The sequence below is a fragment of the Schistocerca nitens genome, chromosome 2 (assembly GCF_023898315.1).
Source record: "Schistocerca nitens isolate TAMUIC-IGC-003100 chromosome 2, iqSchNite1.1, whole genome shotgun sequence".
NCBI lineage: Eukaryota > Metazoa > Arthropoda > Insecta > Orthoptera > Acrididae > Schistocerca > Schistocerca nitens.
Window position 1 is genome coordinate 389,924,487 of NC_064615.1, and position 144,179 is coordinate 390,068,665.

A 144,179-nucleotide genomic window follows, 5' to 3' on the forward strand; every position below is an offset into this window, starting at 1 on the left:
TTCGTCAATTTCTTTATGGACTTCTAACATAAGTAGAGGCGATATCCCCTTTTGTGCATACCATTCTGATTCTTCATCCTCTTTAACACGTATCATTCTTAATTGTTTGTTTATAACTGGTATTCCTTCTAATTTTAGCTTTTGCTCAAAGAGAAGTGTGACATTCCTGAATGTTACACTACCTTTCTCCATATCTATTATCGCTCATCCCTCATTTAAAAAATCTGCACCTATAAACAAATCTACAGTTAGTTTAGGTATAATCAAAACGTTGGCTTCGATCTTTTGACCTCCGCACGAAAGAGTTAACCTTGTTTGTCTCGTAACTTCCGCAGCATTGTTTCTAATAGGACCTCTTACTTTAAACTTACATGTTTTCAGAACTGGCAATTCCTCATTGGCATTACACTACATGAATAAATTTTCTAAGATCGCGGTCAGTTCAGCTATCAATTACAATATTGACAGGGATCTGTTTTACCATTGGCTTCACAATTGGTTAAATTTGAAAAGGTTGGTTCTGTTCTTCTTCTTCTTGCATCAATGAATCCTCCACTGAATCATACATGAGTCTTTTCAGGATTTTCCCCTGTGAATTCGAACTTTCTCTAGGATAAGCTTCGACTGATACTTCTCTCTCTGTTATTTCCTCTTCTCTATTTCTTCCTTCATTTATGCTTGCTTCAACATCTTCTACTTTTTCCTCATCTTCGTCTACCTTCTCCTTCTTCGTCGCTACTTCCACATAATCGCATCTAAATGCTCTAATTATGGCTTCATAACTTCCTTCGTTATATACGTTGGGTTGTGTGCCCACTAGTAACTTTTTTTCAACTTCTGTCGACTACGTATTATCCTCATTGAATTCGCTTTCCCTGGTTTCCATCTCAAATAGCTCTGCAATACTCATTACTTCATCGTTTCCTCCTACATTCGTTGTGCATGCCTCTGGTAATTCATCTCCCTCCTCAGTATTCTCCCAATTAATTTCGCCCCAACATGATATTGTTATTTTCCTGTCTTCGTTTTCATCTGGTCCCTGAGGTTTTGTTTCTTCCTTCTTCTCTTCTCGTGAAAAGGTATTTACTTCTCCGTTCAAGGTGCTGCAATTATCCAGGGTCGGTGCGTCATTCTCTTTGGCTTGGGGGCTTAGCTGTCAATTCGAACCTTTTTCCGGCTTTTGTGGTCTTACCTCCACCTCTTCTATCTGTATTCTCTTTTCTTCTTCAGCCTGTTGATATTGGTTTCTTTGTTGATAATTTGTCGGTCTATTGGTTCTCCAATACCCGTTCCGGTTGTCATTGTTCCCTCTGTAATAGTTGTTGCCGTTCCTGGGTGAATTATAGTTATTCCCATATTCTCTTCTAAATCCATAACCGGTTCTTTGTTGAAATCTGTTGTCGTTTCTTGGTGCGAAGTTATCACGTTTTTCGTAATTTTTGTTTCTTTGAACTATGTCTTGTGGATTGCACTGCTTTTTGCTTTCGTTTTCACGTGCGCTTCGTCTTTTTCTTGCGTTATCTTCCGAAAATATAAACTCTAGTTCCCTTAGAATCCCTTAAATGCTTCGACGTCATTGCCTCCGCGACCTACTAATGAATGCTGGTATTTCAATGGTAACTTCATTGCGTATAATTTAATCAACTCTCCATCACTGTATGGTACATCTAAGCATTGATTTTTCTTTGCCATTACTTCGAAATATTTCACAGGACTCTTCTCTCCTGAATTTTCAAAATATGGGTTCTGTAATAATTCGTACTTCACTCCGTTCTGTGCTTCGCTGGACCAATATCGTGAGAGAAATTTCTCTCTGAAATCTTCGTACGATCGTCATGTCGCTGCAGCATTCTGCATGGTTTCTGTGACTGTTCCTGACATGTGTGCACGTATAAAGTCTAATTTGCGTACTAGCGTCCAGTGTTCTGGTAATCCTTCTCGGAATTGATCAATAAAAGTTCGTGGATGTAATGAGTTTCCTTCTCGAAAGTGTTGACATTTTCTGACTGTGAGGAAATGATCGTTGTCGTACTTCGTCATGGTTCCATATGAAATTCGCTATTCTTCGCCACTTTTGTTTCTTATCATTGCTCCCGTCGTTCTTTCCGGTTGTGGTAGATCCATTGGATATTGTCCACTGTAACTTTCGCCTACTCTTGCATGATATCGTTGGAGTGGTAGGCAATAATTTTCTTCCATCGGTTGTGAACGTGTAGTTGAATGCATTGCACTGTACTCTTCGCGATCTGGCTTTCCATTGTCACGTATTGGTTCGGTATCTTGTCTGGCTAACCTTGCCGTTTCATTGCACGATCCAAACTGTCTTGAAACACACATTTGTGGTGTTGCATGTGTTTGTGGTGCCGTTTGTTCATCAAGAATTTCGAAACGTGTTTGTTGCTGTGCAGGCTGTCTGATTTCACGTATGTTACTTTCCGCCTGTGATTGGAATCGCAAATGCATGATATCTTCGTTAATTGCTTGTTTTTCCGGTGCTGTTACAGATACGGATGTGGCTGCAGACTCAGTGCTTGTTCGATCTTGTTCACTACGCTCTTCAATGGCTTGCAACAACTGTGTTCGCAATTTCTGAAATTGTTGCTTCGTTTGCGCTTCTGTTTTGACTATGCGATTATCATATCTTTTCAGCGCTGCTTTTGTGATCCGTTTGTGTAACACACTGGTTTTAACAATTTCACGCGCTGTACCTGCTGCTTGTCTAGTAATTATGTTTATCTGTTTCTCTAGTATCTTGACTTCTCCCTGGGTTTTGTTTTGTAAAGTTTTGATCTCGTCCTGTATGTCATTACGCAATGTTTGTACATCGACTTGTACCTTGTCAATGTCTGTTCTCAACTGATTGTAACCTGTTATTAAGTTTCCTATCACTTCTCGAGATTCTTTTGCCTCGTCTTCAATATGAATCAGGTGTAACTGAATTTTTTTGTTTTGTTCTTTAATCTCACGCATTTGTCTTGTGGTTTCTGCATTCTGAATTTGAATTTGGTTCGCTATTTCTTTATTTTGCCTTGTCACAGTTTCCATAATTTGTTGTAATAATTCTTCCAGATTGGTGGGTCCTATTCCGTTTCCTACCGACATCCTACGCTCTGTATTTTCTTTTCCCTATCGATCCTCTGAATCTGATAGTAACCCATTTAAATGTGTAAGGCATTCCTGAAGACTACTAGCCAGTAGATACTCATGCAGCTTTAGCGGTGCAGGAAACAACTATATCACATACCTAATATCTGTCTTCTAACATCCATTCTGTGTTTTAGTAAAGGAAGCTATAGTGTCTTCTACTTTGTTCGTGTGACAATGTATTTGGGACGTATTACTTTTTCCAGTGCGCGAAGTACTTAGGCACTAGCTTTAAATACTGCGTTCGAAGAGAGAAGCAGCCATTCGTTTAAAATTAGTTCTTCAACTTCACCTTTCCTTAAGCCAGAATTTAAATACTCAATGGCTGCCAGTCCAGTTTCTTGATACACACGGAAAAGGGTTCTAACGTGCTGTATGGTGGCTGTTTGTTCTAAGTTGTGTCTCCCTACCACTTTCGCACAACGACGCTCTGAGCGTGTTTTTTAGGGAATTGACTAGTTTGAACCTGGGACCTGTGGCTGGTAAGGAGACGCCAGACCAACATGACATGTAGAGTTCAGAAGAGTTCAGTGAGACTAGCGATGATATAATCAAATACTTAATGGTTTCAGCGCAAGCTCCACTGCACTCCCTGTAAAAGAATCTTAATACTAACTAAATTTAGTGGAAGGAGTTCAAGGCTTTCCTGTTTTTAGTTAGCTGGTAAAATAACGTCGAGAAAGTAGCTAAGTTTACCATTGGAATTTTTATTCTACTCACAAAACATTGTTTATAAATTGCACTATTGGTAAAAGGAAATAGTTTAATACAGGGTGATAAAAACCAACTGCATTCAACAAATATGTGAACGATTATTCCCTGAATGGGTTTCCAAGTTCTATAATTGATCGAAGGATTACCTGTGCCATATCACATCTATAATCTAGGTTTAAGTATAGTTTCATAAAAGAGAAAAGTATTACAAAATGGTCTACAGTGACCCTCAATTATCTTTAATTACTTAATTAACTTGTTGTAAATTACAGTGGCTGATGTGGCTTCTCAATAATTATATAACAGAAAAATCATTGCATTTCAGATTTGAATTTCTAATAGCAAATGTGAATACCAAGAGCTTTAATTGACGATCGACATTAGTATCATGCAAAAAGGGGGTGTAACAGATGAGACTTCTGCAGTTCTGAGTGAAGCCTTACGCGGCATCGCGTGTGTTCATTACCTTGTCGTTGGTTAGGCAGCATCAGGGGGCGGCAGGCGGCGCAGCTCCACACACCTCGCCATCTCGGAAGTAACTCTTTCTCACTTCTCCTTACTACAATTTTGCCGAAGTTGGTTTAGGAAAAGGTATCTGGCTGTGTTTTCAACTGACCAATCAGCGTCTCAATGTTAACTTTAAGCTCCACCTACAAGAATTCTGTCTATCCAATGAGAAACGTTATATTTTTCGTGGTGGGGCAATATTTTTTAACGTTTGCAGCGTAACACAGACGCGTATAGTCTCACGCTAAAACTTGCAGCTGGTGTGGCCCTTTTAGTGTTATCGTAAGATCTATACTGTTCTTGTGAGGGGCTCTATCTTTTAACATGGGCTGGGGGGCGGTCTTGGCGGTCGGCTGGCGACGTAGGTGTCCATCCCTTATCGTAGGGCCTCCTAGCCTGCACGACTCTGCTCTCGGCTTCTGCTCTCGTTTCTCCCCTCGTAAATGCGCCTGTTTCACAGTGGGAAGGTATGACATGGATTTAGGCATTCTTTTGTTAGTCTGTAGTATTCCATTTGCTCACTCGTTGATCGTATTTCTTTGGTTAATTTAATGTCAGGAATTTTTTCGGAGCAATGTGACATACATAGCTACTGACAGGTTTCAGATAGATTACATAATGGTAAGACAGTGATTTAGGAACCAGGTTTTAAATTTAAGACATTTCCAGGGGCAGATGTGGAGTCTGATCACAATCTATTGGTTATGAACTGTGGATTAAAACTGAAGAAACTGCAAAGAGATGGGAATTTAAGGAGATGGGACCTGGATAAACTGAAAGAACCAGAGGTTGTACAGAGTTTCAGGGAGAGCATAAAGGAACAATTGACAGGAATGGGGGAAATAAATACAGTAGAAGAAGAATGGGTAGCTTTGAGAGATGATGTAGTGAAGGCAGCAGAGGACCTAGTAGGTAAAAAGACGAGGACTAGTAGAAATCCATGGGTAACAGAAGAAATACTGAATTTAATTGATGAAAGCAGAAAAAATAAAAATGCAGTAAATGAAGCAGGCAAAAAAGAATACAAACGTCTCAAAAACGAGATCGACAGGAAGTGCAAAGTGCCTAAGCAGGGATGGTTAGAGGACAAATGTAAGGATGTAGAGGCTTATCTCACTAGGGGTAAGATAGAGACTGCCTACAGGAAAATTAGAGAGACCATTGGAGAAAAGAGAACCACTTCCATGAATATCAAGAGCGCATATTGAAACACAGTTCTAAGCAAAGAAGGGAAAGCAGAAATGTGGAGGGAGTATATCCTCTATATACAAGGGCAATGTACTTGAGGTCAATATTATGGAAATGGAAGAGAATGTGGATGAAGATGAAATGGGAAATATGATACTGCGCGAAGAGTTTGACAGAGCACTGAAAGACCTGAGTCGCAACAAGGCCCCGGGAGTAGTCAACATTCCATTAGAACTACTGACGGCCTTGGGAGAGCCAGTCCTGACAAAACTCTACCATCTGGTGAGCAAGATGTACGAGACAGGCGAAATACCCTCAGACTTCAAGAAGAATATAATAATTCCGATCCCAAAGAAAGCAGGTGCTGACAGATGTGAAATTTACCGAACAATCAGTTTAATAAGTCACGGATGCAAAATATTAACGCGTATTCTCTACAGACGAATGGAAAAACTGGTAGAAGCTGACCTCGGGGAAAGTCAGTTTGGATTCCGTAGAAATATTGGAACACGTGAGGCAACACTGACCCTACGACTTATCTTAGAAGGAAGATTAAGGAAAGGCAAACCTACGTTTCTAGCATTTGTAGACTTAGAGAAAGTTTTTGACAATGTTGACTGGATTACTCTGTTTCAAATTCTGAAGGTGGCAGGGGTAAAATACAGGGAGCGAAAGGCTATTTACAATTTGTACAGAAACCAGATGGCAGTTATAAGAGTTGAGGGACATGAAAGGGAAGCAGTGGTTGGGAAGGGAGGGAGACAGAGTTGTAGCCTCTCCCTGATGTTATTCAATCTGTATATTGAGCAAGCAGTAAAGGAAACAAAAGAAAAGTTCGGAGTAGGTATTAAAATCCATGGAGAAGGAAAAAAAAAACTTTGAGGTTCGCCGATGACATTGTAATTCTGTCTGAGACAGCAAAGGACTTGGAAGAGCAGATGAACGGAATGGACAGTGTCATGAAAGGAGGGTATAAGATGAACGTCAACAAAAGCAAAACGAGGATAATGGAATGTAGTCGAATTATGTCGGGTGATGCTGAGGGAATTAAATTAGGAAATGAGACACTTAAAGTAGTAAAGGAGTTTTGCTATTTGGGGAGCAAAATAACTGATGATGGTCGAAGTAGAGAGGATATAAAATGTAGACTGGCAATGGCAAGAAAAGCGTTTCTGAAGAAGAGAAATTTGTTAACATTGCGTATAGAATTAAGTGTCAGGAAGTCGTTTCTCAAAGTATTTGTATGGAGTGTAGCCATGTATGGAAGTGAAACATGGACGATAAATATTTTGGACAAAAAGAGAATAGACGCTTTCGAAATGTGGTGCTGCAGAAGAATGCTGAAGATTAGGTGGGTAGATCACATGACTAATGAGGAAGTATTGAGTAGGGTTGGGGAGAAGAGACGTTTGTGGCACAACTTAACTAGAAGAAGGGATCGGTTGGTAGTACATGTTCTGAGGCATCAAGGGATCACCAATTTAGCATTGGAGAGCAGTGTGGAGGGTAAAAATCGTAGAGGGAGAGCAAGAGATGAATACACTAAACAGATTCAGAAGGATGTAGGCTGCAGTACGTATTGGGAGATGAAGAAGCTTGCACAGGATAGAGTAGCATGAAGAGCTGCATCAAACCAGTCTCAGGACTGAAGACCACAACAAACAACAATGTGACATACTGCTGGATTTGCTATCATCTCAGGGTTTTCATGGCTTTGCCTTGAACCTCGCTAATTTCCTTCAGTTGCCTTCTGTACTACAGTGCAGCAGTTCTTTCTATATACAGGCCAAGCTTAATTGAGTTTTAGAAGGGCACATCATGCTATTTTTGTCCTCAAGTTTTGCATACGCCCGTAGTTGAACTACACTGCACACACACACGACTCAACGTAGCTCTTTGCGTTTTCTGTCCTGCAGAAAGCTGGTATTGTTTCTTAGACACTATAGGAACTGTCCTTCCCGTCGCGTGAATATTCTACTAATGCAGGAGACAGAAAATTAAAAGGTTACGTCTCTTGTGGGCATAGTGAGCTACAGAGGCAGATTGCTTGAATAAAGAACCATCAATAACGAGCGACGTTTGGTTAGTGTAACAGAAAGAATCTTAAAAATTGCATCATATATATTCATTCTAAATAAAACAATGTTTATATTTCTTATTTTTCTTTTCCCTATCGATCCTCTAAATCTGATAGTAACCCATATCAATGTGTAAGGCATTCCTGAAGACTTTTAGCCAGTAGATACTCATGCAGTTTTAGCGGTGCAGGAAACAACTATATCACATACCTAATATCTGTTTTCTAACATCCATTTTGTGTTTTAGTAAAGGAAGCTATAGTGTCTTCTACTTCATTCGTGTGACAATGTATCTGGGACGTATTACTTTTTCCAGTGCGCGAAGTACTTAGGCACTAGCTTTAAATACTGCGTTCGAAGAGAGAAGCAGCCAATCGTTTAAAATTAATTCCTCAACTTCACCTTTCCTTAAGCCAGAATTGAAATAATCAATGGCTGCCAATCCAGTTTCTAGATACACACAGAAAAGCGTTCCATAATGTTTTTTCTATCGAAACTAGAATAGGTAGATGTGGTGATTGTGAAAGTTACGAAGATCTCTTGTTTTATAATTGAAGGGCTCATTAAGAAAGACTTTTTCACATGGTGGCACTTTCTTGGCACTGAACAGCGATCGTCATTTAAATGTGTTAATGCAGCTGCATCTGCTGGACGGTCCGTGATTGATACAGCCCTGCAAAGAGGAAGTTGCAAGTAAATTAGCCGTTGAAAAATGTAATCCATTATGAAGGTCCTTCTAAGATCACGCAGTTCTTAGTATTATGGTGGTAGAAATGTTATGATGATTTCCTGTTGCACAGCGTGTAGTGACGTATCAGTTACCCTGAAGGATTATAGCTACCAGGAGGAAAGTAATTTAAAACTTCTCAGTGAGGAAGAGCAAACGGAATTTCGCAGCATAATTCTTAAATGCAGGTAATTATTTATTTTACACGTAGTATTTACAAGAAAGACAGGTTTTAAACCAACAGACATACGTAGCTTTTATTGAATTAGTAAAAGCATTTCACAAACAGAAAAGAAATAAAATTTCATTAGTAAAGCACAGTATTCGGTAAATCTTTGAAACTGTTAAAATGTTTCTACAACAAATCAGAGTTCATCAATAGCAAAGATAAAAATACAATATTCAGTTCCGGTGAACAGGTGATCTATTTGTACTAACGGCGTAAAGTAAGGTATCAAAGTATCAAAAAAATCATATCAGTGCTTCAAATATTTTTATTCAAAGGAGCAGCTAGCCTGTTCAACAGCTCGTGATTTGAAATAATCACTAATTATATAAAAATTAAAATCATGAAAGACACAAAACAAAAATTTAGAGAACTTCCATCACTTCTTCATTGACACGACTGGTGTGTGATAAAATAGTAAATTATGCGAAAGAGAAGAGCCAACGGCCTTGCCGCAGTGGCAACACCGGTTCCCGTCAGATCACCTTCCTTAAGCGCTTTCGGGCTGGGCTAACACTTGGATGGGTGACCATTCGGTCTACTGAGCACTGTTGGTAAGCGGGGTGCATTCAGCCCTAGTGAGGCAATCTGCGGAGCTACTTGATTGACAAGTAGCGGCTCCGGTCCCGAAAACTGACATACGGCCCGTAGAGCGGTGTGCTGACCACATGCCCCTCCGTAACTACATCCGGTGACGTCTGTGGGCTGAGGCGGCCGGTCAGTACCATTGGGCTTTCATGGCCTGTTCGGGCGGAGTTTAGTTTTTTTTTATGCGAAAGAGAAACTTTGGATTTGTTATGCCTGAAAAGAATTAAGTGATATTTTAATGCAGGTCACAAAAGAAAGAAAACAGTATAATAAGATGTAGAAATAGAGCTATTTAAAAATAGAAAAATATTAACACGTGCAAATGTTATATTACACATAACTTGCGAAATCAGCTGTAACTTAAAAACATGCGGGTACAAGAGAAGAAAATCTAAACGGGCCTATAAACCATGTGAATCCATCTCTGAGAGATTAACTGTGTGAATACCGGGTAGTACTGCGCAGTTCATGCACGGCATTCAGCTGCGCGAGAGACTCCATTTTTGTTACGATAAACAACGTGCACAATTACTTTTTATTGAGGTCATCCAGAATCATTCTGAACTTCCAGATATACACTCCAGAACAAAATGTAGCACTCTCAAGGACGACGTTACGTAAAATAAACGCTTATGTCGTGAATGGCTGGAAGATTTCGAAGCTCAGGTTCAGCCGCCTAATTGGCTCCTGCAGGCATCTTTTCTTCGCAAAATATGAGAGTTGTGTGGGTAAGTGTATCTGCAAAGTGTAGTGTCATGTTCGTGTTGGAGATGATGAGAGATTTGAGAAGGTGAAACCCAGGGCCGGAACACAGCATTCTGACGCCAGAAACCCACAGTGTACACATACTACACACTGCTTGCACTGCAAACACACTCCTTGACGGTGTCATATTTTTTTCGGCGGTGTATATGTGGTTCATATTCCAGTCGTGTAAGAAATAGGGCTCCATGCGACGTATTAACACAAAATGTGAAATTTCTGGAGCTTGGTGAGATTCTTGATAGCGTAGTGAAAGAGATGATAACTCTCGATCAGCTTTTTGGAAAGTATTTAAGATACTACACACCTAAAACAACGCAACATGCAAGAAGTTGCGGCTTTTCTTTGCCTTTACCCCATTGTCAGTTTATGTCGACTTCGGTAGCTAAGTGGGAAGCGTGTTTTATGCGGAGGTCACAACCTCAGTTATCGGTAGCGCCAAGGAGTTTTTCTTCGTAGGAGGAGTCGAGTAGGGCGGACTCAGGCTCGTGAGGCCGTTTGAGGAGCTGCTTTGTATGAGGAGGTGCGGCTCAAGACGTGTGAAGGTGACAACGGCCGAGAGCCATTCCGTATCGCATCCGAATGACGCCGTCCAAAGTTGTTTGAAATGGTTGTGTTAACACTAGCAGCATTTCTGGGACAGCACGTATGCCAGTATAATATTACTGTAAGTGTCCCTTTCTACATTTCCGTTACATGAAATTTTTTCATGGCGGTATAAAAGTGTGCTGTGCTCTAATAATAATAACAATAATAAAAATAATAATGGGCCTAACAATTATAAATTATTCAAGTACAGGACATGAGTAACAGGGTTTTTTATCTTATAGATAAAATTTGCAGAAAATGACGAATGAAAGATCGTCAGAAGAGGAGATTCTCAAGATATTTTACTGTGAAGATGTGGAAGGACACGAATATGAGGTTAATAAAGTAAATGAAGATAGGTGCAGTGATGATGATAACATTGTTGAAGTTGTGATAGTCGATGACGACTTACGAGGGCTACTTTTAAATCAACCTCCGATCGGTCGTGAAATACAAACCAACGTAAAATTAAAAAATATGTTGTTTGACACACTTAGGCAAGCCTTCCAGCTACTTCTGAACATAGGCACCCCTCCTACTTACACATTTGTCATTACGTGGTTCCAACATTCCTGTACTCTCGTCTTAGGAGTCAACTGCCTGTGATATCTGTTAATTCCCCATGCGGGTCTGCAGCTCTTTGTCTGAGCCAAAATGCTGTCCTCATGACCAGAGGTTCATGTGAGCGAATATTCGACGAAAAATAGATGGCGATGATGATGATGTTTGTTTGTAGGGCGCTCAACTGCGCGGTTGTCAGCGCCCGTACAAATTCCCAACCTTCGCTCAGCCGAATCTCGCCACTTTCATGAATGATGATGAAATTATGAGGACAACACAAACACCCAGTCATCTCGAGGCAGGTGAATATCCCCGGTCCCGCCGGGAGCCGAACCCGGGACGAAAAACAGAGGGAGCCAAGTCTGGACTGTGTGGTGACTGAGAAAATACTTCCGTGCCACTGCAATAAACGGCCGAGACTTGACATGAAGAAGGAAAGACGTGATAGTTATGTTCAGCAGACTTCATGAAAGCAGGCGAAAATCCTCAGCAGGACTTCACACCTGGTGTGAGACACTCTTTTCTAGGCAGCATTAAACGGTCACTGTGCACTCAGAACTGCAAAGTACGACCTGACGCGAAAGATGGGTGTACTCGAGATACTGCGCAACACATCTGCACAAAGCTACACTGGATTTTCACTGTAGTTTTAATTTCGCGCCCAGTTGGAGCTTTTCTAAAAAAATAACCCTCGTAAAATTTCGGAGATGGATGCTTCAGTTAGACTCCTAGAAACCTTCCCAAAAGACAATAATTGGAGAGCCATATGCTATTGTGTTTTTTCGCAGGACGAATAACAGAAAGACAACAGTTAAATCACATATAGTGTTTCTGTGGGCTGATTTGTGTAAATTATCATGACAAAACCGATTTCACTATTCAATGAATTGTCAATAAAATTGCTTAGCAATAAATCATATAGGCCTATTTACACCATTTGAATGTTTTTTATTATTTTGATAATCGGATATACAGTTCTGCAGAACACTGTTCAAAGATACTGCACATATGTATAGTGTCGCAGGGTTAAGTAGAGGTGTGTAGGCCCGTTAACCCTTTGCAGACGAGTGGTTTTGCCTAAAACCACCATCTTACTAATTTTCTATTGAACCGTCAGAGCCCTTATCATGAAACAATCGATGCTATTGTAATACATGTAGTGGTAGACTCAGGTACTTCTACAAATGTAGTTCATTGTAGCAGTCAGCTCCAATTTTAAAAGCGACCGTCAATGGGGAAATTGTGCAACTTGACTGAGGTGATCGTCGCATACTGAGGAGATCATTGATAGTGAAAGTAAGTACATCTAAGTTTAGTATAACGTAATTTTGAGTTTGCGCTCCTGGTTTTAAGGGCGGTTTCAAAATGAAACCATTGGAGCAGTGTGTACTTTTGATACAAGATTTGTTTGCTTTGAGGTCCATTTTGCGTGTTCAGTAGGACGATATTTTATGTAGGCTGAACGAGATCATAGAAGTTTCGAGATATGACACTATGTCTAGGAAAAATGTAAAATTGATTTCAAATACATCACCTTAAATGATGAGTTGTTGAAAACTGTATGTCCCAGAAGTTCCAAAGTGACACCGTCTTCTTAAAACAATTGATTGTTGTTTACTCTTGGTCAATATCTTCTCGTCTTCGTTGATTACTATAATAACGATGATTTATATCCTGAAAAACTTAAATATATTGTATTCCAGACTCAAACCAATTTCTTCTTATATTCTTTGATTACTACACTATTGGCCATTAAAATTGCTACACCACGAAGATGACGTGCTACAGACGCGAAATTTAACCAACAGGAAGAAGATGCTGTGATATGCAAATGATTAGCTTTTCAGACCATTCACACAAGGCTGACGCCAGTGGCAACACCTACAACATGCTGACATGAGGAAAGTTTCCAACCGATTTCTCATACACAAACAGCAGTTGACCGGCGTTGCCTGGTGAAACGTTGTTGTGATGCCACGTATAAGGAGGAGAAATGCGTACCATTACGTTTCCGACTTTGATAAAGGTCGGATTGTATCCTATCGCGATTGCGGTTTATCGTATCGCGACATTGCTGCTCGCGTTGGTCGATATCCAATGACTGTTAGCAGAATATGGAATCGGTGGGTTCAGGAGGGTAATATGGAACGCCGCTATGGATCCCAACGGCCTCGTATCACTAGCAGTGGAGATGACAGGCATCTTATCCGCATGGCTCTGACGGATCGTGTAGCCACGTCTCGATCCCTGAATCAACAAATGGGGACGTTTACAAGACAACAACCATCTGCACGAACAGTTCGACGACGTTTGCAGCAGCACGGACTATTAGCTCGGAGAGCATGGCTGCGGTTACCCTTGACGTTGCATCACAGACAGCAGCGCCTGCGATGGTGTACTCAACGACGAACCTGGGTGCACGAATGGCAAAAGGTCATTTCTTCGAATGAATCCAGGTTCTGCTTACAGCATGATGATGGTCGCATCCATGTTTGGCGACATCGCGGTAACCTCACATTGGAAGCGTGTATTCGTCATCGTCATACTGGCGTATCACTCGGTGTGATGGTATGGGGTGCCATTGGTTAAACGTCTCGGTCACCTCTTGCTCGCATTGACGGCACTTTGAACAGTGGACGTTAGATTTCAGATGTATTACGACCCGTGGCTCCACCCTTCATTCGATCCCTGCGAAACCCTACATTTCAGCAGGATAATGCACGACCGCATGTTGCAGGTCCTGTACCGATCTTTCCGGATACAGAAAATGTTCGACTGCTGCCCTGGCCAGCACATTCTCCAGATCTCTACCCAATTGAAAACGTCTGGTCAATGGTGGCGGAGCAACTGGCTCGTCACAATACGCCAGTCACTACTCTTGATAAACTGTAGTATCGTGTTGAAAGCTGCATGGGCAGCTGTACCTGTACACGCCATCCAAGCTCTGTTTGACTCAATGCCCAGGCGTATGAAGGCCGTTATTACGGCCAGAGGTGGTTGTTCTGGGTACTGATTTCTTAGGATCTATGCACCCAAATTGCGTGAAAATGTAATCACATGTCACTTCTAGTATAATATATTTGTCCAATGACTACCCGTTTATCATCTGCATTTATTCTTGGTGTAGCAATTTTACTGGCGAGTATTGTATGATGATAATAGTCAATTCTCTGAAAAAATGAAAAGGCAGTTTTTTAATACAACATTGGACTCAAAGTGTTGAAGAAGAGACTTGAAATTGGTATAGACAACGTGCGTGTAAAAGGTAATCGACAGAACGAAAGAGAAAGCGTGTGAAGGAGCTAGTTTTAAAGGGGAACGTTGTTAGTGCGGATGGTTTATCGTGGCCCTTTTGCAGGTGAGTTCCAGCACGAAGACGGCAGCAGCGAGCAGGCATCCGACGCCCAGCACGAGCGCGGCGGCGGCCATCTGCGACAGGGCGAGCGGCCGCTGCTGGTGCGGCCGCCACCTGTCCGCCAGCAGGAGCTCCGCGTCCGCCGGGTCCAGCCTCAGCAGGCTGTCGGAGATGACGTCCATGCGGTCGTGCAGCCACTTGTCGGCCAGCCCGCTCTCCACCACCTGCGCCGTCAGCCGGGAGAAGGCCTCGAGGAAGACGGAGCCGCGCGGCACGCTGTACGTCTGCGTGTAGGTCCAAGAGAAGCCCGCCATGACGTGCAGAATCTCGTCGAAGGCCGCCGGCCGTCGCCGCCACTGCTCTTCCATCAGCATCAGCGCCTTGTCGACACGCACGCTGGTCCCGTTCGTCTGCCACCCAGTTTCGTTGGCACACTGCCAAGTCTGCGGGTGGGGTAACGTGCCTTACCTCGCTGTGTTCAACTCCGATATCATGTACAAATAAATTTGACCTGCAACTTTCTGGGAGACCGAAACATATACCAGAACGACAATTTCCGTTTGATGAATAATGCTCCTACCGACTCAATAGCCGGGCACGGCACACAACTGGTCCCAACAGCTTCAAATGTCTCACTTCCTTTCTTCTACGAGGGTAATCCCAAAAGTAAGGTCGCCTATTTTTTTATAAGTAGATAGAACTGTTTATTTGTACAATGGTTCAAATGGCTCTGAGCACTATGGGACTCAACTGCTGAGGTCATTAGTCCCCTAGAACTTAGAACTAGTTAAACCTAACTAACCTAAGGACATCACAAACACCCAAGCCCGAGGCAGGATTCGAACCTGCGACCGTAGCGGTCTTGCGGTTACAGACTGCAGCGCCTTTAACCGCACGGCCACTTCGGCCGGCATTTGTACAATGGTTTACATCCGTTTACAGCCTGAATATTTAGCTAGTTTTTGACCAATGCACCCGTCCGGAGTGGCCGAGCGGTTCTAGGCGCTACAGTCTGGATTCGCGCGGCCGCTACGGTCACTGGTTCGAATCCTGCCTCGGACATGGATGTGTGTGATGTCCTTAGGTTAGGTAGGTTTAAGTAGTTCTAAGTTCTAGGGGACTGATGACCTCAGAAGTTAAGTCCCATGGTGCTCAGAGCCATTTTTTTGTCAATGCATTTTTGTAGACGCTGTGGCAGTTTTTCTATGCCCATGTCATACCAGCTCACCGCCATGATGTTTAGAAAGTTATGAATCTCCTCTTTCAGCCCGTCGGCGGAGATGAGTCGCTGGGACCACAATCAACGCTGACAGGTACTGTGAGACTCTGAAAAAACTCAAACGGGGAATTCAGAACCGGAGACGAGGAATGTTGAGCAAGGGCGTAGACATTCTCCATGACAAAGCTCGCCCACACATCGCTCGGTAAACCGTTGCTCTCCTGCAACAGTTTCAGTGGAACTTAATCACTCACCCACCCTATAGTCCTGACTTAGGGCCGAGTGACTATCACCTGTTCTCTAGGTTAAAAGAACATTTGGCCGGAAAGCGATTCAGCTCCGACGACGAGGTGAAATAAAAGGTTCATAACATTCTGAACAGCATGGTGGCGAGCTGGTATGACATGGGCATACAAAAACTGCCACAGCGTCCACAAAAATGCATCGACAGAAATGGTGATTATGTCGAAAAATAGCTAAATGTTAAAGCTGTAAATTGATGTAAACCATTGTATAAATAAACAGGTCTATGTACTAAAAAAAGGAGACCTTACTTTTGAGATTACCCTCGTACATTCGAAACTTGGTAGAAGCTCTCCTGTGTACAGTGGTTTAGAATGACAGATTCACGATCTGAATAAAATATCTAGTATCTAAGCCACTATTTTTTTTTTGAGATATTCTTCCTACCACGAGCTCTGCACAGCCCAGTCATATTAATGTGAACACCTGTCAGAATCCTGGATGACCACTTATTCCAGTTCATGCGAGACGTACAAGGAGAGAGGGTGTAAGATTCTGTAAGGTACCGAAAGGGATGTGGAGTCATGCCGACTCGTGCAGTGCTTAGCTACGCTAAGTTTCTCGGTTGAGGAACCTTAGCGTGAACAGCCAGATCGAGATGGCCCAACAAATTCTCGACTGATTCTAAATCCAGGGAGTCTGGTGTCCTGGGAAATACTGTAACCTCATCCTAATGCACTTACTACCAGGCACGCTCGTTGCGAGTTGTCTGATACTTTGCATTGTCCTACTGGTAGAGGCCATCGTGCTGAGCAAAAACAAACATTATGTAGAGGTGAACATCGTCCAAAAGGATAGGTACATACTTGCGTTGATCCATTGTGCCTTGCAGAATGACGGTATCACCCACAGAATGTCACTAAAACTTTCCATAAACTATAATACTCCCTCCTCCGGCCTAGACCCTTCCGGCGATTATTACAGGGCAGTACAGGCCAACGGCTATCTGTCTGATGGAGCATAAAACGTGATTCACCTGAAAAGGCCACCTGTCGCCACTCAGTGGATATACAGTCGCGTTATTGGCTCGAAAAGTCCAGTCTTTGTCACCGATGGACAGCAATATGTTTGGGTGCACGAAACAGGCACCGGCGTGGAGACCCATACCCAGCAACATTCACTGAATGGTCGTTGTGGAAAGATTCTTGGTAGCATCATGGTTCGTCAGAGCGGTCAGTTGCTCAACAGTTTCGCGTCATCACACCTCCACAACCGTCATTAACTCCTGTCATCTATGGCCCATGGTGCACAACAGTCGCGTCGGCGCCAATTTTAGTATGCACGGTATACTTTAATCTTTGGATGCATGATGGGGTCTTTCAGACCCAAGAGCGAATTAATAATAAATTAATCGTATTAAGATCATATTTACTTGAGCCCTATTTTATGGAATCCATAAAATGCGTCTAGGATTCAGAAGTGATTTGACTGTTGTGAGTTACGTACCAAAGACGAATAAGAATGTGATGCTACCAAGTTCCATGCATCGTGATGTCAAAAGTGATGACACTCACAGAAATTAGAAACTGGAAGTGATTTTTTTTCATAACAAAACAAAGTCAGAAGTATATTCTCTTGTTCGAAAGGTCGAAAGGTATGTACTTACACCTGAAAAGGACAGAGAAGGACATAGCCATATGTAATGGATGTTGCTGCTATAAATGCTTTCTGTTTATTCACAAATAATTATCCAGGATAGCACAATGGAAAATAGCCCTAAAAACTTGAACGTTGAACATATTCAGCCACATAAGGAGCCCGGAGCCAAAACTCCAAATTTGCAAGGAAATGCTCTACAAGTATTGGCTATATGTAGCGTCAAAAGGGGCCAGGAAATGAATATCATCCACCACAGAAAAATGCCCAAAAGAAGATACTTTTATGGTCCACATGAACTGGAAATGAAAATTTCTGAGTGTTGCTGAAATTGATCCAACTATGTGTGCAATAAACATAGTTTGCTTGTTTGTGATGACTGTTTCCAGTCATGTACAGACCTTTGTGACAGGCAATCTAATGTTTTAATACAAAAGGTATTACAGACATTGGATGCGAGCGGGCATTGATTGAAATCAATTTGGAAAGTTGAAAATTGCCAGATACTGTGACCACTGAGCTATATGGGCAAAATGTTCAATGCAGCTGCACGGGCTACCCTAGCATGCCTCTCGTTAGACTCAAATTCCCAACTTATCCAAGGGAACTACTAATGTAGTGGCCTTGGCCATTATTCTCATTACTCGCGGCATTTCGCCGATTCCAGTAAGAGTTCAAGCCTAGCCTGGTGTGCATCTGCATCAAAGAAATCATTGGTAATCTCTCCTTATAGTGTCTTCTCTTCCAGACATGTCCAAAAGAACACACGCTCTCACACTTATCTTTACTTCGATAAAATGCTATGTACTGTAATTTTTGTTGCGCCTATGTAATGTGAAACCTTGGCATCTTTCATTCTATTTCTTATTTGGATGCTTTATGCATATTGATATGCATTGTGTCTCACCAATGTGATATTCATAGTTTATTAATGGCATATAATTCATTATATGCCAAAATAGTAAAATGAGTAAGGATTAAACGGTAAATTTACTCTATTGAAATTAAGGCCCAAAACTTTTCCACAGTGTTTTCCTAATTTCATATAACTACAGATATGTTTTGTAAGGCTGTATTCACTGGTTGATAAATGTAAGTTTTCATAATGAATGTAAAAAGGCTGAAAAATAACGATATTTAAAGAAATCTCAAAGGGGGCTTCTGAGGCCTCCATCATGCATTAACGTCAGTCTGAACACTCATGCACCCAAAGATTAATCGTGGCGTCATGCGAATAATTTACAGTCTTAGTCGTTTCGGATATTCTTCCGCCCTTGGCCCAAAGGTCAATGATCATGCCCTTTTGAAAGTCAGATAAAGCGCTCCTTGTCCACACTACGACAACAACTGCACTGTTTTCTGCGTCCCCCACCAACACGCTTTGTATAGCCTTCAGTGCTAGTGCTGCCACCTGCCGTCAGTGAGTTGTTATTACACGCTGATGTCGACTGCAGACGGTGGTCACATTAACGTCACTGGACCACATAGTTCGTGTTATGAGTTCCGTGGTGTCTGGACACGATTAACACCTTAGGATGGCGTTTGAATGTCAGTGGGTAACGCACTACCTCTTCCCTGCTGGTGTTGTGATCTGAGGGGCTCAATCAGCAATAACATTCTTTATTGGGCAACAAATACGTACAGAGGTCTATGGCCCCAAGTTGGTTGCGTGCAATGAGCCTAGGCAGCAGCTTCTATAGTGTAAATATCTTGTAGAACATTGTTGGAATCAATGTACAATATAATTTGAATGTGAAAGCACGAGAATACGGATAAAACTTTAAACAAAAAGGGTAAATCAACAACCTTAAGTCTACAACTACAATCTGCCACATACAAAAGTTTAAATGAAATCAGGGAATAGCACACAGTGTGCGGAATCAAAAACAGATGGAATATCTATAGGAACTTATCAGTTAATATGCAGGGTGGCACACGAAATGTGTTACCATTTTGTTTTTGAATATAAATTTTATTGTCAATACAATCTCAAAGGAACATATACTACAATGAAGAGCAATCCATCGAGATTTGTTCTAACTCATCACATGCTCAATATGTCCACCATTTCGTTTCCTAACTTCCTTCAAACGAACATTGAAGTTAGTGATTACCCTACGGCACATGTCTTCCGTAATTTCACTGCAAGCTTGAAGAATAAGTCTTCTGAGCTCCATAAAATCACGTGGACGTTTCGGGAAATTTTTTTCCTTTAGGTACCCCCAAAGAAAAAAGTCGCATGGATTGAGGTCTGGACTATTGGGGGGCCAATTTTGTCCGTCATCGAAGCGACCTGGAAACCTGAGTGAAATGATCCGCATGTCGAAATGCTCGTGTAAAAACTGCAACACAGAGTTTGCAGTATGTGGCCTTGCTCCATCTTGCATGAACTACTGTGTGTTGAAGGGCAAGGCACTAGCAAGAAGCTGTGGAATGAAGCTATTGCGAAGCATGCTCAAATAACGCTCGCTGTTCACAGTTTGTTCAAAGAAAAAGGGTCCTATAAGTCCGTGATTGGAAATTGCTGACCACGCTGTAATCCTCGAAGCATAATGTTGTCGTTCATGAAGTACTTGTGGGTTTTTAGTGGCCCAAAAGCGTACATTTTGTTTGTTAAACACATCGTCTAAATGAAAATGCGCCTCGTCTGAAAACCAAACGTTGTTGAGAGATTCTTCGCTATCCTCCGCCCACTGAGCAAACAGTAGTCTCTGCTGCTTGTGTTCTTCAGTGAGCTTCTACGCACAGGTCGACTTGTATGGGTACATATGGGGGGTCACTTTTAAGAATGCGTTGAACGGAGTGTCTGGATATTCCCAGTTGCACTGCTGCCTTTCTACACGACTTCCCGGGACTTCTCTGTACAGCAACTCGTGTCGCTTCAATATTCTCCGGGGAACAAACAGACTTAGGCCGAAGTCGTTCGCTTCCAATACTGCTCCTTCCTGTACAAATTTATCGTACAACCTGTGGATGGTCTTCTTGCAAGGGACCCGTAGTGTGTTAAACTGTTGTCGAAAACGCCTCTGAGTCGCAACAAGGCTTTTCGTTTCATAAAAAAGTATCACAATTGCCGATCGTTGCTCTGTCGTCAGGCTTCCATTGTCAGCCATTCCTGCTTACTAGTCTCCTAGCGACAGTATCGCGAATTACACGTCATTTCGTAACTCATTTGTTTTCCCAAGCTTTGCTGGTACTGCTGTAGAGATCCCAGAGGGTTATCTAATGTGCGTCGTAAATTGTGGAAGAAACAATTGGTAACACATTTCGTGCGCCACCCTGTGCGTTGTAGATTATAAAGCTAATTATGAAGAGCGGGGAAAAAAGGAAGATCGCAAATAAAAACTGGCAGAAGGACAGGAGGGAAGTTGTTTATGACAATACTACACCACAATTGTCAAGTACTACGGTTCTCGACAAGGATGGATGCTAGCAGGAATGAATTCTACTTTACAGTATGGTGGGAAAAGATCTGAATCATTTCAAGAGGTTTGGTGCTTTATAGTTATTCAGGACTCCATGAGTGGGAGAAAGGCTGGCAGCAGATAACACCGACCTCAGTCAAATTATTACATTTCTTACAAAGACAGGTTGATTGTAACTAAAGTTACAGTTTCAGAAAGCTGTGGAAAAATAAAAACTGCTCAGAATGACGTCAAGTCTGAACGGAATATTGTCGAAGAAGGTGGGAACAAAAAAATTAAAGAGAATTTTACCACTAGGTGACGATGTAAGTGGCAGAATATGCTAAAAGACACGGGGTACACGCTGTTCCTCAATTTGCGTCTAAGGCGGTAGACATGGCTGTCTCAATGCCACGTGGTGCGTTGCCGGTAAAGCTCTTTTAGAAAAACGGTAAGTGAGCGCCAGTAACCCTCCAGAAATTCCGGACACTCAGGAGTATGGAAAAAGCAAAAGCAGAATATCTGCCACGTGTCTGCGGACAATGATTATGAAATTCTTTTGAAATGCATTGTGGCGAAGGGAGGAAACGAGTTGATCCGACGTCAGTCGAGTATGTGAGCACAGCATCTCACGAGAGGTGGAGCAGTGGTGCACAAATGTGCAGCGCATAGGGAATTGCGTCACTTATGGATATGCCTGTCAGCAAGGTGCATGAAATACTACTGAACCTTCTGCATTGCTATCCATACAAAATTTTCCCTGTTGAGGCGTTCCTTCATGCTGACCTGACAGTAAGATAAACGTTTGCTCTAGAACTTCTTCCTCGGAATTAGGTGGACAATGAATAGCCATGGAACATTCTATGGACAGACTATGCCCATTTACTTCTGCAGGTACATGTATACAGAAAGAACTGCAAAATAAGGCAACGGAAAATCCTCTGACATATCAATCTGTACCTCTTCATTCTGCAAACGTAGCTTTGTTGTGCAGGTTGAATGCATTGTTTACCGCAGGGCCATACTTCTTCGGGAAAATGGGTCCCATAGATCACATTACCTGTACCGTCACTGCCCAACGCTATGAGAGTCTTTCGCGCTGCAACGTCATTCCATCCCTTCAGAAGCGTGGATGTGTAGGCAGGATCATTTTTCAGTAAGATGACGCTCCTCTGCCCCCTGCACAGCTAGTGAAGCGGCTGCTGCAGAGGCGTTTTGGGAATTCTAGCATTATCAGTCGTAATTTTCCTGCAGACTGCCATCAAGATCACCTGACCTTAACTCATGTGACTTCTAGTTGTGGGGCCATCTGAAAGATTTTGTGTTCAGTGCTCTAATTGCAAATGTAGCTGAATCAAAAGTACGCATTGGTAAACGCATTCTGAGAGTGTTCCTGAGGCATGCTAATCTGCTGTGGAACATGCTGTTTCTCGATTTCAGCTTGTGGCAGAAAAAGATAGACAGCATAGTGACCATGTCTTGCATGAGTGGCGCGACTAAAAAACTGATTTCATTGCTGCTTTTTATGCGGTTTTTGGCCTCAGGACAATTAAAAGCCTACACTCAAATAGTTCAAATGGCTCTGAGCACTATGGGACTTAACATCTGAGGTCATCAGTCCCCTAGAACCTAGAACTACTTAAACCTAACTAACCTAAGGACATCACACACAGTCATGCCCGAGGCAGGATTCGAACCTGCGACCGTAGCAGTCGCGTGGTTCCGGACTGAAGTGCCTAGAACTGCAGGGCCATGGCGGCCGGCGAAGCCTACACTATGTGATCAAAAGTAACCGGATACCTGGTTGAAAATGACTCAAAAGTTCGTGGCGCATTCCATCGGTAATGCTGGGCCGAGCGGTCTAAGGCGCTCCAGTCGTGGACCGTGCAGCTGATCCTGGCGGAGGTTCGAGTCCTCCCTCGGGCATGGGTGTGTGTGTTTGCCCTTAGGATAATTTAGGCTAAGTAGTGTGTAAGCTTAGGAACTGATGACCTTAGCAGTTAAGTCCCATAAGATTTCACACACATTTGAACATTTTTGGTAATGCTGGAATTCAGTATGGTGTTGGCCCACCCTTAGACTTGATGACAGCTTCCACTCTCGCAGGCACACGTTCGTCACGTCCAGGAAGGTTTCTTGGGGAATGGCAGCCCTTTCTTCACGGAGCGCTGCACTGAGGAGAGGTATTGATGTCGGTCGGTGAGGCCTGGCACGAAGTCGGCGTTTCAAAACATCCCAAAGGTGTTGTATAGGATTCAAGCCAGGACTATGTGCAGACCAGTCCATTACCGGGATATTATTGTCGTGTAACAACTCCGCCACAGGCTGTGCATTATGAGCAGGTGCTCGATCGTGTTGTAAGATGCAATCGCCATCCCGGAATTGCTCTTAAACAGTGGGAAGCAAGAAGGTGCTTTAAACGTCAGTGTAGGCCAGTGCTGTGATAGTGCCACGCAAAACAACAAGGGGTGCAAGCCGCCTCCTTGAAAAACACTACCACACCATAACACCACCGCCTCCGAATTTTACTGTTGGCACTACACACGCTGGCAGATGACGCTCACCGGGCATTACCCATACTCCCATCCTGCCATCGTATCTCCACATTATGTACCTTGATTCATCAATCCCCACAACGTTTTTCCTCCGTTGAATCTTCCAATGTTTACACTCCTTACACCAAGCGAGGCGTCGTTTGGCATTTACCGGCGCGATGTGTCTTATGAGCAGCCGATCGACCATGAAATCCAAGTTTTCTCACCTCCCTCCTAACTGTAATTGTACTTGCAGTGGATCTTGATGCAGTTTGGAATTCCAGTGTGATGATCTGGATAGATATCTGCTATTACACATTACGAATCTCCTCAACTCTCGGCGGCCTCTGTCAATCTACAGACGAGGTCGGCGAGTACGCTTTTGTGCTGTACGTGTCCCTTCACGTTTTCACTTCGCTATCACATCGGAAACAGTGGACCTAGGGGTGTTCAGGAGTGTGGAAATCTCGCGTGCAGACATATGACACAAGTGACGCCCCGTAACATGACCACCTTCGAAGTTCGTGAGTTTCGCGGAGTGCTCGATTCTGCTCTCTCACGATGTCTACTGAGGTCGCTGATAGGAGTACCTAGCAGCAGGTGGCAGAAAAATGCACCTAATTTGAAAAACATAGGTTTTTGGGGGTGTCCGGATACTTTTGATCACATAGTGTATTTCATTGTTACTATTTAGGCGCACTATTACAAATCCAGCCGATTAACTGAACCAGTACTTTACCGTACCTACAACGACAGTTGAACCAGAAACGAACAGAAACATATTGATTACTTCATGGGGGTAAGCGACTATAGCAACGAAAAATTCTATTTAAAGAAACTTACTTGCTACGCCGTCAGACAAGGCATCACGCATATCAGATTATCTCCTCCCATACACCATGGCATCACTGCAGAAATGATGAAGCTTATTTTTGACCATCTACGGATCATTACAACACATATCTTCAACGAAAACTTAATCACAAGTGTTTTCCCTGAGGCCTGGAAACAGGGACTAGTTAAGACATTACCTAAAAGAGATCTTGCCCCAGAGCCCTCTGATTACCGAATTATTTCCATTCTTCCTGCACTGTCCAAAGTCTTTTAGTGTATAGTCCATAACCAGCTAACAAACTACTTAACTACAAACAACTTGTACATGAATACCAATCAAGATTCCGTAAACATCGCTTCAGAATACCTGTCTTAACAAGGGCAACAGATGACCTGAAGCTTGCCATGGATGCACAAGAGGCAACCATCATGTGCTTCTTAGACTTCAGCAACCACTGCCAACTATGAAATTCTACATGTCAAACTTGTTGTTGTTGTTGACTTCAGTCCTGAGACTAGTTTGATGCAGCTCTCCATGCTTCTCTATCCTGCGCAAGCTTCTTCATCTCCCAGTACCTACTGCAACCTACTTCCTTCTGAATCTGCTTAGTGTATTCATCTCTTGGTCTCCCTCTACGATTTTTACCCTCCACGCTGCCCTCCAGTAACAAATTGGTGATCCCTTGATGCCTCAGAACATGTCCTACCAACCGATCCCTTCTTCTAGTCAAGTTGTGCCACTAACTCCACTTCTCCCCAATTCTATTCAATACCTCCTCATTAGTTATGTGGTCTACCCATCTAATCTTTAGCATTCTTCTGTAGCACCACATTTCGAAAGCTTCTATTCTCTTCTTGTCTAAACTATTTATCGTCCATGTATCACTTCCATACAGGGCTACATTCCATACAAATACTTTCAAAAACGACTTCCTGACACTTAAATCTACATTCGATGTTAACAAATTTCTCTTCTTCAGAAACGCTTTCCTTGCCATGGCCAGTCTGCATGTTATATCCTCTCTACTTTGAATATCATCAGTTATTTTGCACCCAAAATAGCAAAACTCTTTCGCTACTTTAAGCGTATCATTTCCTAAACTAATTCCCTCAGCATCACCCGATTTAATTCCACTACATTCCATTATCCTCGTTTTGCTTTTGTTGATGTTCATCTTATATCCTCCTTTCAAGACACTGTCCATTCCGTTCAACTGCTCTTCCAAGTCCTTTGCTGTCTCTGACAGAATTACAACGTCATCGGCGAACCGCAAAGTTTTTATTTCTTCTCCATGGATTTTAATACCTACTCCGAACTTTTCTTTTGTTTCCTTTACTGCTTGCTCAATATACATATTGAATAGCACCGGGGAGAGGCTACAACCCTGTCTCACTCCCTTCCCAACCACTGCTTCCCTGTCATGTCCCTCTACCCTTATAACTGCAATCTGGTTTCTGTACAAAATGTAAATAGCCTTCCGCTCCCTGTATTTTACCCCTGCCACCTTCAGAATTTGAAACAGAGTATTCCAGTCAACATTGTCAAAAGCTTTCTCTAAGTCTACAAATGCTAGAAACGTAGATTTGCCTTTCCTTAATCTTCCTTCTAAGATAAGTCGTAGGGTCAGTGTTGCCTCACGTGTTCCAATATTTCTACGGAATCCAAACTGATCTTCCCGGAGGTCAGCTTCTACCAGTTTTCCCATTCGTCTGTAAAGAATTCGCGTTAGTATTTTGCAGCTGTGACTTATTAAACTGATAGTTCGGTAATTTTAACATCTGTCAACACCTGCTTTCTTTGGGATTGGAATTACTATATTCTTCTTGAAGTCTGAGGGAATTTCGCCTGTCTCATACATCTTGCTCACCATATGGTAGAGTTTTGTTAGGCCTGGCTCTCCCAAGGCTGTCTGTAGTTCTAATGGAATGTTGTCTACTCCCGGGGCCTTGTTTCGACTTGAGTATTTCAGTGCTCTGTCAAACTCTTCACGCAGTATCGTATCTCCCAGTTCATCTTCATCTACATTCTCTTCCATTTCTATAATATTGTCCTCAAGTACATCACCCTTGTATAGACCCTCTATATACTCATTCCACCTTTCTGCTTTCCCTCCTTTGCTTAGAACTGGGTTTCCATCTGAGCTCTTGATATTCATGCAAGTGGTTCTCCTTTCTCCAAAGGTCTCTTTAATTTTCATGTAGGCGGTATCTATCTTACCCCTCGTGAGATAAGCCTTTACATCCCTACATTTGTCCTCTAGCCATCCCTGCTTAGCCATTTTGCACTTCCTGTCGATCTCATTTTTGAGACGTTTGTATTCCTATTTGCCTGCTTCACTTACTGCATTTTTGTATTTTCTCCTTTCATCATTTAAATTCAGTATCTCTTCTATTACCCAAGGATTTCTGCTAGCCCTCGTCTTTTTACCATTCGATCATCTGCTGCCTTCACTGTTTCATTCCTCAAAGCTACACATTTTTCTTCTACTGTATTTCTTTCCCCCATTCCTGTCAATTGTTCCCTTACGCTCTCCCTGAAACTTTGTACAACCTCTGGTTCTTTCAGTTTATCCAGGTCCCATCTCCTTAAATTTTTACCTTTTTGCAGTTTCTTCAGTTTTAATCTACATTTCATAACCAATAGATTGTGGTCAGAGTCCACATCTGTCCTTGGAAATGTCTTACAATTTAAAATCTGGTTCCTAAATGTCTGTCTTACCAGTATATAATCTATCTGAAAACTTTTAGTATCTCCAGGGTTCTTCCATGTATACATCTTTCTTTCATGATTCTTAAACCAAGTGTTAACTATGATTAAGTTATGCTCTGTGCAAAATTCTACCAGGCGGCTTCCTCTTTCATTTGTTAGTCCTATTTAATTTTCGTCTCCCTTCACTAGCTGAATAATTTCTTTTATCTCATCAAACATTCATCAATTTCTTCATCATCTGCAGAGCTAGTTGGCATATAAACTTGTACTACTGTAGTAGGCGTGGGCTTCGTGTCTATCTTGGCCACAATAATGCGTTCACGGTGCTGTTTGTAGTAGCTTACCCGCACTCCTATTTTTTTATTCATTATTAAACGTACTCCTGCAAAACCCCTATTTGATTTTGTTTTTATAACCCTGTATTCACCTTACTAAAAGTCTTGTTCCTCCTGCCACCGAACTTCACTAATTCTCACTATATCTAACTTTAACCTATCCGTTTACCTTTTTAAATTTTCTAACCAACCTGCCCAATTAAGGGATCTGACATTCCACGCTACTATCCGTAAAACGCCAGTTTTCTTTCTCCTGATAACGACGTCCTCCTGAGTAGTCCCCTCCCGGAGATCCGAATGGGGAACTATTTTACCTCCGGAATATTTTACCCAAGAGGACGCCATCATCATTAATCATACAGTAAAGCTGCATACCCTCGGGAAAAAACATGGCTGTAGTTTCCCCTTGCTTTCAGCCGTTCGCAGTACCACAACAGCAAGGCCGTTTTGGTTAGTGTTACAGGGCCAGATCATTCAATCATCCAGACTATTGCCGCTGCAACTACTGAAAAAGCTGTTGCCCCTCTTCAGGAACCATACGTTTGTCTGACTTCTCAACAGATACCCCTCCGTTGTGGTTGCACCTACGGTACGACTGTCTGTATCGTTGAGGCACGCAAACCTCCCCACCAACGGCAGGGTGAGGGGGATGTCGAACTTAGCAACTTAAATTTCTCACCAAGTGCAGTGCGGTGGTTTCGCTTATACTTGACACCTAGCAAGCTGTGAATCATATCCGGCATCATAATGTCACAATAGATGTACCTAGTATCAAGTGACTCCCGGGATACGGCATTAGGTCCTAAACTTTTCTAATTGTAAGTAAGCGATATGCTATCACTTTTGTCCTACTGCAAATACAACATGTACGCTGATGACCTCCAGCTCTATATTTCAAAACCAATAAACCTGAAGAAAGCTGTCGAAAATCTTCATACCGACCGGCGAGCACTATCAAATTAAGTGCAGGATATCCACCAAAAACGCAAGCGGTACTAGTTTGTCAGTCTAGGCTCATTAGCTCGAAATATCGGGAATTTCTACCATATTTGACCCTAAATGAGATAAATGTCAACTTTCCCCATCAGCGCAGAGTCTAGAAGCAATAATAAATGAAGATCTAAACTGGACTAGGCAAGTAACTGCAATGTGCAAGAAGGCACAGCATCCCTCCATACCCCACAAAAGTATAAAAAGCTGTTACCTCTTGGGCCGCCGCGGTGGTCTAGCGGTTCTAGACGCTCAGTCCGGAACCGCCTGACCGCTACGGTCGCAGGTTCGAATCCTGCCTCGGGCATGGATGTGTGTGATGTCATTAGGTTAGTTAGGTTTAAGTAGTTCTAAGTTCTAGGGGACAGATGACCACAGATGTTAAGTCCCATAGTGCTCAGAGCCATTTGAACCATTTTTTTGTTACCTCTTGACGTGAAACAGAAACACTTTCACTTCCAATTATTGATTTCAGCGATGTTCTCCTGCTAGATGTTACTCAGGAAAGTCTTATGGTGGCTGGAACTGGTTATGAATGCCTGGTGTTCGTTATATTTGTGATGTTCGACTATCTGATCACATTTCACTGACAGATGCAGAGCTGTCTTGGTTATCTGCAGACAAGTGCAGTGATTTCCATACCCTCTATTTTCTCTAATGCCATATCAGTGAACACTGTACCTTATATATCTCCTCGATCTGAATTATCTTGTCTAAACAATATGGCAGAAACACCAGCTCCTATCTCACCTAAATTCTTTCTGTCCCACACTATCGTTCAGCCACCTTCTCAAAGTCAGTAGCAGGAACACGAATCAGGAACAACCTCCCAAATTATATTAGAGAAATAATTAACATCTCCAACTTCTGAAGACAGGTACTGATTTGTCTTCTTAAGCAACAATAAGGATAGCCAATGTCACTGTACGCATTCGATCCTCTGTACATCCGTCTTTCCAAACTAATCTTCCTCGTTCCCCAGTTTTCTTAGCCGAAGCAATGTGACTAAATTTCGTTTTCCTCAGAACTCTCCATATCAATAATCTTTTTTCTTTTTTTTTTTTTTGAACGCATAAGTACATCTTATATCTGCCACTGTCATTATTATTATTGCCATTACTTTGTTTTAACCATTGCCACAATTAGTGGCAGCAGCTGCAATAGTACAAGTACTGCCAGCATTAACTTTATTAGCTCATGGTCAGTATAATTTACTCGCACTGCCACTTGAGATACTCATATTATTTTTGTGCTGTATTCATACTAGAATAGTTATTTCTTAGGCAACTGTGCTGTAAAAAAGGTACTGTATACGTGGAATCCTGGTCCAATCTAAGAAAGGGCCTGTTGCCCCTAATTATACCAGGTTAAATAATTAATAAAATAAATAATTTCTCTCCATCTGACATCGTATGACCTTGCCGTGGAGGATGGCGTCACCTAACTAACAGGGTCACAACTGCTGCATTGCACACTATGACTGGTTATTGTGCAACTCAAACCGTAGCCGTCGTAATGCGATCCATCTGTAATTTGTGGACGAGGCCAATTATGTTATGACGACTACACCGGTATCTAATGGGAAATTTTTTCTGTAAAGTTTCTCCTCTGTTCGATGATATTCCTGCATATACAGGATAATTCCGTGATGATGTTACAAAGTTTCAGAGATGATTGAGAAGTGTAAATTGAGGTGAGGGACGCTGGTCCCGAAACGACCGAGTCTAAGATTATAATCGTTCTGATACCCATGGTAGTGAATAACATGTAACACTACTGTTGTTGCTAAGATTGTAGGGCAGGCAATCTCGACAAGCAGATAGATGTCAAAGGATGTGGTTACTACATGATGTGGCCCCACTTCACTTTGGACTGAGTTAGTCAGCACCTGAATCAGACATTTCCTGAAAACCGGGTAGGCAGATGAGGTCGTGATTTGTGGCCAGCACGTTCACCTGATCTCATGCCACTTGATTTCCTCCTGAGGGGCGATGTTAAAAGTATTGTGTCGAGATGCCTGTCAAGAGCGAAGAGGATCTCCTGGCGATAATTCTCTCTGCTTGTGACACTGTTCAAACAACACCGGAGACATTAAAAAGAGTACGATGATCTCTGTGCGACGATGCCATGTCAGCATTGACGCTGGGGGACGCCATTTCGACGTAGTGTTGTAAACGTAACAGCTTGTGAAACTTGTGCAGGTGAACAGAGTTCACACCACTCGACCGGAAAAATGAGTTAAAGTTAATGGGATGCATCGTGGAATGAATAAGGTGTGCTCAGCAGCTATGTTAGCGGTGTAGTTGGAGTACTGAAGGGGACAGGACAGAGCCTTGCAGGTCACCAGCAGGAGAGCGAAGGATGCGGAGGTGAACGAACATAGATAGCCGGGATCATCTACTGGTTCGAAGTATCATGACCTATTTACAGTGCGAAACAGAATGGAAGGATCACATTTTGGAAACCCGTATCTGCCTTCCATAGCGACGTAGAAGTGTGTAATTTGGCGTGCAGATGCTTACATCCTGATTCAGCAAAAGTGTGGATCCCTACGACGTCACCTTCGGGCTCGCGCGACGCCTCATGTAGCAAGGAATCGACACATGCGATTAAAGGCCACGGATCAGAAGTTTATGTGAGCTGTAAAGTGGTTTAATAATGTTACATTGAAACTTCCTGGCAGATTAAAACTGTGTGCCCGACCGAGACTCCAACTCGGGACCTTTGCCTTTCGCGGGCAAGTGCTCTACCACCTGAGCTACCGAAGCACGACTCACGCCCGGTACTCACAGCTTTACTTCTGCCAGTATCTCGTCTCCTACCTTCCAAGGTTTCGCAGGAGAGCTTCTGTAAAGTTTGGAATGTAGGAGACGAGATACTGGCAGAAGTAAAGCTGTGAGTACCGGGCGTGAGTCGTGCTTCGGTAGCTCAGGTGGTAGAGCACTTGCCCGCGAAAGGCAAAGGTCCCGAGTTGGAGTCTCGGTCGGGCACACAGTTTTAATCTGCGAGGAAGTTTCATATCAGCGCACACTCCGCTGCAGAGTGAAAATCTCATTCTGGAATGTTACATTGGTACCAGATTTCACCACAATTCTGCCCATCGCCACTGTGAACGTGTCGCGAAGTGCAGGTCGTCACAGCGATTGTTGCCCACATTTCACTCCATTTTTTGACGCCTCTGTGATGGGGATCAGAAACGCGACGCCTAGCATTGAGATAACGCGAGCTTCTTGTGGGTGGCCAAGGAAAACATTTCAGACACACTGCTGCTCAGGATCGATGCGAAACAGTCCCTTGTGGAAGCGTAAAGAGCGTCAATGAGACCACCCTTTTGCATGGGGCACAGATTCCCTCACATTTCGCGATTGGGAATGACAGCTCGCTGTGCGACGAGCAACAGGAAAATGTTCCTGACAACCTTTGACACGGCTGATACTCTTGCAGGTTTCAAGGCTTCACTAAGAAACATTGTGGGGCTATTAAACGTGAACGCACCCCTTGGAGTGCAGCACGGCCGCAATTTTTGCTTTTGTGTACAGGTTGGAAACCCTAGGGATCGTTCAAAACCATTCTAAAAAATTTGAAAGTGATCTGAAGCAGCGAAGGGTACTCACACTTTTTCAGCACTCCTCACTTGAGCACTCCTGGGGCGTGATCAGGGGGGAGTGCAACATTAACATGAGCGTGAATAAAATGGCAAAGGGCGCCTGCAAGTCTCCTCACCTGTCAACAGCCTCGGTGTCACAACCTTTTTTGAGCATGTTACAAATGTACCTGTCAGAAATATCGATATCAGCTCACTTCGCGGTTGCTCCAGCGTCTGAGGGTTACACAAAACCCATGGCCTATCTTGGGCGGTGTCCTACAGGGCCCCTTTGACTTGATATTCACACACACGTTAAGGTTTCACTCCCCCTTGATGACGTCCAGGTGGGAGCAAAGCAGAAATACTAAAAAACCGTTGGTATCATTTTCTGCTTCGGATAACGTTCAGATTTCATTGAATGGTTTTGAACAGTCCCTAGTGGTTGCAACCTGTACACAAGAGCAAAAACTGCGTGCGATGGCATTCAATGAGGATGCAAACCCATAATGTCCTTAGGTAAGGGATGAAACGTCCGAGTGTGTTAGCAATGTGGAAGGTTGTCAAGAAAGTAGTCATGTTGCTTACTACACTGTGAACTGTCATCCTCGACCACAAAATGGGTGGGAATCAACACCCCAAGGGAATGGGTGGTTTCGTTGACCCTCTTTATGCCACACCACGAGGCATTTTCGAATCGTTTCTGAGCGGCAGTGTGTCTGAAATGTTTTCCTTAACCACCCATGGGGAAACCGCGACATTTCAATGCAGGCTGGCGAGGTTCTGGCCACCGTCACAGGGGTGGCACTACACAAAGAAAAGTGCGAGGTCATCCAGATAGGTACTAAAAGAAATCCGGTAAATTTTGGGTATACGATAAATCGCACAAATATAACGGCTGTCAATTCGATTAAATACGCCACTGGCCATTAAAATTGCTACACCAAGAAGAAACGCAGATGATAAACGGGTATTCATTGGACAAATATATTATACTAGAACTGACATTTGATTATATTATCACGCAGTTTGGGTGCATAGATCTTTAGAAATCAGTACCCAAAACAACCACCTCTCGCCGTAATAACGGCCTTCATACGCCTGGGCATTGAGTCAAACAGAGCTTGGATGGCATGTACAGGTACAGTTGCCCATACAGCTTCAACATGACACCACAGTTCATCAAGAGCAGTGACTGGCGTATTGTGACGAGCCAGTTTCTCGGCCACTATTAACCAGACGATTTCAGTTGGTGAGAGATCTGCAGAATGTGCTGGCCAGGGCAGCAGTCGAACATTTTCTGTATCCAGAAAGGCCCGTACAGGACGTGCAACATGTGGTCGTGCATCGTCCTGCTGAAATGTAGGATTTTGCAGGGATCGAATGAAAGGTAGTGCCACAGGTCGTAACACATCTGAAATGTACCGTCCACTTTTCAAAGTGCCGTCAATGCGAACAAGAGGTGACCGTGACGTGTAACCAATGGCACCCCATAACATCACGCCGGGTGATACGCCAGTATGGCGATGACGAATACACGCTTCCAAAGTGCGTTCACCGCGATAACGCCGAACACGGAAGCGAGCATCATGATGCAGTAAACAGAATCTGGATTCATCCGAAAAAATAACGTTTTGCCATTCGTGCACCCAGCTTCGTCGTTGCGTACACCATCGCAGGCGCTCCTGTCTCTGATGCAGGGTCAAGGGTAACCGCAGCCATGGTCTCGGAGCTGATAGTCCATGCTGCTGCAAACGTCGTCCAACTGCTCGTGCAGATAGTTGTTGTCTTGCATACGTCACCATCTGTTGATTCAGGGATCGAGACGTGGCTGCACGATCAGTTCCAGCCATGCGGATAAGATGCCTGTCATCTCCACTGCTAGTGATACGAGGCCGTTGGGATCCAGCACGACGTTTCGTATTACCCTCCTGAACCCACCGATTCCATATATTGCTAACAGTCATTGGATATCGACCAGCGCGAGCAGCAATGTCGCGATACGATAAACCGCAGTCGCGATAGGCTTCAATCCGACCTTTATCAAAGTCAGAGACGTGATGGTACGCATTTCTCCTCCTTACACGAGGCATCACAACAACGTTTCACCAGGCAACGCCGGTCAACTGCTGTTTGTGCATGAGAAATCGGTTGGAAACTTTGCTCGTGTCTGCACGTTGTAGGTGTCGCCACCGGCGCCAACCTTGTGTGAATGCTCAGAAAAGCTAATCATTTGCATAACACAGCATCTTCTTCCTGTCGGTTAAATTTCGCGTCTGTAGCACGTCATCTTCGTGGTGTAGCAATTATAGTGGCCAGTAGTGTACCTAGGAATTACAAGTACGAGCAACTTAAACTGGAAATACCACATAGATAATATTGTGGGGAAGGCGAAACAAAGACTGCGTTTGTTGGCAGAACACTTAGAAGATGCGACAGACCCATTAGACAACCTATATTACACTTGTCCGTCCTCTGCACTACACTTGTCCGTCCTCTGCTGGAATATTGCTGCGCGGTTTGGGATCCTTACAAGGTAGGATTGACGGAGGACATCGAAAAAGTGCAAAGAAGGGCAGCTGGTTTCGTGTTGTTGCACAATAGTGGTGAGAGTGTCACTGATATGATACGCAAGTTGGGGTGGCAGTCATTGATTCAAAGGCGGTTTCCTTGTCGGCGAGATCTATTTACGGAATTTCAGTCACCAACTTCCTCTTCCGAATGCGAAAGTATTATGTTGACACTCACCTACTTAGGGGGAACTGATCATCATAATAAAATAAGAGAAATCAGAGCTCGAAGGAAAGATTTAGATGTTCCTTTTTCCCACGCGCCATTCGAGTGTGGAATGGTAGAGAAGTGGTATGAAAATGGTTCGATGAACCTTATGCCAATCACTTAAATGTGAATTGCAGAGTAACCATGTAGATGTAGATGTAGGTGTAGATGGGTTGAAGTGTCGGTAACAGGAGTGTAGGGCACTGTCGGCTTTTGGAGAAAACGGTGACTGATTAAAATAAAAGAAATTACAGTTTGTAAAGCTCTTAGGGAGTCTTCTGACTACAAACTACATGACATTCAGTAGGTCTGTGTCATGATAGCAATAATTGGCAATGAATAGCTTTGTTTATAATGTTCCTAGCCGGTAGCATGATGCATCATAATTGTCTCCTCTAAATGGTGCTTGAGGACTTTTTAGATGCTGGATTACAACTTTGAGAGTGTGTTGTGTGTAGGCCTACTTAATAACATTCAGTCTGTCTATTTGCCTGCTTAGCTAACACACATTTTTCTGTACTTAAAAGCATGTGAGCCTAACTTTTAAAATAACTATTGTTATTATGTATTGCCAACTATTGCTGTTATTACAAGTGACACAGGCGTACTGAAAGTATATGTGGTACTTAACTCACACTTTTTTTACATTGCAGACGTGTTGATGTTACTTCAATTGGTTTGAGTATTACAGCGATTTTCCACGTATTAACCTCAACCAGTAAACACAGTACTCTTTGGCTTGCCCCAGAAATATTTTATTTGATGTTATGCCTAATTAGATACATTCAGTCTGTCTATTTTCTTGCAGAGCTAACACTTATTTTTCTGCTGTTATAAGTCTGCTAACAGTAATTTTACAACATCGAACCTTTAGGCCTCTATTCTAAAGTCTCAACTGTTATTGGACTTAGAAATGCACCACTGGGGTACATACTTCAGAATTTGGGGCACTAATTAGGCGAACATGTTTTTATGTGGAAATTATCTTGAATTTTCTTTTACATTACAGACGTTTTACTGCAATGTTCTGACATCAGACAGTTTTCGTGTGTTAACCTCAGCAATAAATGTAAATATCGCACTTCGCTAGTGATGTATTTTGCACACATTTTTAGAATCTTTTCTACATCTTTGATGTGGAAAAGTATTTAATTTACGACTTTTTTGCATACATTAAGTATGGAGCAGTAAAATGGCGGCAGTACAAAATCGTGGTACAAAAATGGAACTTCCCCTCAAATGGCTATGTAAACAGAACATTTTTCGCACTGCTGACAAATTTTGCTGATATTTTAGTAGTTTTACAACATCCTAGATGTGGAAAATAATTAATTTACGACTGTGTTGTGTTTTTTGCCATGGAACTATGTGTGGGTACAACCAACGACTTAAGGCCAATTTTAACAATAGAGTCATGTGTTGATGTGGAACAGAGATCGTGGTTTTTCAGTGCAACCTTGTGAGGTTGACAGGAGGAACTTGAATATAAAACAGGATTTGCCATTATTTTGCGTTTTCTGGGTTTGTGAGATGATATCTGAGGTAAAACTTATGATCAACAAAGGCAATGATATCTGAGGTAAAACTTATGATCAACAAAGGCAAATTCCTAACTCTTTATTTATGATTTATAAGCAAAAACTTGTTTTCAGTTATGTATAAGGAAATATCAATTTTCAATGCAGCCATCTGCTGTTGGCACAACCAAGTAGGATATGAAATTGGGATTGCTTGTATTTACATTCTCAGAGATTGTGGAATAGTAGTTAAGATAAAACAAATATGGATTTCTATTATTTATATCTTATAGGGAAATGTTAGCTTTTGATTATTTCTAGAGAAATATGCTATCTACTTGTTCCAATACTCCACGCTGGACGGTATGCAGGATGAGTCACCTCACATTACCACTGGAAACATCCCCCAAACCACAACAAATACGGAATAATCAATTCCGCAAACCGAAATTCAGGAGAGGGGCTGGTGTAATTGGTTAATACAAACCACTGGGAAATGCACGGAAACATAATTTTCAACACATACTAAATTTTTTTTAAAAATGGAATCTTGTTACTAATTTTAGCACAGCTGAAAATAGAAAAAAAACTTTAACAATACCGTTTCTTACATTGTAAAATGTTAATTACATCCAGAGTAATATGTAACGTAAAGTTGACGCTTGAGTAACTCCTCAGCAGTTCAATCGTGTTTATGGGTGAGAACCGATTAATTAGGGATCCAAAAAGAACAGTGATGTAATGTAGGTACAGAAGAGACGTGAACAGCATGTTACGTCCACATGCTAACATTATTATTAGCCTTTTTCTCTGTAGAATACTGTACGGCACTGATTTGTTAGAAGAAAATGTGCATCAACATGAGAATTTAGTTAAACTTACAATTTTTTTTTGTTTTCAATTACGGAATGTAAAAGAGTGTGTCCTGTCATTTGAGGCCAATAAATGTTCGAAGTGGTGTCCATCATATGCTGCACACATTTGCAATCTACCGCGTAACGAATGTCTTACATGACACAGTACATCTGGTGTAATGTTGCCACAGGCTGCCTCAATACGATGTTTCATGTCCTCTGAGGTTGTGGGCACATCATGGTAGACGTTCTCCTTTAACGTACCCCACAAAAAGAAGTCTAAAGGTACAAGATCAGGAGAACGGGATGGCCAATTTATGCGTGCGCTACGTCCTATGAAACGCCAGTCGAACATTCTGTCAAAGGTCAGCCTAATGTTCACAGCAGAATGTGCAGGAGCACCGTCGTGTTGATAAGAGATACGTGTACGCGTTTCCAGCGGGACATTTTCGAACAATGTTGGCAGATCATTCTGTAGAAACTCGATGTATTTTTCAGCTGTTTAGGAGCGTTCAATGTAGTGAGGACCAATGAGAAAGTCGCCAGTTACTCTGCAGCATATATTTACATTCCACGGTGGCTGTAGCTCTACCTGCGAAACCAGCGAGGATTCTCCACGGTCCAGTAATGCATGTTTCGTAAGTTCACTGCACCGCGGTTTGTGAAACCTGCTTCGTCGGTAAACATGTAGAACTGCAACGCATTCTCCGTTAACGCCCATTGTCACAGAAATGCACTCCATTATTAAAGTCCTCCATGTAACTGCTGATGCAGCGACACATGATACGGGTGAAATTTGCAACGATGAAGTATGCGCATTACACTACTTTGACTCATTGCACTGCCTCTAGCCATGTCACGTGACGTCATGTGTGAATTCAGTGCAACAGCATCTAACACACCAACTGCACCTGTTTCTCCTATGATGGGTTTGTTACGGACCCGTTTGCGTATTACTATCATACCTGCTGCATACAATTGTTTGTAGATGTTTCCAAATGTGCGGCGCGTTGGATGATATCTGTCCGGGTAGCTTTCTGCATACAACCTGCCCGTTGCAGCTGCATTTTGTCTACACTCGCCACAGATGAGTATCATCTCTGTCTTTTCAGAGTCAGAGTAAACCATTTTCATAGTTCTTACAACACGTACACACTATTGTACTTGCTACCTTCTCACGTTCCTACTGTGCGTACTTCTGTTCTTACTTGTGTACAGTACACTATGACAAATGTCCGATAAGACAGTGTACTACAGTTATTCTGAGTACAAGGACTAATTCGGCTGCAGCCCGCATCTCGTGGTCGTGCGGTAGCGTTCTCGCTTCCCACGCCCGGGTTCCCGGGTTCGATTCCCGGCGGGGTCAGGGATTTTCTCTGCCTCGTGATGGCTGGGTGTTGTGTGCTGTCCTTAGGTTAGTTAGGTTTAAGTAGTTCTAAGTTCTAGGGGACTTATGACCACAGCAGTTGAGTCCCATAGTGCTCAGAGCCATTTGAACCATTTGAACTAATTCGGCAAACGCTACATGCACACACGTAGACAGTCAAACTCGTCTTCGTGTCTTCGTAATCTTCGTAAACATATCCCTACAGATCTTGCTTGTTTGTTACAACACGCGACTGAACGTCTGAGGTTTCAAGCGTGAACTTTACGTTACAAATTACTCTGGATGTACTTAACATTTCACAATGTAACAAAGTGCATTGATTAAGTATCTGTATCTATTTTCAGTTGTGATAAAAATAATAATAGGTTTCCATTAACAAAAAAAAAAAAACAACAACGTAAGGATGTGTTGAAAATCAGACTTCCGTGCATTTCTCAATGGTTTGTATTAACCAATTACAGCAGCCCCTCTCCTCACTTTCGGTCTGCGGAATTGGTTATTCAGTGTTCGTTCCCTTTTATGAGGTGTTTCCAGTGGTAATGTTAGGTAACTCACCCTGTATAGCTTTGAATCAATGTTACCAATGTGAGGACTGGTAAGCCAGCCCTTAAAGTCGTTAACGCAAAGGGAGTTGGAGAGCAGAGCAGAGGCATGTGGAGCAAGGCATGAGACATAACGTGCGTGGGAGCATGGGTCTGTGAGAATGTGGGGCGTGGGGTGGGGGTGGGGGCTTCATGTAAAATTTTCAGAAGTGTATTATACAAGGGGGGGTGGGGGGGTGATGACAGCGAAATATGGGATGCATGAGGACTGCCGTGCAGGGCACGGAGTATGCACAGGGCAGAGGGTGGTTCTTGGGAAATTTGCAGACGTGCAGGGGACTCTCTTCAAAAAATGGTTCAAATGGCTATGAGCACTATGGGACTTCTGCTGAGGTCCTCAGTCCCCTAGAACTTAGAACTACTTAAACCTAACTAACCTAAGGACATCACACACATCCATGCCCTAGGCAGGATTCGAACCTGCGACAGTTGCGGTCGCGCGGTTCCAGACTGTAGCGCCTAGAACCGCTCGGCCGCTCCGGCGGACTCTCTTCCACTCCTGTCCCTGATCTTGGCGCGTGTCACTATGTCTTGATGCCTCAAATGACAGAGATAAGGAAGTGCTGATGCTGACATCAGCAAAATATGACTAGTGGAATTATTGATTGGTGACTCCATGGAGTCTTCTGTGAACCACGACCAGATAATGGATATAATTGGAAGGAGAAACAGCATTGGTCGTATTATTTTATTTTGTTATCCGCAAAATCGATTTTCGGTCACTTAGTGACCATTCTCAGTGCTGTAATGTACAATTAAAATTGGTAGGCACTGGTGTCAACAAGCTTAGAGCGATCACACAAGTGGAATTGTCTCAGCTCTGATTTGACGCCACAGATAAAAAAGTATTGACAGGTAATAAGTCAGCGTTTTCTGTCAGAACCCGCTAACAGGATCTGCTACGACCTACCCACTGTGTGGCACGTTCACATGCACACCCCTGTTCACGTTGGCGCTGAGCAGAGTTTTCGTGAATTTGGTGCCAATATGACGTCCATAACCCACTTACAGCTCACAAGAACTTTTGACGTGTTTCCATTTTATCGCATGTGTCGACACATTGCTGTTTGAAGTGTGTTCAAGCCTCTGGGTGACGTCGTAGAGCAGTACGGTTTTAGGCACCTTTGAGCAAAATTTCACACCTTTGCGTCACAATGGGAGAGATGGTTCACATGGCACTGAGCACTATGGGACTTAACATCTGAGGTCATCAGTCCCCTAGAACTTAGAACTACTTAAACCTAAGTAACCTAAGGACATCACACACATCAATGCCCGAGGCAGGATTCGAACCTGCGACCGTAGCGGTCGCGCGGTTCCAGACTGTAGCGCCTAGAACCGCTCGGTCACCCCGGCCGGCTAATGGGAGAGAATTGGGTGTTTTTTGAAAAGTGATCCTGCAATTTTGTTGTGTAGTGTAGATGGTCAATTCAGTTCGAGAAATGGTCAGCGCGCGGCGCAATGAGCTGAGAGCGGTACCTTGCGAGCGAGGCTGCGCCACACGGGCCCGTCGCGGTTGTCGAAGACGTCCGCGGCGCCGGGAGAGGGCGGGCAGACGCGCAAGCCCGACGCGTCCAGCTCCTCTGGAGAGTCCAGCTGGTGGCTGCGGCCGGGCGCGGCGAGGGCGCGGAACGCCGCCCCCTGCAGCGTCGCGGACAGCGAGCAGCCGGCCAGCAGGAAGGCCGCCAGCAGCAGCGCCCCCGCCACCCGGCGGCCCACGGCAGTGCCGCCCGTCCACGTCGCCCCCACCAGCGCCAGCAGCGGGGCCGCCGCGCCCACGACGGGCGGCTCACCTGCCGGCACAGGAACCACGTCTGTCTTGCTGCTGACGCCCAGACTGTATTTACACTGTGGTGGCAAAGGTCGTGAGATAGCAAAAAATGGTTCAAATGGCTCTGAGCACTATGCGACTTAACTTCTAAGGTCATCAGTCGCCTAGAACTTAGAACTAATTAAACCCAACTAACCTAGGGACATCACACACATCCATGCCCGAGGCAGGATTCGAACCTGCGACCGTAGCGGTCGCCCGGTTCCAGACTGTAGCGCCCAGAACCGCGCGGCCACTCCGGCCGGCTCGTGAGATAGCAGCTAACATCGTCTCGGACATCCTTTTGCCCGGTTTAGTGCAGCAACTCGACCTGTCATGGACTCAACAAGTCGTTTGGAACTCCCCTGCAGAAACATTGACACATACTGACGATGTAACCGTATACGGGGTGGTCCGTTGATCGTGACCAGGCCAAATATCTCACGAAATAAAGGTCAAACGATAAAACTACAAAGAACGAAACTCTTCTAGCTTGAAGGGGGAAACCAGATGGCGCTATGGTTGACCCGCTAGATGGCGCTGCCATAGGCCAAACGCATATCAACTGCGTTTTTTAAAATAGGAACCCCCACTTTTATTACATATTCGTGTAGTACGTAAAGAAATATTAATGTTTTATTGGACCAGTTTTTTCGCTTTGTCATAGATGGCGCTGTAATAGTCACAAACGTATAAGTACGTGGTATCACGTAACATTCCGCCAGTGCGGATGATATTTGCTTCGTGATACATTACCCGTGTTAAAATGGACCGTTTACCAATTGCGGAAAAGACCGGTATCATGTTGATGTATGACTATTGTGATCAAAATGCCCAACGGGCGTGTGCTGTGTATGCTGCTCGGTACCCTGGACGGCAACATCCAAGTGTCCGGACCGTTCGCCGGATACTTACGTTATTTAAGGGAACAGGAAGTGTTCGGCCACGTGTGGAACGTCAACCACGACCTGCAACAAATGCTGATGCCCAAGTATGTGTTTTAGCTGCTGTCGCGGCTAATCCGCACATCAGTAGCAGAGAAATTGTGCGAGAATCGGGAATCTCAAAAACGTTGGTGTTGAGAATCCTACATCAATATCGATTGCACTCGTAGCATATTTCTCTGCACCAGGAATTGCACGGCGACGACTTTGAACGTCGTGTGCAGTTCTGCCTCTGGGCACAAGAGAAATTACGGGACGATCACAGATTTTTTGCACGCGTTGTAATTAGCGACGAAGCGTCATTCACCGACAGCGGTAACGTAAACCGGCATAATATGCACTATTGGGCAACGCAAAATCCACGATGGCTGCTACAAGTGGAACATCAGTGACCTTGGCTGGTTCATCTATGGTGCGGCATTATGGGTGGAAGGATAATTGGCCCCTATTTCATCGATGACAATCTAAGTGGTGCAACGTATGCTGATTTCCTAAGTAATGTTCTACCGATGTTACTACAAGATGTTTCACTGCATGACACTGGGTGTTGTGTGATGTCCTTAGGTTAGTTAGGTTTAAGTAGTTCTAAGTTCTATGGGACTGATGACCATAGATGTTAAGTCCCATAGCGCTCAGAGCCATTTGAACCAACCAACTGCATGACAGAATGGCGATGTACTTCCAATATGATGGATGTCCGGCACATAGCTAGCTTGCGGTTGAAGCGGTATTGAATAGTATATTTCATGACAGGTCGATTGGCCGTCGAAGGACCATACCATGGCCCGCACGTTCACCGGATCTGACGTCCCAGGATTTCTTTCTGTGGGGAAACTTGAAGGATATTTGCTGTCGTGATCCACCGACAACACCTTACAACATGCGTCAGCGTATTGTCAATGCATTTGCGAACATTACGGAAGGCGAAACACTCGCTGTTGAGAGTAATGTCACACGTATTGCCAAATGCATTGAGGTTCACGGACACCATTTTGAGCATTTATTGCATTAATGTGGTATTTACAGGTAATCCCGCTGTAACAGCATGCGTTCTCAGATTTGATAAGTTCACAAAGGTACATGTATCACATTGGAACAACCGAAATAAAATGTTCAAACGTACCTACGTTCTGTATTTTAATTTAAATAACCTACCTGCTACTAACTATTCGTCAAAAATTGTGAGCCATATGTTTGTGACTATTACAGCGCCATCTGTCACAAAGCGAAAAAAGTGGTCCAACTAAAACATTCATATTGATTTACGTACTACACGAATACGTATGAGAATGGGGGTTCCTATTGAAAAAAAAAAAACCAGTTGATATCCGTTTGACCTATGGCAGCGCCATCTAGCGGGCCAACCATAGTGTCATCTGGTTTTCCCCTTCCAGCTAGACAAGTTTCGTTCTTTCTAGTTTTTTCGTTTGACGCTTATTTCGTGAGATATTTGGCCCGGTCACTATCAATGGACCATCCTGTATAATTGTAGGATTTTGAGCACTAACTGACCACTCGATGATGTCACATAAATGTTCGATGAGATTCATGGCAGGTGATGTAGGTGACAAAAACATTCGCTCGATATATTCCAGAATGTTCTTAAAACCAATAGCGAACAGTTCTTGCCTGGTGACATGATGCTTTGTCATCCCTAATTCCATCGTTTGGCTGCAAATAGTCTCCAAGTAGCCGAACGTCCGGAGGACCCAGTCCATTCCGCGTAAACACAGTCCACACCATTACGGAGCCACCACCAGCTTACACAGCGCCTTGTTGACTACCTGGATCCATAGCTTTGTTGGGTCTGCGCCAATCAATTGAAATTGTGGCTCATCCGACCAGGCCTCTGTTTTCCAGTCGTCTATAATCCAGCTGAAATGGCTACGAGTCAAGGAGAGGCGCTGCAGGCGAAGTCGTTCTGTTAGCAAGGACACTCGCTTCATTCGGCTGCTGCCGTAACCTGTTAGCGCCAAATTTCACCACACTGTCTTAACGAATAAGTCATACATTAATTTCTGTGGTTATTTCACGCTGTATTGCTTGTCTGTTAGCAGTTACAACTCTGCGCGAACACCGATGCTTTCGGTCGTTACATGAAGGCCGTCGGCCACTGCATTGTCGGTGGTGAGAGGTAATGCCTAACGTTTGGTATTCTAGGCACAATCTTGACACTGTAGATCTCTGAATAATGGCTTCCCGAACGATTTCCGAAATGGCATGTCCTATGAGTCTAGTTCCAACTACCATTCCTCGTACAAAGTCTGTTAATTTTTGTGTACTGGATAGTACCGCCATCTGTATACCTGCTTATCGCTATACCAAGACTTCTGTCACATCAGGGCATTTTATATTATTTTTCGGGTTGTTTACAGCTAATGCGTTTCTCAAAAATGGTTCAGATGGCTCTGAGCACTATGGGACTTAACTTCAGAGGTCATCAGTCCCCTAGAACTTAGAACTACTTAAACCTAACTAACCTAAGGACATCACACACATCCATGCCCGAGGCAGGATTCGAGCCTGCGATCGTAGCGGTCGCGCGGTTCCAGACTGTAGCGCCTAGAACCTCTCGACCACCCCGGCCGGCTGCATTCCTCAATTAACAACCACCATAGTTTATAGAATCTGAAATCACCCTCGTGTAGACGCCTGGAGTCCATAGCACCCTTGACATTAGTCACCTGTCATGTGCGCAGTCAAACACCATTATTTTTTCCGTCCAGAATCCATCTCCCTTTGACCTCCTGTTATTGTCCCATTGTCGTAAATGGCTGTACTGGAAGACGTTAGTTGTAGTGTGACTTGTGAATTCACATAGTGTCATGTAACTTTAATGAACTGTGTGCAATAGATAAACTGGATTTGAAAAGGGTGGCCTGATGACAAACGACACTTGGATCGACTATCTAGTGATATATTGAATTAGTGTGCAGCAGATAATATAATTACTAAATGAGCAGACTAATTTCTTAGAAAGTTTATTTATACGACCGGATTGAGGTTCAGAAATGGCAATTACGCAAGCTGAAGAACGAATGAACACGAACTATTTTGAAGTCTAGTGTCAGAAGAGAATATAACAGGAATACGTGCGTTTATCACGTCAGATATCATCTGCAAAAATATGAACTTGCAGTGCCAGTTCATTGATGGCATCATTACTCTCAAAGGATGGTTATCTAAAGGATGAGGACTACATCAATAGCCCGCATCTCGTGGTCGTGCGGTAGCGTTCTCGCTTCCCACGCCCGGGTTCCCGGGTTCGATTCCCGGCGGGGTCAGAGATTTTCTCTGCCTCGTGATGGCTGGGTGTTGTGTGCTGTCCTTAGGTTAGTTAGGTTTAAGTAGTTCTAAGTTCTAGGGGACTGATGACCATAGATGTTAAGTCCCATAGTGCTCAGAGCCATTTGAACCATTTTGAACCACTACATCAATAAATAAAATGAATATGCTCTCAATCCTGCTATAAGAGTACCATGACTCGATATCATTGCTCAAGCCTACCAACACGCCTTCTAACAAGTGTTGATCATCTCCACCTATTTATGTAAGCTTAAGTCATTTTACCAGGCGCTGCACATCACATAGTGGAAGTCATGCTCTGACGCTAATTGTTGATAGTGGAGGTGAAGTCAACTCTCGTCGGCTCTCGGTGAAGAAGTGTGTTCTGGTTGGCTTTCGACGGAGAACTGTATTCGTTACCTGCTGGAGGAGAAGTGCTCTGTTTGGCTGTTCTTGAAGAAGTGTCTTCACTTCGTTCTCCAGAATATCTCTCGGTCTGTGTCTTTATGTATTTTTATGTGCCAATGAAACTATTTTACAAAACTCTATCAAAACACACGGTTGAAAATAAAAAAATTCCGAGTTTGCAACGTTAACTTATGGCAGTTCTAAACAACTCTTCCTGGCGTCCCTATTCTGTTATCGATCTGTATCGCTAGCCAGTCTGCTGGCTCCACGTTTTGGACTTTCTGGAAGCCAGCTCTCAGCTTCTCCCCATTGCTAAATTATTACTGCTGACCATTAAGGAGACTCGTTCTAAGCTTTCAGCTGTTTGGCGGGACTGTCCAGCGTCAAGAGTCGCGATCCCGAAAGGGGCCTGCCGCCTCATACTATTCGCTTCTGGGAAGGCCTTTCCTACTTGAAAACAAACTTCCTTTGTCACACAATTACGCCTGGCTGCGCCGGATAGCTAAGCCTTGGGAATCGGGCTAACTCAAATGCTCTGACGCTCAGGTATTTGATTTCCCGGGAAGCCTAGCGGACCACACCTACTACAAAATACCTTTCGGTGACCGCTCGAAGCTTCTTCACAGGAGGCAAGCAAGACTCTTGGACAATACCACAGGGCGAGCAGCTTATGTACTTCGCAATACCTGGCCACTAAATGGTCGCTCGCTCCAGAATGCTTACCAGTGCTTCATTTCGCGGTTCAAAACAAGGTTCTCAGGCAGTGTCCCAGTTCTGCATTCACCATTCTCAAAAGGGAAAGAAAAATTTACACCCACAAAGATATGCATTCACAAAGATTTGCATCCAGCTATTAGTATACGCAGACAGAAGTTGAAACGCGACAGGCGATTTCACATGCCATTTTCATTTAAATTGAGGATGATTCAATAACTGGAGGGTATTACGGAATGGAATCCAATACCAATATTTTTACTAATGTATATTGTATCACAGACTTTTATCGTTGTTTACAACCATATAGCTTTTACTTGGTAGTATTCTTTCACACAGAAGTTGTTCTTTGAAGTTAGGTAGTCATACATCTCCATTTTATTAAAAATTCCAGCAAAATCTTGCTTTATTTCGTGTCCCTGAAGATAAAAGCCTTCTACATGCAGCTGTTTTAATTTCCCAGGCAGTTGATTCATTAGTACATCTATTTAACAGTTTTATTTTGTATAGTGTACTCTCAAAATTTTTGTTTCCTAAGATTCATTGCACTGGTTTGTTGCCAATATTTCTCAATATACCTCTTTCATTCACAATCTTGTTCCTGTTGGGAGAAATGGTAGTTTCACCTTGACACTGTGGCTCGCAGAGATGAATTTAGAGAATTTACCACTTATATCTGATTGTTAAATATACCATAAATTTCCTTTGTTAACATCACAGAGTTTCCCTTCACTAACTGGGCGCCACATATTTGGTGTAATCTATGTTACCGGTGTCAGTAACAAGATTGTCCAGCTTCTATAATAACAAACACAAAATAAAACGTACGTTAGTTGGTCTCGTCATCTTTCATAATTTCTGAGTCATATTTGGCAGTTTAGAGAGACACGTGTTGACACCGCAAAATACCGATCACTTGCGATTTTCACGACTTGTTATATAAACTAATGACCCAAGATGTAGACACTTCTGGCCACATTGTCATGTTGCTAATTCCATCTCATGAATTTAGAAGGCTGCTGAGTGCTCTCCCTTAGAACAAATACGGCATAATATAGGCAAATATTTTTAAAGGATCTATATTCATTTTCTAGCTTACATTTTTACTCATTGCAGTTTCGGCACATGTAGGTGATACATGTCTTTCAAACATATTTATTACATTTTTCATACAGTACGTTTCTTTTATTGGTACTGGTATTTGTATTGGTTATTGCTGAGAAACTACAGCTATGCGTTTAGAAGGTTTTCTTATTGTTACTAATTCTGATGCACTTGGCAAACCTTTGGGGTTTTGGAAGCTCCTGGACTAGCTCAGAAATCCTTCCGTTCTTGGGAAATGCGTCCTAGATGCAATGTTTTTAGCTATCAGTGACTTTCCAGATTCCTCCAAGAATATATTCTACTTAGTCACTTTCTTATATTCTAGTTAGCGCCAACAGGGTCAAATTAAGTCGAAAAAGAAATTGCATCAAAAGCAGGAACATCAAATACACTGGGGAAAAATGTCATGGACCGCCTGTTGGTTTTTCGTTTGCATATGTATGTACCCATTACCTGAGCAATTGTATCTACAGCCTCTTTCGTTGAATGACAATCCAAAACATTTTTGGCTTCTTATCAAGTCCGTCACTGATATCATCACCACAATCGAGTTTGCTCATTAGTATAGCATTCTTTTCCCTCTTAGGAATGTATTATACCACTTCAGAGTCATTTTTGAGGTAAAATGAAGACGTACGAACATTCTTAATAGTCACAGTATGCTGGAAGCTCTGGATAATGTTTTCGTGTAGTTCCCAAACTGTGTGATGCAAAAAGTTGTAACATGTCATTGTTGTTGCTGTGGTCTTCAGTCCAGAGACTGGTTTGATACAGCTCTCCATGCTACTCTATCCTGTGCAAGCTTCTTCATCTCCCAGTACCTACTGCAACTTACATCCTTCAGAATCTGCTTAGTGTGTTCATCTCTTGGTCTCCCTCTACGATTTTTACCCTCCACGCTGCCCTCCAGTACTAACTTCGTGATCCCTTGATGCCTCAGAACATGTCCTACCAACCGATCTCTTCTTATAGTCAAGTTAAGCCACAAGCTCCTCTTCTCCCCAATTCTATTCAATACCTCCTCATTAGTTACGTGATCTGCCCATATAATCTTCAGCATTCTTCTGTAGCACCACATTTCGAAAGCTTCTATTAGCTTCTTGTCCAAACTAGTTATCGTCCATGTTTCACTTCCATATATGGCTACACTCCATACAGATACTTTCGGAAACGACTTCTTGACACTTAAAGCTATACACGATGTTAACAAATTTCTCTTCTTCAGAAATGCCTTCCTTCCCATTTCCAGTCTACATTTTATATCTTCTCCACTTCAACAAGCAACAGATATGTTGCTCCCCATATAGCAAAACTCCTTTACTGCTTTAAGTGTCTCATTTCCTAATCTAATTCCCTCAGCATCACCCGACTTAAGTCGACTACATTCCACTATCCTCGTTTTACTTTTGTTAATGTTCATCTTATATCCTCCTTTCAAGACACTTTCCATTCCGTTCAACTGGTGCCCTTTGCTGCCTCTGATACACTCCTGGAAATGGAAAAAAGAACACATTGACACCGGTGTGTCAGACCCACCATACTTGCTCCGGACACTGCGAGAGGGCTGTACAAGCAATGATCACACGCACGGCACAGCGGACACACAAGGAACCGCGGTGTTGGCCGTCGAATGGCGCTAGCTGCGCAGCATTTGTGCACCGCCGCCGTCAGTGTCAGCCAGTTTGCCGTGGCATACGGAGCTCCATCGCAGTCTTTAACACTGGTAGCATGCCGCGACACCGTGGACGTGAACCGTATGTGCAGTTGACGGACTTTGAGCGAGGGCGTATAGTGGGCATGCGGGAGGCCGGGTGGACGTACCGCCGAATTGCTCAACACGTGGGGCGTGAGGTCTCCACAGTACATCGATGTTGTCGCCAGTGGTCGGCGGAAGGTGCACGTGCCCGTCGACCTGGGACCGGACCGCAGCGACGCACGGATGCACGCCAAGACCGTAGGATCCTACGCAGTGCCGTAGGGGACCGCACCGCCACTTCCCAGCAAATTAGGGACACTGTTGCTCCTGGGGTATCGGCGAGGACCATTCGCAACCGTCTCCATGAAGCTGGGCTATGGTCCCGCACACCGTTAGGCCGTCTTCCGCTCACGCCCCAACATCGTGCAGCCCGCCTCCAGTGGTGTCGCGACAGGCGTGAATGGAGGGACGAATGGAGACGTGTCGTCTTCAGCGATGAGAGTCGCTTCTGCCTTGGTGCCAGTGATGGTCGTATGCGTGTTTGGTGCCGTGCAGGTGAGCGCCACAATCAGGACTGCATACGACCGAGGCACACAGGGCCAACACCTGGCATCATGGTGTGAGGAGCGATCTCCTACACTGGCCGTACACCACTGGTGATCGTCGAGGGGACACTGAATAGTGCACGGTACATCCAAACCGTCATCGAACCCATCGTTCTACCATTCCTAGACCGGCAAGGGAACTTGCTGTTCCAACAGGACAATGCACGTCCGCATGTATCCCGTGCCACCCAACGTGCTCTAGAAGGTGTAAGTCAACTACCCTGGCCAGCAAGATCTCCGGATCTGTCCCCCATTGAGCATGTTTGGGACTGGATGAAGCGTCGTCTCACGCGGTCTGCAAGTCCAGCACGAACACTGGTCCAACTGAGGCGCCAGGTGGAAATGGCATGGCAAGCCGTTCCACAGGACTACATCCAGCATCTCTACGATCGTCTCCATGGGAGAATAGCAGCCTGCATTGCTGCGAAAGGTGGATATACACTGTACTAGTGCCGACATTGTGCATGCTCTGTTGCCTGTGTCTATGTGCCTGTGGTTCTGTCAATGTGATCATGTGATGTATCTGACCCCAGGAATGTGTCAATAAAGTTTCCCCTTCCTGGAACAATGAATTCACGGTGTTCTTATTTCAATTTCCAGGAGTGTAGAATTACAATGTTATCGGCGAACCTCAAAGATTTTAATTCTTCTCCTTGGATTTTAATACCTACTCCGAATTTTTCTTTTGTTTCCTTCACTGCTTGCTCAATATACAGATGGAATAACATCGGGGATAGGCTACAACCCTGTCTCACTCCCTTCCCAACCACTGCTTCCCTTTCATGACACTCGACTCTTATAACTGCCATCTGGTTTCTGTACAAATTGTAAAAAGCCTCTCGCTCCCTGTATTTTACCCCTGCCACCTTCAGAATTTGAAAGAGTGTATTCCAGTCAACATATTCAAAAGTTTTCTCTAAGTACATAAATGGTAGAAACGAAGGTTTGCCTTTCCTTAATCTATTTTCTAACATAAGTCGTAGGGTCAGTATTGCCTCACATGTTCCAACATTTCTATGGAATCCAAACTGATCTTCCCCGAGGTCGGCTTTTACCAGTTTTTCCATTCGTCTGTAAACAATTGGCGTTAGTATTTTGCAGCTGTGACTTATTAAACTGATAGCTCTGTAATTTTCACAACTGTCTTCTTGAAGTTTGAGGGTATTTCGCCTGTCTCATTCATCTTGCTCACCAGATGGTAGAGTTTTGTCAGGGCCCAGCTCTCCCAAGGCTGTCAGTAGTTCTAATGGAATGTTGGCTACTTCTGGGTCCCTGTTTCGACTTAGGCCTTTCAGTGCTCTGTGAAACTCTTCACGCAGTACCATATCTCCCATTTCATCTACATCCTCTTCCATTTCCACAATATTGTCCCCAATTACATCGCCCTTGTATAGACCCTTTATATACTCCTTCCACCTTTCTTCTTTCCCTTCTTTGCTTAGAACTGGGTTTCCATCTGAGCTCTTGTTATTCATACAAGTGGTTCTCTTTCATCCAAAGGCCCTTTTAATTTTCCTGTAGGCAGTACCTATCTTACCCATAGTGAGATATGACTCTACGTCCTTACATTTGTCCTATAGCCATCCTTGCTTAGTTATTTTGCGCTTCCTGTCGATCTCATTTTTGGGACGTTTGTATTCCTTTTTGCCTGCTTCATATACAGCATTTTTATATTTTCGCCTTTCATCAGTTAAATTCAATATATCGTCTGTTACCCAAGGATTTTTACTAGCCCTCGTCTTTTTACCTACTTGATCCTCTGCTGCCTTCATTATTTCATCCCTCAAAGCTACCCATTCTTCTTCTACTGTATTTCTTTCCCCCATTCCTGTCAATCGTTCCCTAATGCTCTAACTGAAACTCTCTACAACCTCTGGTTCTGTCAGTTTATACAGGTCACATCTCCTTAAATTCCCACGTTTTTGCAGTTTCTGCAGTTATAATCTACAGTTCTTAACCAATAGATTGTGGTCAGAGTCCAAATGGCCCTTGGTAATATCTTACAATTTAAAACCTGGTTCCTAAACCCTGTCCTACCATTATATAATTTATCTGAAACCTTCCATTATCTCTAGCCCTTTCCCATGTATACAACCTTCTTTCATGATTCTTGAACGAAGTGTTATCTATGATTAAGTTATGCTCTGTGCAAAATTCTAACAGGCGGCTTCCTTCTTCATTCCTTACCGCCATTCTATATTCACCTACTAAGTTTCCTTCTCTTCCTTTTCCTACTATCGAATTCCATTCACCCATGACTTAAATTTTCGTCTTCCTTCACTCTCTGAATAATTTCTTTTATCGCATCATACATTTCATCAATCTCTTCGTCATTTGCAGAGCTAGTTGGCATATAAACTTGCATTACTGTGGTAGGCGTGGGCTTCGTGTCTATCGTGGCCACAATAATGCGTTCACTTTGCTGTTTGTAGTAGCTTACCCGCATTCCTATTTTTTTTATTCATTATTAAACCTACTCCCGCATTACCCCCATTTCATTTGGTATTTATAACCCTGTATTCACGTGACCAGAAGTCTTATTCCTCTTGCACCTAATTTCACTAATTCCCATTATATCTAACTTTAACGTATCCGTTTCCCTTTCTAAATTTTCTAACCTACCTGTCCGATTAAAGGATCTGTCGTATTCTGACCATAAAACTCATCGGCAACTATCCTTATTTCATTTTTTTTAAATTTTGTTCGTCACTACTCTCCTTTCCTGTATAAATTTGGGCTGTCTATATCTCCGTAGATTTGCTGTCACATAGTGTTCAGTTGTTGATCCCATAGTTTGCCAGTTTCCTTGGGATATACAGTCGGAATGGACCATGTCACGTAAATACCGCTAAGTGCTCGTCGACAATAATACCCTGTGAGACAAAAAAAGGGAAAGGAAAGAAACGACTCACCACCAGGGATTCATCCGAATGCGATGGAAATCAATAGATGTAATATACATCCAGAAACAAAAAAATATTATTACAATTTCAATAACGCGCCGGTCCACTCCCGGTCGTTATGCCAGCAGTTATTCATCTTTGCATTGATTAAGACAGTGGTTGGAGATCCTCCAGAGGGATATCGTGAGAACATTTGTCCAATTAGAGCGTTAGATTGTCGAAATCCCGAGCTTGATGGACGAACCGGCTCATAATTCTCCAAATTTTCTCAATTGGGGAGGTATCCAGCGACCTTGCTGGGCAAGACAGGTTTCGGAAAGCACGAATACAAGCAGTAGAAAGTCTTGCCGTGTGCAGGATAGCGTTATCTTGCTGAAATGTAAGTCCCGGGCGGCTTACCATGATGGGCTCATTTGCATAGTTCCTTCATGGTCCATCGTTCTTTTTCTTTTGTCTTATACTGTATTTGTAGAGTCTACGAAAGACTGCTACAAGTTTCACCGAAATGCTACGACTGTCGAAAAATTTATCAGTACGTCGTCTTTCTTCACCAATATATTTCTTCTCAAACAGCAAGAGCCACGATATCTTACAGAATGTTTGATCTGACATGATTCCTCGAAATGTTTTCCACCCAGTATCCTTATATCACAAACTTAGTTTCCCATGTAATCTATACAGACTCACCGGAAATGAGCCCTAAGTGTGCGGGAAAAACAGAATCATCGGTGTTTGGAAATTGTTGCCTATTAACGTGCTGCATCTCAATATCTCGTTTTGAGCGCTGTACGAAGTACTAATTCAATTGTACTTTTTACGTCTCGTATTCCACTGCTTGTGCATTCGTTACGTCCTGGGGACTCTCGATGAGGTTGGAAGGTTATAGGCCCTCATATTGTGCTGGTGGGCGTAATTGATACTCTGGATTCCCATTTTTAGGAAAAAAAACCTGTATACTAATTTTTGCAGGCTGTGTATACTGTCGTCATTGTCAACAGAACATTTGCTTCCAGAGGCGTTAATTATACGATCTTCAAACTCGAAAACTGTTCCTACACCTGTTGATGGATTTACTAATTCTTCCAACTCAATATTACTCTACGATCTGGTTGACAAGGTGTCACAATGCAAACTGAGGAGAACCAATAATGTGTCAATCAAATAATTGCGAAGTACTAAACCATTTCTTGAAAATAGCAACAAAAAAAAAAAGCCCAGTGCTGTATACGCAGAAGTTTTGCTGAAAGTTCAGACTAAGTTGGAATGATATAAATCATTATTACCAAAAAATATGACGGATAAATGAAAAATATTTTACATTAGAGTGATCATATTTACGTCAGATCGCTGTGACCCAGACGTTACATATGTCGTTATTATGGTTTACGAGCAAACTAATAAAAATGTTTTAAGTATTTTTATACACATAATACTCATGCCTTCCCAGATAAAGTCACCAAATTTCATAGACTTATCTCGGTAATAAACAATCAGAAACGAAATTAATAAGCATTTTGGGCCATACAGATTCGAGCAGAACAGCAAGGTTAATGAAAAGTGTGTGTCTGTGATTTGATTGGTTACCATCTGTTGTCAGATTTCGTCATCAATTGAATACAGGGTGCCGCGGCGAGTGGCCGCTTGGTTAGAGGCGCCACGTCACGAATCGGGCGGAGGTTCGAGTCCTCCCTCGAGCATGGGTGTGTTGTCTTTAGCGTAAGTTAGTTTAAGTAGTGTGTAAGTCTAGGGACCAATGACCCCAGTAGTTTGGTCCCATAGGAATTCACACACATTTGAACATTTTTGAATACGAGGTGGTAATCATTCACATTACACTGAAAAGCTTAAGAGAGCAGGGTTTTAGTTAACTACCCATGACAGTAGCTTATTCATAGCATAGAACATCGCTTCCAATTTGTGCTGCATTCTTCGCTAGGAAAACTACTGCACCATGCATAACGTTTAAATTTATAACTTCTTTGCTACTAACTCTGTCGAAATAAGGTTTGCAGACGGCATCCACATATGCCACTGACTGTATTTACATCGTATGACATGTTTAAGGAGATATGACGTCATAAACATTAAGCCCAAGACCAGACGTTGCCTGGTACGGGCGTGGACGTGCAGTTATAAATAAACACCAGGACAACGGCAGGTTTCTGCTCTATTATCTACTATATTCCTTTCTGGACGAAAATATTCTTCCAAAATGGCTAGAAACTATCTGTAACTCTAAATCAATACATTTCTACAGCTGCAGAATCGAAAATCTACACGATCTCAGTTAAAGAGTTTAGACAATGTGAGGAAATGTGCTGTTGATGATTAGTTTCTGTATAGTTTTCATCTGTTATTTCAATAAGTTAATATTACAAATATGAGCTCTATTTTAATACAAATAATTAATTACAGCTTATCATGTTGACCTCATGATGGACTTCTGTTAAAACCAAACGTAATAATAATACCACATTGCTCAAAATTCAGTTAATTATAAGATTGTTATGCAGTTTTCACCTGGGAACGGTATGTGTCTATGTTAGATCCTGTACAGAATTTCAGAAACACCAAGTTGTTTCGAAAAACTGGCAGTGGCAGTAGCTGCATAAAGAAACCCAGTTAACAAGTTATTCAGTGCCACACATCAGTCAGTTACATTGTGTGTTAAGAAAACTAAAAATTACGTTACTCGTAGCAGAAAAATATGGGTATTTACAGGTATGTAGTTTTGCAATTTCGTAAGAGTTTCAACAGAGTTTCAGCTTCTGATCTGCAGAGTACTGGAGAAACGTTGTCACAAGATGCCGGATGCAGATGTTTTCTGATCTAATAGATTTATGATGTGGCTGCTTTTAGCTCAGTCAGAGGAAAAGCAAAAACTGACGAAGTATACTATGTTTCTGATGAGCTCAGAATCGACAGCAAGGGCAGCTTTCGCTATTGCAAACCGACCACGCTACTACTGTGTTAGCACGCCGCTCTGAAGCCACCGCCTTCTACTTGCCACTGATGTGACTAAGGAAGATAGTTCTCGACGTAAAAGATAAAATTAGTAGGCACTTCTGCGTGGAGTGACGTTTGTGGACTTCAAAAACTAATTTTGTTAACTCGATGTCTCACGTTAACAGATAATTTAGGGAAATTACCTTTCAACATCACATTTTCCTCACATTACCTATAACTCTGACAAAACAGGGATAGCTTATAGATTCCACGCCAGAAGGAATCTAGTGGTTTCGAGTATCGTTAATAGAAATTTCGTCCAGGAAAGAAATTTCTAGATGGTCCGTCGACAAAAACCAAGAAACACACACAAACACAAACACATTCTTAGATAATGAAGTAGCCAGAGATACGGGGATGTAGGAATGGTGGCTGTGGGGCGGGACACAGGGCAGCTCATAGCTCCAGAGAGACGCCATGGCAATCTGTAAACATTTCATTTTCCTCTGCCCCAGGCGGTATAGGAGTCCGTCGACCTGCTCTCGTCGAATTCCGCTGATTCGGCGGTTTGGTCGCTCTGCTATGGTGGGTATGCAGCCCCGTTGCCCGTGGCCCAGTTGCGACAGCCACGGCAAGGCACGTTATCCCAGTAGAGAACTCTTCGATGTCGGCTGCGACCCAGCCTCCGGTAACTCGCACCTGGCCCATCTGCTCCCCACGACGACAGAAGGCGGATCATGGTGGGTGGATGTCCTCTGCAGCACCCGGGATGCGATCCTCCCTGCCTCAGTGCAGGAGTCGACCTTGATGTCGGAATGACTGGTCTGGCCCACTGCTCTGAGTCCTTTGCGAACTCAGAGGTTCGAACCATGGACCCGCTGCAGACTGTAACTGTGGTCCTCCGTCGAAAGCTTCGTATGGTCGCTTGTGTAACACAGCATCGTCGTCCAAGAGATCTGTGATTCTAAAGACAATGGTACTACTTGACTGCCCCCTATTTATTGTAGTGTGCCTCTATTTTGCAAATACGCCTCTTCAATTCACGTACTCGCACCCATTACATCAGCGCCATTTCGCAAATTTCGATGGCACCTTGAGGCAAGGGTTACTTGCAGTCCTGCTGAGCACACCGTTTTCGCAACTCTTGCACCCATATTATCCTGTCATACTTCGCTACTTCATATTACATAAAGTTATTTCTAACAAGCCCCATGGGACTTATAGGTATGGCTGTAAACTACTGCCAGAAATTCATGGTAAAACTACCCTAAGAGGTGACTCCGCTACATTATTTTCCTCTATGGAAAGAAAGACCCACTGCTCAGGTCAACCTCTAACTGCTGTTACATATAGTATTCCTTAGTTAGATAGGTTCCTTTTAAGCACAATCTAACATACTAAATTTCAATAAGTGTATATAATAACATATATTATTTCCTGGTACACCAGGCATTTTGCCTCACTCACACGCGTATGAATCCCAATGTTACGCTGTTGCTTAAGCACGAGACACCGAGAATTCTGCAGTTTTATTCTCCTCTCACGCCCTTGGTATCCAATCCATTGGGACTTGTACCACCGAAGATTACTTCTGTTTCCTGGCTTTTCCACCTATAAGAACATAAGCAACGCGTATCAGCGCGAGGGACACTATATAACTCGACGTAGTTTAAAAATCTTAACGTTGCCTCCGGCCAGTACATGTGCAGCTGTGTGATGTTGAAATTGTCGCTAATAGATGAAAACCGGGTCCTATTATGTTGCAGGTGATCCCATTAATCAGTATTCCACTTCCTCCAAATTCTATGCGTCTTGCTTCCGTGAGGTCTGCTCTGCTCGTAGCAGCTTGCCAATACGCCCTGAATTTCATTGGTGGAGTAAACCCAGTACAACCCAACTCATTGGAAATTCAGCTCAGGTTTCACTACATCCCTCGGGCACTCTGTCTCTTTCTGCCTGGGCACATGCATTCAGAATGATGTGCACCCAGCGAGGTGGCGCAGTGGTTAGACACTGGACTCGCATTCGGGAGGACGACGGTTCAATCTCACGTCCGGCCATCCTGATTTAGGTTTTCCGTGATTTCCCTAAATCGCTCCAGGCAAATGCCGGGATGGTTCCTTTCAAAGGGCACGGCCGACTTCCTTCCCCGCCCTTCCCTAATCCGATGAGACCGATGACCTCGCTGTCTGGTCTCCTTCCCCAAACAACCGACCAACCAACCAAGCAGAATGATGTGTATTGCCTGGATGTAAACAGTTATCCTTCCTCTATAGATATTTTCAAATTCTTGCCTTGAAATTTCGGTCTACCAGGCTCTATCTGCAGAGATAAGCAACATCATACCATCACTCCTGACTCCCACGAACTTCCTCAAAGCAACCCACTTTACTGAGTACAGATGGATGGTTTAGCACAGGAATTTCACATGTTTCCCCCTTATTGGAAATCAAACCAGAATGTATACCCGTGTTTCGTCAGTCGTTACTTCCACCGATGCAACGTGATAGTAAAATGTAAGGTCTTCCTTGATAGGTACCATTACCAAACTAAACTAAGGTGTCAGTTCCTTCTGCACTTTATGTAATCCTAGTAAATACTGGCCTGGAAGTAACAAATTAGTACTCATCTGCCCACATAATGCCTGGTTCACACCTTCCTGCAGCACACTCGTCGCTACTCCCTGCTCATCCAACCCACTGTCAGTTACTCCTTGGAAAAGTCTCGTCAACACAATCCTGGTATCCAGCACTTCGAAGCGGCCCTGTAAGGCTTCTAGATTTTCGTTCAATACGTTTTCTGATGACTCAGCTTACTCCACAACCTTTTGCGCCAGTTTATGCAGTAACCGCTTATTGTTTAGAACATACTCTGTGTCGTGTTCCATGCCTCTGTTGCTTTACTCTCCTCTGCAAATTTCTTTATGGTCTCCACTTTGCTCTTCCATTCCCTAACATCGTCTCGTCTGCGGTTCAAATCACTGCCTAAAAAAATTTCCCATCTGCATTCAACTACACCCTCTTTCACCTTGTATGCGGTTTAGCTTCCATCATTTGTCTCATACATTCTCGTAGCATTCCAAACACCTGCTACTTCCCCAAGCTCTTATTTGCTTTATGCACCCCGTTTAAGCTCATAAATGTCTCCTCTAATCTTCTCATTTCATTCAGCATTTCCCTTGCATTCAGTACTAACCTTGACGCTCACTGGTGACTCACTCCTTTGTCCAAGTGCAGGACCTGCAAGAAGTCCTCCCCAACGATGATGACGAGATGTACCTCATCCAAGATTCCCTTTTTCAGTAACTGGAGGATGGGGATCACCATCACCCTTCCTCCCTTTTCAAAAGACTGCTGCCCTCCACAGGCTTCGTAAAGCGCATAAAGTCAAGCAGCATAAACAAGATTACAACAAAATGGAGCAGTCATTCGCTACTAATAGAAAAAAATTACAATACTTCCTACCACTTCCTAGCCTACACATATGGCACCTCGTGCTCTGACCCAATCACATTTTTCTTTTTCTCCCCTGTTTCTAACTTTTTGTTGCTCCCCTTTTTCCCTTGTGAAATAGATGGAATTTTATCTGAACAACTCTTAAACGGCCACAGACGCATAATGTGAACAACTGTAATCCTCGTGGTCAGAGAAAGTTAAACATTGACTGCTGATTTGGTTTCTAGTACCTGATGTAGCACTTGGAACCAGGCGATCAATTTCTGGGTCTTCTGTATCGGCTTGTATGGGCTGGAAAGCATCATCCATTATCCCACTATGTACTGTGGCAAAATCGACATTCGCCTCACTGCCTCCTCCTGCTATTCGAGAGCTCATGTGTTTGCATTTTGCAATCATTTTTATTCCTCTTCTTACCAACTCGCATATTGATTCCCCCTTTCTGTCTTACCTACCTTTTTTTAGATTAACTATATCACACGCAGGCGATCTGGCATTCATGTGGACTTTTGAGTCGTAAGTGCAGACGGCATACCAAAGATACTCTTCCCAGTTCTCATGCTGTGAATTTACAAAGTACCCTGGCATCTTACCAGGCATTCTGTGCACACATTCCATGCTCCCACTTGCCTGTGGATGCAGAGTGTTCGTCCTCAACGTCTTTATGTTAAGCAACCGTCAAAGTTTCTTCGTTTGATCAGGCATAAAATTAGTACCCTGATTGGTAATTATCGTTTTGGCAACACCAAACTTTAGAATCTAGTTATTCACCAGCACCTGTGCTACCATAGTCGCCTGCTGATTCGGCATGGCTATCGTTTCTAACTCCGGAAATTAGTCTTTTATCGTCAGAACTAATCTGTCCCTCGACTGAACGGCCCCTTGAAGCCAGTCCCCAGCATAGTAAATGGGTTTGATGCTTCTGCCAATCTCTGCAGTTGTACCTGTTTCTGACTGAAATCGGCCCTTTGCACATGCTGTATACAACTCCTCACTTACTGGTCCACATCATTACTCCTTTCCTTCCACCAGTACCTCTGTGCCACATTCCAATCCTCAACCTACATGAACCATGACTGGACAATACATGATCCTCCACCTCCCTTAATATTTCCTCCTTCAACTTTGCCGGCACCACTACTTATGGTTCTAACATTGTTTCTGCGCACAGGGGACTATCATAGGTGCTAAACTATAGCTGTGTCCAGTACTGCTTACAGTCATCACCAGCATGCTCTATTTTCTGCTGTACCACAAGTTCATGACACAGGATTTTTACCATTGTCACTTTTCTACCTAGTGCATTCGCATTACCATTCTTTTCCCAAGATTGTGTATAATTTCATAGTCAAACTCACTAAGTTTCAAAGCCCTCTTTTCAAGTCGATTAAATGGCTCTTTTAGTCCCAGGAACATTTCAAAGCGACATGGTTTGTTCCCACATGAAATTTTTTCCCACACCAACAACACTTAGCATATGTAATCCCAAAAACCACACTAAGCACTCACTTCCCATAAGTTTTCTTACTAAGAACACAACCTAGTGCATGATTAGATGCATCACATTTCAGAAAAACTCCTTCTCAAAATCCTGTAAAACTGGAACTGAACTTGATGTCAAAACTCCCTTTAATTTGTTAAATGCTTCCTGACACTCCCTATCCACCCAAACTTCACATCTTTTCATAACAACCGAGTAAATGGCCGTACTATGCCGGCATATCCTTTACAAATTTTCAATATAAATTCGAAATCCCATGTAATGAATGAACTTAAATTTTTTTAGATGTGGAAAAATCCTGAAGTGACTGTATTAAACTCGGGTGAATCCAAACTCCGTCCTTACTAATAATATGGCTTAATTTCTTACCTCTTCCAATGCAGAATTACAGTTCTCCAAAATCAGTAGGCGATTTCGGTCACACAGATGTTGGTGAACATCTGGATTCTGAAGTTTGACGCCCCTCAAACGATAATTACCTACGAGGGAACTAATTTTATGTCAAGTCTATTGAAGGAGCTCCGTCTGTTACTAAATGTAAAGAAGTTGAGAACTAGCGTACTGCATCCACAGGTAAATGGGGGTATGGAACGTGTGCACAGAACGATTGGCAAGATGCTGAATTACTGTGTAAACTTACATCGTTGGGACTGGAGCGAATATATTTGGTATGCTGTCTGCGTTTACAACTCAAAAGCCCACACAAATATCAGGTAGTCTGGATGTGATACAGTATACAGACGGTAAATGTCATCTCCATTTGATCTGAAAAAGGTAGGTAAGGGAAGAAATGGGTATCAGTGCGTGAGTTGGTGAAAACCGTTCAGAAGAGAAGAAGAAAAAGGTAGAGCGAAGGGATAAACAGAAAGATGTGGGCCGGAGCATGAGGGGCCATATATGTTGCAACCTAGGAAGTAGTAGTAAGTATGTGTAATTTTTTCTATTAGTTAGTAGTGAATGATCGTTCCTTTTTGTTGTAATATAGTTATATTGTTTGACTTTATGTGTATTACAGAGCGCGCTAGGGACAGTAGCCGTTTGAAAAGGGATGAAGGGTGATGGCGATCCCTGTCCTTAGGTTTCCGAAAGTAGGAATGTTGGAGGTCCTTCATGAGAGAGGACACCTTGCAGGTCCAGCACTTGGACGAAGAAGTACCGCACTTGCGGCAGGAGTACGTGGTGATAAGTCACCAGTGGGCGTCATGGTTAGTATTGAATGCATGATAGTTGCGGAATGAAGTGAGGAGATTGGAGGAGACATTTATGCGCTTAAACGGGGTGCAGAACGCAAAGGAGTGTTTTGAATGCTACGAGAACGTATGAGACAAATGATGGATTCTAAACCTTATGCAAGGTGAAAGAGGGGTTAGTTGAAAGCAGGTGGGAAAATTTTGAAGACAGTGTTTAGAACAGTAGACGAAAGTGGTGTTAGGGCACGGAACAGCACGGTGGAAACCGTAAAGAAAGAGTAAAGAAAGAGAGGTATGGGACATGGCACAGAGAGTGTGGAAGGGGATGTCCTGAGCAACAATCGGTTACTAAGTCATTTGGTGCAAAAGGTGGTGGAGTATGATGACACATCGGAAGACGTATTGAACGAAAATCTAGGAGCCTTACAGGGACGCTTGGAAGTGCTGGATTCCCGGAGTGTGTTGACGAGACTTTTGCAAGGAGTAGCTGCCAGTGTGTAGGATGTGCAGAGAGTAGTGACGAGCTTGCAGCAAGCTTTGTATCACGTCTTATTCAGGCAGCTGAGTACTGATTTGGTACCGGGTGGCTGCTTCTTGCTGGGATGACGTAAAGTGCAAAAGGAACCGCCTCTAGGGTTAAGGTTGGTAAGTAAAACTAGCTAGCAAGCAAAAAAAAAAAAAAAAAAAAAAAAAAAAAAAAAAAAAAAAAAAAAAAAAAAAAGTTCAAATGGCTCTGAGTACTATGGGACTTAACTTCTAAGGTCATCAGTCCCCTAGAAGTTAGAACTACTTACACCTTACTAACCTAAGGACATCACATACATCCATGCCCGAGGCAGGATTCGAACCTGCGACAGTAGCGGTCCCGCGGTTCCAGACTGTAGCACCCCGGCCGGCAGGAAGCAAAACCTACCACATTAGTATCAAGAGGCATCGGTGGAACTGATGACTGATCAAGCGCGAATATACATTTTGTTTTGATTTCCAGTAACGGGGAAACATGTGAAGTTCAGTGCTATACTATCCATCCGTACTTAGTAAAGCGGGGTGGGGGGAGGGGGCGGGGTGGGCTTTGAGGAAGTTCTTGGAAGTGACGAGTGAGAGGATGTTGCTAATCTCTGCACAGAGGGGCAAGTACACCGAAATTTCAAGGGAATTATTTCAAAATTGCCATAGATGAGGTGTAACTGTGTCCATCTAGGGTAATACACATCATTCCCAATGTATGTGCAGTGTAATTGTTTCTAGCCAGGCACAAACAGATAGACTGCCCGAGGTATACAGCGAGACCCAAGCTGGATGTACAGCGGGTCAGGTTGCATTGGGTATTTGAAAGCTGCTATGAAATGGACGGACTCACGGAAGCTAGACGCATAGAATTCGGAGGAAGTGGATTACTAACTAATGAGACTGCGTGAAACATAATGGATCAACTTTTCATCTACCAGTGTCACACAATTTAACATCAAACTGCCACAGGTGCACTGGCACGTGGCAACGTTAGGATTTTTGCCCAAACGAAATATAACATTTCTAAATCAGACATTGGAGTCGGTCCGAAAACAGTCCGTGGATCAAATCATCGCCGAGCAAGAGGCCGAGCAGCAGATGCAGCAAGTCACACGTCATGGAGAAGGACAGTAGCCGGTAACGGTCATTCTGAGCGCCACTGTACCGACTACCGTAGTGGCCCTCACCCTGTAATGCGTTGCTTTCATTCTTACAGGGCGGAAAGCCAGCAATCAGAACGAATTGTCTGGAGAACAGATTCCAGCGCACGTTATACCAAGGGAACGAGAGGAGAAGGAATCTTCTGAATTGTTTGTGCTTAGTGCTTAAGCAGAAGTGTGAAATTAGGGTTCATGCGCGTGTGGTTGAGGCAAAACGCCTGGAGTACCATGAAATAAAATATATTATTATGAGCACTTGTAGAAAGAAATGACTCTGAGCACTATGGGACTCAACATCTGTGGTCATCAGTCCCCTAGAACTTAGAACTACTTAAACCTAACTAACCCAAGGACATCACACACATCCATGCCCGAGGCAGGATTCGAACCTGCGACCGTAGCGGTCACGCGGTTCCAAACTGAAGCGCCTAGAACCGCACGGCCACACCGGCTGGCAGCACTTGTAGAAAACATGTAATATATTACACTGTGCTTAAGAGAAACCCACGTAGCTAAAAGTATGTAACGGCAGTTAGAGGTCGACTCGTGCACGAGTCTTCCCAAAGTAGAAAATAATGACGCGACGTCACCGCATAAGGTAATTTTAGCGTGAATTTGCGGCAGTATATTACAGGCGTACCCGCAAGTCAGACGCAGTCTTGTTGATAATTGCTTTGTGTGACATGAATTAACAAATTATGTCGGGCCGACATGGGCGCAAGAGTTGCCGGAACGGTGTGCTCAGCGGGATTGCAAGTAGGTCTTACCGCAAGGCGAGTCGCTTGCTTGCGGCAAGAGTCACTTGCGATCCCGCTCAGCACACCGCAAAGAAACTTTTGCACCCATGACGACCCGATGAACTTTGCTATTTCATGTTGCACAAAGTTACTATCAACAAACCCGCACCTGATGGGTATATGAGTGCAATACACAGCTGCAAATTCGTGCTGTAACTAGATTAAGCGTTGATGCAGCGACAATATATACACATATTGCGAAACAATGAAAACTTGAAAGCATGGCACCAAAACATTGACCACCTGTCAGTAGTAAATATCCGCAAAATACGAAAAAATTACGCTGACGTACGAACCAGCAACATGTCCAGTAACACAGTTAAATGTTACAAAAACATCTACCTGACTGTACCACTGACACAAATAAGACAAATAATAAGCCCTCCAAACGCTGACGTCACGGCGTAAAATACATCGAACTTATACACTGATGCGCCAAAGAAACTGGTATAGGCATGCGTATTCAAATACAGAGATATGAAAACAGGCAGAATAAGGCGCTGCGGTCGGCAACGCCTATATAAGACAGAAACTGTCCGGCGCAGTTGTTAGATCTGTTACTGCTGCTACAATGGCAAGTTATCAAGATTTAAGAGAGTCTGAAGGTGGTGTTATTGTCGGCGCACGAGCTATGGGACACAGCAGCTCCGAGGTAGTGATGAAGTGGCGACTTTCCCGTACGACTATTTCACAAGTGCACCTTGAATATCAATAGTCCGGTAAAACATCGCATCTCCGACATCACTGCTGCCGGAAAAAGATCCTGCAAGAACGGGATCAACGACAACTAAAGAGAATCGTTCAGCATGACAGAAGAGCAACGCTTCCGCAAATTGCTGCAGGTTTCAGTGCTGCACCATCAACAAGTGTCAGCGGCCGAACCATTCAACGAAACATCATCGATATGGGCTTCCGGAGCCGAAGGTCCATCGTGTATCCTATATGACTGTACAACACATAGCTTTACGCCTCGCCTGGGCCCGTCAACATCGACAATGGACTGTTGATGACTGGAAACATGTTGCCTGGTCGGACGAATCTCGTTCCAAATTGTATCGAGTGGATGGACGTGTACGGATATGGAGACAATCTTATGATTCAATGGACGCTGCATGTCAGCAGAGGAATGTTCAAGCTCGTGGAGGCTCTGTAATGGTATGAGGCGTGTGTCGTTGGAGTGATGTGGGACCCCTGTTACCTCTAGATACGACTGTGACAGGTTACACGTACGTAAGCATCCTGTCTGATCGCCTCAATTCATTCAATTCATTCATGTCTATTGTACATTCCGACGGACTTGGTCAATTCCAGCAGGACAATGCGATACCCTACATGTCACGATTTGCTACAGAGTGGCTCCAGGAACACTCTTCTGAGTTTAGACACTTCCGCTGGCCACCAAACTTCCCAAACATGAACATTATTGAGCATATCTCCAGCCCCTCGTACTCTTACGGATTTATGGACAGACCTGAAGGATTCATGGTATCTGTTCCCTCCAGCTCTACTTCAGAGATTAGTATAGTTCATGCCATATCGTGAAGACAGCCGGGGTGGCCAAGCGGTTCTAGGCCCTACAGTCTGGAACCGTGCGGCAGCTACGGTCGCAGATTCCACTCCTGCCTCAGGCATGGATGTGTGTGATGGCCATAGGTTGGTTAGGTTTAAGTAGTTCTAAGTTCTAGGTGACTGATGACCTCAGACGTTAAGTCCCATAGTGCTCAGAGCCATTTGATTTGAACCACTTCGTGAAGCGGCATTTCTGCACGATATTAGACAGCTGTACCAGCTTCTTTGGCTCTTCAGTGTATAATAAAACATGTAGTGCAATAACAGGTCCTGTTGTCTCAAACACCACTCATGATGAGCCAATTTTTGAATTTTTTCGACTGAATCGCAGATATGAGTGCAAACGACAGTCGCATCTGTATTAGCGTTACAGATATAATGCAAAGATTCGAAATTTCAGCTGGTATTTTTCGTTTGCGAACCTCTAATCTGCCAACCAGTGGACAACCAGTCTACATGGCTACAGTCACTGACGTTGTGTCAACATGGCACAACCCCGCAAGACGTAACAAAACACACTACGGAAGCAAAGAATGTCACATACATTTCAGTACCGGAGAGAGCACAATGATAAAAGGCGTTCATCCTGTCAACGTAGCGATGCAGTTTGTATGCACAGGGCAACTTGTGTCTGGATCGAAGTCAACATGTAGGCTTGTGCAGATACGGGAATCTTGAGATCTGAAGCCCAAGAGATATTGCTAGATGGATCTTCTATAGTCCAACGTCTGCGTGTTTGAATGACACCAACCACATCGACACAGCCTCTTGCGAGACTGGAAGAATAAATCAGAGAGTAGTTAGTGGGATTATACCTTGATACCATGACGCGCACCAATGCTGACGCAACAACGAGTAGTTGGGCAGCGTACCTCCACTCAAGACAATGCTGGTTACTAATGGGATTTCTACGTCTCAGGAAATAGTTTCATTATCATCGATGCCAATCAGCATGAATCCGAAAAACGCAGTGCCACATTTACCAAATGCGTCACATGTTCTTTACACAGATACAAGTACGTTTCTATATTCTTCTGCATGAAACTCATAAAGTAATGCTGTGAAAGTACATTTTGTACTGATTATCGGAACTTATTTATGACATTTATACGACTTTTCGTAACTATGAATGTAAATTATTAGTCCATGCATAGCGTTTACAGGTAGTATAAGAATCTAACTTTAGGGAAGCAAACAAAAGGGAAAGTCTGTTCGAGGCGCAAAGTAGCGGATGTAGAACCTGGACGCGAGAAGTGAGTGCACACCATCCCAACCCCTTCACAGTAGAGTCGTGGCAACCAAATCGTGCAGTTGAGTCGTAAAAGATGTGTTATACCTGGCCAATTTGGGAAGTCGCATAGTGATATGGTATCGTTAAACACTAAAAAGTTATTTGAATGAAGATGTGTCTGTGCAGTAACAAAGCCGAAGCAAAGCACGGGATGGACGTCGCTGTGTTCATGTTACAAGAAGAAGACACCCTGTACTCCATGATACGTTGCACGACATTGCTCAAGAAAGAGGAACTGACAATTTCGTGCAATAAACTACCACGTGGAAGCTATCGATTTAAAGTGGCTCAATGGAGCTGATGTTCAGTTTGTATCGTACTCAACGACACGCCTCTAGATCAAAAGGCAAAGCACTAATTATACTTGCAAATTCATTGATCAGAGTTTAACATTCAATTCATAATGAATGTTATCTCTGATTGTTGTTCAAGCATTGTCCAACACACATCCGTTCATCTTGGATACGTTCCTCATTCACATTGTAAATCAGAACTTAGCATTGTAACAGTTCCATATTAAATTTTTATGGATCAGTGTGAACAGGATACTTGTATTCAAAGAGTAGTGCAATAAAGTAAATAATATTTGGCACTTCAGACCGAAAGAGCATGCTGTCTTTTTCTTGTATCAGAAAATAAATAATTGATTGAAAATCTATATAAAAATATTAGAATTTTTTAAAAGTCGTATATTTTCTAAAACTCTGTGTCTTTATCTTTATCATGGTTATTTTGTCCAATGTATTCACAACAACGTTGCTAACTGCGTTGCTACTAACATTGCTTTTTTCTGTTTCTGATCAATAAATTTAAAGTGTGGCAATGAAAACAATGGAAACCCAAAAATTTTAATATAAGGCAGTGATTTTTAGCTTGAGATCTCATAACGCTTAAGTTTGATTTTGCATCTACATCTACATACATACTCCGAAAGGCTATATGTGGTGCATGGCGGAGGATGCCTTGTGTCACTAATAGTCATTTTTTTCCAGTTCCACTCGCAAATAGAGCAAAGTAAAACGACTGGCTTTATGCCCCGTAGGAGCCATAGTTCCTCTTGTATTATCTTCGTCTTCCCCACGTTGGGAGCAATAGAATTCTTTTGTCAACTCTAGATACGGGATGTTTAAATTTTATCAATACTATTTTGCAGAAGAACGTCGCATTCCCTCCATAAATTCTCCATTGAGTTCACGAAGCATCTACATAATACCCACCTGTTGATCGAGCCTACACGTAGCAAATCTAGCATTGAACCCCTCTACTCTTGCAAAGTCTTTCTTTAATCCGACCTGGTGGGCTTACAACCGTTCGAGCAGAATTGAAAAACAGGCGACACTAGTTTTTTAGAGGCGGTCTTCTTTATGCAGTAGAGCTGTCAGAAAGGTCACAGCTCGTAGTAACTGACGGAAAGTCATTGAGTAAAACAGAAATGGTATCTGACGTTCCCCCCAAGGAAGTGCTACAGGCCCTCTGCTGTTCCTAATCTATATACAAGATTTACGAGACAATCTGAGCAGACCTCACAGACTGTTGCAGATGATGCTATCATTTACCGTTTAGTAAAGTCATCGTAACATCAAAAGCAATTGAAAAATAATTTAGACAAGATATCGATAAGGTGCGAAAAGTGACAAATGAACCTATACAACGAAAAGTGAGGAGTCATCCACATGAGTACAAGAAGCAATCCGTTACATTTCGTCTACTCGATAAATCACACAAATGTAAAAAGTGTCAATTCAACTAAACACCTATGAATAAGCCGGCCGGAGTGGCCGTGCGGTTCTAGGCGCTACGGTCGCAGGTTCGAATCCTGCCTCGAGCATGGATGTGTGTGATGTCCTTAGGTTACTTAGGTTTAATTAGTTCTAAGTTCTAGGCGACTGATGACCTCAGAAGTTAAGTCGCATAGTGCTCATAGCCATTTGAACCAACCTATGAATAACAACTACGAACAACTTAAATTGGAACCATCACGTGGATAATGTTGCAAGGAAGGCAAACCAAAGACTGCGTTTAATTGGCAGAAAACATAGAAGAGGCGACAGATCTATTGTAGACTGCCTGTACTACGCTCGCCCGTCCTCTGCTAAGAGTATTTCTTTGCAGTATAGGATGATTACCAGATAGGACTGAGGGAAGTTCAAAGAAGAGAGCCTCGTTTTATATTATTCCAAGGTAGGGAAGAAAGTATCGTGGATGTGATAGGGGAGTTGGTGTGGAAATCATTAAAACAAAGGCGTTTTTAATTGGAGCGATATCTTTTCACGAAATTTCTTCTCTTCCAATGAGAAACTGTTTCATTGTGACCCATTTACACAGGTAGAAATGATCATTGTAATAATATAAGAGAAATCAGAGCTCGCACGGAAAGATTTAAGTGTTCGTTTTCCCGAGCGTTGTTGCAGAGGGACAGTTAGAGAAATAGCGTGAATGTTTTTCGATGAACCCTATTCCAGGCACTGAAGTGTGGAGATTAGCCATGCGAATGCCGAAGTACATTATTCTGTAACCCTCCCAATAAACAGAAGTCAACCATTCGCTTTCCCTGCTACCGTCCCTATATACGTGTTCCAGTTCATATCACTTTGCAACGTTTCTCCTGAATGTTCAATAGATGTCGCTGTCAGGCAACACAGTACTAATGCTGTATTTGAAGATTACAGGATTGCTTTTCCTTCTCATCTGCACTAACTTACATTTTTCTGCGTGTAGGGACAGCTGCTGTCCACGAGCCACTCACATATCTGTAACTTATTCCAAATGTTCGACTATCATTAGCAAGTGGCAGTTTAGGAATACGTAATCTGCCTATCATCCTTCATCCATCGTTTGCAGAGCACTACACAGGAAGACAGATATTAAAAATTTAAGAGGTTCCACTATTGTTACGTTAGTTCATTTATTAGATACTATTCAGGAAAGCAGTGATAGGGGTAGATAAATATTTTAGTGGGTATTACTGAAATCATGTCTGTGAACTAATTCATGAAATTCATAGTTAAATTATTATGAGTAAGGCTTCCACGAAGAGAACGTGACCTCAGCCAACTAATCAGTTTTGTTATTGCCTTGCATATTTATTACATAAATGTTTTGCCTTTGATGTTTTATTGTGATGTGTTTCCGAAGATATAAAATATTGGTAATTAGGATACCAAGATGTGTGATCTGAGGTTTCCTGGGCGTACAGAAATCTTGAAATTTTCTAAGGTATTCAGCCTGGTAGTGTCGTCCAAAAGGTGCGATATTTCGGCAAGCCGACTTCTTGTCATCTTCAGGCGTTTTTGGTGTCTGATCTCTGATGGATGCCCACTTTATATAATCTCCGCCCCTTTCCTGCAGCCTCCATCTGGGCGCTTCCTAGCGGTCCGCGGCAGGTGGTGGGGGAAGGGCGACGCTGGGTGGTGGGGGAAGCGCGGCGCTCCACGACAGATCACGGGCCGCAGTCCTTCCGCGGCTGCGGCCGCTTGCGGAACTCTGCCGTCGTAGTGACAATGCTTTTTCTTCTTCTTCTTCTTCAGGTGTCCTGACAGGAGCGGATTTTCGTGTAGACGGTGGTGTTTTAATCATACCCAAAGCTGGATCCCAGGCTTTGCTTAATTGAGAACCGCTGTCTTTATTTATTAGTTCGTCATGCAGTCAGATCTTCACTGCCTCTTTGAGGAGACAATCCCAGAAGGTGTTCGATTGCTATAACACCTTTGTGCCATCGTAGTTCATGTCATGTCGATGTGAGATGCAGTGCACTGCCACGACGGACTTGGTCGGCCGTGCGTTGTCTGTGTGGCGTTTATGTTCACTACATCTCTCCTGTACCGTCCAGATGGTCTGCCCTATATACATTTTCCCGCACTGACAAGAATGCTGTAAACTCCCGTTTTCCGGAGTCCTAAGTCGTCCTTGACTGATCCTAATAATGTTTTCCTTTTGGATAGAGGGCGAAACACGCACTTGACATTATATTTTCTGAGTATTCTGACGATCTTTGCCGATGTGTTCCCGATATATGGTATGATCGCTGTCGCAACCGGTTTGTCTTCGTCCTCGGAAGTCTGCGGTCTCGGCTTCTTCGGTCTTCAGGTGCGTTTTATCTGCCGGTTGTTGTAACCGTTCGTGCGGAACACAGCCTGCAAGTGCTGCAATTCACCTGCTAGGCTGTCACAGTCCGAGATTTCGCGTGCCCTGTGCACCAGTGCGCTTAGAACACCCTCTCTCTGTGAAGTAGCATGACAGCTGGAGGCATGCAGGTACAAATCTGTATGTGTCGACTTACGGTAGTCGCTGTGTCCTAGTGTGCCATCTGGTCTTCGCTTGACGAGCACATCCAGAAACGGAAGCTGGTTGTTTTCTTCTACCTCCACTGGGAACTTGATATGGTGCAGCGAGTTCAGATGCTGCAGAAATTCTTGGAGGCGTTGTCGTCCGTACGGCCACATTACGAATGTATCGTCTACATATCGAAGAAAGCAAGAGAGATTGTAGGCTGCCGATTCGAGAGCTTCTTCTTCAAAAGCCTCCATAAACATATTGGCCACTACTGGTGATAGCGGACAGCCCATCGCTACTCCATGTTTGTTCGTAGTAGTTCCCATCGAACAGAAAGTATGTTGACGTAAGTAAGAATTCGAACACATTCGTTACTGTTGGTACGAATTTTTCTCCTGTGAGGCTTAGGGAGTCTCTTAGAGGTACCCTAGTACAGAGGGATACCGCGTCAAAGCTCACCATTATGCCTTCTTGGCCCAGTCGGAAGTTCTGGAGCTGCTGGACGAAATGAGCGGAGTTTCTGTGGTGCTGACATTTGCCCACAAAAGGACTGAGCATCGACGTCATATGTTTTGCTAATTCGTATGTTAGTGCTCCAACGTTGCTTACAATCGGGCGGAGAGGGAATCTATCCTTATGGACTTTAGGTAGTCCGTAAAGTCTAGGAGGTGCAGCTGCTCGTCGATGAAGTTTCTACACCGTCTTCTTATCTTCGAAGGTGTGCTGGAGAAGCTCAATAGCCTTCCTTTTCACTCTGTTGGTAGGATCGTCTTCGATTCCCCGACAGATGTCGTCTTCTAATAGGTAGTACAATTTTTGCTTGTATACATTACATGGAAGTAGGACCGTACAAATTCCCTTTATCTGCTCGGAGGACGACAGTCTAGGCATCTTCTCGGAGAGGCTTCAGTGCTTTTTTCCTTGGAAATGTTTGGCTTCGCGGGATCCGTCCTAGTGAGTACACGGCGTATTTCCCGTCGTATTTCCTCTGCAGCGTCACGTGGAAGTACAAGAGCTTCCCGTTCCACCGCGCTGATGAATTGTTCTGTTGGTAATGTTGTCGTTGTTGGTGCTTCATCGACGAGCAGCTGCACCTCCTAGGCTTTACGGACTACCTAAAGTCCATAAGGATGGATTCTCTCTCCGACCGATTGTAACCAACATTGGAGCACCTCTTGGACGACGCTTCCAGTCTGAATACCTTCGAAATTCTCAGGATATCAAGACCTTAATTGAACTTTCTGGCCGCCTTCCTTTATGTGAATTCACTTGCTAACATTGTGGCCGCTTATCTGTCGCGTATTTCATAACTGTTTCGGACTCTGTTACATCGAAATGTGCAGTATGCTAACAACCTGCTGGAGATGAAGTTCTTGGGAAGTTAGAGGCTTTTACATATCACAAGATGGTTGGTGATTGCCAAGTTCCATGTCTTATCTGGTAGTGTCTGGGGTCACAATCCGAGCGGCTTTCACGAGATAACAATGCTCTTTTATATGGCTCTGGGTTTCATGGTTATTTGAGTCAATTCTGTGGGAAAGCGAGGCCTTCGTGGCAATTGTATGTAGAACGCAAGAGATTTTGAAAGGTCACTTAATATTATTGTTTTTACATTATGTATCGTGTAATATTGTTGTTGATTCGACTTTTTCGATACACAACCTGTGTGAAAGTAGACTTAGTCAGTTTTTGGTAGAGATTTCCGTTGTCCCTGAAGGCCTACTCCTGGGGAAAGTAATGTGCGAGGAGTGAGGAAAACCTGTACCTTTATTTTAAAGTAATCTGTATACCAATTTCGCTGATAATACATTTGTATTTTCCTCATCTTGTGTTTTACTGATAAACCTTATTAATCGACACTGAAGATTTGTTGAGTAGTTGCTCATCACTTTCCGCCTATATTCGGACTCTCGACTCGTTTTTGTTGAAACGGAACTACTGCCTGAACAATAATTCATGATTTCAGCCGGTCACTTAATGATTTAATAATAAAATTGTTAGATCACATGACACAAGATTTTAGTAGCCACATGGTCAGGATAAAGTGAGTCCATTGCACAGTATCTGATCACAAGTCATTGTACGACATCGCTTTCATTCAGATTTCAGCTAACATTCAAAGAGTTATGGCAGTTTATTAAAAGTTTATAAAGATAGCTGATGATCGTTATCTCTTTAACGTAGGATATTCCTGTGCTCAATAAAGAGGACTTTGCTCCCGTCATCTCCCTCTAAGAGGTTCAAAATTGTTGATGTGTAACGGAATAACAATAACAGGCAGTTAGACAAAAATATGTCAGAACAGCGATAACCCAGAACAGCTGAAGCTGCCCTGCATCTCATGCATGCCACTAGGTTTTGGAGAGCGCTTCAAGATCTGGTCGGCACTCCACGGAATACCGACAAATAGCGCCGACTCTGTGTACAGATGAGTACTAAAATCATTGTCCAACTGTGATTCTGGTGCAGAACGACAAACCGTTCAGCATATCGCACGTGCATGCCGAAAACTATCTTTTCATGGCGATCCGGAGGAGTTTCAGATGACAACAGACACAGGAGCTGAATATATTCAGTAGTTGGATATATGTCTTATGCCTTACTGTGCTTTGTAAATACTGTAAATGTTACTAATCTAAAATATTAATTTTTTGTATACGTTAGATATGTGTTAACGAAAAAAACAGGTTTTCTTATGAATATTTCATCCATAAGGGACAGCCACACGAGGGCTGCGACTGTTTATTTGTACGTTTTCTCATGTGATGTCATACTAGCCATGTGCAAAATCCATACACATTAGAAAAATGGAAGTATGTAAGTACCTTCCACATGTCCTCCTAAGCAACTGGACCGATTTCAACCAAACTTGATACACATATCATTTACTGACGGGAAAATTTCGCTGTTGGGGTAGGAACCACCTACGTATCAAAGGAGTGGGGGTAAAAAAAGCAGTTAAGTCGATGATGCATGAATATTTCTTTATTACTTATTCACAACACATTTAGCAGACAGTAGCCACGTACACCATTGGATGTACCTGCAAAATTATATCATTGTACACCACATACTTCAGGACATACGACGTCATAAACATAGAGCTGCATGAAAATGAAAATGCGGGGCAAAATTCGTTAGAAATGCGGGTAAAATATGAGTATAAATAATAGTGTTCAAATGTGTTCAAATGTGTGTGAAATCTTCAGGGACTTAACTGCTAACGTCATCAGTTCCTAAGCTTACACACTATTTAACCTAAATTACCCTAAGGACAAACACACACACCCATGCCAGAGGGAGGACTCGAACCTCCACCGGGAGCAGCCCCACAGTCCATGATTGCAGCGCCTTAGACCGCTCGGCTAATCCCGCATGGCTAAATAATAGTGAAGAATGTTAAATATATGTGAAATATATCTGAAAAGTGCGTAAAGCCAAGGGAGAACAGCTCACCCTAAATCCGTAGGATGATTCAAACCCAATTAGTCACACATTAGTCACGATCTGGAAATAAATGCTGTGGGGAATAAGAACCAGCCACTGTTAGGGTGAATGAGATAACATGGAGAGAGAAAGGGGGAGGCTGTGATGGACAGACAGTGAGGTCAAGGAGGAGATAGAAACAGACAGGGGGAGGAGGAGAGGACACAGAGAGGGAGAGGGGGAAGTGGACAGAGAGAGTGGACAGAAGGAGATGGACAGAGAAATGGAAGAAGAGATGGACAGAGACAGGGGTACGATAAGATCAGCAGAGGGATAGAGGAGAAGATGGACAGCGAGAGAGGATGAGATGGACAGAGACAGGGGTAGGAATAGATCAACAGAGAGATACAGTAAGAGATGGACAGAGAGAGAGGATGAGATGGACAGAGAAAGGAAATAATAGATGAACAGGGAGGAGAGCATATAGAGAGAGAGGGGAGGAGGACATGGAGAGCGAGGAGGGAGAAGAACATGGTCTAAGAGAGGGTAGTGGAGATGGCGTGAGAGGGTGAGGACAAGAGGGACAGAAAAGGATGAAGGATGGCGTAGGTGGAGAGAGGGGGCAGGAACAGATGGACAGAGAAGAGAGATAGAGAGAGAGGGGGCGGGAGGAGATGGCAGAGAGGTGCCAAAAGAGACGGACGGCGAGTGGAGGTGGAGGAGATGGGTTAGCAGAAGATTGGAATGAATATGTAACAGGGCAACGCTGAGTATTCTGCTAGTAAACAAATAAATTAAAGGTTTTTTACCGTGTGGTTGTTTCAAGTAGAAACATTGTGGAGTCCAGCAGAGTAATTGCATTTTACGTAGATGCAAGTAAATGTGATTTCATGCACCGGACTGCACAGAGGACATATTGGAAACGTGACTGTCGATATGTGGACATTAATAATTCACAGAATGCCTGAGGAGGCCAGAGTAGGAATTCCGCGAAAGCTGAGAAGCTTTCATCAAAAAGCCTCGTCTAATAGATAATTTCTCCGTAGACGGCGGCTAATGCGCGCGCACCCGTCACGGCAGGAAGAAGGGCCATTAGCGGCGGGACGGGTGATTACGTAGTAAAGTGACCTGTGAGGGCGGCTGCGAGGCGGACGGCGGCGACGGCGGCGGCGTAGGAGGCGGCGACGGCCAGCCACACGTGGCCGGAGAGCGCGCGCGGCAGCGCCTGCCACAGCGGCAGCAGCGCGGCGCGCGGCACCACCACCACCAGTACGCCGCTGTCCACCTGCGGCGACACCAGCTCCACGCCGCCGCCCAGCCACTTCACGATGCGCGCCGCCAAGTACAGCTCCACCTGCGAGCAGTCACAAGCCACTTTTTGCAACGCTACTCTAGAAAGGATCTCGGAATGCCAAGAGAACAAAGTACGACATGTGACATACAGTGGCGGAAAGAAATAGTACACATGGATGGACGACGTTGATCTTGCTCCGATGGCCGGCCGGCGTCGCCGAGCGGTTCTAGGCGCTTCAGTCTGGAACCGCGCAGGTTCGAATCCTGCCTCGGGCATGGGTGTGTCTGATGTCCTGAGGTTAGTTAGATTTAAGTAGTTGTAAGTTCTAGGGGACTGATGACCTCAGATGTTGAGCCCCATTGTGCTGAGAGCCATTTGAACCATTTTTTGATCCGATGATGGCATATGCTACGTGGTGGATAGTAGATGTACTGATAAAGATTTCAACGTCGTTCGCCTGCAGATTTCATAGTGATACGGCTACCAGTGTGCCAGCTGTTTCTTTACTTTAGTAAGGAATGTTCACAGTCAGAAGGCTCGGTGTCGTGCAAATGCGTCAAGCAAACAGGCAACCACGCCACAGAGACACCCTTATGCTTCCTACAGCCTACTGAGTGAGTTTGAAAAGCGTCAAATTGTGGCCATCCGAGAGACGGGATGAGCCCTTTATAGATTTGCTACACAAGTTGGACGTTTTGCGTCACTTGTGCAACAATGCTCGTATCAGGGATCACGTGAACGTTCTCACATCCGTAGACGAGATTCTGGACGTTCACACAGCACAGACGCCGGCAGAAATTAAGGGCAGTAGTGGCAGATAGTACATCTGCTACAGCACTTGACTTGTGAGCCAAGATGTGTCAACACAAACTGTCACGAACCTGTTATTAGCAGTGGAACTATAATAATGCACATCTCTAGCCCATCTCTCACTCACGCCACTACATCGACGTGCACGGCTCGACTTGTGTCGTCAGAGGGTCTCTTGGAAGATGGAACGTCTCTTGGAAGATGGAACGGCGCGCTGTGCTCTCAGTGGTGAAACTGGATTTCGCCTGCACGCAAGTCATAGTCTTTTGTGTGTACGAGATAGACCTGATGAGTGCTGTCGTGGAGAGAGCATTCGTCCAAGACATAATGGCGCCACTCCAGGCCTTAAGGTAGAGGGCGTCATGAGGTACAACTCTCCTTCACCTTTGGTGTTTCTGGAGAGGACAATAACCAGGGCACAGTATGTGCAGTTTGTTGTTATACCCATTTTTTTGCCAATATTGGTACATGAAGGAGATGTGCTATTCCAACAGGATTATGCTGGCACAAATACTGTCTGTGAAACTTAATATGATCTGCAAGACAAGCATGACCTCTGGACTTGTCTCCTATCGAGCATGTGTGGGATATAATGGAACGAGAAGTGACTCATGTGACATGTCAAATCAACTCTTACAGCACTATATGAACATGTAGAGCAAGTGTGGCATAACGTATTCAACGACAGATGACAGAGTCAGTGCCTGCACTGTCAACCATGGAGACTACACCATGTGCTAATGTGGGTATTTCAGCAAGGGTCGATACCTGGTGCCTTAGAACTACTTGTTCTATTGATCTGTAAATGTAATCATTTCATGTATTCTGTATGCATTGTTCCACCAATAAATCTTCACTGAACTGGAAACCTATAAAAGAGTATACTAATTCTTTTTCCGGCAGTGTATTATTCATGGCCCAGCAGATCAGCTCATCCTGTTCGCCATCCAGGATACCTGGGTCAGTGTCGTGTATGTACACTGCTGTCTGTGAAAACTGCAATACCAAGATGGAGATAAGTAATTACAAAGACATTTATGTCACAGAGCATGGATGTGTCAATACATGTGTGATAAGAAATACAGATCTTTAAACACTCTTTGACTGTGATACTTCATTACTGTATGAAACTGCCATATGCTGCAATCACAGCGTCTGGACATCATGGCATGGAGGCAAAGAGAGCCTCGATATGTGGTTGGGGAACCTACTACAGCGCAGTTTGTAGACACGGCCACAAAACATCGATAGCGGTTGCAGGAGGACGAGAATAAAAAGATTTCAACATTTTCCAGGTATGTGTGATGGGGGAAAAGTAAGGTGAACGTGCAGGCTAAGGAAGCAGTGATAGTTGTCACTCTTTGTAGAAGCCCTGCACACTCCTCGCCATATGTGACTAGGCATTGTCTTACCGAAATGTGACATGTGGACTTGCTGGCAGAAGAGACAGTGACTTGGCCCTAAATCCGCACTGATGTAGCGGTTGCTGTTCAGATTGTCCTGTGTACATACGAGACGAGGTTGCATGTTATAACCAATGGTGCCCATGCCATCATATTTGCCGTTTGTCCACTGTGCCATTCGACACTGCAATCCGCCACATTCCTCTTACCATAGTATAATTAAACATGCACGCAGCCATCACTGTAAACTTAAATGAAGCAGAACGTTGAGCACGCCGAGGGTGGCGTTGAGGTGCCTATTGTAGCCTCAAGCATTGGCAGTTTCTGGTCAGTGGAAGCCGACACAGTGGCATGCATACCACAAGCCTAGCCCTCAGCAGGCAGCGTCGTCTACACCAGTTCCAGTGCTCTACAGCGATGTGAATGAAGCTGTATTATCAGTTATGGCCATACAGTCAAGTTGGTAGTCATCCCATGCCTTGGTCACATTGTATGGTCCAGTAGCTGTTCTTCTTTCACAACTCTCTTCTATCCACTGGTTCCACACACACTTCTTCTCAAAGTCGTGGCAGGAATCAAGTCTTTATAGAATCTTGTTATTAGCGGGAGCAGGAAATGGCCAATGATATTGCTTACACTCTGCTCCAATGTCCAACTAGGATAGATGTTAGTTCTAGAGGGTGCTTTGAAAAGTCGTGGATTCAGCCAAGAGCCTTCGTCGAGTTTGGAAATCATGTGCTGTGTGTGGTGAAAGTAGCGTTTTCGTAAAGTATTTCGGAAGTCGACAGTAGGTCATCTTTAGTGATACAAGAACTTATTTCTTACGGTAGGGAAAACTGAGGGATACAAAAATTGTGTTCAATGCAAATGCATGGATATCTCATTGAGTCATTTTCCAGTTTTCTAAGCGGGACCCAGTGTGCACAGTCTCTTTAGTCAGGGCTGAGATTAGGGTGTGAAGCTAATTAGCTATGTGAACAGTGCTACTGAGTGAACGAGACAGACTTTACAAGTTTAATTGTATTCATTACATCCTGTTTGTTTCCATGAAAATTTGATTGTGATGACTATTGGTCAAGCACGTTACCACCCAGCTAAAAAGGTGGACAGCGCCGAAGTGAAAAACAGTTTCAACATAATATACCTTTTCTAAAATCATATCGTGTCTCTAACACACGTTCTTCCATTATTGGCATTCGTCTCTTGCTCTTAATTTTAGTAAACAGTTTTTAACAGAAATTTTGCACGCTTATGCCTCAATAATTGGCGAATTATGATTTATCGTCTTCCGTGAAAGTAGGACATACAAAAGCTGTAATCTGTTTTTCTGGCACACGTCCGACCAGCCATCAGTCACTAATAAAAAGGAGAAGTCGATGCTTTACTTGATGAGAGGCATATTGATTCAGCTACACATTTATATTACCAGTGCCTGGCGAGATTTTATTTCTTTTCTTTTCCATAGATATCGGATCAGATCCAAAGCTTTTCCGTAGATATCAGATATAGAGAGTCGCTGTTATTGCTGCTTATTCCTCGTTCTTCATTACCTGTCCGTAAAGACTTAAGATACCTTCACCACTCCTTGCGGATTTAATATTTCGTTGTACAGTATCTCGTCCTTTATGAAACGTTCTGTAGGTTCTAGGAGGGACACAGACATATTAATAACTTATTTCGACATATAGATGTCCACAATAATATTTATGGTCATGAACCTGCTTTCGGCTGCTCCAGCTATCGTCAGACAACTTAATGCTGAACAGATAGTCCACACAACTTCAGCGACAACTCATAGCTGTACAAAGAATGCTGTACAAAGATATGTGCCATTTTATGACAATGTCGATACAAAACACAAGCATGATGAATCCGTCATATACACTAGTTTAGTGAAACCGAAGTCCAAAGAGACTCAGCATATCTGGTTCAATCACGAGTGCTTAAACCTAAACATAATACCGTAATACGCGATGCTGAAGATGTATCACACAAGCAGCCAGAAAAGTTGTTCGCGTTGTCGAGAGGACCTAGATGAATGAAGAAAAGAGGTATGTGGTGCGTGATAATGTGTGCTTACATTATGAAGGTTGGTAATATGACAATTACGTCACTCTTTCACGCTTCTGAATTCGACATATTTGATAAAGCAGTCCGAGAAGAGTCGATTACCATAACAAATCTGATGTACCTCCACCAGAAAACTAAAATCGAACAGTTATCTCAACTGAAACGATCCCCAATAACCACTCAACGTCAAACATTGCACGTGTCATTAACCTATCAAATCTAAATTTGTTTTTAAAGAATTCCAAATGATAAAAAAGGGAATCAAATATGCTCCGAAATCCAATATTTCCGAAAAGCAGCTAGACAAACTGAAAGTGGATCTTGAATACTCTTTATCAGACGATGTGTCAACGAAATATTTGGTGGCTCATGAACCAAAAACTGTATACTCAGATATATTCAACGCTAGTTGTAGGGAGTAAAAAGTGTTGTTCACATTAAAGAAAAAACTTCCCTCTCAAAATGTGATTACCACCAAGGGTGACAAGGGAAAGAGTTTACTGTTAGTTATTAAGTCAGAATATATTGAAACAGTGGTTAAATTCGTCAACCCTGTAAAGTTCCCTGAGTTACCTAACGATCCGACAGTGAAATATGCTATGGAAGTGGAGAACCTATTTAAAACCTGGAAAGTCCGCAGCTCGTGGTCGTGCGGTAGCGTTCTCGCTTCCCGCGCCCGGGTTCCCGGGTTCGATTCCCGGCGGGGTCAGGGATCTTCTCTGCCTCGTGATGACTGGGTGTTGTGTGATGTCCTTAGGTTAGTTAGGTTTAAGTAGTTCTAAGTTCTAGGGGACTGATGACCATAGATGTTAAGTCCCATAGTGCTCAGAGCCATTTTAAAACCTGGAAATCCATATTTACTGGCAGTGATGCCAAGTACCTCACGAACATGAATCCAGTAGCACCCAGGATATATGGGTTCCTAAATTTCACAATGACGGTGTTCCAATAAGACCTGTAGTGTCTTCAGTTTCAGAATCTTGTCATGAATTAGCGGAACAATTAGTTTCACTAATTAAAAGAAAAACTAAATTTCAAACCAAATTTTGAATAGATAATTCACTTGCATTAGTGAAAATATAAAAGATGTACCCATTCCACCTAGTACAAAACTAGTCTCATGTGATGTTCTAGTATTCCTGTTGCAGAGGCAATGGCAATTTTAACAGATTGGTTACATGAAACCAGAACAAATCCAGTGGAGGCAGAAGACATCAGGATGGCAACTGAAACATGCTTAATGCAGAATTATTTCCAATTCCAATAGTCTGTGTACAGTCAGTCAGATGGGTTATCAATGGACTTCCCACTTAGTGCTTTATTAACAAAAATGTTTATCGATAATTTTGAGTCAACATTTTGAGATAAAGAGCCTCTAAGTTCTCAAGTAAAATATTGAACTAAGTACGTGGATAATGTGCTATGCTAGTGGACAGGTACAACCAGGCAATTAAATAAATTTTTTCAACATTTGAACTCACATTACAGCATAATCAAGTTTCAGTGGAGTTGGGCGGAGATTCTATAAACTCTTTAGACCTCACATTTGACATCAGTTACCCACAACTTTTATTTGAAATATACAGGAAGGTAACCTTAACAGGCAGGATAACACCAGTCACTTCCCAGCATCCCATAACACATAAAAATGCAGCCTTCAACTCCATAATGAATCGCATGCTGTCTGTACCAACAGCCAAACCAGATTTTCAAAATGAGTAGAAAATAATTAAAGAAATAACATGCAGTAATTTTTATAATGCTGCACCAATTGGCAATATACTCAGCAAAGAGAAGACACAGTGGATAACAGCTCCCCCTCATCCACCTCAGACAGCACAAAACCACACTGGAAACAAATGGGCCCCCATGCTATATGTGGGTTGGAACCCATAGGCTCTTTCCAGGAAACTAAAATCCAATAAATATACTTCAGCTTTTTACACTAGGAATATTGTTGTCCACCTTCGGTTCAACATTAAAAATAGTAGTACACCTTTAGAACAAAGTGGAATTAATAGAATTTCCTGCAATCTTTGTGAGAAATTATATGTAGGTCATTCAGGTAGGGCTATAACTTCTAGACTGACTAAGTGTGAAAGAAGCTGGAGTCAGAAAAAGAAAGATTCCACTTTTGCTCTGAATGTGTATCATTCATATGATGGTCATGTGATGTTCTCCATAAAGGAACTAAATCGACAAAACTGACATCACTCGAAATCCTAGCTATTAATAAACACCAGTCAAAGAATCCTCTCCTGGCCCTTAATGACCAAACACAGTTTCATTACTCACCCTTGTTAAAGCAGCAGCCAGTTATTATTCCTCTCACATTAGCTAATAAGCTTGTCATAACTGTTCCACAGTCACATTCCATAGACGTGTTTCTTCCCCGTCCTTTATTCGGCATGTTCGTCACATTCCAAGTTTGTCAGTATGACATAGTAGCCTGTGCCATTACTCACTTGTAGAACATTTCTGTTAATATACACAGACATAGTTTCAATATTTGAATATACTGTAATATGAAATTTATTTCTTCAGTATCTCTTTGGATATTACTTCATGCTTGTATTTTATATGGCTATACTCATAATATGTCTCATTTCTTCGTACAGCATTCTTTGTACAGCTATGAATTCTCACTGAAGATTTGTGGACTATCTGTTCAGCATTACGTTATCTGACGATGGCCTAAGAAGCAGAAAGTTGGTTCCTAACGAACTAGTAAATATTACTGTGGAACGTTAATACGTTGTATTCAAGTTATTAATAACTCGTCCTTGTTTCTCCAAATACTTCATAATTTCGTAGGTTCGCTTTGTCTTCCGTGAATGTTCTATTTTACTCCCACATCGATCTCAACATCGTTTAATTTTTCGTATTTCTTTCTTTACTAACGATATTTACTGTTATAATCCTATGTGTAATACGTGTTATTAGTATATGACAAGGTTTTGAGATGTGTTTTTCTTTGTCTTTTATTACTCTGCAAATACGGTTATTCTTTAGGTGTCAGGATTCTTACATTTCATATTGCTATTTTAAATAATTCCAATATATGTGATTTTTCTTTACCCTTCACGTTAAGTCTTTCACACGTCATTGTCCAGGTCATTGTGCAGGTTCCTGTACAATGACCAGTCCGGTATGAAATTTTCTTTGGACTTTCGCCAATCTGAGTACACATTAGCTGTGTTCCAAATGCGGTGCAGGGTAAGAACAGTTGGCGTGCTCCCACCTTTAATTCCGTGCCAAGAGATTTTATTTCAGACTGGATGTGTCCTAGACAGTCTGTCTTCCGTACGTCTTTCGGAGCTGTCCTCCCGTTGTGTTACTTTTTGTCCACCTCGGGTATTTAATTTGCCCAGTGCCCTCTATATCTAGTGAGAATTCTATCAACCACCTGCAGAGACGCTCACTGTTAGACTAGCCAACTCCCCATGGGTTCTTTCTTAGGTGTGGCTAGTTATTATTGGAAGTTTGTTTCAAAATTTCTGGAAATCATTCAGTGAAGAAATGAGTGAAGTTTCACTGGACATCAGAGTTCAGAGATGTGCTACGTCGTGCAAAAAGCTGTTAATAACTGTAGTGATATTGGTTCCCCACTTATGAGAAGGAATTCTTGCTGTGATGTGATGTGGTGAAGTGATCTGCAATGTACTGAGTCGAAAGGTGAAGGGGTAGAACATCCAGTCATCTATCCGTCTTGTCAGTTGAACAGAGCAGAAAATAACTAAGATAAAGAAAGCGATGCTGAGTATCATATACATCAAAGATACAGTTGATGTAATTTGTATGAAACAAAATTTGAATTCACAACAGATCATACAGATCGGAGATAGCTACTAGGTTTAACATATCCATCGAGCAGGTTAATGCGCTATGCACTAAAAATTCAGTGAATCTTATTTTGAGGTAATTCATCGGTGTGGCAGTTCACACCGGCAATGTTGACAAGCTGAGTCAGAAAGTATGTGCGACACCGTTAGTGCATCCCACCACTACAGACTGACAGAAGGGGCAAGCAGTTGACTAAAATTGCAGGCTCTTTGGAACTTAAACAAAACTCATTACACATGATGGAGTGTTATTATGTAATCAAACGAAACTCTGACCTCATATTGTGGTATCAGCTATGTTGTGGCTTGTAGTATTAAAGCAAGCATATGAAGAAGGACAGAATGATCTGAAGCCAAACAATATTTCTGGTGACCACGTATGTAGGATGTACATCAGTACGTGAAGCACTGTGTAGCACGTGCACAACAAGTGTATTGAATTATCAGCATATTTTACTGCACAGATTACCAGAATCCAGCAAAGTATTTCAGATGATCTGTTTGGACATTTGAGTCCTTTTAGTAGATACTATCAGGGAATTGTAGCGTATTAGCGATAATACATAACTTTTCGTGCAATGTAGTTATGATAGCTATTCCGAATCAACAAGTCAACAGGGTGGCACAAGCAGTGGTTAGTAATTGATTATTTAAGTTTAATGTTCTAGAGATGTTGATTATGGACCACGGTACTAGTTTCATATCAGCAATAAGAAATCACTTTTCTAATTTGTTTTGAATTCATAACTTAACAACAAGAGGGTCACAACCACAAGCAAATGGAAGAACGGTACATGGTCACAATACGGTACAATACAGAAGAAGTTGTATTGCTGTATCGACAGTCATCATGACTTCAAAGGATAATGGGACAACAGAATCCAAACTTGCTTATGAACGGTGTGGGGCAGTGAGTGATGCTGACGAGCCCTTACATCCCAAATGAAAAAAGTGAAAGACTATAAGCTCTTTATCAGATTTCGCTGCTAAGTGGTTGAGGTGACTTCACAGGTAAAGGTAAAATTAAAACTCCCAACTCGAACAAAAGTCACCCATGTTGCGCGTATTCAACCCTTTCGGTACCAAGAAAGGTGCGAGATGGTGAGAAAGGAAGAACAGCACAAGAAACTGAGCAAAACAGTCCCACACAGTCTGTGAGTATTCTGGCGTATACATTGAGATCTAGAGTTATGCCAACATAGAGGAAAGAGGTGGAGGTGGGGGAACTGCCGTTATCTTTCCTTAGGTACCATCACTGCCTGTAAGGATCATCTACTAGTGCTGCCGCATCTTTGCAGCCATAAATGTACGGACTATCTACTGGAGGATGGACCTCTATCTACCCAGCAAGAAGACATCGTTATGAAAGATCACGAATGGACATTGCACTGATGTACAACACTTGGGAATTGAGAACTGAGGTTCAGAGACTGGACGAAGCTTCAGAGAGATCCATCAAGAAACTGGAGGAATGCAGTACTGAAGATCTGCACGGGTAATACCAGGTATAACGCGCTCTGAAACGTCTCTGTTAGATTCGTGTCATACTATTTAACTTGTATTTCGTGCTGTTAAGCTCAATTACTTGTAATTTACTTCGTGTATGTCCCCGTTCAGTGGTACAAAATTACACTAAAGTATCAATTTTACCAGTAAGCATCTAAACCTATGTACATTGCCTACATTTTGTGCTCCCAAATTTCCTTTCTGTCTTTATCATATGTGCGAATGAGGAGTGAGTGTGTATGCTGAATTTGTGTTATATATGGTAGCAGTACAGCATCTGGCTGTCTGCTGTATTAGCAACAGTGTACCTAACGTAGTTTTCTCTGTCAAGGAAAAGAGATTTGTACCTTTTCAGTAGTAAGTCGACAGTAGTTAAGTTTGTGGTGGAAAGGACCCCTCTGATGTCTTCTGGATACCTGGGACAAGTCTGTTGCAGGGAGAGCGAGCTCTCGGTACTCGGGACGGAACCTTTTGTAAGTGGATTCGGTTCTCGTAGGAGCGACTTGGAGCTGTTCAGTGTATTAATATGAGATGGAGTGTAGCTATTGTATCTGATGTACACGTTAGATCTGCTAGTTCATGTTCTAAAATCGAATTCTTATATTTTTCAGAGTGTAGTCACTAGTATATTTTTTGTACTTACAAGGGAACCTCCCCATCGCACCCCCCTCAGATTTATAAATTGACACAGTGTATAGGCCTTGAAAAACTGAACACAGATCAATCGAGAAAACAGGAAGAAGTTGTGTGGAACTATGAAAAAATAAGCAAAATATACAAACTGAATAGTCCAAGTGTAAGATATGCAACATCAATAATATATATATATATATATATATATATATATATATATATATATATATATATATATATATATATATATATATATATATATATATATATATATATATATATATATATATATATATATATATATATATTGAAGAGCGCCGTGGTCATGTGGTTTGAGTGAGTAACTGCGGAACGAGAGGTCCTTGGTTCGAGTCCTCCCCCTCGAGTGAAAATTTTACTTTTGTTTTCGCAAAGTTACGATCTGACCGTTCATTCATTGACGTCTCTGTTCACTGTAATAAGTTTAGTGTCTGTGTTCTGCGACCGCACCGCAAAACCGTGCGATTAGTAGACGAAATTACGTGCCTCTCCAATTGGAACCGAAAACATTTGATCGCAAATTCATAGGTCAACCGATTCCTCCACAGGAAAACACGTCTGAAATATTCTATACGACACTGGTGACGGCATGTGCGTCACTTTACAGGAATATGTTGTCGACCCACCTAACTTGCGCACTTGGCGAATGGATAAAAGGATTCTTCTACCTCGCCCGATTTAGGTTTTCTTGTGGATGTGATAATCACTCCCAAAAAAGTGATGAAAACATAAGAGTTTGTCACAAAAACGGCAACAAATGAATGCAACAGTTTCACAGTCGCACAGTTTTCCCTGTGCTCTGTCAAAACATACGTTTTTAACGTTTTCAAGTTTTTCCGTGTGTAGACCGTCAAATCCTGCATGTGTCCAAGCAAATCTGAACATGTCCTGGAATTATGGAGAGCGAAGTTGATCATGTCTGAGTGCATGAACTTTGATAATTGTCTGAAAATAAAAAATTAATACTTTCCACTCGAAGGAGGATTGAACCAGGGACCTTCAGTTCCGTAGCTGCTTACGGTAACCACGGGACCACGGTGCTCCTCGGTGTACATGTACCTTGATGTGGCTTATCATACACACGGACTACTCAGTTTGCATATTTTGCTTATTTTTTTCATAGTTCCATACAACTTCTTCCTGTTTTCTCGATTGATCTGTGTTCAGTTTTTCATGGCCTATCCCTGTGACAACTTATAACTAAATCTGAGGGGGGTGCGATGGGGAGGTTCCCTTGTTAGTAAGTTTTCAGATCCTTGCATTGTGTAACCAGAACACGTGATAAAGGATTTTCGTTACTCCAGCACAGATCTAAAATTCAATTGTCTGACTTTTTTTAAATTGCAATATATGTGTGAACTTTCCTCATGTGTATGTGCTTTATTTCTTTTACTTTTTATTTCGTTTCAGGTTATTTGTGTAGCTTTGTACATCCCACGTGGTGGTAATGTTACAGTGTGTAATTTCAGTACCATCTTGAATAAGTTTTATTCTCGATTCCAAGTGATATTTTATTGCTATTTATGTTTATACGATTTACATTTGTGTTCTTGAAGTTTTCACGAGACTTAATAATTTTGCTTTGTTCTTGGATATTCACGGCATTTGTGGGTGTTTCACGCCAGCGTGGCTTAGTTTGATGTGCAAGGTGGTGCAGATAATTTTTTTTGTCGAAAGTATTCCATAGTGTTCTTATTCCCATTAAATCAGTCATAGCAACAGGGATGAACCTCTGAGCCTCTGACTTACTGTGATGGGCAAAATTCTTTTTATGTCTACTCTACTGTGTGAATCGCAAATGATTGTGTGAACTTTTCCCAGGCGCGCCGAAGGTTTCCTTTTCATTTAGCACCGCAGAGTACCACAGCACTCAATATAATAATAAGTGAGGTAATGAATTACGTAACAGGCTACGCAGATCATGATTTAAAGTTATTTCGTGAATTTTTAATATGATGTTTTATTACAACAAACTATGTTAAACTGGTATCACAGTTTCTCAGACAAAGCCGTCCCCTTTTGTAAGATAATTTTAATACATGCCACCTGGCGTTTCTGAAGCCCATAAGGGAGACCTTATATTTGTAGACTTTGTCTATCTTATTCTTTTTGTTGAGGCTAAGCTCCTGCTTGCTCTGAATTGTTTTATTTAACGGTTGTTCTTAAATTGTTCTCATGTGCTCATTCCAGATATTCACTTAGATATTTTTATTAATATTAACACATTAGTTATGTTTATCAATTCAGCGATTAATTCAGTTCTTGTATTAATGTCTTTAAATTTTTATTAAATTGGGTGGCGACCCAGAAAAATTTTACGGCACACGAAACTTACAGTAGACTGCATAGTTTCACACTGGCCAACTTTCCCCAGTTTCTGTTGGCAAATCACTCTCCACATAGCCGTCCGTTGTGGCCGAGCGGTTCTAGGCACTTCAATCCGGAGCCGCGCGACCGCTACGATTACAGGTTCGAATCCTGCCTCGGGCATGGATGTGTGTGATGCCCTTAGGTTAGTTAGGTTTAAGTAGTTCTAAGTTCTAGGGGACTGATGACCTCAGATGTTAAGTCCCATAGTGCTCAGAGCCATTTGAACTCTCCAAATAACCATTCACCCATTAATAACCATTTACTTATTACGATCACCTACAGGTGCAACGACAACAGGCAGCCCATCTAGTGCCACATACACTGAGAAGATGTAAGAGTAGATGAACAGATGTTGGAGGAAGATTGCTGAACAGTGTCATAGGGACAGTTTGAACTGACGAAACGTGAAATGTGAACGACTAGTTCTTTCACGTGGAAGCGGAAGAAGACGTCAATAGAATTCAGGCTGAATGGAATACGAACCTGCTGGCTAATTTCAAACAGAGAGTGTTAAATAAGACTAGGTTACTACATTGGCTAAATGTGGATCTGACTAGTTATGTTAGGAGGGCGTTCAATACCGCTAATCGCGATTTCGGTATGATATAGAGTCGACTAGATCTGGCGAAAATTTTGCACGCCGGCGTCTAGAGTATGGAGTAACTCAAACGAAGTTACAGGAAGCCCTGGGTCATGGGCGCCGAGGCCAACTAACTACGAATGCGCTACTGCCCAGTACAGTTTGTGACAAGTCCAGGCCGGGTGCAGATCGTGCCACCAGCTACGATCGAAAGGCGGAAAACAATTTGTCGTTGCACAATCTTCTCATAACACTAGAAGGAAGCGCCGAGTGCGCCAGACTATACATAATAGTACAGTTACCCCTAGTAAGCACTAATGGCACATACGAATGATGTACGACACACTAGGATCCCAATAAAAAGGATTATATATGGGAATATGAAGAATCATGTTCTGAAAACAGCAAATGAGGTGTGCTGATGCCAGATGGCACAAGTTACAGAAGGTCTCACCATGATGGTCCACGCTGTCGCAGGAACATGAGAAATGGATCTACATATCGGGATACACACGGAACATTGTTACTACCCACCCATACATTCAGGAAATAGGAGCTTACTAGGTGTACTCACTGTATCAGCTATCAATATCTGCTAAGGGGAACGCCACTTAAAGGGAACACAAGAGCTGAACAGCGGGATGCTGCTAAACTGGTCCCAATGTGACACCTCACGACAGATTTTCGGCGCCTTCCAGCGACAATAATAGGATCTATGAACCTCACCTATACACTGCTGTGTCTGCCAGTTAATTCTTTTTATAGACTGCGAGTGAAGAACTTAAACCTTCTGCATCCTGCGCTTAATTCCGATTTAGTTCCCTAAACAAGCTGTTAACACCACAGACTTGGCGGATTAGTGCAGAACATTTGGTTTTAGGTATAATCAACAATTTTGCAGCTGGTATTAGCACCGAGTCGTTCTGATGGGAACTTCGACTTCCGCAGATTTGTTAATCGTGACCGTTGCTTGTATGACCTATGTCCATCATTGGTGGGGAGCCATCACCCCACACCATCTCCCACTACATTGCTTACCAACCAGAAGGTTTGACCGAAATAACGGAACATTGTGGGTGTATTAGTCGCCATAAACTGAATGATGGACCGAGTAGCGAAAAGGAAAACACACTATGAACAGTGTAAATACAGTAGTTGTGTGAGAGAGACTGCACCAAAGGAGCAAGGGAAAAATATAGGTACAGTAGTACCACCTTGTTTTAGCAGTTCGCAGGTACAGCAGCAGCCTGGAATTCAGAGAAACGAACTTTCTCGAGAAGGAAGGAGTGCTGCGACATCAATCTCAAGCAGACACTCACAGCAAGCCAAGGTGGAACAATATGACTGACAGACCAAAAACGAAGTACTTGGATCAAAAAAAGAGGTAAGACCGGGATGCAGTCTTTCACCCCTACTCTCGAAGAAGCAATGCCGAAAATAAGAGAAAAAAAATCATGGTGAAAAGATATAAATGATAAAATTTCAAAGTTCCCATCAATAATTGAAGAGGTCGGTAGAACAAACTTCTAACCCACGAGAGAGTTTTTAAGTTATGGCATAGTTGTTGTTGTTGTTGTTGTGGTCTTCAGTCCAAAGACTGTTCTGATACAGCTCTCTCTATCTAGTGGAAACCTCTTCATCTCCGAGTATTCATCTCTTGGTCTATCTCTTTGGCTTTCATCCCTCATGCTTCCCTCCAGTACTAAATAGGTGATCCCTTAATCCCTTCTTTCAGTTAGGTTGCACCATATATTTCTCTTCTCTCCAATTCTGTTGAGTACCTCCTCATTAATTACGTGATCTACCCATCTAATCTTCAGCATTCTTCTGTAGCACCACATTTCAAAAGCTTCTATTCTCTTCTTGTCTAAACTGTTTACTGTCCATGTTTCTACCTCCATATATGGCTATACTCAATAAATACTTTCAGAAACGGCTTCCTGACACTTAAATGTGTACTCGATGGTAACATTTCTCTTCTTCAGAAATGCTTTTCTTGCCATTACCAGCCTACATTTTGTATCCTCTCTACTTCGACCATCATCAGTTATTTTGCTCCCCGAATAAGTGTTTCATTTCCTAATCTAATTCCCTCAGCATCGCCCGACTTAATTCGAGTACATTCCATTATCCTCGTTTTGCCTTTGTTGATGTTCATCTTATACCCTCCTTTCGACACACTGTCCATTCCTTTCAACTGCTCTTCCAAGTGCTTTGCTGTTTTTGGCAGAATTACAATGTCTTTGGCAAACCTGTTGTTACATGTTATAAGTTCAGTTACATTCAAAGATAAGAATAAAAATATTGTAAGAGAAACGAATTTATGTAACAGACAGTATTTTCTAAGAGTAGAAAGTCAACGCCTTTTTACCTGTGGTAGTGCATTCGGAAACACAACTTATTACTGGTAAAGCTAAATAAGAAATAAATAAAATTAATTCTTGCTATATTGAGGATTAGCACTTTCTTCCGAAAACCGTTTCTGTTATAAATAAGATATTGGGGAACTCGGAACAGAACGGGATAGTGGGGCACAATGGGAAATTGCTCCTTTCTAGACTGGACAGTGTTTGCAACCTGTTGTATGGGCATGTACCTATTTCTCCGAATGGAAGGGAAGTGAGGCCAGCCATTCTGATTTAGATTGAAGCGCGAGATCTAAGTGAATTGTTGTCCGTCACGTTACCGCTTGCGTTGTTCTAACGTTTGGTGAATTTCAACGCCAGGTAAGCTGTTAATTGTATACCCTAAAATGACACATTCCCTTAAAGTGCATGGCATTTGTTATAGTTACGTTATTTAATGAGTTTAAATACGTCAGTTATTACACTCCATGAAAGTTGTTAACCTCAAAAGTGCTCTTGGGGTGGAACGAGACGGGTATGAATGGGATAGTGTCCCGTTCTGCCCTGTCATATTTTGATGAAAGTAGAAAGCAAACCCAGCCTGGATGTTCATGGATGCCAGACTCTCCCAACCAGCTATGTTCGCCGAACAACTCAGCTTTCCAGATATCGCCAGAGGCTGTCATTCCAATCCCACTAATCTGTCAAAATACTCGGCGGACTACAAGACGAAAAGGAAAAACCGTCGTATTAACAGATTCTCTTTATAAGAAGGAACTGCAGAATGCTGTCGCACGTAAAGTACGCCTACAGAAAGGAGGAGGGTGCACAAATATAAACAGTGTCAGGACAAAGACGTCAGGTGCAATGCAACTTCAGGCAAAAATATCAAACTGTACACCCAAAAAAACCAAGACAGAGGATATCAAAGCCGTTAAGAAAAATAAAAGGAAGAAGATGATGGAGAAGAGAGAATCAGAGAGATGGACTGCAGAGTGTCTCTACTGTGGGGACTTCTACTCCGTTTCTAATGAGGGCTGGGTCGCATGCCAGAGTGGGCACACAATTCATGTGCTGGCATAGACAGTGAAGATGAAGAGGAAATACCGATTTGTGACTATTGTCGAAAGGGATAGTAGTTAATGGTTTGGTCGTTATTAAGCACTGTACATTTTTCGGAATGACATTAAAATATTTCCTTATTTTGAAGAATGACTTTTTAATTGTTTAAATTACACATTCCTTAGTCTGAATTACCTGTTATACAACATTTTGTCATAGATTAATACGATATACGTAACTCAAATTCAATGTTTATGCAATAATTTAACAAAAAATACCCTTACCCCATTCTGCCCCGTGGGTGGGGCGGAACGGGAAATATTCAAGACTTTCTTTGAAAAATCGTAAAAAATGCAAAATATATTGTTTTAAGTGATTTTAAGATAAGGCACATTAGGTTACACTACAAGGTGCTTTTTTTTATTACTTTAAGAAATGTTTCCTTGTGTTCCCTTCTTTTATAGAAATCGTTAAACATCAAGTATTCCGTTCCGCTCCGAGTTCCCCTAGTGATGTTATATCAGATAAATGTTACTGAAATACCCTTAAACAACAGAGAAGCAGATACATCAGAGCCCACGTGCAACTCATTTTTATTTGTGGGAAATGCAGAACGCCACACGCCGTTTGTTGCTGCGGTGTCGTTATCTTGATCCAAAGCGCAATTAATGACGACCGCGCGAGCTAGCGGGGGTTTCTGCTTCCGGCAACCACATGAACTGAGAATTTACGTCTGGTGCCTTGAAAAAATTTTAGGTTAGATGCCTAAATTAAAATTCACTCGAAGTTTTCTCATTCACGTAGGAGATATAGTCTTGCGGTATTAGATGAATCGCTTACAAAGACAGTGTTTTAAGAATCGAAGGAACGGAGAGGTGACGGCGCAGCAGGTGGTTTACCTCTGCATTGGCGGTGGCGGCGAGAGCGCCTGTGACGACTCCGGACGCCTGCCTGACGCCGTAGTCGGGCAGCAGGCGCATCGCCGGCCGGAAGTTGAGGCTGCGTGACAGGTGCGCCAGGGCGAACAGGTCGCGGCCCAGCCCGCTCTGCGACGCGTTGTCCCAGCCGTAGGAGTAGGGGTCCACCAGCACCGTTCCCACCGGCAGTTCGTACCTGCAGGGGATCTGTCGTTAGTAAGCTACAGCACAGTGCCTGGAAGAGCACGTCGCATCGTATGAGTAGTTACAGGTAACATTAGGTGAGGTAGGCAGTGGGGAAGTGAGCCCAACTTACTCCCACCGTGACGTCATCGAAGACTCAACGCTCACCATCTCCCATGTCCGAAAAAAGCCAATTACCGCACGTATAAAATGACAAGAAATTCAAATTTTGGAGGGAAATTCAAAACCCCCACTTCTAACTAGGTTTGATGCCCTAAGTATAAATCGACAAGAAAGTCTAAAATCAAAGATTGGGAACTAAGATGGCGACCAGGGGACACTTGTACGAGTTGTAGACACTTGTGAGAAGCGACACTTGTGAGAAACTGGAATGTGGCGACACTTGTGAGAAATCCGGGTTGCTGAGGGACCGCTACAGGGTGTGTCACAAATGCTGCGCCACTACCTGCTCGGCCACTACCTGCTGCCGCTTTGTGTGACTGAACGCTCGGCTTGTGCCGGCCCGGACAGCTGCCGATGGACATTCACGCTCCTCCAGTGCAGCCAGGTTACATTATTCCAGAACTTTTTTGGGCAAGGAAGAGTAGCCTTAGTCAAATTAGAAATCGGAGCTGATTTTGCCCCCAGGATATCATGTTAACCATTAGTTGCAGCACAGTTATGCGTAGGACCTTTTTCATTGGAATTTTTGTTCTGATTGATCTTACATAGGGCATAATTTTCGCTCAACCTCATACTTAACGATGTATTATACAGAAACTATAGAAACCGAAAATATTTTCTATCTTTCAACCCCTCACCCAAAATTTGACATGGTAGGAGTGGCAACCTTTTACCATATATTAAAAGGAGCCAACTAAAGAACTTGGTTTTCGGTAGAAACTTTTTCTTTAACTGTTTCGAAATAAACCTCAATTTTTCCGTACCACGCAGAGAAATGTACTAATGTGAGTCCTGCTAGCAATAAGCGTTAAGGAATGCAATATATGTATTGAAACAAGATGTATTCATCGTCCACTCAAACAGACATTGTTTCTAAAATTCTCCACACAAAAATGCTGATTGTGAGTGTTAGAAAAGCTATGGCTTTTCAGACTTCATTAGTGAATCTTTTACAATTGGCAAGAGACATTTAGCCGACTTTGTGTCGTTTCCAGGGAACACCACGAGGAAGTAGTCTCTCTTCATTCCGAATAATATTTATTTACAATATTTACAGGATCATTATTTATTTACAATTTTTACAATAGGGCTATCGGCGTGAACTGAATCCCGTTTCATTATTTACAAGTGTTGCTGTAGCTTCAGCCATTTCCTTTTCATTGTAATTTCTGTGCATAAGCCACGCAAGTAAGAAATGGTTTTATATTGCCGCCAACTTGGAGTCTTGTAAGGGTCTTAGAAACTATCTCATCCGTCTTAATTGCGGACTTCTTTCTTGTTTTCCCACCTAGACTTAAAACTAGTTGGTGCCCATGATATTCTGCGTCTTCTATGAGAATTTTTACTAAGGAGTAAAAATTTGGATGAACCTTCGAAATTAATGTATTTATCCTCCGATTCCATCCTTCTGAAACATCGTTGGTGCGGTGACGCCTTCCTGCGCAGTTCCATATATCTCTTGTAATGTCCAGGGGAATGTGAGCCAAAGCGAAACACAATCTTATGTGAAAACGAATTTCTTCGTTTTCCTTGTAGGCACCAACAAGGCCGCAATTCTGCACTTGCCTCCACAAGCACTGACTGAAATGGTAGTTGCAGCCATTAATCTTTGCAGAAGGAAACAAATGTGTTACTGATTGGATGATTGCAGCTTCAGAATCCATCATGACAGCTGTAGGATTCCATCCAGGTACGTTGCTCTCAACAGCTGTGAAAAAGCGATCGTACGTTTCTCGCTTTTTATTGGGTAACAAGGCGTACACGGTTGTAACTGTGTTTCTTTCCTCCTCAGAACTAGAAATATCAGCATGAACAATAAATAACTGTCCAAACTGCAGGATTTTCCCCTTTCGCTGGCGAACACCAATATCCTATCATTTGGTCCTCTGTCGTCATCTGCAAATAAAAATTCGCTCTCAACATGTATTAACAAATGATGTTCTTGCAGAAATATTCCTGCAGCATCGATCTTGTGTGGATCCCATGCTTTTCGCCTGATGCGTTGCAGCGATCGTTTTGCACTCCTGTATGACGGCAGTGATGTGACGATGCAGTACTGAACGGTGGTGCGCTACCTGTTTGGTGTCCCTGTAGACCGCCCGCTACCTGTTCGGCCCGGTCTCCTCACAAATGTCGCTCCTCACAACTGTCGCTCCTCACCAGTGTCGCAACCCCACTTGTACAGCTCTATGACGTCATAGGTGACCTAATTTGGGTCAGAAGAGAAGTAACTTACCCGTAGAGACCTATAGCGCTATTTATAGCGGCCAGGTGCTGTGGAACTCAATACTACATGTCATAAATTAAGCAGTTCCCTTCTTATGTCACTATTTAAACAAGTGTTGCCCTATGCTGAAAATGACCAATAAATGAGTCATACAGAATCGCGTTATTTCAGTTCAAAAATCGAGGGCTCACGTTACCATCAAGTTCGCCTTAGCTATCTTTAACTAAATAGCCAACCAGTACGAATGTCACTATGTAACCGGGTAGCGACCGCCCACGCAAGGCCATAAGTCAGCCACAGCCGTTTATTTATTTCATTAACAGTACAGAGTAACCCATTGCCTTGAAATGTGAGGTGAGTCGGATGCTTTAAAATCTAACAGCAAAGGTTTCTCAGTGTCTCAATCTTATTGGTATACGGTTGTTAACTCTTTTTTTAAAATAATATATAGAACATAATATATAAAAATTGCTCAAAGATTACAGTAAATTGAAGCTTAACAATTCTTAAAATGGTTCTATATAATTAATATAGGCCTAGTTGATGAGAATACAATTCATATAATGCAAATGTCAAAGAAGAATTTTAAAAAATGTAATACAATGAATGTGGTGAAAGTAATTTGCAATATATGTAGAGGGAAGCGATATACTGTATTTGGCTGTATAATATAGTCTAAGTAGCATGTCGGTTGATAATGACCTATTTCTACCTATTTCAGGTGAGAAGGTCTCGGTAGAACCTCGAGCTATTCTCATCTGAAATGGTTTGCGCTCATGCATGTTTACTGTGTTTGTGTGTACTGGTACATTACTTGGAGTGTTGCAAGTCAGGACACTTCATGGTATTCAGCAGCTGTTTGTTTGGCCTATTGTTGGTCATTGTGGTGTACTCTATGTGATACATTATATGGTATTATACATATTAAATACTGATTGACCATTTGATACATGGAATACATTATCAGCTTTGCATGAGAAATACCGGTACACTAATTCTTGTAAATTTCTTAGTAAAAATAAAATGTAGTTCATTGCTGCTTGAATGCGTTACTCCTTAAATAAATTAATACATTACATTTTTAGTTTTATAAATACTTTATACAGTAGATGCATTTAATATATAAAATTCATTGATTGTAGCTTTAAATAGAGAGGAGAATATTGTATTGTATTGTATGTTAACCGGGGGCCTAGAAACGATAGAGAGGCTCCGTCCCCGCCGCAGCCGCAGTGGTCCACAAACCCATGACGACTACCGCAGTCCAATCACCCATCCGCTGCCCCACACTGAACCGCTCTTTCAGGGCTATTGTGCGGTTCGGCCACCGGTGGACCCACCCAGGGAACGTCTCACACCAGAAGAGTGTAACTCTTAAGTTAGTGTGGTAGAGTAATGGTGGTGTATTCGTACGTGGGGAACTTGTTTGCGCAGCAATTGCCGACATAGTGTAGCTGAGGTGGAATAAGGGAAACCAGCCCACGTTCGCCGAGGCAAATGGAAAACCGCCTAAGAACCATCCCCAGCCTGGCCGGCTCACTGGACCTCGACACAAGTCCGCCGGGCGGATTCGTGCCGGAGACCAGGCGCTCCGTCCCAATCCGAAAAGCCGTGCGTTAGACCGCCCGGCTAACCGGGCGGACGAAGAGAATATACTTCTGTCTCCACATAATGAGACGAACAATACATTACTGCTTGCGTGCAATATGTCGTTGGGGAAGACGAGCCTCGGAATAAAAGTTCTTCGAGCCTCCTCCTCCCGAGCAACGTTAACTTATTACTAGAGTCTTAGTATGTGGTGTCGGTGTTTGTTTTATGATTGTTACTACCTGCTGTGTTGTTTGTGACTGTGTAGTGGCAGGCAGAGTCATGAGTTGTTGGTTTGGGTCCCTTACGTGATGATCTCTTCCGAGTCATGTTCACTTAGTGTGTTGGTTCCTTCCTCGGTATCGGAATCTGTGGTCATGCTTATGTCCTCCCATGTGGTTTGTTGTGTTGTTTGTTCTTGTCTATGCCTCCTTCCATATAGGTTTAGGCCCTCGTATTCTTCATGCAGCGTGTTTGATACAATATCGGCTACGCTATTTATTGTGTTCCAGTCATCAAGATTACGTATTATCCTGGGGACGTCACTGTCGTTCTGTGCAGGTGTCGCTTGTGCTAGCGTGTTGCGTAGCAGTGTTACATATTCTGGTGTCCCAGTTTCTGCGCAAAGGCATATTTCATCGCTAGTTAGTCCCATGCGGTTTAAATGTGCGGGATATGGCCCGTGACCTCTCCGGAAACAGACTCTCCCCCGGCTTCATGTTTCAGTTGTAATCTTTTGTGTTTTGTTCATAATGTTAGTTTTCTATAATGTCGGTGACTGTAACGAGCCTGTCACTCTGAAGCAAGTAAAGTGCAGCTCCATAATGTATTGATATGTCTATAGGGCAGGTTCTAATCACAACGAAAAGTGCCTCATTTTCAGGAGTACACTGACCTCGCCTTGCAGTTGTCTTGTTAGCCCTTATGTTCCGTCTGCGAGAACAAGCACTTGCGGCGAAGCACGCGATGGATTCTACTATTGCAATGTCGTAGGTCCTTATCGACTTAATAGGTAATTTGTACTGAGTTCTGTTGAGTCTTGCTAGTTTGTGCATACTTGTGGAGGCTTTGCCAATTTTCAGTTTGATATGATAGTCTGTTTTTCGTCAAGATGCAGTCCTAGATAACGTGTGGCTTCCTTACTCTGTATGCTTGTATGGTCTAATTTTAGAACTGGATTCCTCTGTAGTGTCCCTCTGAGCAGTAAATACACAGTTTTGTTGGGAGCTATTTTTATTTTCTATGCATCAATTGTTAAACTTCCGAAACACTTACGTGCCTTTTGTCTCAAGTGCTGCTCTCGAGTTGTCTGACACCACAACGAGCAGTTCATCTGCGTACACCACCACACCTCTTATCCTGTCTTTACCGTCCACATTGTTAAGAAAAAAATCACAGAATATTGGTCCACAGATACAGCCCTGTGGACATCCCTTTGTCGTTCTCTTGACAACCTTGCGTGTATCAGCCCTCCACTCCGCCACTCTGCCTCTGCAGTAGTCGAGGCGGCTGTTGTAGAGTAAATTTGATAGCCTCATTTCCCTTCACCTGGTGAAGAGGGAGGACCACCTCAGGTTATCAAAAGTCCCGGCTATGTCGATTAGTTTGGCCGCCACGTATTTGGCTCGCCTTTGAGAGCACAGTGCTGAAGCAGCTTGGTTATCGGATGCAAAAAAAATGGGTCAAATGGCTCTGAGCACTATGGGACTCAACTAGTCATCAGTCCCCTAGAGCTTAGAACTACTTAAACATAACTAACCTAAGGACATCACACACATCCATGCCCGAGGCAGGATTCGAACCTGCGACCGCAGCGATCGCGCGGTTCCTGACTGTAGCGCCTAGAACCGCTTGGCCACTCCGGCCGGCTATCGGATGCACCTAGCGTCAACACATTCATTGTTTGTGTACTCTATCGGGAAGCCGCCTTGCATGAACGTGACAGGACTGTTAAGGTCGGGCAGTCGCGGTTAGTAAGCACATGCTATGCAGTTTTATGGATCATGTGAAAGGCTATCGTCCTGTGAGAAAATCATGATCTGAAGAGGACAATGGAACAGATGTGTGATAGATAAAAAGAAACTTTCTGAGCATTCGAACCACAGCTCCGTGGTGGAAGTGTGTTGGCAGTCTACTCAGTGAGACACGACAACTGGCACACTAGCGCGGAGTGATACGCGTTCCTCTTTACTTTCCGATGCGCTTCAGATGTGACAGTGTTTGCCGCTCTTCTTTTTCACACACGTGTTTTCAAAATTCATCCGATCTGATTTTCTAGATAAACTTTTGACTTGAATCTGGATGGAGGACTCGCATGCCGACCCCCGAGTACGGTATTTTTTCTTCACCCAATATGTTATATGGTGCATACTTAACATCAGATGTCTACACATGAATTCTATAGTGCGACATGTGACAAACATGCAGCAAGTCACTGACATTTCATGTCAGGTTTATGGTGAAATCGACGAATAACATATCTAACTCAACGAAATTTCAATCGAAAGACGTGTAAAATCGCATTATAGATCGAGTCTTATGAGTTTAAAACGAATGTTATAACGACAACACTGAATTTTCCGTTGAAAATAGTGAATATTCATTGAGTATCACGTTAAGATGTGCCCAGATTTTTTTAATCATTCAAAAAGAATCCATAACAGGCCTAAAAAGTTCTAGAATGGATGTCAGTAGAATTTATTGCTTGGAGAGTAACACAGCTCACCAAAACGGTGGAAAGTAGTACGTGTAGTTCTAACTTGTGGCAGTACTATTCAATGAATTATAACTTTAAGGTGCTATCATTTATGTTGCTGTTCCAGAACCGCAACAAGTAGGAACTAATAGTTACACACAAATTTTTGGCGGATACTGGTACTCGTGATTAAACGTCTTGTCAATGTTTCCAAAATATCTGTCTTCCATCCACTTCTCCCGTACTTAACGAAGCCAATGAACGAGTCAATAATAATTGTGAAATATTTTCATCGCCGTACAAGGGTGGTTTGTTATGTCTGGTTAATTTCCATGAAGCAATGGAATATATCTGTAGCGCCTTCATGGTTGGTAAGCTTGACAATTCCCTAGAACGTATAAAGAATTCCTACGATCGTAAAAAGAATCTGAAAAAAGTACAGCGTACAGTTCTTCGTTGGCAGCCATTTGAATTGGTCAGTAAGTCACCTGCAAATGAAAATGGAGAAAGACGAGATTTGTGTTGTTAAACATTTTCATTTGGAGCGTAAGACTTCCACATAAATGAAAACTGAATTAAAAGAAGTTCACTCAGCACTATCATTGAAAACAATTTACTTTTCGATTAATGAATTTTTTCTTTTCCCTTAATGAATTTAAACGTGGTCCGACGAGTACCGATGACGAGGTGCGCTCAGTCCATCCAACTGAGGCCACCACAAAGATAACCAATGACAAAATCCATGAAATCCAGGACGGCTGTATAAGAATTCTTGAGATTTCTGAGACTGTATCCATCTCCACTGAGTGAGTGCGCGATATCCTAAATGGAGGATTGGCTATGAAGAAGTTGAATGTGCGATGGAAGCCACGGTTGCTCAGAGTCTACCAAAAACGCATTCTGCACGAAATTTGAAAAAAGTGGTATACACAATAGAAGTTCGCAGGACTTTTCGTGCCGATTTGAGACTATTGATGAAACCTGAATCCATCATTACACACCATAGTCACAATGGCAGTCAAAATAATAGACAAAGGCTGGTGAAACAGCACCGATGAAGAGAAAGACAATTTTGTCAGTTGGTAAAGTGATAGTCACTGTTTTTTGGATTCCCAAGGAATAATCTTCATAGATTATTTGCAAGCTTCATTGTTGGACCATTTGAAACTTGCACTGGCTGCAAAAGGTCAAGGTGGGCGCGCAAAAGATTGCTGTTTCACCAATATAGTGCACCATCCCACACATCAGAGACAACAATGGAGGAATTGTATGAATTGGGTCCTGAATTGGTTGCTCATCCACCTGATTCACCATACTTAGACCATAGTGACTTCTTGCTGTTCCCTAACTTGAAAGTGACATCTCGGGACTCTATTTAATATCAACCAGAACTCAGAAATGCTTACTTAATGTTCCAGCACATACAGGCAACATCATCGACGAGCTATCGAAGATGTTGCCACCATACATTGACTCTGTCCATAGCGATATCAGGGTGTTACGAAAAGGTACGGCCAAACTTTCAGGAAGCATTCCTCACACACAAATAAAGAAAAGATGTTATGTGGACATGTGTCCGGAAACGCTTAATTTCCATTTTAGAGCTCATTTTAGTTTCGTCAGTGTGTACTGTACTTCCTCGATTCACTGCCATGATTTCATACGGGATACTCTAGCTGTGCTGCTAGAACATGTGCCTTCACATGTGGTTCATGCACGATGGAGCTCCTACACATTTCACTCGAAGTGTTCGTACGCTTCTCAACAACAGATTCGGTGACCGATGGCCTCCACCCTCTCCTGACCTCAACCCTCTTGACTTTCATTTATGGGGGCATTTGAAAGCTCTTGTCTACGCAACCCCGGTACCAAATGTAGATACTCTTCGTGCTCGTATTGTGGACGGCTGTGATACAATACGCCATTCTCCAGGGCTGCATCAGCGCATCAGGGATTCAATGCGACGGAGGGTGGATGCATGTATCCTCGCTAACGGAGGACATTTTGAACATTTCCTGTAACAAAGTGTTTGAAGTCACGCTGGTACGTTCTGTTGTTGTGTGTTTCCATTCCATGATTAATGTGATTTGAAGAGAAGTAATAAAATGAGCTCCAACATAGAAAGCAAGCATTTCCGGGCACATGTCCACATAACATATTTCCTTTCTTTGTGTGTGAGGAATGTTTCCTGGAAGTTTGGCCGTACCTTTTTGTAACACCCTGTAGACTGCAGAATACATCACACAGGTTCACGACACCTGATCTCTGTAACCGTACAAATACCACTGCATCTTCCATAACGCGCATTAGCAATGGAGGTGATACTTTATGACCACCCAAAAAACTTTGGAAAAGAGAACAAAATCCGTTAACACCTGTTAAATCATATTAGCAACACACTTTTTAAAGTGGAACTGATGAGTAAGTGGGTCCTGAACCTAAAAACACACTCTTAACAATTTCAACTCACTTTCAACAACGTCTACAACGGACTTAGATCGACATAAAAAAATTAAGCAAATTTCTTTCATCGCTGTTGACTTTTGGTCTCAATACGCTTTTTAAAGACATATTGATGTGTAAGTAAGGCCCTGAACCTGGAAATATTGAATTCGATGTACACATCATACGTTATCTCTGTTAAAACGTACAAATTCTCCCTCGTCCCTACGCTAGTTCTGTTGTTCTTTCTGCAGTATACATGAACAAAAACTTTTAATATTCATGTATATGTTATAAGGCAAAAAGAAGAGTTCTCTGTGCTCTCAGTAAGGACATCAGATTACAGAAATTAGTGTGATACAAATTTACAATAATCTTCCACATAAGATAAAAATTATTTCGTAACTGACAGTTTTTAATTAACCCCTCAGGTCATCTTATTTGATCGGTCTTCCTATTCACTAGCAGAATCCGTAAGACATATGAAATATAAGACTAAACAAATAAGCGAAAAATACATTACAGCAAGTAGTGCCAGCTCTCTTGTAGATAAGGCTAGTGGAACAAACACACTACTGAGAGACAGCTTAGTTTTACATAACATAGAATATTGTAGACTACGTTTGTATTAAATTAATAAGAAAGTCAGAGAATCTAGTAGAAAACGCGAGGGTGAGTTAAGAAAATTGCTGTTGTAAGACACTAACCTACAACAAAACACGTATGGCTTTATGGCTCTGCGACTGTATTCATTACGCTACGCTAAACTTCGTTTATACGTGCCTTTGTCTTGTATGTTACTACCTTCTCAATGCCTTAATCGCAAAAAAATGAAATCGAATGTCGTGTGGCTAGGGCCTCCAGTCGGGTAGACCGGTTACCTGGTGCAAGACTTTTGAGTTTTAATCCAAATTTGTTATAACCTGACATTTAATTATAAGAAATCGTATCAAGAAAACTGTGCTTTTGGTTAATATTCTATGTGTCTTACCTTGAAACGGAATACTTTCATTAGATTCAAGCTACAATTTGAAAATTCTTTAATCACCAATATGATGTTTCCTGTCATTTTACGACAGCAAATTGTACAAATGAAAGACAGGTTTTGGAGAGACCAAAATGTTGGAGAAACAGAATATATCCATAGGACCTAACTTTTAATATAAAAAGCAGCAAATATGGCAATATGGTGTCTACCGTCTCTGCTCTGAAAAGATATGTCATGCATGTGACGTCCATCCCATTAATCTACATTCAAAAGCATGTCCATAATATCTGACATGCTTGATACTGCTCCACACGTTCGGAAAGGCTTCCCCACCTGCTTTTCCACGCTATGGCGTCAGAAATTCGGCACGCGCAACACTGACGTTTCAACGCACGGTCCTTGTGCCAACAGCCTAATTAGCCAGCTGACAGCGCCTGCAGCGTCGATGAACGAGGGACACGGCCGACCGCTGCCTCCCTGTCGGGATGGGTGGGGGAGAGGCACTCGGAAAGAGGGCCGAGGCACTTGGGGAAAGGAACGAGAAAGGCAATGGGGGTGGACGTGTGAAAATATGATCAAAAACTTCATTTTCCTATTTTGTTTCCATTCAGTTGTAAAATTTATTGGCAACTATTCCCCAAAGTTTCATTTTCGAAATCGTGTGGAAAGTGATGGAAAAGAAGACGTACGTTGTTCGAAGTATTCCGGTCTCGCTCCCTTTCGCACCTGTCTGTGGAATAACAGTTTCTACAAAGACAGGAAGTTCCTGAATGCCTAATGAACGCTATCAAGCCCACCTTTAAAAAATGGTTCAAATGGCTCTGAGCACTATGGGACTTAACATTTGAGGTCATCAGTCCCCTAGAACTTAGAGCTACCTAAACCTAACTAACCTAAGGACATCACACGCATCCATGCCCGAGGCAGTGTAATGTCTCTTGCAGCGGTCTCTCCGCGATATTTTCAGAAATTTTATAAATTGTATAACTCAGTACATATCTCGAAATATCTCTTCTTATCTTACCGATTCCTAAACTTTAATATACGATGATTATCAATGCAAAGTAGTTTCAAGCCCTATTATTCCTTGGAGCGTCCATTTACTCCATGGAATAGCTTCTCTGCTATCTGTTTTCTCTTATGAAAAGAATGAGGCAATGCTTGCCGATTAGCCGTGAAAGAAGGAGGATGTATATGTATGTATTGTTGAGCTAGTCGCCATCTTGATGAGATTCTGTATGAGAAGGAATTTGATACATGAACTAAACTAAAGTAAGTGTGTTCGCGTATTGTTTAAGTGATTATTATTGACAGTGTCTGCTTACTACGCTGTGTTGCGCGGGATCAGTGGGGAACGTCTGATTTACACTGGACGAACCTGCCGTTTTGTATGCTCAAGATATACAGTTACTTCAAATAAATAGGCTAACACGGTCTTACCAGCAGATCTCCGGTCTTCCCCATGTGATCACCGAAAGTTAATAATTACTACAAATGTTTTCAGGAGATCGACTAACAATTTTCGTCGCACCGAGACTTCGAAATTGCTTCACTGCCTTATGGAATTTAAGTTAAGCTTAATTTAATCAGGATAGAACAGTATTGAGCTGTGTGAATGTGATAAGCCTGCTTTGTGAATGAAAATTCCTTTAACATACGCATGTTTTTACTATCCTGATCAGTGAAACTAAATCAGGCCGGTGTGAGAGAGGTTTTTAAATTTTTTGAATACCACAAAAAAATATTAAAGCAGGATTCGAACCTGTGACTGCAGCATCAGCGCGGTTCCGGACTGAAGTGCCTAGAACCGCTCGGCCACAGCGGCCGGCTGAGCCCACGTTTAGGTTCCTCTAAAATCCTTAACTACTATGGAAGTGCGCTCTTGTGAAAACTCAAGAGCCAAATGAGTCTCTAAATGCATTTATCTGGATACGTTGCCCAAACATGACATTTTCTATACGTACAGCTGTAAAGGTTGCAACATATGATGCTGCAATTGTTTCTAATCATGTAAACAATGGAGGGTGAAAGTGGTACAGCGTTTGAGCATCAAGGCTTGTGCATTCACTCTAAAAATTCTGTCGTGTATCTATAGCTGAAATGTCTATTCAGGGCCTAGCAAAGGAAACAGACAAAAGAAAGTAGATTACAAGTCTTAAGTACATGGAAGATCCCCAGTACACTCCTGGAGCAGTCTTAGAAGGTACAGTTTAATCTTAAAGTTCATTCTCCCAGAAGCTACATTTTCTGACACTTATGTCCTTTCCCTCAGCATATCTGTGATATAATGCCGTGATATTTTGCACACACGTTTCTCACAATGCTAAAACCAATCACTGAGACATAATTTTCAAATGTTTGTTTAAGATGATATTTCTACATTAAGGTGTTTAAATTCCTCTACCGACTTCAATCGAAAACATGTACAACGTAATAATATCTTTTTATCAAAGATATTCGAAATTCCTTCAGTGTGGTTGTCTATATTGATGCAGTCATAACAGAGTTGAATTCTGCCACTGATCAGAGTAATAGGGTAGCCAGGAAAAGGACCACTGATAATTATAGGTGTATTAAAATTGGTATTTTTATAGTGAATTATAAAAAATTTGGAGAAAACCATTGCTAACCTACACATAAAAATTTACATGTTCGTTTTATATATATATCGAGGGAGACAATAAAGCGTTACACCACCTCTGGTCTTTATGCGAGCAATTCTTCGGATTTTTTGGATCTCCTCCGACAGATATCGTGTCAAAGTCTCTAAAGTTCTACATCTACATCTACATCTATACTCCGCGAGCCACCTTACGGTGTGTGGCGGAGGGTACTTATTGTACCACTATCTGATCCCCCCTTCCCTGTTCCATTCACGAATTGTGCGTGGGAAGAACGACTGCTTGTAAGTCTCCGTATTTGCTCTAATTTCTCGGATCTTTTCGTTGTGATCATTACGCGAGATATATGTGGGCGGTAGTAATATGTTGCCCATCTCTTCCCGGAATGTGCTCTCTCGTAATTTCGATAATAAACCTCTCCGTATTGCGTAACGCCTTTCTTGAAGTGTCCGCCACTGGAGCTTGTTCAGCATCTCCATAACGCTCTCGCGCTGACTAAATGTCCCCATGACGAATCGCGCTGCTTTTCGCTGGATCATGTCTATCTCTTCTATTAATCCAACCTGGTAAGGGTCCCATACTGATGAGCAATACTCAAGAATCGGACGAACAAGCGTTTTGTAAGCTACTTCTTTCGTCGATGAGTCACATTTTCTTAGAATTCTTCCTATGAATCTCAACCTGGCGCCTGCTTTTCCCACTATTTGTTTTATGTGATCATTCCACTTCAGATCGCTCCGGATAGTAACTCCTAAGTATTTTACGGTCGTTACCGCTTCCAATGATTTACCACCTATGGCATAATCGTACTGGAATGGATTTCTGCCCCTATGTATGCGCATTATATTACATTTATCTACGTTTAGGGAAAGCTGCCAGCTGTCGCACCATTCATTAATCCTCTGCAGGTCTTCCTGGAGTACGTACGAGTCTTCTGATGTTGCTACTTTCTTGTAGACAACCGTGTCATCTGCAAATAGCCTCACGGAGCTACCGATGTTGTCAACTAAGTCATTTATGTATATTGTAAACAATAAAGGTCCTATCACGCTTCCTTGCGGTACTCCCGAAATTACCTCTACATCTGCAGATTTTGAACCGTTAAGAATGACATGTTGTGTTCTTTCTTCTAGGAAATCCTGAATCCAATCACAAACCTGGTCCGATATTCCGTAAGCACGTATTTTTTTCACTAAACGTAAGTGCGGAACCGTATCAAATGCCTTCCTGAAGTCCAGGAATACGGCATCAATCTGCTCGCCAGTGTCTACGGCACTGTGAATTTCTTGGGCAAATAGGGCGAGCTGGGTTTCACATGATCTCTGTTTGCGGAATCCATGTTGGTTATGATGAAGGAGATTTGTATTATCTAAGAACGTCATAATACGAGAACACAAAACATGTTCCATTATTCTACAACAGATTGACGTAAGTGAAATAGGCCTATAATTATTCGCATCTGATTTATGACCCTTCTTGAAAATGGGAACGACCTGTGCTTTCTTCCAGTCGCTAGGTACTTTACGTTCTTCCAGAGATCTACGATAAATTGCTGATAGAAAGGGGGCAAGTTCTTTAGCATAATCACTGTAGAATCTTACGGGTATCTCGTCTGGTCCGGATGCTTTTCCGCTACTAAGTGATAGTAGTTGTTTTTCAATTCCGATATCGTTTATTTCAATATTTTCCATTTTGGCGTCCGTGCGACGGCTGAAGTCAGGGACCGTGTTACGATTTTCCGCAGTGAAACAGTTTCGGAACACTGAATTCAGTATTTCTGCCTTTCTTCGGTCGTCCTCTGTTTCGGTGCCATCGTGGTCAACGAGTGACTGAATAGGGGATTTAGATCCGCTTACCGATTTTACATATGACCAAAACTTTTTAGGGTTCTTGTTTAGATTGTTTGCCAATGTTTTATGTTCGAATTCGTTGAATGCTTCTCTCATTGCTCTCTTTACGCTCTTTTTCGCTTCGTTCAGCTTTTCCTTATCCGCTATGATTCGACTACTCTTAAACCTATGATGAAGCTTTCTTTGTTTCCGTAGTACCTTTCGTACATGATTGTTATACCACGGTGGATCTTTCCCCTCGCTTTGGACCTTAGTCGGTACGAACTTATCTAAGGCGTACTGGACGATGTTTCTGAATTTTTTCCATTTTTGTTCCACATCCTCTTCCTCAGAAATGAACGTTTGATGGTGGTCACTCAGATATTCTGCGATTTGTGCCCTATCACTCTTGTTAAGCAAATAGAAAGTTCGCGCGTTAGATTGTCAAAATCGGGCCGTATGGTGGGCTTTAGTGAAAGTTGCTATCTCACCACTGGGGCATGTCCACACACGTATTTGCTGGTCATCGGAGCTCTGTTCGAAGCGGAACTCATCGTTGAAGACATTGACTCCAATCTGTGAGATCATAGAACACAGACGTGGTCGGAAAACCCCCAGACAGCGGTGGGATACCAACCCGTCACTAGCCATACGGCCTGACAACCAGGGGTGCTCGTCTGGAATGGCAGTTCTTTTCATATCAGGACCCCTTTGGTTACCATCCACAGCACACTTACAGCACAGCAGTAAATCGACGAAATTCTACGCCCCGTTCTGTTACCCTTCATGGCAAGTCATCCTCGGTCCGAGTTTCAGCAAGATAATGCCCGCCCGGACGCGGTGACAATTTCTAGTGCTTGTTTTTGTGCTCACCAATCCCTACCTGGGCTAGCAAGGTCTAAAAAGGGCCTTCACTAGCTCCGAATAGTAGGTGAAGCAGTGCAGACCCTCCTTCTTCACCAGGTACATGAGTCTTTTGTAGTCTTCAGTCGTGTGTGTGACAACTTTGTACACTTCGCGTCCTGTCACGCGAGTTGTGAAATTGACTTTCACGACCCATTTCATCTTCTCTTCGAACATCCAGTGTACTGGATAGCGTTAGGTGGTTGTGGGAGCGTCTTCTTCTGCTGTAGATTCTCCATAATCGCCCCGCTTTCCTCAGTGTGGTCGGAGAATCGTTTGATGGTGTTGATTTTGTCGGCTGTTGGGAGCGCCATCGACCTTGCGGTTTGCTTGCGTTTCGACTTCACGAAGCCGTCTTCGTTTCTCCTGTGTGGGGTGCCGGTCCCTTCCTTGACGCCTTTCATTGTGTCTGGAGTGTGGTGGCGCCGCTGACGGCGCCTGGGGCAGTGCGCTTCAGCGAAGTTGGCTCTATGTCCATCCTCCCAGCATCCGGTTTTGCTCCTGAGATGAGGCCTGATAGCAGGGCAAGGCGCTCCTCTGCCTCTGGCGTAGGGTCAGCGCCCGTGTCCGACGTCATGCACTGCGATGACGCGCTGCTTTTGGCGTCCACGGGCCGGCAGACAGACTCCGTGGCGTGCGAACCCGGAACTTCGTCCGCAGCGCTGTTAGTAGTGGTGGGGCGGGAGGCACGCGGTCATCCTACATCCAGTGTGCGTGCTACAGCGTTCAGGGGAAAGCCCCCTTCCGCGGAATGCTCTCGCCATCTCTGTGTTGTGCCCTTGCTCCTGGTTCGTAGCTTCGTAGGTGGCGGGCAAAAAGCCAGACCAGTCGCTTCCACAGCCGAGGCTCGGTGCGAAATAACGCCGCTCCGACCCAGTTGTGGCATTCTTCTCATTCTCCGAGTCCATGCGCCGGTCCATCGTAGGTAGCGGGAAGGATGAGGCCTCCAGTACAGCCATCTCTGTTGAACGCCGATCCAACACACTACTCCTCCTGCGGCAGAAGCTGCGGCCGCATATCGGCTTCTCGAGCGCAATTCAGTAGCCGTATCGGGGTCCGTTGTCATCTGTTGGGTCGTCATTGGTGGTGGACCGGATGGAGCCACCGACACAGCGAGCTCTGTCGGACGGCGATCCGTCACCTCCTTCGTTTCTTCGTTACGATCCGCACGGGAAGGCATCTCAGCGTCGAATAGCAGCCGTCTGCGCCCGTCGTTTTCCGTCTGCTGCGGTTGTGGGTGTTCTCTCTGTAGTCCGAGCCCATCAGACCCTCTTCTGTGTGTTCCATCTTCGGTCTGAGGTACCAGAGGTTCCCTCTGCGTTCCGCTCCCCCTCACTGTGATATGCTGGAGCATTACCATTCCATATCCGGTCCGCTGCGGTTCTGGACGTTCCCTCTGCGGTCCGCGCCCATGGAACTCGCTCTTCATCGCTCCATCTTCGGTCCGCTGCGCCTGGCAGTCTGGTGATCGTTTTCCATATTTACGCCTTCCATTCCCCCATTCATGGAGTGCTGCAGCCGTCCCCGTTGCTCCTATTACAATTTCAGAGCAGGATCCAAGGCTCTGCTTAGCTGGTATCTCATGTCGCGGTTCATGAGATTGTCAGTAATTTTTATCTCAATCAACTCCCTTGTAGCACTGTCCCAATATCTGGGTGTTTGCGCTAGAATCTTGGTTTCCTCATAATTCATGGCATGATCTAGTTCTAGATAGTGTTCAGCAATGTCTGGCTTTGTCACCTGTCTTAACCGGGTGAGCCTCTGATGCTCTTTGCACCTGACATCCACTGTTCTTGTCGTCTGGCCAATGTGGGTCATGCCACATTGACAAGGTATATTATAAATCCCCGGTTTTTGTAACCCCAGGACGTCTTTAACTCTCCCCACCAATCTCCCAATCGTGCTGGATAGACAGAAAACACAGTTTATGTAGTGTTTACGGAGGATCCTACTGATTCTGGCAGAAACAGCATAGGGCTGATACGGTACCTTCTTTACTTCACCTTGCTCTGCTTCTAGAACCTGTGGTGTAGTTGCTGGTTGGATTGTAGAAAACAGTTTTAAGATGCTCTATTTCTTTTGGTAGATTCTCTTCGTCTGAAAAGACAATGTCTGAAGTAACCCGTTCTTCTGCGCAGGGCGGTGACAGCTGCTGGCCTGCAAATATAAATCAGTGTGTGTGGGTTTTCGTTATACACTTTGGTCAATTGGTCCACCTGCTTTCCTTTTCACTAGAACATCCAAAAACGGCAGCTGGCCATTCTTCTCCAGTTCTGTGGCGATCACGATATTTGGGTGGCGTGAGTTAAGATGTTCAAGAAACTCATTGCGCCTGTCCTTCCCATGAGGCCAGATCACGAAGGTGTCATCCAAATACCTGAAATAGCTTGTGGGTTTATTTCTGGCTGTCTCTAAGTCCCTCTTCTCAAATTTCCCAATAAACATGTAGGCAACCACAGGGGACAGTGGGATGCCTATAGCTACACCTTCAGTTTGCTCGTAATATTGGTTCACGTGTAGGAAACACGTGGATGTCAGTGCATGCCTGAACAGAGCACTGTCAAATTTCTCCGCAATCAGATCTAGTGTGTCTTTCAGTGGGACCCTAGTGAACAGAGATACCTCATCAAAACTAACCATGAGGTGTTGCGGGAAGTCTTCTGAGTTTCGGAAGTGGTGAACACATTTTCCCACATACGGAGACAGCAGACTTTTCAAGTACTTGTCTGTTGCGTACGTAGATGCCCCAATATTACTGACAGTTGGGCGTAGAGGCACGCCTCCTTGTGTATTTTAGGCAGACTACATAGTCTAGGTGGCACTGGTGCATTTTCCCGTAGTTGTTTGATGTCCTTATCAGGCATCCCTATTTCCTTCAGGAGAGCCCTGGTCTTCTTGTCCGCCTTGTCACTGGGGTCACACTCCAAAGCTCTGTACGTAGGTCTCTATGAAGTCCACCTGTTGCAAAATAACTGTATAGTTCCTCTTTTCTGCCGGCAGAACTACAATACTGTTGCCTTCCGGTGCTTCTTGAGTGAAAGCCTCTCTTTAGTTGATTTTGGATGCCTGGCGTTGGTGACAGCTCTACAAGTCTCTCGGCTGATTTCCTCTGCAACATTGGAGGAAGTGTGGCTGCAACTTGCTCTACTGTACTGATTAAACCTGAATTGGGCACATTTCTAGGGGTCATTGCGAAGTTAAGACCCTTGCTTAGTACCCTTATGGCTGTATCCTCAAACTGTTTGCCACTAACTTGATATTTGGTAACTGTGACCCAGTAGACAAGGTATGATATAATAAACCTGTATATCTACAAAGTATATTTGCTCCCACACAACACCTAGCCACTTCTGTTCTCAGCCAACTGCCGCTGCTAAACGATCGGACCATAACATTAAGAAAACTTACATTCTGTTTCATTCCTGTCGGACTGTTCTGGCTATTTGTTCTCTTGCCATGCTACTGAGTTAGCACTACTCATAAAAGAAAGCAGTGAATCCTTTCCTTACAGCAAAGCAGTATACGTTTTCAAAGACAGTAAAGATATCGAATGTTGCGTTAGTAATTTATCTTATGGCAAAACGACGAAAAACCATGTAGTTTTTTTCCTTGAAGGGAAGCATCTCGGCGCATATTATGAAGGCCAGGAGCTGGATTAACAAGCAGGGATGAATAAAATGTTCGAAGAACTTGACTCAAGAGAGAGTAAAGGATTTTTCACAATCCCTCCTAGCCCATGAGTCTATAACTGAAAACATCTTGTCTTTTATTTGCTCAAGCTGTGTAAGGAAGGCTTCACGTATGTGGTTTCATCATACCATTTGCCATTTTGAAAGCTTCTACCCCTAAAATTACGTGAAAGCAGTTTACTTTCTCCCACATGACATCCAAGAGAAAATATTTATGACACATTTATCAAATCAATGCTGAAGATAATCATTTACCAAACAGATTTATTATCCGTCGTGATTCTATTATTTCTTTTTAATAATCAGTTCGGTTCAAAATGAACCATCCTCTGATCTGAATGCATCGATTATAAGAGTAACTTGTCCGACCATCAGCACATATACGTGTTACGTCAAATAATAACATAAAATATTTATTATGTGATGTAGCATGTATATTTGCCGATATAAAATATTGCTGAAATAAAGCATTTACTATCTGACGTAGCACGTAAGTTTGCTAGTATTTGGACAGGTTGCTCTTGTAACCGATACATCCACATCTGAAGGTGGTTTGTATTGAACCGAAACCGAGCCTTTTAAAAAAAATAGTGCAGTCAGAACGGATAACATATCTATTTCCAAACTTGGCAGCTCTACATTTTAGTAACATATGCTTAAGTGCACTATATAATCAAAAGAATCTGGACACGTATTAGTGACAAATATTACGAGGTATGTCCACGTTCCACCTTTAAGATGGATTGAATTCTTTTGGATAAACTTTTAATGAGGTGTCCGAACGTCTGTGGAGGAGTGGCAGCACATTCTCCCTCGAGAGCCTAAGCAAGAGAGTGTAGTACTGTTAGATGCTCAGATCTGATGCGAAGTCGACGTTTTAACTCATCCCAAGGGTGTTTCATTAGGTCCAAGTCGGAACTCTGAGCACGCCAGTCCATTTCAGGGATGTTATTGTCCACAAAATACAGCCTCATGGATGTTGCGTTATGACAGTATTGTCATGCTTACACAATCGCCAAAGTCTCCGAACTGTATCTCTACTGTATGCAGTAAAGAATGTTGTAAAATGTGTTCAGGTACATCCACATTTTGCGTTCATTTAAATGCAGTAAAGGAAGCATTTATAAGCATGACAAGCACCACCCATACCGTATCACCCTCTCGTCTGTACTTCACTGTTAGCATTACGCATGATGCCAGGTAATATTCTCCAAACATTCACCAAACTCAAATACTTTGGCCGGATTGCCACAGGGCCGAGAGTGATTTATCACTCCAGATCACTTGTTTCCCATCATCCGTCTCCCAGTGGCGCCGCTCCTAACTCGACATCAAGCGTCTCTTAACTTTCGCTACAGAAATGTATCCATAACCATTGTCCTAGCCGTTCTAATGGTATCATTTTGGAAATCGCGAATGATTTTGAAAATCGCTCTCCGCAGTCATGACAGTCCTTGTCCGTCGGGACATGAGGCCTGCCTGTAGTCTTACTTTAACTGTCGTTGTCCCACTGCGTTTCCACTTCATGATCACATAAGCAACAGTCGACCTGGGCAGTTTGAAAGGGATTGAAATGCCCCCGACGGACATGTTACGCAGGCGACATCCAGTACCTAATCCACGTTCGGAGTCACAGTCTGCTGTTACTGTTACGCTTCTGACAACAATATACTCTCCATCTCCTTTTATAGTAGGGAATTCTCCTCCCGTGACATGCAGTGGTCAGTTCCCATAACAGAGGGGTGTTTGGGTCCTTTTGATCGGATAGTGTGCTTAACTTAATCTACAAAATATATAGGCACTAAAGTGTAAAATCTTATTAACCCACGTCTGGCTATGTATGGAGTTACACTCGTAACTCATGCATCATGCAAATGTTGATTGATTCAACCATTCACCAAGAAATATTTGATGTATCAATTTTAAACATTATGCAGTGTAGATAAGTTTCACTGTCTTTATTTAGTTTCGTAATGTATGTTCTTCATGTATGTACCCATATACCGTTTCTTATTTTTGTCGGGCTACAGCCACTGACAAGACAGTTTATAGCACTATATACAGTCATCTAAATTTATAGCTGTTTTCTTTTACAAATTGTCTTAATATGACTCTGGTAGGCAAAGACTATTGATACATGTGATGTCAGAGTGCTTTGCTACTATGTGTTTGGAACTTATGTAAAGAAAAATGTGAAATGCATAATTTACTAAATAATATTTTGTCATAGACTAATAATATGAAAATGTTTGCGTTTGTAATTTCATATATTTGTACAAGTTGTCACTTGCATAAAATGATACATGCATAGAGACAATGTGTAGGGTAAGCATTATGTAAAAGATAGAGCGCTCTTGTACTGTACGGAAGTCACTGTCCAAAGTGTAAAAGGTGGCTTGACTTTTTGAAATTAAGTAAGGGAACGGCAAGCAAATAGGCCAAATTAACTTCTGCTTTTCTGAAACTTACTGTTTCTTTGCGTAGATAGGCGACACGTAAATCGTTGGACAAACCACTTCATGAACATGATACAGAAATGTCCTAGACTCAGTATTATTCCATTTTAATGCATTTCTTTCTAACAGCGAGAAAACTCTTACGAAAATGAACTAATAGATTTCCATATCCATTAGTCAAACATCACGGTCAAATCCTGTAACATTGTACTATATGCACAATTCTCCATAAAATATTGTTATATGTGGCTTTTCCATTAGGAGGAGTATTTGTTCAATTGAATTATAGTGTTATACGTGGCGTCTGGTCACAGGTAATTTTACAATACCAAAGAGTTCAGAAGTAGTTTAGTACTGTTGTACATATCACAGGTGGGTAGGATTCTTCAAAAGAGGTACAAAGGTTTCAAAGGCATGAATTTGTTATAGCAGTTAGGAGAAAGACAGAGGAGTAAGAATAGTAAAAATGGCTCTGAGCACTATGGGACTCAACTGCTGAGGTCATTAGTCCCCTATAACTTAGAACTAGTTAAACCTATCTAACCTAAGGACATCAGAAACATCCATGCCCGAGGCAGGATTCGAACCTGCGACCGGAGCGGTCTTGCGGTTCCAGACTGCAGCGCCTTTAACCGCACGGCCACTTCGGCCGGCTAAGAATAGTAACATATGTGTTTAAACAATTGCTGAAAGTGGACAAAGAAAAACATATGCGGTATAGGGAAGTTAAGCAAGTGGATAAAATTGAGAACACTTTTGCAAACACTGATAATGAGCAGGACACAGAGGGATCAGCTTTGCTGTTAGAAAAACAGTTAGATGATGTGGATCTGGGGGATGAAACTTTTATGTTGTTAAGCCTATCTCAAATTAGAAGGAAAAACTAAATTCAGAGGAGGAAGAAAAAGGAGTAGAAAATAGCACTGAGCCAAATCGGCAACTATGGATGGATCTGTAGGCATTGCTACACAGTATTAATAAACAGCTAATAGCACAAAACAAAAACACTAAAAGTATAAACGAGAAACTCGAAAATCAAACTAATATTAGTCAGGAACAGCCTAAAGTTACTAAAAAACTGACTCAACTAATGGAAAATACGAGCAATTACCACAAGATCCAAAAGGAAGCATCAAAATACGTTTCCTAATTAATACATCTGGCTTATGGGACAGTAAATAAAGAATCCATGGAAATAAAAATCACCGATAGCATCCTTTGAAGTGGAATGATCATATAAAATTAATTGTTGGTAAGGCGGGTGCCAGGTTGAGATTCATTGGGAGAGTCCTTAGAAAATGTAGTCCATCAACAAAGAAGGTGTCCTACAAAACACTCGTTCGACCTATACTTGAGTATTGCTCATCAGTGTGGGATCCGTACCAGGTCGGATTGACAGAGGAGATAAAGAAGAGCCAAAGAAGAGCGGCGTCACAGGGTTATTTTGTAAGCGTGATAGCGTTACGGAGATGTTTAGCAAACTCAAGTGGCAGACTCTGCAAGAGAGGCGCTTTGCATCGCGTTGTAGCTTGCTGTCCAGGTTTCGAGAGGGTGCGTTTCTTGGTGAGGTATCGAATGTTTTGCTTCCTCCTACTTATACCTCCCGAGGAGATCACGAATGTAAAATTAGAGAGATTCGAGCACACACGGAGGCTTTCCGGCAGTCGTTCTTCCCGCGAACCATACGCGACTGGAACAGGAAAGGGAGGTAATGACAGTGGCACGTAAAGTGCCCTCCGGCACACACCATTGGGTGGCTTGCGGAGTATAAATGTAGATGTAGAATAGGGACAGCGGTCTGCAGCTTAACGTGGCAATCGCGAAGTCAACGTACGCTTATACACTGAGACGCCGCGAGCACCACTGACGTCACAATTGACTGCTAGTATGTGAAGTAGACTACCAGCAGCCCACTTGACAAGGGAGAATGAGCGTTTGGTCGAAACCTCGTGTAATTTTAATCACTTGGCGCCCAGGAGACATGATCGGATGCCTGGGTAGCTTCATACAGGTACGGATACGTAGAATTGGCGGGTGTGTAAACGATTAGAGTTGCAGTTCTCTGTGATAGGTAGTTCGGCCTCCAGACTGCCTTAGCGCTGTTCCTGTTTAGTGTTGTTTACAGGTCCGGTACGGTGTATAAGGGACGTGAAGAGCATCTGATGTTGAGTCAGCCCTGTGAAAGAAACAGAAGTGAGTGGTGCTTCCATCACACATCGTCATCAGAGCGTCACAGAGTTTGAAAGTGGCTTCGTTGTGAGTTTGCATTTGGCCGACTGATGGAATCGCATTGTATCCAAATTTTTTGGGCCTTCTGATGTGACAGTGGCCCGATGTTGAACTGCATGGAATAGTGACGGCAGGTACATCCGTCGAAACGGTTCTGGTCCATCACATCTCACCATCAAAAGGGATGAGAGCCACATTATGAACCAAACCCATCAAATCTCTTTCTCACCTGCGCCTGTCGCTAAGACCATGACACTAACGACTACTTTTGGATAGTTGGCGTGTCCGGAAGCATGGACTGCTTATAAATAGCATGATAATACAATGCTGGCCAGTAAAATTGATACAGCAAGAGGAAATGCAGATGATAAATGGGTATTCATTGGACAAATATATTATACTAGAACTGACGTGTCGTTACATTTTTGAGGCCGAGCGGTTCTAGACGCTTCAGTCTGGAACCATGCGACCGCTATGGTCGCAGGTTCGAATCCTGCCTCGGGCATGGATGTGTGTGATGTCCTTATGTTAGTTCGGTTTAAGCAGTTCTAAGTTATAGGGGACTGATGACCTCAGATGTTAAGTCCCATAGCGCTAAGAGCCATTTAAACCATTCGAATCATTACAATTTCACTCAATTTGGGTGCATAGATCCTGAGAAATCAGTACCCAGAACAACCACCTCTGGCCGTAATAACGGCCGTGATACGCCTCGGCACCGAGTCAAACAGAGCTTGGATGGCGTGTACAGGTACAACTGCCCATGCAGCTTCAACACGATACCACAGTTCATCAAGAGTAGTGACTGGCGTATTGTGACGAGCCAGTTGCTCGGCCACCAATGACCAGACGTTTTCAATTGGTGAGAGATCTGGAGAATGTGCTGACCAGGGCAGCAGACGAACATTTTCTGTATCCAGAAAGGCCCGTACAGGACCTGCAACATGCGGTCGTGCATTATCCTGCTGAAATGTAGCGTTTCGCAGGGATCGAGTGAAGGGTAAATCCACGGGTCGTAACACATCTGAAATGTAACGTCCACTGTTCAAAGTGGCGTCAATGCGAACAAGAGGTGACCGAGACGTGTAACCAATGGCACCCCATGCCATCAAAATGGTTCAAATGGCTCTGAGCACTATGGGACTCAACTGCTGAGGTCATTAGTCCCCTAGAACTTAGAACTAGTTAAACCTAACTAACCTAAGGACATCACAAACATCCATGCCCGAGGCAGGATTCGAACCTGCGACCGTAGCGGTCTTGCGGTTCCAGACTGCAGCGCCTTTAACCGCACGGCCACTTCGGCCGGCCCCATGCCATCACGCCGGGTTATAAGCCAGTATGGCGATGACGAATACACGCTTCCAATGTGTGTTCACCGCGATGTCGCTGAACACGGATGTGACCATCATGATGCTGTAAACAGAACCTGGATTCATCCGAAAGAATGATGTTTTGCCATTCGCGCACCCAGGTTCGTCGTTGAGTACACCATCGCAGGCTCTGCTGTCTGTGATGCAGCGTCAAAGGTAACCGCAGCCACGGTCTCCGAGCTGATAGTCCATGCTGCTGCAAATGTCGTCGAACTGTTCGTGCAGATGGCTGTTGTCTTTCAAACGTCCCCATCTGTTGACTCATGGATCGAGACGTGGCTGCACGATCCGTCACATCCATGCGGATAATATGCCTGTCATCTAGACTGCTAGTCGGGATCCAGCACGGCGTTCCGTATTAGCCTCCTGAACCCACCGATTCCATATTCTGCTAACAGTCCTTGGATCTCGACCAACGCGAGCAGCCATGTCGCAATACGATAAACCGCAATCGCGGTAGGCTACAATCCGACCCTTATCAAAGTCGGAAACGTGATGCTACGCATTTCTCCTCCTTACACGAGGCATCACAACGACGTTTCACCAGGAAACGCCGGTCAACTGCTGTTTGTGTATGAGAAATCGTTTGGAAATTTTCCTCATGTCAGCACGTTGTAGGTGTCTCCGCCGTCGCCAACCTTGTGTGAATGCTCTGAAAAGCTAATCATTTGCATATCACAGCGTCTTTGTCCTGTCGGTTAAATTTCGCGTCTGTAGCACATCTTCGTGGTGGAGCAATTTTAATGGCCAGTAGTGTATGTTCAGCGATGTAATGCCGTTCAGCACTGGCGAGGACGAGGAAGGCTGTGACTCGTGGAGATGTCACATTATTCCACTACAATTGTGTAGTGGTGTTACTCCTCGCGTCGTGCCACCGGAGTGCCTTAGCGCTGTTCTTGTTTAGTGTTGGTTGCATGCCCGGTACGGTATATAAGGAACGTGAAGAGCGTCTGACGTTGAGTGAGTCCCGTGAAAGAAACAGAGATGAGTGGTACTTGCATCAGACATCGTCATCTGTGCGTCACAGAATGTCGAACTGGCTTCGTTGTGAGTGTATCGTTGTGAGGCATCGGGTTATGAATTCAGGTCAGCGCTGATGGTGACTGAAGGAACTCTGACGACACAAGGTAGGGTCACCGTTATCCTGCGTCCCCATGTAACCTCTCCCTTATCATTACAGTGGTGCCATTTATCAACAGGACAATGTCCATCCATACGTGGCACGTGGCTCTTTGCACTGTCTGCATGATGTTAGGATACTCCTGGGTCAGCAAGAGTCCAAGAACACCAGATTTTGCCTCGCCCCCCATCCCCTTTTTCCAGCCCCACTCCCTGACTTGTGGAACTAGCTCGGACGTCGACTTCGGCCCACTGCCAGTATCCGGGATATCGAGCACCAGTTACAACAGTTGTGGACCAGATTGCCTCAGAAGAGGATAAAACGGTTTAAATACACCCTTCCCAACCGAACAGGAACATGTATCCAGTTCAGAGGGTGTGTAACGTTGTTCTACTAAATGAGCCTATACTGCTAAGTTCTTTCTAAATTTGACACGATTTTACAATCACAGAAATAACATAACAAACCCTTCCAGCATATGAAGATTGATTTTCTTTCCTTCTTGATTCTGCGTGTTTCTTTTCTTGTTAGGCGGTGTACCTTACAAACACAGAAAAAATTGTATTTTAGAGGCCTCATCTTGATCACATGAATATTAAGTGGAAGTGAAGGAACGACTTTACGGCATCGCATGTCACTTTATTAGTCACTGAGATTTCCTACGCCCTTCTACATTGAACCTTAACAGTAATCAGTACCTCAAGCGTGTAAAATGTTAAAATATTGGCAGACAGTCTCCAAATAATTATTTTAAACCTGTGTAAATGTGACAGCCAACTCCTGCGTGTCAATTCGTACATGTAACACCAGCTGGTTAGAATTGGAGCACCATTTCTAACAGTTAGGTTCTGATCTCCACACCACTGTACTTCCTGCTTTTGTCTACTGATTTAACAGCACCTTCGTCTTTTGGTGTGAAGTGACGTACTATCGTCTCATCCGAATTTAAAGAAACCGTTGCATGAGCTAAGTTGGATATTTTCTAAAATGCTACATACGTTGTCGAGAAACTGGTTCCCAAATCTGCTTTTCGTCAACACGTGGCAATTAGGAAATCCATCTTGCACAGTCTTTATGAATTTAAGTCAGCTATGAGACACAGTTTTCAAAAGCGGTTGCCTATACCGTCCCGTATACATACTCTATGTTTCTATCTGTACTTTCAGGTTCTGAATTATCTTCAAGAGACGTACTTCCATATTTGAATTCAGTCATCCATTTCTTAATCGCTGAAAACGAAGTATGGAGCTCTTTGCTAATTTTTACCAATACTGGGTGTATTTCTTTTGTCGCCTAAACTTAAAAGCGTATTTGTCTGTGGCGACATGATATTGTAGTTATCCATTTAAGAGAAACTCATATGACAAGGATAAATCAAAGCAGTATAAAAAGCGGTTCCATTTTTCTGCTTGAAATATGACTTCCGTGTGTGTACATCGTGTACTACCGTGGAAAAGGTGACTGATGTTAACGGAATTACTGTGTCAATTCAGGTATTTTTGCCTGTATTTCGGATGATGAGACCGTAATTAATTGACAGTTTGGATAAAATATGATGTTGCACGACTAAACAACACGGTGGAGGAAGGGAATTTTAGACGATTAGAAACAGATCAAGAGCGAAGAAAGGAGGAGGAGCATGAAGCAGAAAATCTTATACACTATCGATGTATAGAGTTAATATTACGTGCGAATGCTCTGCTACAAGACTGGTACAAACAGTCGACGGTAAAGTAAAGCAGATGATACGAAGTGAATACTGTACCTCTATTCGCCTTCGGTGTAATCTCGATTGAGTACTGCTTCTATCTATAGTCATAAATCTGCTGGAAATAGTCAGTGAAGATATCTTTTGTTGAAGATTGACGAATGGACATAAAACGTCTTTGTAACTTTTGTATGAATGCGAAATGTGTGGGTTTCAGGGGTGTCTTCAGGTCGGATATGCCACTCTTAGGCACAAAGTTCAAGGAGAATTAGCGAAGTAGGAACCAACGTTTAAAAACTCGGGTGATCTTACAGTGCGCATTTTCAGTAGTTTACACCGTTACTTTGTAATAGCGTGATTTACGTTGTCTTCCTAGTGGACGTTTTGAAAATACTTTTCTCGGGGTGTGATTTGTATATACTTATGCTTGTTCTAGTTGCAAACAATTTTCTGGCAAGCTCTTAAGACTGAACCGTCGGTGGAACGATGTATCATAATCTTCCTCCTTCTGTTCACATGTCTTGTTACGTGCATTTACAGTAACATCGTCTCTTGTTAGAAAACTGGGTGTTCATGTGATAATCCATTGATCTGTAACACGATCCTGGTCCAAGCAAGTGAGTATCTGAAGGCGACGGAATTTTTTGTGATTCTAGTGCAAACAGAATGAACTACTTGCAAACGACGGGAAATGAATAGCGGAACTGTAAGTACAAACTTTCGTAATCCTTATTATTTCGTCTGTGAAGATGAAATTTCTATGAACGGTAAACGTAAACATATTCATCAATGTGTATTATCATAGCTCAAAAACGCTTTACTATCCTTATACTCTTTGGTTGACTGAACTGTGTAACCCACTTATCGAATAGAAAGAATTTGATTTAGTTTAATGTGTTCAGCGCTACGTCGCACTTCTCAGTAACTTCTCCACAGGCGAGTGTATGTAATGCTCCCAATTTTAGTACACGGTACTTCTTCGATATAGGTCGTTTCAGTGTATGTTTTAAACCTATCGTAAATTTGTCAGGTTATCCAAATAGCGTTAACTTTAGTTTGTAGTTTTTTGTTAAAGTAGCATTGAAAATTACACCTGTCGTCGAAGATTGCTCGGAACTCCGAGTCACACGAAAAATAATTCTGAAAGCATACCTAGAGAGTATGAAATTATTGGTAAAATAATTGAGTTAATATGAAATTAGACTACAATTTCATTAATTCAAACAGAAAACTGTCTGCTACATCTACATCCACATCTACATTTATACTCCGCAAGCCACTCACGGGGTGCGGCAGAGGGCACTTTACGTGTCACTGTCATTACCTCCCTTTCCTGTTCCAGTCGCGTATGGTTCGCGGGAAGAACGACTGCCGGAAAGCCTCCGTGCGCGCTCGAATCTCTCTAATTTAACATTCGTGATCTCCTCGGGAGGTATAAGTACGGGAAAGCAATATATTCGATACCTCATCCAGAAACGCACCCTCTCGAAACCTGGACAGCAAGCTACACCGCGATGCAGAGTGCATCTCTTGCAGAGAGTGCCACTTGAGTTTGCTAAACATGTCCGTAACGCTATCACAGTTACCAAATAACCCTGTGACGAAACGTGCCGCTCTTCTTTGGATCTTCTCTATCTGCTCTGTCAATCCGACCTGGTACGGATCCCACACTCATGAGCAATACTCAAGTATAGGTCGAACGAGTGTTTTGTAAGCCACCTCCTTTGTTGATGGACTACATTTTCCAAGGACTCTCCCAATGAATCTCAACCTGGCACCCGCCTTACCAAAAATTGATTTTATATTGTCATTCCACTTCAAATCGTTCCGCACGCATACTCCCAGATGTTTTACATAAGTAACTGCTACCAGTGTTTGTTCCGCTACCATATAATCATACAATAAAGGATCCTCCTTTCTATGTATTCGCAATACACTACATTTGTCTATGTTAAGGGTCAGTTGCCACTCCCTGCACCAAGTGCTTATCCACTGCAGATCTTCCTGCATTTCGCTGCAATTTTCAAATCTCTCGCCACCCACGCATGAGCAGTCCAATGGTTACATGTTACCATTTTCCTCTATGTGTGAGGCTTAACAACAGACACATTTGCCTGCATATGTTGAATTTAACAGCGATTGTCAGTATTGACCCAAGATGACATGGATGCTGCTTATTAACAGAACCGCTATGAGGTTTGGAACAGTTTTAAAAATGAATAGCTTCGCAATGCTAATTTCTGGAAATATTTCCTCTGCTGCCATAGCTCATGCAGAGCCTTACAAGTATTAGACTTTTCTCCAGTCGGAGTACATGTTAGTCTATTAACCATGATTCCAAAAATGGCTCTGAGCACTATGGGACTTAACATCTGTGGTCATCAGTCCCCTAGAACTTAGAACTACTTAAACCTAACTAACCTAAGGACATCACACACATCCATGCCCGAGGCAGGATTCGAACCTGCGACCGTAGCGGTCACGCGGTTCCAGACTGAAGCGCCTTTAACCGCACGGCCACACCGGCCGGCTAACCATGATTCCCTAACCAATATATGTACGACGTATTCTTGTTTAGACATTCTTAGAATTCCCAGTATGTGCCAAGAACAAGCTCATTCCTCAGTATGTTTTCGATGAAGCTGAGCCGCCAGACCTGAGCACCTTTCATATCCCGTGTGTATAATACACAAATGTGGATATAATCCTCTTCCGTTGTAGGCACAAACGTATATTACTACTACCCATTCATCACATTGCAAATCTCGCTGAATTATCTGTTCGTGTAACTCTGACAGGTGTAGTATGTTACACGTCAGAAAATGAAAAATCGAGTACGTTGGATGAAAAGCGGATCAGTGTCTGCCATATTCAGCTCTAAGCCAATGTTAACAATGTTCATATCTCTGTTAGCCAGTGTTTATGGTCAATACACTTTGGCAGGTATCGATGTGGAGCCATAAATAAAAACAGTTCCGTTTCTCTCTCGCCACCCACGCATGGGCAGCCCAATGTCTGCACGTTACCATTTTACTCTATGTGTGAGGCTTAACGTCCAGACACATTTGCCTGCATATGTTGAATTTAACAGTGATTGTCTGTATTGGCCTAAGACGACATGGACGCGAGACCTGCCACATATGTTGTACACGTGGTCAAGGTGAAATGATTTCGTTGAGGCAGTATAATACTGTACTTGGTTCTTTCTGGTAAAAGTACATTGGTTTCGTTCAAGTCCCATCTAGGTCAATACAGGTACACTAGTCCCAACAATTATCCCTTAAGTAAGATTTGCTAATACTCGCCAACGATAGTTATTTCTTACACCCGAAACGCTATGCATTCAATTACTCACTTAAATGTGCGAGTAGGTGAAAGACATGGCGCGAGGCGTCACTGAATGAGTTTAGTATTATAAAAAAATACTTCTTACTCCTCTTTCCACATTTTTCAAAGAATTTTTGAGGGCAGTTACATTCCCTTTATCAATGTCAGTTTTCTCTTTTAAAAATAGCGTTCTTTTATACAGTTAGGCCACAGAATATTACCAGTATTCGTAAAATTTAATTTTTCTCTTTAGGAAATAATCAATAAAACTAATCCATTCACATCTTGGGAAATACTGGCCATTACTTTTTTGTCTACTGATTTAACAGCACCTTCGTCTTTTGGTGTGAAGTGACGTACTACCGTCTCATCTGAATTTTAAAAAAACCGTTGCATGAGCTAAGTTGGATATTTTCTGAAATGCTACATACTTTGTCGAGAAACTGGTTCCCAAATCTGCTTTTCGTCATCAAGTGGCAATTGGGAAATCCATCTTGCACAGTCTTTATGAATTTAAGTCAGCTATAACACACAGGTTTCAAAAGCGGTTGCCCATACCGTCCTGTATACATAATCTATGTTTCTATCTGTATTTTCAGGTTCTGAATTATCTTCAAGAGACATACTTCCATATTTGAATTCAGTCATCCATTTCTTAATCACTGAAAACGAAGTATGGAGCTCTTTGCTAATTTTTACCAATACTGGGTGTATTTCCTTTCTCGCCTAAACTTAACAGCAAATTTGTCTGTGGCGACATGAAATTGTAGTTATCAGTTTAAGAGAAACTCATATGACAAGGATAAATCAAATCAGTATAAAAAGCGGTTTCATTTTTCTGCATGAAATATGACTTCCGTGTGTGCACATCGTGTACTACCGTGAAAAAGGTGACTGATGTTACCGGCATTACTGTGTCAATTCAAGTATCTTTGCCTGTATTTCGGATGATGACAGCGTAATTAATTGTCAGTTTGGATAAAATATGATGTTCCACAACTAAACAACAAGGTGTAAGAAGGGAATTTTTAGACCATTAGAAACAGATCAAGAGCCAAGAAAGGAGGAAGAGCATGAAGCAGAATATCTTATACACTATCGATGTATAGGGTAAATGTTACGTGCGAATGGTTATATTCGTATCTTGCCCTGCTTTTAATCCGAGCACATTGTACTTGTTCTTCCAGTCTTATAGTCTTATTGTTCCCTCCTGGTTCTTGTGCGTATTGTATACTACTCATCTTTCCCTATAATTTAGTCCTATTTTTCTTAGATTTTCGAACATTTTGCAGCACGTTACCTAAACTATTGCAGGCGAAATATGGGATGTCTTGTGATAATGAACAACGTTTGCTATAGTGTGACACAGACGCAGGTGTATCCATCTCTCAAATGACTCACGTTACTTTGTACTGAATATAGAATGAATTGTTTGGCTAGTTTTCGGAAATACGCTCGAAATTTAGTGTATTTCTTGCGTACGCGTATTTAGTAAATAAATAGGATGTCCCCATTTCGTTACACACAGTAAGGCAGTATTTTAGGTTTGCAGATCAGCTGTAAAGAATATTTTTTTTGGCAGAACGAAAGCAGAAGTTACACATATTGTTTTCAAACTACAGAAAAGGCCCATAATAATAATAAGCGGAAATAATACTCTGTACAAAGCGCTGGGTATTATACCTGCTTAATGAGAGCATACTTACCAGACGGTGGTGCACATAGAAAATGAAGTTGATTATTTCACCACAAACAGCTCTCGACATGTCTATTGAAAAAGATATACGTAGAATGAATTTCCATTTGCCAAGAAAGAATAAACACTTGTTAAGCAAGGCATTTACGGAGTGTAAGATTACTTGGATTTAGATAACACAGAGATTAGGTTTGGTACAAAATGTAACAAAAGTATGCAAGAATAGTAAAACAAATCTGTTAATTTATAGAATAGTCCCAAACTATAATGACTTTTTCCTCCTTTTCTTATCTGGGAAACGTCGCTCCGAAAGCTCTGCAATGTATACCAACTGCGTCCCGTAGTGTTACCTATTGTTAAGGAGTTATTTATTTAAAAAGGGGCGGGGTATGTATTTATTCCAGTCTTCCATTAGTCAGTCTCCTGCCCTCTTTTCCTGGCCGTCTCCTCCTTCTCCTCCATCCACTCTCTCTGACCACCTCCTCCACCCCACTCTGACCTCCTTTCTTCTCTCCCTCTCTCCCTCTCTGTCTCTCTCTCTCTCTCTCTCTCCATCTCCTCCTCTTTCCTTTCTCTGTCCATCTCCTCCCCTCTCTCTGTCGATTGCCTTCTTTTGGCCACCGATTCTTCAGAGCAAAGGAATGGACGGTCAGGAAGGGAATGTGTTTCTGTGCACAGACCACTTCATCTTGCGCAATGTCTAGTGATTGAGGGAATTCTGGCTCACAACCGTTCATCACGAATATCCTGCATTTTTTGGATGTTACCTCTGATGTGGCTATATCGTGGCGCTGTTTTACAACAGGACAATGTTTGTTTTCACATGTATCTATGAACTGTCTGCGCGATGCCAAGATACTCCTGCAGCCAGCAAGGTTTTCATAACTATGCTTGACAGGACATATGTGTGACAAGGTCGAAGGGAGTGCCTCATGAGAGGATTCAACGGTTTTATGATATCATTCATAAGCGAATAACTGGAAGCATCGAGGCCGCAGGAGCTGCAACATCACAGACTGCATTTACATTGTTAGTAAATCTCAGTTATTTTTAAATCATTGATGTACTAACAAGTGTGAGAAGTGAGAACTGTGGGTTCTTTTGCCGTCTAGGATCCGTAGTGAAATTAAAAGTACAGTGAAAATCTCGTGAAACTTTTCACAGATGTATTGCGAAGTGTATCTGGGAAAACCATTCTATGGCGTCACATCACACTTTTCGATTCTGAGCACGTAAATGTGCCTCGTACTTAGTGTCTCCCGGCAAGCGTGAGGTGCATTTTGAGGTGTTTCGCCTGATTTTACGCAGCCCACATTACGTAACTGTCATGCGATTGTTTCTTCGTGACACGTACGACGAAGACGTTCCTGCAGCGTTTTCGTTCGGAAGGGTTTCATCACCCACCATACACCTGGAAGCTGAATTTCATCGTTTTTCTCAGGGGAATGCTAGCTATGAGGACACAGACTACAAGCTGCAGACCAGAGTAGAGAATTGGCTCAAATCACAGGTAGCTGCCTTCTACGAAGAGGCATGGGAGAGTTGATGCCCCGCTACAAGAGATACGTAAGCCTGAGCGACGATTGTGTTGAGAAGTAGCTGGAAGATGCAGCTAAATATTACAAATGAAGCATTTTTCATTTTCACTGTGGTTTCCATTTCGTGAGGGTGCAAAACAAAAATAGTCTTCGTACGATCTGAACCCATAAGTTCCATTTCGTTTCCTCCTCACCTTATGGTTCCTTCGCCTCACCTAAGGCAGAGTACGAATCTCGTTTTTATTGGTTTGTTCGCAGATTGTAATACCGTGACACGTCCAGGATCCTTATGAAAGTGATCAACGTATGTACAAAACTACCGCTGCCACCACAATTAGTATTATCAAATACCATTGTAACAGTGGTCACCCGTTAAGATCGCTGAGGCTGCGGCTGAAGATGCCTGGTAGGTCGGTGTAGCGATCGACGGTGAAGCAGACAACTGCCCCGTAGCTGCCGGCGCCGTCCACAGCGAACGCGTCGTAGCGGCAGGCACGGCCGCCCTCCAGCGTGAGGGCGAACAGCGCGCGCCGGCCAGCCCATAGCTCCTCCAAGACGGGCCCCGCGTCCTCGAACAACAGCAAGTAGCGCGCCCTGGGGTTGAGCGGCGGCCCGCCACGCCCCAGCTGCAGCCGCAGCTGCTCCGCGTCGGCGCCTCCCACGAGGTACGCAGTCTCCTCACTCAGAAAGTAGGCCCTTCTGCCGCCGACTTCTGCCTCCCGCTGCCTACACAACAAATCATCTTAGCATCTCTGGACTTCTCATCAAATTCAGTTATTCTCACATAAGTTGGGGAAGACAGAAATACACTACAGGCCATTAAAATTGCTACACCACGAACATGACGTGCTACAGACGCGAAATTTAACCGACAGGAAAAAGATGCAAATATTTAGTTTTTCAGAGCATATACACAAGGTTGGCGCCGGTGGCGACACCAACAACGTGCTGACATGAGGAAAGTTTCCAACCGATTTCTCATACACAAACACCAATTGATCGGCGTTGCCTAGTGAAACGTTGTTGTGATGCCTCGTGTAAGGAGGAGAAAAGCGTACCATCATTTTTCCGGCTTTGATAAAAGCCTATCGCTATTGCGGTTTATCGTATCGCGACATTGCTGCTCGCGTTGGTCGAGATCCAATGACTGTTAGCAGAATATGGAATCGGTGGGTTCAGGGGGGTTATATGGAACGCCGGGCTGGATCCCAACGGCCTCGTATCACTAGTAAGCGAGATGACAGGCGTCATATCCGCATGGCTGTAACGGATCATACAGCCACGTCTCGATCCCTGAGTCAACAGATGGGGACGTTTGCAAGACAACAGCCATCTTCACGAACAGTTCTGCGACGTTTGCAGCAGCATGGACTATCAGCTCGGAGACCATGGCTGCGGTTACCGTAGACGTTGCATTACAGACAGGAGGGCCTGCGATGGTGTCCTCAACGACGAACCTGGGTGCACGAATGGCAAAACGTCATTTTTTCGGATGAATCCAGGGTCTGTTTACAACATCATGATGGTCGCGTCCGTGTTTGGCGACATCGCGGTGAACGCACTTTAGAAGCGTGTTTTCGTCATCGCCATACTGGCTTATAACCCGGCGTGATGGTATGGAGTGCCATTGGTTACACGTCTCGGTCACCTCTTGTTCGTATTGACGGCAACTTGAACAGTGGACGTTACATCTCAGATGCGTTACGGCCCGTGGCTCTACCCTTCATTCGATCCTTGCGAAACCCTACATTTCAGCAGGATAATGCACGACTGCATGTTGCAGGTCCTGTAAGGGCCTTTCTGGATACAGAAAATGTTCGACTGCAACACTGGCCAGCACATTCTCCAGATCTCTCACCAACCCAAAACGTCTGGTCAATGGTGGCGGAGCAACTGGCTCGTCACAATACGCCAGTCACTACTCTTGATGAACTGTGGTATCGTGTTGAAGCTGCATGGGCAGCTGTACTGTATACGCCATCCAAGCTCTGTTTGACCCAATATCGAGGCGTATCAAGGCCGATATTACTGTCTGAGGTGGTTGTTCTGGGTACTGATCTCTCAGGACCTATGCATCCAAATTGCGTGAAAATGTAATCACATATCACTTCTAGTATAATATATTTGTCCAATGAATACCCGTTTATCATCTGCATTTCTTCTTGCTGTAGCAATTTTAATGGCCAGTAGTGTGCTCCCTGCCGCCGTTGGATAAGCAGCTGCCAGCAGCAAGTCGTATACTTTTAGCTCACTTATTTGTTACATAGTTTAATTCTTAATTTCTTTGCGTGTTTTTGGTACTTGCATTGTTTAATTCATAAATTTCTGGCGTATTATAGTATTTGAGAGTTGTAGCATCGCGTTTTAGTACCTGAATAGTGTAAAATCGCGTAGTCTCCTTCCGCCGCCGAGCAGTGTGTCAGCAGTGCGCAAGTAGCAGCATTACTGCATTTACTAAGCAATCTTGTATTTTAATAACCGTTTAAATTTTGTGTCGAATTGTTTGTGCTCTCTGTAGATTAGTTCAGATGTTCTTTGCACAACAGTTTTTAGCATGGATAGGGACTGCAACTGCTGTGTTCGGATGCAGGCTGAGTTGGCATCCCTTCGCTCCCAGCTTCAGGCAGTGTTGGCTTCGGTCACACAGCTTGAGGCTGTTGCCAATGGGCATCACTGTGGGGGTCCGCATGGGCGATTGTCGGGGACGGCCAGCTCGTCCCACACATCCCCCTATCGGACTACGACTGTGGCTGCCCGGGATACTGCCCACAATGAGGCTGATCCCTCACCTGTGGTAGAGTGGGAGGTGGTCTCGAGGTGTGGCAGGGGGCGAAACACATTCCGGAGGGCTGAACAGAAGGCCTCTCCAGTTTTTCTGACGAACCGATTTCAGGCTCTGTCTCAGGCTGACACTGATCTTCGGCCGGACATGCCTGCTTGTCCTGTTCCAGAGGTTGCCCCTCAGTCGGCAAGATCCCGGCGGTCGCAGAGGGTGGGCTTACTGGTAGTTGGGAGCTCCAACGTCAGGCGCGTAATGGGGCCCCTTAGGGATATGGCAGCAAGAGAGGGAAAGAAAACAAATGTGCACTACATCTACATCTACATTTATACTCCGCAAGCCACCCAACGGTGTGTGGCGGAGGGCACTTTACATGCCACTGTCATTACCTCCCTTTCCTGTTCCAGTCGCGTACGGTTCGCGGGAAGAACGACTGTCTGAAAGCCGCCGTGCGCGCTCTAATCTCTCTAATTTTACATTCGTGATCTCGTCGGGAGGTATAAGTAGGGAGAAGCAATATATTCGATACCTCATCCAGAAACGCACCCTCTCGTAACCTGGCGAGCAAGCTACACCGCGATGTAGAGCGCCTCTCTTGCAGAGTCTGCCACTTGAGTTTATTAAACATCTCCGTAACGCTATCACGGTTACCAAGTAACCCTGTGATGAAACGCGCCGCTCTTCTTTGGATCTTTTCTATCTCCTCCGTCAACCCGATCTGGTACGGATCCAACACTGATGAGCAATACTCAAGTATATGTCGAACGAGTGTTTTGTAAGCCACCTCCTTTGTTCATGGACTACATTTTCTAAGCACTCTCCCAATGAATCTCAACCTGGTACCCGCCCTACCAACCATTAATTTTATATGATCATTCCACTTCAAATCGTTCCGTACGCATACTCCCAGATATTTTACAGAAGTAACTGTTGTTACCAGTGTTTGTTCCGCTATCATATAATCATACAATAAAGGATCCTTCTTTCTATGTATTCGCAATACATTACATTTGTCTATGTTAAGGGACAGTTGCCACTCCCTGCACCAAGTGCCTATCCGCTGCAGATCTTCCTGCATTTCGCTACAATTTTCTAATGCTGCAACTTCTCTGTATACTACAGCATCATCCGCGAAAAGCCGCATGGAACTTCCGACACTATCTACTAGGTCATTTATATATATTGTGAAAAGCAATGGTCCCATAACACTCCCCTGTGGCACGCCAGAGGTTACTTTAACGTCTGTAGACGTCTCTCCGTTGATAATAACATGCTGTGTTCTGTTTGCTAAAAACTCTTCAATCCAGCCACACAGCAGGTCTGATATTCCGTAGGCTCTTACTTTGTTTATCAGGCGACAGTGCGGAACTGGATCGAACGCCTTCCGGAAGTCAAGAAAAATAGCATTTATCTGGGAGCCTGTATCTAATATTTTCTGGGTCTCATGAACAGATAACGCGAGTTGGGTCTCACACGATCGCTGTTTCCGGAATCCATGTTGATTCCTACATAGTAGATTCTGGGTTTCCAAAAACGACATGATACTCGAGCAAAAGCATGTTCTAAAATTCTACAACAGGTCGACGTCAGAGATATAGGTCTATAGTTTTGCGCATCTGCTCGACGACCCTTCTTGAAGACTGGGACTACCTGTGCTCTTTTCCAATAATTTGGAACCCTCCGTTCCTCTAGAGACTTGCGGTACACGGCTGTTAGAAGGGGGGCAAGTTCTTTCGCGTACTCTGTGTAGAATCGAATTGCTATCCCGTCAGGTCCAGTGGACTTTCCTCTGTTGAGTGATTCCAGTTGCTTTTCTATTCCTTGGACACTTATTTCGATGTCAGCCATTTTTTCGTTTGTGCGAGGATTTAGAGAAGGAACTGCAGTGCGGTCTTCCTCTGTGAAACAGCTTTGGAAAAAGGTGTTTAGTATTTCAGCTTTACGCGTGTCATCCTCTGTTTCAATGCCATTATCATCCCGGAGTGTCTGGATATGCAGTTTCGAGCCACTTACTGATTTAACGTAAGACCAGAACTTCCTAGGATTTTCTGTCAAGTCGGTACATAGAATTTTACTTTCGAATTCACTGAACGCTTCTCGCATAGCCCTCCTTACGCTAACTTTGACATCGCTTAGCCTCTGTTTGTCTGAGAGGGTTTGGCTGCGTTTAAACTTGGAGTGAAGCTCTCTTTGCTTTCGCAGTATTTTCCTAATTTTGCTGTTGTACCACGGTGGGTTTGTCCCGTCCCTCACAGTTTTACTCGGCACGTGCCTGTCTAAAACGCATTTTACGGTTGCCTTGAACTTTTTCCATAAACACTCAACATTGTCAGTGTCGGAACAGAAATTTTCGTTTTGATCTCTTAGGTAGTCTGAAATCTGCCTTCTATTACTCTTGCTAAACAGATAAACCTTCCTCCCTTTTTTTATATTCCTATTAACTTCCATATTCAGGGATGCTGCACGGCCTTATGGTCACTGATTCCCTGTTCTGCACTTACAGAGTCGAAAAGTTCGGGTCTGTTTGTTATCAGTAGGTCCAAGATGTTATCTCCACGAGTCGGTTCTCTGTTTAATTGCTCGAGGTAATTTTCGGATAGTGCACTCAGTATAATGTCACTCGATGCTCTGTCCCTACCACCCGTCCTAAACATCTGAGTGTCCCAGTCTATATCAGGTAAATTGAAATCTCCACCTAAGACTATAACATGCTGAGGAAATTTATGTGAAATGTATTCAAAATTTTCTCTCAGTTGTTCTGCCACTAATGCTGTTTAGTCGGGAGATCGGTAAAAGGAGCCAATTATTAACCTAGCTCGGTTGTTGAGTGTAACCTCCACCCATAATAATTCACAGGAACTATCCACTTCTACTTCACTACAGGATAAACTACTGCTAACAGCGACGAACACTCCACCACCGGTTGCATGCAATCTATCCTTCCAAAACACCGTCTGTACCTTTGTAAAAATTTCGGCAGAATTTATCTCTGGCTTAAGCCAGCTTTCTGTACCTATAACGATTTCAGCTTCGGTGCTTTCTATCAGCGCATGAAGTTCCGGTACTTTACCAACGCAGCTTCGACAGTTGACAATTACAATACCGATTGCTTCTTGGTCCGCGCATGTCCTGACTTTGCCCCGCACCCGTTGAGGCAGTTGCCCTTTCTGTACTTGCCCAAGGCCATCTAACCTAAAAAACCTCCCAACCCACGCCACACAACCCCTGCTACCCGTGTAGCCGCTTGTTGCGTGTAGTGGACTCCTGACCTATCCAGCGGAACCCGAAACCCCACCACCCTATGGCGCAAGTCGAGGAATCTGCAGCCCACATGGTCGCAGAACCGTCTCAGCCTCTGATTCAGACCCTCCACTCGGCTCTGTACCAAAGGTCCGCAGTCAGTCCTGTCGACGATGCTGCAGATGGTGAGCTCTGCTTTCATCCCGCTAGCGAGACTGGCAGTCTTCACCAAATCTGATAGCCGCCGGAAGCCAGAGAGGATTTCCTCCGATCCATAGCAACACACATCATTGGTGCCGACATGAGCGACCACCTGCAGGTAGGTGCACCCTGTACCCTTCATGGCATCCGGAAGGACCCTTTCCACATCTGGAATGACTCCCCCCGTTATGCACACGGAGTGCACATTGGTTTTCTTCCCCTCTCTTGCTGCCATATCCCTAAGGGGCCCCATTACGCGCCTGACGTTGGAGCTCCCAACTACCAGTAAGCCCACCCTCTGCGACCGCCCGGATCTTGCAGACTGAGGGGCAACCTCTGGAACAGGACAAGCAGCCATGTCAGGCCGAAGATCAGTATCAGCCTGAGACAGAGCCTGAAACCGGTTCGTCAGACAAACTGGAGAGGCCTTCCGTTCAGCCCTCCGGAATGTCTTTCGCCCCCTGCCACACCTTGAGGCGACCTCCCACTCTACCACAAGTGAGGGATCAGCCTCAATGCGGGCAGTATCCCGGGCAACCACAGTCGTAGTCCGATCGGGGGGTGCGTGGGACGAGCTGGCCGTCCCCGACAAACCCCCATCCGGACCCCCACAGTGATGCCCATTGGCAACAGCCTCAAGCTGTGTGACCGAAGCCAACACTGCCTGAAGCTGGGAGCGAAGGGAAGCCAACTCAGCCTGCATCCGAACACAGCAGTTGCAGTCCCTATCCATGCTAAAAACTGTTTTGCAAAGAACGTCTGAACTAATCTACAGAGAGCACAAACAATTCGACACAAAATTTAAACGGTTATTAAAATACAAGATTGCTTAGTAAATGCAGTAATACTGCTACTTGCGCACTGCTGACACACTGCTCGGCGGCGGAAGGAGACTACGCGATTTTACACTATTCAGGTACTAAAACGCGATGCTACAACTCTCAAATACTATAATACGTCCGAAATTTATGTATCAAACAATGCAAGTACCAAAAACACGCAAAGAAATTAAGAATTAAACTATGTAAGAAATGAGTGAGCTAGGAGTATACGACTTGCTGCTGCAGCTGCTTATCCAACGGCGGCAGGGAGCACACTGACTGTGACCAATCGACACTGGCCGTTCAAAACAAAAACAGAAGACAAACGACTACGCGAATTTACACTATTCAGGTACTAAAACGCCATGCTACAACTCTCAAATACTATAATACTCCCGAAATTTATGTATCAAACAATGCAAGTACCAAAAACACGCAAAGAAATTAAGAATTAAACTGTGTATGAAATGAGTGAGCTAGGAGTATACGACTTGCTGCTGCAGCTGCTTATCCAACGGCGGCAGGGAGCACACTCCGTGTGCATACCGGGGGGAGTCATTCCAGGTGTGGAAATGGTCCTTCCGGATGCCATGAAGGGTACAGGGTGCACCTATCTGCAGGTGGTCGCTCATGTCGTCACCAATGTTGTGTGTCGCTATGGATCGGAGGAAATCCACTCTGGCTTCCGGCGGCTATCTGATTTGGTGAAGACTGCCAGACTCGCTAGCGGGATGAAAGCAGAGCTCACCATCTGCAGCATCGTCGACAGGACTGACTGCGGACCTTTGGTACAGAGACGAGTGGAGGGTCTGAATCAGAGGCTGAGACGGTTCTGCGACCGTGTGGGCTGCAGATTCCTCGACTTGCGCCATGGGTTGGTGGGGTTTCGGGTTCCGCTGGATAGGTCAGGAGTCCACCACACGCAGCAAGCGGCTACACGGGTAGCAGGGGTTGTGTGACATGGACTGGGCGGTTTTTTTAGGTTAGATGGCCTCGGGCAGGTACAGAAAGGGCAACAGCCTCAAAGGGTGCGGGGCAAAGTCGGTACTTGCGGGGACCAAGCAGCAATCAGTATTGTAATTGTAAACTGTCGAAGCTGCATTGGTAGAGTACCGGAACTTCAAGCGCTGATAGAGAGCACCGAAGCTGAAATCGTTATAGGTACAGAAAGCTGGCTGAAGCCAGATATAAATTCTGCAGAAATTTTTACAAAGGCGCAGATGGTGTTTAGAAAGGATATATTGCATACAACCGGTGGTGGCGTGTTTGTCGCTGTTAGTGAATTAGAAGTGGATAGTTCCTGTGAATTATTATGGGTGGAGGTTACACTCAACAACCGAGCTAGGTTAATAGTTGGCTCCTTTTACTGACCTCCCAACTTAGCAGCATTAGTGGCAGAACAACTGAGAGAAAATTTGGAATATATTTCACATAAATTTTCTCTGCATGTTATAGTCTTAGGTGGAGATTTCAATTTACCAGATATAGACTGGGACACTCAGATGTTTAGGACGGATGGTAGGGACAGAGCATCGAGTGACATTATACTGAGTGCACTATCCGAAAATTACCTCGAGCAATTAAACAGAGAACCGACTCGAGGAGATAACATCTTGGACCTACTGATAACAAACAGACCCGAACTTTTCGACTCTGTAAGTGCAGAACAGGGAATCAGTGATCATAGAGCCGTGCAGCATCCCTGAATATGGAAGTTAATAGGAATATAAAAAAAGGGAGGAAGGTTTATCTGTTTAGCAAGAGTAATAGAAGGCAGATTTCAGACTACCTAAGAGATCAAAACGAAAATTTCTGTTCCGACACTGACAATGTTGAGTGTTTATGGAAAAAGTTCAAGGCAACCGTAAAATGCGTTTTAGACAGGCACGTGCCGAGTAAAACCGTGAGGGACGGGACAAACCCACCGTGGTACAACAGCAAAGTTAGGAAAAGACTGCGAAAGCAAAGAGAGCTTCACTCCAAGTTTAAACGCAGCCAAAACCTCTCAGACAAACAGAAGCTAAACGATGTCAAAGTTAGCGTAAGGAGGGCTATGCGTGAAGCGTTCAGTGAATTCCAAAGTAAAATTCTTTGTACCGACTTGAGAGAAAATCCTAGGAAGTTCTGGTCTTACGTTAAATCAGTAAGTGGCTCGAAACAGCATATCCAGACACTCTGGGATGATGATGGCATTCAAACAGAGGATGACACGCGTAAAGCTGAAATACTAAACACCTTTTTCCAAAGCTGTTTCACAGAGGAAGACCGCACTGCAGTTCCTTCTCTAAATCTCGCACAAACGAAAAAATGGCTGACATCGAAATAAGTGTCCAAAGAATAGAAAAGCAACTGGAATCACTCAACAGAGGAAAGTCCACTGGACCTGAGGGGATACCAATTCGATTCTACACAGAGTACGCGAAAGAACTTGCCCCCCTTCTAAAAGCCGTGTACCGCAAGTTTCTAGAGAAGCGGAAGGTTCCAAATTATTGGAAAAGAGCACAGGTAGTCCCAGTCTTCAAGAAGGGTCGTCGAGCAGATGCGCAAAACTATAGACCTATATCTCTGACGTCGATCTGTTGTAGAATTTTAGAACATGTTTTTTGCTCGAGTATCATGTCGTTTTTGGAAACCCAGAATCTACTCTGTAGGAATCAACATGGATTCCGGAAACAGCGATCGTGTGAGACCCAAATCGCTTTATTTGTTCATGAGACCCAGAAAATATTAGATACAGGCTCCCAAGTAGATGCTATTTTGCTTGACTTCCGGAAGGCGTTCGATACAGTTCCGCACTGTCGCCTGATAAACAAAGTAAGAGCCTACGGAATATCAGACCTGCTGTGTGGCTGGATTCAAGAGTTTTTAGCAAACAGAACACAGCATGTTGTTATCAATGGAGAGACGTCTACAGACGTTAAAGTAACCTCTGGCGTGCCACAGGGGAGTTTCATGGGACCATTGCTTTTCACAATATATATAAATGACCTAGTAGGTAGTGTCGGAAGTTCCATGCGGCTTTTCGCGGATGATGCTGTAGTATACAGAGAAGTTGCAGCATTAGAAAATTGTAGCGAAATGCAGGAAGATCTGCAGCGGATAGGCACTTGGTGCAGGGAGTGGCAACTAACCCTTAACATAGACAAATGTAATGTATTGCGAATACATAGAAAGAAGGATCCTTTATTGTATGATTATATGATAGCGGAACAAACACTGGTAACAACAGTTACTTCTGTAAAATATCTGGGAGTATGCGTACGGAACGATTTGAAGTGGAATGATCATATAAAATTAATGGTTGGTAAGGCGGGTACCAGGTTGAGATTCATTGGGAGAGTCCTTAGAAAATGTAGTCCATCAACAAAGGAGATGGCTTACAAAACACTCGTTCGACCTATACTTGAGTATTACTCATCAGTGTGGGATCCGTACCAGGTCGGGTTGACAGAGGAGATAGAGAAGATCCAAAGAAGAGCGGCTCGTTTCGTCACAGGGTTATTTGGTAAGCGTTACGGAGATGTTTAGGAAACTCAAGTGGCAGACTCTGCAAGAGAGGCGCTCTGCACCGCGGTGTAGCTTGCTCGCCAGGTTTCGAGAGGGTGCGTTTCTGGATGAGGTATCAAATATATTGCTTCCCCCTACTTATACCTCCCGAGGAGATCACGAATGTGCACGGAGGCTTTCAGACAGTCGTTCTTCCCGCGAACCATACGTGACTGGAACAGAAAAGGGAGGTAATGACAGTGTCACGTAAAGTGCCCTCCGCCACACACCGTTGGGTGGCTTGCGGATTATAAATGTAGATGTAGATGTAGATGTAGATGCAGTGTAGTTGCTGCCGAGTCTTCCTGGCGGTAGGGCCCATGGTCCAAGAAACTGTTCGGTTCATGACGTTCCTCCCTGAGCTACGGCGGACATCTTCCAAGGCGCTCCTGCTGATGCTGAGTGTTGCCTATTGACGAATTACATCGTAAAAAAGTTTTACAGGAAGTCTTATGTTATTTAAACTACATGAATCCAAACATCAAGTTTACCACTGAAATGGCTTATAACAACGTAATATCCTTCTTCGATGTTCTATCAGACAGACTGGTAGGAGCTTGAAATGCAAGATCTTTCGCTAAGTCACACATACAGACAGACCCTTGCACAATTCCAACCATTATACACAAAAAGAAAAAGAGTTCATAGACGTTGGCCACTGATGAATAGTGTATACGATTGGTATTATCACCCAGTGTCAAATAAGGAATGAACATAGTGTACTGAAACAGCGAAACTGGTAGCCATATAACAAATAACATCGTAATGACGGCAGTAGGCGTTCCTTTTTATTGCATAAGTTAATGGCCGAAGTCCCTCAAACCTCCAATCAAAAGGATTGTCATACAATAACTGATAGTTAAGGTTTCAAATGGTTTAAATGGCTCTGATCACTATGGGACTTAACATCTGAAGTCATCAGTCCCATAGACTTAGAACTACTTAAACCTAACTAACCTAAGAACATCACACAAATCCATGCCCAGGCAGGATTCATACCTGCGACCGTAGCAGCAGCGAGGTTCCGGACTGAAGCGCCTAGAATCGCTCGGCCACAGCGGCAGCAGTTAAGGTTTATCTATCACAAAGTTATCTCTGCTGATCACGTGTAAACTCGATCAACCACCAATTTACATCTATTTATATCGCTCTCCGACTTCTGACTCATCCGTCAGCTAGAATCAGCGTCACCGGCAGGATCTCCGAAGATGTCCAGAGCTGCTCTGGACGGAACGTCAGGGATCAAAAAGTTCCTCAGATCACAGCCGTACAACCTGTAAGACTCACCAGCAACCAAGACATCTGGTCGTGAAAGCCGTCTTTGTATAATCAGAAGAGTGACATGAGTAGTAGAGACGTAAATTATCTTAACATTAATTGATCAGAGTAAGTATTTCACCATCTGCACCCATAGACAGGCTGACCACTCTCCTGATTTGCTCTCCGAGCGTGTCAGCCCCAACCCGCTTGCAGGTGTGTGGGTAATGGGATCAAGGTCGGGCCCGCGGTTCATGTGTTCCCATTCCACCAGCGAGGGCCTAACTGCTTGCCCTGACGCCTACCAGCCAGCTGACACTCCGTCACTACAGGTTGGTACCGTCCACCAAGAGCTCGCCGGCTTCCGGACAAAATCGCGGATACGGATAGCGAGTCCGTCCATTCGGGGTGTAAACTGGAGTCTTTAGATTCAATGGAAACAGCGGTTGAAAGAACAAGCCCCATACACAAAATAAAAATAAAAAATACAAATTGTGTCATGTAACACCGTAAAATGTTATTAAATCTGTTGTTTAATAAGCAAACGTTTCTGGTTAAATATCGTTTTCCGAGATACGTAGAACATTAGTCAGGAATACATGCAATACGGGTGACAAGTTATGTTGTAAGTTCTGGAAAAAAGCAAGTAATACAGACTGCATTACCTGAAATAGTTGCATTGGTATATAACGACGTTAAAAAGGCGCACAACGTAAAAAATTCCACTAGAAAAGAGAGCAGGGAATAAGAGTAATTATCCAGAAGATTACATCAATCTTTGGACTTGCTGGGACTTCACGATCTGGTCGAACATTATATGACTGAGGGCTGAGATATACATTACAGGATAATAGTCTGCCCGCATCTCGTGGTCGTGCGGTAGCGTTCTCGCTTCCCACACCCGGGTTCCCGGGTTCGATTCCCGGCGTGGTCAGGGATTTTCTCTGCCTCGTGATGGCTGGGTGTTGTGTGCTGTCCTTAGGTTAGTTAGGTTTAAGTAGTTCTAAGTTCTAGGGGACTGATGACCATAGATGTTAAGTCCTATAGTGCTCAGAGCCATTTTTGATAACAGTCTCTTTTATAGGTGAAGGCAGCTGCCTTTAGTTAACAACTGAGCCTTGTGCGAGTATATACCAACATGAGATGTCGAAGCAATAGTTACATCTGACGATGCAAGTTTGCTGGCCTGTTCTTGAGGCTCCTAATGGCACAGTAAGTGTAAGATATATCATACTGCAGGAGAATGTAGATGTTCACATTGTAATCAGTATGCATATATTGTTACGTACTGATTTGTTTCCTTCTTTTGTAGCACTTGATAATGGAATAACGTAGTCCCGGAAAGTGTTGTGGTAACTTCGACGACGTGCTGAGAAGTATTTCTTTCAAATTTTATTTGTTTCTTAAAAACAAAACAAACATTATTAACATCCTACATCTTTGTTCTTCACGTCTACATACGTGCAGCACTCCACAATAAGAGAGCTCCGAATCGCAGAGTGTAAGATGGCGATGTATAAAGTAGGTATGTCGGTGCGGTGTAATTGAGCTGCGGATCTGAAGAGTTCGACAACACAATGTCAGCTCACACATGAGCATTGTGCCATCTGCAAGAGTCCGACGCCTTGGATTCACTGTCGTCGGTCATTCTCCATACAGTCACGACGTGGCCCCATCCGATTTAAAGAAAACCTTGGAGAACTTCAGTTTGGCAGTGATGAAGCGATGGTAGCAGAGGTGAGGTTTTGTCTCCGCCAAAAAAAGTCAAACATTCTACACCGACGTTATCAACAAACTGCTCTGTCATTGGGAAAAATGTGTTCGTCTCCAGGATGAGTACGTTGAGAAATACACTCCTGGAAATTGAAATAAGAACACCGCGAATTCATTGTCCCAGGAAGGGGAAACTTTATTGACACATTCCTGGGGTCGGATACATCACATGATCACACTGACAGAACCACAGGCACATAGACACAGGCAACAGAGCATGCACAATGTCGGCACTAGTACAGTGTATATCCACCTTTCGCAGCAATGCAGGCTGCTATTCTCCAATGGAGACGATCGTAGAGATGCTGGATGTAGTCCTGTGGAACGGCTTGCCATGCCATTTCCACCTGGCGCCTCAGTTGGACCAGCGTTCGTGCTGGACGTGCAGACCGCGTGAGACGACGCTTCATCCAGTCCCAAACATGCTCAATGGGGGACAGATCCGGAGATCTTGCTGGCCAGGGTAGTTGACTTACACCTTCTAGAGCACGTTGGGTGGCACGGGATACATGCGGACGTGCATTGTCCTGTTGGAACAGCAAGATCCCTTGCCGGTCTAGGAATGGTAGAACGATGGGTTCGATGACGGTTTGGATGTACCGTGCACTATTCAGTGTCCCCTCGACGATCACCAGTGGTGTACGGCCAGTGTAGGAGATCGCTCCCCACACCATGATGCCGGGTGTTGGCCCTGTGTGCCTCGGTCGTATGCAGTCCTGATTGTGGCGCTCACCTGCACGGCGCCAAACACGCATACGACCATCATTGGTTGCGGTAGCGTTCTCGCTTCCCACGCCCGGGTTCCCGGGTTCGATTCCCGGCGGGGTCAGGGATTTTCTCTGCCTCGTGATGGCTGGGTGTTGTGTGATGTCCTTAGGTTAGTTAGATTTAAGTAGTTCTAAGTTCTAGGGGACTGATGACCATAGCTGTTAAGTCCCATAGTGCTCAGAGCCATTTGAACCATTTGAATTTGAATTTGAACCATCATTGGCACCAAGGCAGAAGCGACTCTCATCGCTGAAGACGACACGTCTCCATTCGTCCCTCCATTCACGCCTGTCGCGACACCACTGGAGGCGGGCTGCACGATGTTGGGGCGTGAGCGGAAGACGGCCTAACGGTGTGTGGGACCGTAGCCCAGCTTCATGGAGACGGTTGCGAATGGTCCTCGCCGATACCCCAGGAGCAACAGTGTCCCTAATTTGCTGGGAAGTGGCGGTGCGGCCCCCTACGGCACTGCGTAGGATCCTACGGTCTTGGCGTGCATCCGTGCGTCGCTGCGGTCCGGTCCCAGGTCGACGGGCACGTGCACCTTCCGCCGACCACTGGCGACAACATCGATGTACTGTGGAGACCTCACGCCCCACGTGTTGAGCAATTCGGCGGTACGTCCACCCGGCCTCCCGCATGCCCACTATACGCCCTCGCTCAAAGTCCGTCAACTGCACATACGGTTCACGTCCACGCTGTCGCGGCATGCTACCAGTGTTAAAGACTGCGATGGAGCTCCGTATGCCACGGCAAACTGGCTGACACTGACGGCGGCGGTGCACAAATGCTGCGCAGCTAGCGCCATTCGACGGCCAACACCGCGGTTCCTGGTGTGTCCGCTGTGCCGTGCGTGTGATCATTGCTTGTACAGCCCTCTCGCAGTGTCCGGAGCAAGTATGGTGGGTCTGACACACCGGTGTCAATGTGTTCTTTTTTCCATTTCCAGGAGTGTAAATATGCACGTCTACATCTACATCTACATCCATACTCCGCAAGCCACCTGACTGTGTGTGGTGGAGGGTACTTTGAGTACCTCTATCCGTTCTCCCTTCTATTCCTGTCTCGTATTGTTCATGGAAAGAATGATTGTCGGTATGCCTCTGTGTGGGCTCTAATCTCTCTGATTTTATCCTCATGGTCTCTTCGCGAGATATACGTAGGAGGGAGCAATATACAGCTTGACTCCTCGGTGAAGGTATGTTCCTGAAACTTCAACGAAAGTCCGTACCGAGCTACTGAGCGTCTCTCCTGCACAGTCTTCCACTGGAGTTTATTTATCATCTCCGTCACGCTTTCGCCATTACAAAATGATCCTGTAGCGAAGCGCGCTGCTCTCCGGTGGATCTTCTCTATCTCTTCTATCCACCCCATCTGGTACGGATCCCACACTGGTGAGCAATATTAAAGTAGTGGGCGAACAAGCGTACTGAAACCTACTTCCTTTGTTTTCGGATTG